Genomic DNA, 142,846 nt, shown 5'->3' with positions numbered 1-142,846 from the left:
GGATGTTGTCGTTAGTAGCCATGAAGTGTCGGAGACCTTAAGATGTCATAACAATACACAGGCATCAAACTTCAGCACAGACTTTCTCTCAAGGCAAAATAAATATTCCATCTAATCTCCACACTTATTGGTAAAAGGAATTATTTACTGGCTTTATGTTTTTAGAGTGAGGGGGAAAAACATACAAAAACCAGCGAGTGACTAATCGATCCCTCCTCCATTTATATTTAAAACTGTTGAAGAGAGGGGCGTTTGTTAGGTTCAAATAAATTCTTTCTCTTAGATGTGGATGCAAGCTCAGACAGCAGTCAATGATATGTTTGAAATAAAAATAAATGAATTGGAGTGTTTTTGCTCTCAGTGAGAGGAGAGCCCTAATGAGAGTGATCACACAGGCCAAGACCAAACACTTCAAACAAAGGCAGCTTGTTCTTTCATACATGAACTGAAAAAACCTTTAAAGAAATTCTCTTTATAGAAAAACAAAACAAAGAGAGTGACAGAAAGAAAGATAATGGAATTATATTGTCTGGTGAAGAAAGTCCGAGCTGAACAACAACAACCTATTTGCCATCTTTCAGGGAAATGGTCATAATTACATAATTTGTAAGTGTAAAAGCAGAGGAATTTAGAAAATTACTAACAATAATTTGCCCTAATTATGGGTCTCCCCTCGCTCTACTTAACTCTGCAGCCTCACACTGCTGCATGAAATGCACACTATATTCTACATGCTTTAGCTGTCCGTATTTAGATGAGTTGTGAATATAAACAAGTGAGTGAGTGAAAAGTCCTTCTTGGTCTCTTTAAACCCTCCCCCGCAGGCAACAGTATTTACAAGGAAACGGTTATCATTTAGTCTCTGTTGCGGATCAAAATGTCAAGCTCCACAGAGAATCTGAGCAGTGCTGTTAGGGCCAAAAGTGCAGTTTTAGAGCCCCAGGATCTGAGAGGAAAAAATGATTTGCAAATGCCCAAATATGTCTAATTGACCTGAAATATAGCCTGTGTGCAGGAAGTGTTTGAAATCAATACAAAGAGCGAAAAGAATATCCTTGAAGGAACATTTTCTAAAGATCACACCGCATGTCTTTCAGAGCAACATTACGAAGTATGTGAGAATTATGAAAACAATCAAGAAGTCATGAAAGGTCATGTGAATTCAAATTACAGCGTTTGCAGCAAATTAAAAGGGAGTGAATAACAGCTGTTTTTCACCTAGCCAGGCAATATGATAGAAGGAAACTGAGTGCTACTGTGGATAATATGAATATTCTGTAAACGTTGAAGCCACTTGTAAGTGAATTTACACATAATGTATTCCCTGTGTGTTTGTTTATTGTGTGTGTTTAGTGAGGTAAATCAATAGGTAGTATTCCCAGCCTTGATTGGATTCACAATTAGCTCTAGTAAGAGACTCCCTGACAGTGGGCATATTAGATTCAGCACAGCCAACCAACCTGATTGTCTTCCCCTCACATCAACCGCCACTGCACGCCATCCTCTCTGCCGTCCAGGTGCCTCGTGGGTAACGTCGACGAGGTCTTGAGGGAAGTTCCTCCGGTGTGGCAGGTGGGCCGTGACAGCCTCAAGATGCTCTTTGACCTGAGAGGAAGGGAAAACAACATCAATGGTAATTCCCCTTCAAACACATTAACTGGGATGAACTGGGTCCCACTGAGCCCCTCTGAGTGGACTCGCATTGATCGCAGAAATCCATGAATAAATTTAGCACTAATTGATTTTTTTTTCCTCCTCAGAAAATAAATCTCTAATTCTTAGAGGAGGGAGTGAACGTAGCAGATTGTGCAACCACCTTCCTTTTTTATCTGTAGGAAATACATTTTGAGAACTAACTTAATAAGTTGCAAAAATATTCAGTGTCTTCTCATACCGTCTGATCCAGGACGCCTGACGTGTTCAACGCAGCCACAAAGTTTCTGAATTTTTGTGACTTGACAAAAGTCGATAAAAATGTCCAACTTGAGCTCGGTTGCTAAACAAACAAAGAGAATTCATTGCTCAGGATTGCTGAAGCAACAAGCCCAGAAATTAACCCATTAGGTCCTCTGGATTTCAGCTTCCTTTTAATTGCTCTCAGTGGAGATTAATAGTAATAGTTAGAGGGGAAAACGGTGTCACACATGCGTCCACAAGAGCTCCCTATCCCCTCACCCTGCCGGCTGGAAGAGTGATACGGTCAAAATTGGAAGAAAGCATTTAAAAAGATTCCAAGCTTTAAGTGTTTACGCTGCGCCGTTTTGTGAAAGTGAAAGAAGATGTTGAAAATATGCTCTCATGAAGGTAAACTGTTGAAGGTAATTGTATTTCAATTGATAGAAGAAAAGGGTTTAAGATGAGTGAGCATTTCTTTTATATTTACAAATGATAAGATAAAAACATTCTCTTTTTATCAAATAAGAAAATGAGTCAAACAAAAAAATATATAGAATTCATTTTTTTTAAATCCTGCAAAACACAAGGCTAAATAACAATACAATTATTCTTACCCACCTAAACAATAAGTATTTTATTGAGCTAAATTTAAAAGACAAGTTTTTTAAGAAGAGTCATTTATACAAAGGTGATTGTAAAAACTCTGAAGTATGTCGTTTAGTTTCAACAATATATCCTAAAGTTAAGGCAGATTTTAAAGTTAGATGCTACAGAATTTAATAAATATATAAATATTAAGCTTTTTCCTTGCATATTGATTACTACAACTGAAATCACTGCTCAGTAAAATATCACAGCTCTGTGGGTGAAAACTGAATTGTTTATATTCCATACTGCGATAAAAATGGCAAATCATATGTTGCATTTGAATGTGTTGGATCTGTAATTTTATATAATAATAATAATAATAATAATAATAATAATAATAATGGTTGAATAAACATCTTTGTGTACATAACTTCAGCAGATTTGCTGTATATTTACAGTTGTCAATTGCAATAGTCAGGGTGCTTATTCTCAGTAATGATTGAGGAGTCTTGATTTGTGAAGTTGTAGAGTCAGGTATCATACTGCCACCTACTGGTGGAGACTTCTCAGAGATGTTCGGTCAGACAGAGTGCACTCAAATGAGCTCCTTGTGATTAAAATGATTCAGTGATTTAAGGAAGGACAGCTTCTACGTCACGGACATCTATGGAAATAAAGTATTACCTTTAGTTTTTCTTCAAATGATAGATAATATCCTCAGACATCTGCAATAACAAGGAGAGGAGATGTCCCATGTGTGCCCTGACTAAACATCGTGCCCTGGGCCCTTTAAAGCACTCGTAGCTGAAGATGTGGTTATGATCTATCAAGACTCCCCTCACTGACAAACCTCAATTGCTCAGTCGTGCAAAGAGAAAAACGTTCCTGAGATGTTCCTTTTTGTTGGATGGGTGAGTTGTACATATGATGGCTGGGCATTACCTTTGCAAATAAACCAGACTTGACATTGCCCTGTGCTGAACATCTGGGACGCCCCAGAGACAGGATCAAAGGCCTTGCACGTCCTTGGACTCTATCTGTGCCAAACATGCACAGCAAGCTCAGGAATGGCCATCCAGCACACTTCAGTCATCATCATCTGCACTGGCTGCGTTTGTAAGTCATCAGCTATTTCTGTTTAATGTGTTACAGCCTTATTCCTCAGTGTTTTCGTCATGGTAACAGCGGGCATGAGCTCGACGATACAGTAAATCAATTTATGAGCTTGTTATCCCAAAACAAAATCATATTTTTCAAACTAAGTGGAAACATGAATGTGATGTTGAAAATCAAGTGCTAGACTGATAGATCTCTCCAGCACTTTTCCGACTGACACGTCAGACTGAACAGCATATCAACGCCGCTCTCATCTCTACTATACTATGGGGGCTGTGCTGCAGCACAATCCACATTACTTGGGCTTTGTTTGGAGAGAGCCAGCCAACTGCATAACCTTAATTAGTCAAGCTGTATTCATTCAAGTGATTACAATGCCCCGCACAGTAGTGAAGAGAAGCATCTGTCACTTAAACTCCAATGATTTCTCAATTCGCACACTCAGTGGAATAAATACATCCTGTTTGTATCTGTAAATAACACGTTTGTGCCAAAATAAAATACAATCTTTTCTAAGTGCAAATGATTGGTCTGGTTTTTGGGGGTTTTTTTTCATTCATTGATAAATTGTTTAGTCGACAAAATGCAAGACAACTTTTTTTTCAACAAACATATCAAATTTACAATAATTTAAAACAAAGAAAAGCTTCAAATCTTCATTTTTAGAAGCTCTATCAGCAAATATTTCCTTGTCATGGCTTATACAATTACAAGATATGTTCTTGCTCTGGGCTGGAATTATTTGGTGTCTGTAAATGATATTATACGTCATATTATATGACTCAGTTAAGACCTGCTCTATAAGGAATGTCACAATATAACTTTTGTTATGATTTGGTGCTATATAAATAAAACTGACTTGATTTCATTTGTTCATTTATTTTATGTTGGTTGACAATTTATTTGAGCCCTTTGCATATTTTTTTCAGGTTTTTATGTTATCTGTCATTATGTCTGTGACTGTCTGAGCGAATGCAGCTATTGCACAAGGCAAAATTCCCCTCAGGTACAATAAAGCATATCGTATCTACTTTTTTTTCCTACTATATTTGAACATGTGAGGTACATTCAAAACACAAAAAAGCACAGTGTATCTTTAGCATCATGTTAATCCTGCCAAGAAAAAAAGGACAAAATTAGGTTTATCCGGGATTGCTTTTTTTTCCAGGTTCTTGAGTTTCATTGTGTTTGCCATTTCTAAATCTCCCCAAGGCTATGCATCTGCTGCTCTACAGCGTGCACAACTGGGGGGGAAAAGCAGGATGTCACTTTTGTGAACGAGCAACGGTGGAGAGGAGGGAAAATGACGCAATCATCAAAAAAGTGGTTTGGGTGGTGAAGCTGGGGCCTGACGAGGGGCAGGTTGCAGGGATCGCCCGCGCCTCGGCAGATGTGCTTTGGTGTCACTCCACATCCGCAGCCGAATGAATCACCCAACAGATGTTTAACGTCAAGGCCGGGCTGTCACGCCAGCAAAACACACACACACAGGCCATGCAAAGATATTCATACACACTGCACACACAATGTGTTTCTACATTAGGAACAGTGGCTCCACAAGGGGTCAGAGCAGGGCGATGATGTTCACCTTAATGTGAAACTGACCAAAAATTACAAAACAGAGATTTCAATAAATCTATAAAGAAGTGTTTGTAAGGAGAAAACCTCTGTGATGTGCACTAAAGACACACAACACACTGACTGAAGTGTAGTACTGCTCAAACTCGCTGAGTCTCATGAAATGTTTCTACAGCGTAACGTATTTTCAGACTCTCTTTTTGATCTCGGGCTTGTATCATCTGAAAACAACCCATCAATATTAAAAGACAGAAGATATTTTAGATAACTCATCCACCCGCCGCTCTGATTCTTTTTATTCTGGGACCTTTCATGGCAGAATAAAGATATTTTGTCAAAACCTGTTTCCACAAAAAAAAAGACTAATGTTGCTTCTTGCCACAGATGTAATTTTTATCGCTTCTTTGTGTTATGAGTTGTTTCGGGGTGTGGATGACGAAATGCAACACCACCACAATAAACTGCCAATGCTATAAAACAGATGTTCTAAAACGCAGTAACGCCACACTGCCATGCAGCACACAACACATTTCTACATATACTAACATGAGGAAAGTTACGGTTAAACAAGACTGAAGAATCGTATTTTAAACCTGAATTTTTCTTCCTGAACAGGGCCAGTACCCAGTGTCATTTAAGGTGAACAATCACTCAAGATCTGACAGGGAATCAATCTTCATTTTTTAAACTGTGCCCTGGTACCAAGAACATCGAGAACCACATTTGTTAGAAAAGAGCAACTAAAGGTAAGGAGCTTTTAAGAAAAGAGTTGCTGGATCTTTGAGAACATTCTTGAGGCCCTTTTCCCCTCTTTTGGAGAAACCCAGGCAGATAAAAGGAAACACTCGGGTGGATTAAAGTGTTCAGAATGCATCAGCATCAAACCACTAGAGTTTTTGCCCTCTACATTTTTCAAACACAGTCAATAGATCTAAATATTTTACTGTGCCCTGGCCGATTTATTGTTTGATGTTTAAAAACTTGTGCGGAATGAAAGAAAATTCATTAAAGAAGATGGCCCCAGAACGAGGCCCTGCGATCAGCTTTGAAAGTCGAGTTTAACTGGGATATTGATCATTCTCTTTCTTCTGTGACAAAGGCCACCAGGGACGCTGGAGGTGTCGGTGGATGAAGGCGCGCTGCCAATAACACCAGACGTGTGTGTGTATATACTGGAGGTGAGGCTGGGAATTACACTACTGACACTGAGAAAAAAAAACCAATAACTCAAAAATGACCAAACAAACATCACACTCTTGATGTCTTGTTGGTCAAAAGGAGATTCAGTGCGTTTTCTGGTTTAGATGAAGCGATGTACGCTTGAGGGTTTTGAAATGCATGGCAGATAAGAGCACAATATATGGGAACTTAATAACACAGCTCTATAAGGCGACTGGCAATAAAAACTTTAAGTCAGGCATTTCTCAGTTTCATTGAGCATCTCTAAATTCATGCAGGACTTCAATCTGATCAGACGACTGTCAGCTCTTAAGCAGGAAATGCCTCTTATCGTGTGTGTAGAGTAAAAGAAGGTGAAGAACCTGATTGAAAGTTTAAAAATAAGACCTACAAGCAATGTACTGAATCTGAGTTCTAATTGAGGATGCTTTTAGTCTCCTCATCGGTGTATGTCTGAGGCCAATCTTTGACACGTTCCAGCTTTACTGCTGGTGAAGATGAACCCATCACGGCCTCCAAATTTTCAGAAATTCTACAAACTACACGATAGCACAAAACTCTTGTGTACAAGCTGGAAACACAAGAGAGATTTTTGACAGTAAAAGCAGCTCCGTCACAGAGATCCTTGTTTAAAATATGCTTGAATTAAGAGATATTCTAAATGTTAAAGCAAAGCTTAGACTGCCATCAAAAAAAGCCTCTTAAATTTCTGGCAACTTTTTTTTGACATCAGGAGGCAGACTGACCACAGCGTAATTAATTACATCTTTGGAATAAGCAGGCCAAAGAGTTTTTTTTCCCTGAGCTGCAAAACATTAAACAAGCAGGATTTGACAACTGTCAGCAGTACTTGGCCATGATATTTTAGTCCGATCATTTATATAATATAACAACTTATCATCAATGTATCAGAGTCAGTTGGACAGTTGTTGTATAATCTAAGAGAATGCCCCAACTACATGTCCCTTATCCATGTTTATCCAAAATAAAGCATTATGGTGAGTATGAAATGTAATTTTGACCATGAAGCAAGGAAAAGCAAAATAAGGCCATTCTTTCTGTGAAGATGTAAATCATTTAAGCAAGGTGAATAACAAATTAGATTCACAAGCTGGATACCCTTTAACATTGTCTAGTAATCTCCATTACCATACCCGTATCTACCTCTGTACCCGTATTTCTCTCTGTCCACATCACTCGAAGAGCTCAAAGACTTATCAGTGGATGAAATAAAGGAGCATAATAATGTATTTTATTAAGTGCTATTTGATTGACATTCAAAGTAAATGACAACAGAGTTTCAAGTTAAATCCAGCCGTTAACCTGAGAAAGGGAATTAATGTTTGATTCATATGTGATTTGTGAAATCCAGGATTAGAGCAAAACAATTGCATTTTATTTTATGAACGGTTTAAACAGAGGCATGAGGGTAGAATGGTTGGACTAGTAATGCAGAAATGTGAGACGCTCTAAAAAAGGACACATATGGAGTAAAAAGGATAAATTGACCAGAGGAGGAATTGTTTCTTACTTTCAAATGCAGGCAGGCTGTCTGAGCGATCGACTCACAGGACCAAGTCAAAGGCTTCATTAACAGGAGATGCTGGTTTCTTCCATGGCACGTGTACACGCTGGGTAAAGAGAGGAGTTTGAGGCATGTCAGTATTTCTGTTATTAGTAAAATGGTCCCTGCTAAATCAGTTCATGAAATATAATGCTTCCTCTTAACTACATCATGAACTACTGAGCTGCCTGCAAATTTGGTGTAGCCTATAGGGAAATAAATGCTGATAAACCTACTTCACTACTGCTACACTCAGTAGACACAACACATTTTCGCTTCATGTAAAAACATGTATTTTTAAGAGCTACATTTCAACAGTAATTCTAAACTATAACAAGGCAGCACACAGCTGTTTCAAGGTATGTCTTTTTTGTATGCCTGCACCAGACAAGGCACTCGATTAAAGCTTGAGTGAAATCTATCAAGAACACTTGAGTTGCAAAAACGAGCGGCTTGTTTCCAAGGCAACATGTACATCAGGTGGTGTTATTTCATCACCAGTACCGGTGCTTGTGTCTTTTTACTGCTACATTCACAAGTTTCCCTAATTAGCACACAACGCTGGTATTAGCTGTTCAACTATGTGCTGCCTGTTTCTTAGTTTTATCACAGGCTTACGTCACACATTAAGGTCTACTATGAAGTCATTTATCATCCAACATTAAAAGTCTAAGGGGGGTGCAACATTTTTATGTTTTCCATGAGGACATACATAATGAGGGCATAAGTTTGGCGCATGAAGACTTGATAGAAAAATTAAGAACATGTTGAATTAACAGTCAAACACTGATGTAGTGAACTGTTTTTCACCCTACATTTTATACATACTGGCGTGACCTCACTTATTAAGAATTTAACTCAAATTACATTTTTACATTTTTACAAACTGTGAAGCCTATCTTTAATGAAAAGAAATGTCAAATGGTTTTTTTGTTAATTTTCTTTATATTTCCTCAGTGCAGAAATGAAAATGTCTACCAGCACTCTGTCCTTCTGTCCAAGTGTGTAACTCTCCTCTGAAAAGACGAACAGGACACAGCAGGAGGGGAGGTGTGATGTTCTCTCTCTATATTGACTGACACGGCTGATGAGGGCCCATCCTGCACTTTGGCAGGAGGGTAGGCCAGCATGTGGAGGTGGCGCACACCAGGGTGCAAGGAGGGGACGACATGGTCGTCCTTCATAGATATTCCATGCGTGGCTTTACCCTCAGCTGCCCTGTCAAGGTCTATGTATGCCCCCTCCAAGGGGGCTGAGACAGGGTCATGGATGACACCCGCCTCTATGCCAGACGTGACAGCACAGCTGGGCCGCTTAATGACAGAGGGGCCTGGCCCAGCACACACCTGCCCATCCTGAGCAGGGCTGGCGACCTCATGGGGAGAAAGAGGGGCCGTTGCCACGTTCGATGGACAGATGTTCTGGAAAGAAGACAGCAGAGACAGCTGCACTACAGGGACCCCTCCGTTTCTCTCCTCTTCCCAGTAATTGAAAATCATGTAAAAGGTCAATTGTGTGATACTGGCTGTCCCTCTCTGCAAGTTGTTCCTTTCAGCCAGAACATGACAAAAACAACACTGACTGGATGACAGCTTTTGCTGCAATTACTGCCTATTTAGCTATGGATGTCCATGTAATGACGATATCTGTAAACATTCCCGGTGAATAAATCTGCATGCACAAAGAGGTGTGGGACATCTGTTGGAGGCCATGAATAGGGGTCCCTGAGAGAAACCTAATCATTGGGTACATTACACAGACACTGTTATGACATTTGGACTCCAAATGAAGGAGGAATGTAAGGGGGGGCGTAAATAACACTAATTCCACAGTATCAACATTTGCTGAATGGCAGGCCAACCGTTCACAGTGGTACATGGGGTCAGTGTCTGTCCTGAATACCGACGCAGAGTGACCCTTTTTCTAAATTTCACTCTGATGAGAAGTGGCAAGGTTGTAACCTCCACAGAACTGTTCTGTGTTTGTGGCTGTCTTAAACAGAACCAGCTACAGAACTGTCACACACCATCAGCCTCTTGTGAATTCGGCATAGATTTGTAGACCTTCATGGATGAATTAACCATTAAAATAGACAATGAGGACTCATCAAGTAAAACCAAACAAGGAAATGAGATAAACTTAAGCCACTTCTGTGAGACATTTGGCTGTTGACTTTAAAGCACTAGAACTTTGACAATGTGTTTTCAAAGTTTTTTTTCTTGACCTAGATAAACAGCAGTTTTATGGGAATTGGAAATGGAACAAAAAGTTTAGAAGGTTCTATGAAATACAGTATTTAAAGAGATTGTGTCAGAGTTGGACAAACAATGGCCTGTATGAATGTGACATCTCATCTGAAAATTATTTCAATAATTAAAAAGTTGTTACTTTTAATGGGGAACATCTTGGGACTCACCCACAAACATGTGGTTTAGAGGGAAAGCTTTTAAATTTTAACAGAAACAAATGCTGTGACTTGAGCACCAGCACAAACAGGAAGGAAACAATATATTCCATAAACGAGAATGTTATCAATTACACTTGTGTCTGCGGGAAAAAACAAAATGAAACTCTTCAAGAGGCATGTTTCTGGTTTGAGTGACTGAAGCCCTTTGCCAATAACAATGTTACCCGCAATCACAGTCCAAACCACACGCCCTTGGCACGGCATGCTGTCACAAATTATGTTTTGATTCTGACCAAATGCAACAGCCTCTTGTCTGGTGCTGTTTTCTCTTACTGCCTGTTTTATTATCTTGAACGAAACACAAACTAAGGCGTGCGGTTTTCACTGCAGAAAGGACATTCAGTAACATATCAAAATAGTTGGACGCAGCAGATGACAAACTTGGAGAACAAGATGAAGGAAACAATTAACTAGAACTTCAGAACTTCAAAGAAAGTATACTATCTGTACCCATTAAACCTAATGAAAATCTGGCTGACAGAAGACTGTGGGGGGCAGACATCAGACCCACTAGGACATGCTCTATTGGTTATTACAGCTTATGTTAACCACTATAACCGTTTTCACAGCAGCTACCCTGCTATTCCTTGGCCACGTAAGACTCCGCCATCGTTTGATTTGGCACGAAATGCATCTCGGGATACGTTGGGCCGGGAAGGATGCACCCGATGGATCCTTCGCAGCCCGGGAAAAGGAGGTCGCATCTGATGGAGCCTTCAAATTGGGACCGCCTTCGACGCGCTTTTGTGATGCAATCGGCCTACAAGTACAGCCTTCGAAGGCTGCAGCCCCTGGATTGGGACACAGCATACATTCTACACCTGAGGAGTAAGGTGGCTCATGCTATGTTTGACTATTTGTAATGTTTAAGAAGTTAAGATAATGATGTCTCGGATACAACAGCGCAAAACACAACATAAGAGATGATTATGAGACGCGTAAAAATATTGTTGTTCCATCAATGATTTACTTTTAATTGTCTCTCATGTCAACAAAACAAATATATTAGTTATTTCTAATCACATTTAAAACCACTGCCCTCCATCCGTAATTAAAATATTTGGGTGTGATCGTGCTCGTGTAATTGCCACTTGTGCCAGACTGTAACTGTGCAACTGCATGTGTGTAACACAGCAGAATGCACATTTCAAAGGCAAGACAGCTCCTGGGCTTGCTGAACTTTTGCTTGTTATCAGGAGCTGAGAGTGAAATGGAGAGAATTGATCTTTTGTCTACTGGAGGTGCACTCCCTTGGGCTGGGCCGCTCGCTTGCTCACTCGCTTGGCTGCCATGCAGAGGGCTCTCTTTCTCATCCTCACCCCCCATCACCACCACCATCCCTGCATCCCCCCCCCTCGTTCACTCACTCTCTCTCTCTCTCTCGCTCCCTCTCTCTCTGCATGGCGGCTGCCTCTCCTCCAGCTGACACTTGTCCTGCCGTTACTGGGAGAGATGTGTGCTGAGCTGCTGACACCAGGATTGATCTTCCTCCTTTTCCCCATAAGCTCCATATCAAGCTCCTGGAGACTCTGGAAGAGACAAAGAATGGGCAGAGGGTTGGGGATAAGGAGCTGGGGAGGCGGCCGGAGCGGAAGGGAGAGGAAGGAGAATATTGTCAACTCACATCACCTCTTCATACTAACAATGTGCAGTGAAGGAACAGAGAAGACAAAGTTGACAGTTTTATCGGGGGTAGCAGAAGGAAGTTCACTCTGTTTGCCAAATTGTTGCTCAAAATGAGACCACAACACCAATGACTACATTTCCTAACAGCTGTTTTCATAAACAAACATTAAGCTATTTCCTAGAGTAAAAAACATGTGGTGTCTAATCGAATCGGTTGTATCCTTCTGTAAAAAACAGACCTCAAAACTTGTTTAAAATATTTTTAAGGACAACCATGCAACATTTTTTATACGTGATGTCCTCAGCAGTGTGTGCAGCCCAGCTCAGACATCTGTGTGAACGTGTTTCTGCCCAAAAGTTGATTTTGAGGTCTAGCTTGTGCCAAAAGTAGCATTACTTCCCGTAATGTTTTTTATTTTTACTTCAAGTTTAGCTTTTCTACTCAAGATAATTTCTATAAGTGATTAAAGAGACTTTTGAGAAAAGGACATATTAAATTATTTCCTGTGTCTTCCTCTGACTGCGGTTAAAGCTATGTTTGGGAGACTGATTCGAGGATGTAATGTTTGTCTAAACTGTAAATTGTTTAGTCTCCATTCAATAAACCTACTCATATTTTTGGCAATATCCTGTTCCACAACTAATAGACAGCTTAGTCACCTGGCTTCTTTGGAGTTAATGCAGAACACATTTTTTTACTCTGAGATCTTGTTTACAATTTGTGTTGCTTTTCTGAAAAGCTTCTAATTAAACATATTCCCATACCTGTTATGCCCATGTTTTTAAATAGATCGGGTGCTTACACTGCTCATGTGCACTAGCAAGGATGGAAAATAAACAAAACAAAACATTTCATTGACAACAGAAACACAGCCAAGCTAAACACTAAATTGGACATTGGTAAACAACCCCAGACTGAGAGCCTGGCCTGTGAAAAGACATGACAGATTGTATCTTTGACAGCCCTCTTCCACTTCAGAGCTGCACTTCATGTGAAAACAATTTATACTTTAAGGAATTTCTCTTAGCAAGGTATTTATTAAAATAACTGCAACCAAATTAATTAGGAGTAACTTGAGCTTCTTAAATGTGCCAATCAGACCTGTCTATCAGCAAAGTGCTAAACTGAAAAATCACTGTCCTAATTGAGGTAATCCAGGTGTTTATGTTGCATTTGAACATACATCACTGGTAGTCAAATAATGTACTTTTTTATTTTACTTATGTACTGATTTTTAAGAATGTTTTGAAATTACTTTTTCTCATTTAATACTACATACTATGATAGTTGACATAGTTGTTAACCCTCAAAGCAGAGAAAATGTCAGATCTACTTTAAAACCAAAAGATCAAATATCAATCATCAAAATACTCATACTCATATTAACCACAATCAGATACACGAGCCAGCTTTTTCTCTATTCAATTAAATGTGGTTCATACGCAAAAAAAATGTTACAAAACATCCACCCTGCAATATTATGAAAATGTTCACCACAGCTCCAGTATCTGGGTTTCCACCAAAAACTAATCACTTCCTTCCCGGCTCATGGCCGTCCTTCAAATTCCATTGATATCTATTCATAGATTTTTCCAGTACCGCACAAACAAACAAACAAACCTACCAAATTTAAAAACAAAACCCTCTTGGCAGATGTAAAAATTATAGCATCCACAACTGAAAGGTTTGAAATTAATCTGGACTAATAATTACACAGAAATTAAAAACTGTAATCATAAACAACGCTATCAAACATTAAACACTTTCATCAGACGATGTGTGCAGTCGTACAGTGAAGGATGTATCCTCAGTGGCTCTCGAGGACTTCTGTTGTGATTGTAAGTCCAGGCATCTGAGTGGATTTGACTGGGGATCTTTACAGTTATTACTGTGCGTTATTGGCATCGGGAGGGGAGCAGACCTGGGAGGAAGGGTGAGGGGTGAGGAGGGTAGAGGGGAAGGGGGGGCAGATGGGGGGGAAGACTTGCAGCAAACATGATAATTTGCAGGTTAGCCAATTTCAGGAGGCTGGATGGCCCGATACCCTTGGTAAGCATCGGAGAGCAGCGGAGACCTGAGCAGAGCAGGGCAGAGCCGCGCAGGAAGATGAATCAAGTTTAATAACAAAGGGTTCTAATTGCCCCCCACAACCCTGCACCCCCACCTTGGAGCTGAACTCTAATTACGGTGAGAACACAGTGCACTGTCACCCAATATTAAGTTGTTGAAGAGCGGGATGAGATAATCGATAAACACTTTAGTTGTGGAGGGGGGGAGCAGCGGGGAACAGAGGAAACAGAGAGAATGAAAAAAGTAAGATGCCCCTTCCGTTCAGTGGGAACCAGCAGCACCCAAAGCCCTCCTGGCTCATGAGAACACCGTTGGGACGGTCCAAGAATGATTGCAGAGCAATAATCCTGAGCACAAACCCCCTCCACCTCAACACCCCCATACAAACACACACATACTCCAAACACTCACTCAAAGGCACACGTTCATGTGAGCATACAGCACAAAGTAGAGCCCCTACTTCCCCATGGGCTGCCTGAGCACCCGTGCGTCTGAGAGGAAAGGTGAACACGGTCACCCTAATTACAGGGGCCCCAGCTCTCTCACACACTAACACACACTCACCAGGCATAACTAAAGACAGGCCAATTAGGGCGAGAGGGAGATAAGGGAAGTTTTATTTGTATACTAATTAAGCCCCTGATGAAATTCAAAAGGGAGGTGGTGAAGGGGATTGGGGGAGGGAGCGGCCGGGTAATTGTGTGTTTGAGAAAAGGTTGCTTTAGGTGCGGTTATCTGAGAAGCACAGCCTTGAGATAGTTGCCCCCTAATCCCATGCTGAGCCCCGGCACTGCACTGCAAGGTCTCTCATAATTTGATCTGTTACATATGAAATGGCAGGCGCTGACAGCGAGATCATCAGCAGCGTTTATTGTCTATTTGGTCTGCGTTTCAGCCAAACATTAAAGAAGTTGTCATGCCAAAGAGACTGTTTTCCTTTTTTCATGATCTTATTCTAGTTGTAAAAAAAAAAAATCAAGACAGAATGGATAAACTGCCAGCTTATGTGTTAAATCAATTATGCACCTGGACTACTTACGCACACATATGCTAAGTTATTCCTTCAACTTAATTTTAGAGGCTGTAACCTCTGATCAGTGAATTAAATTGGCTAAAAAGTTAGAATCCTCAACAGGCCCTTTTTGTAGATTTGGACTTGTGCACAGGTAAAGCACAGGTGTAACTAATTAGCATTAACGATGGCTCTGTACTATTCAAGTGTCACCAGGACCATGAAACAGTCTCACCTAAAAGTAATACATACCATTTTTAGGTTATTTTTTACACCTGTGCTTTTCCTTAAAGAGCAAATAAGCCTATTGGCATACTTTGCTAAGCAGGTAAACAAATGTTTTATCATACAGAGAGGTGTTTCTGTCATTTAGCCACTGCTCACTGATATAAATGGGGTGGACAAACTATTAACACCTATCAGTATACTGCAATACAATTTAACAGCACTACAAACTGACCTATATCTTACAAATTGCCCATAAACAAAAAATCTGCAGAAAACTGTTCAAAACTATGAGCAGAATTAAATGCACTGTTCTAGCTGGATGTAGCCTACCTAATAAACTGGCAATGTAGTACATTTAGTAGAAATGAATCCTTTCCACGTTTTGTGGTCTTACTTTGGGGATTGATATCCCCCATACATAACAACTAAGGAGCTGAGTGCTCAGTAAAATTATGGTTGTTTCGCCATAGAGAACTACAACAATATCAGCAACTACAAGTCTCAAGCTAACCACCTGTTATCTAATTAATGCATTAACATTCAAGAAGTTTTAGACTACTGCCTAATATCCACACAAATTAGCAATTTTGCATTTTGATCCAATTTCAATGTGGAACAATGCAAGTTCTGTCAACTTTCTTTCAAATGTTACCAGCATTAGAAGCTAAGTTATTAAAACGACATTAGCTAGCTAGCTTACTTCGGTAACATTAGCTAGACTGTACATCACAAGTTGCTTACCTGTACAGTAAATTTGATGCCAACTTCTTGTCAGTAGTCCAAAGTTTTTGTCAGTAGTCCAGAGTTAGACTTCACCAAAGTGGACTCGTGTTTCGGAAAAACAAAACCGAATTCAGCAGCATTTACGAGTGCAGTAATTTCCAAATAAAAAGTATAAAATTGAATTGGTTTACGACTGGGGTGTCCCCAAAAATGCTCGGAGGAAAAGATGGCGGTTGACGTCGTTCCGTTTGTATGACTTCATTATTTATTCAGCACTTTTTATTTTTATACCATTTTCTTGAGCAAACGTCTGCACTGTTTGTATAGTCAAATATTGTTCAATAAAGATTTGAAAAAAAAAAACTTCTTTGAGTGTCATTTACTACGCTGCATTGTTGACACGTTTTCCACTACTTTTAAGGCTTAGAATGTGCTATGGCAAGTGACAAACGCTACCATCTTTGCCTTAAGACTTGGATTGTCGAAACAATGTGTTCTTTATTAAAAATAAATATAATCAGAATCAGGTTTATTGGCAAGTAGGCTTACACATGCAAGGAATTTCTCTTGATGTTTTGGTGCAGAACAATGACCACAGAGGTAGAATAAATAGATCAGTGAAATTATCCACTAAACTTTTAAAAGTCAGATTAATATTTTCTAATAAATCTAATTATTTCATCCTAACATCATTGAAGGTAATTTTTATTTAATTTCATTGTTTTAAAAACACAATTTTCCAGGGATTTTTTTTTTTTCAAAATAATGCCTCTAAGTCTTTAAACAACAAGACAAGAAAAACTATTAATTATGTCTTGAATAAATAAATAAATAACTGCAGTATCTCAGTGAACAGGAGCCGATCCAAGAGTGGAGGGTCCATCATTAACGCTTCCACTTCAACCATCTTAAGACATCGTCATTGACAGTCAATCTCAGAGCAGTTCTGTAAAGATCAACCTGGCATTCAGCCGCTTCATCAGACGCAGCGTTTCATCCCTTATTAGAGATTAGCTTCACAGAGACCCCCTGTGACGTGTTGTCACAGTAAGCCATGTTGGGTCTGCTATCAAAGTGGGTGCCCCATCGAGCTTTAGCAGAGCTTCCTCTTTATTGGCCTGGAAAAAGCAGACCACATGTGGCAGGATCTTCAAAAAGTCAAGCAATCTGGATGATTTGACGCTTCACAGCGGGAGTCTGCTGCTCATTTCTTGGACCAATTCTTCAATGATTCTCTACCATTTTGCAAAGCCCTTTGCTCTCATCAGCAGATGAAAATATTAATGATGTAATAATTCAAGCCCTAATTCTTAGTATGTGTTATATACTGTGGGATGTTGAGTTATAAAGGGAATAAGATATGACGTTCAATCAGTGAGCTGAAGACGCATTCATTCATATGAATACAGCATGTTTACACTTGTGGCTTATATTTTTGGGTGAACTAGAAAGTTTTTAAATTTCATGTCAACACAGATTAAAATTAAAATGTCTTTTGAAACAGATGTTGCTGACTGACATTTCCTCACTGTCACATCCTACCAACTTCAGCACACTTCACATCATTAAGACTTAATGCAACAATCAAGTGAGGAAAAATAGCTTTCAAAACATGTGTGTTTCTCTCAATAGTCCAATTAGTTAAAGAAAATTTGGATCAACTTTCAGAAGACAGACTAATAAAGATTTAGAAGAGTGATAACATTTAGCCATGATCATTTGTGCATTGTGGATCCACTTGCCAGAGAGAGGCATTGGGGGAAGATTTGAATAATTCATCCAAGTTAAACCCATTAAGAATATCCATGTGGACACTTTTTTGATGTTTAAGACAGTGTATGATCTCAGGGTGCTTTCAAACTATATCTGGCCTTACTTGTGGTGTCTGTTTTCCCCTGAAGCGACAAAGATCAACTGGCTCCTGTGTTAATTCTGCAGAAGTGTACAGTACAGAGGTCTCTGCTACAGAGTTGGCAGGCTGGCTTCCCTATCAGCGTTGTCTGCACGCAGCCTGAATACAGTCTCTCAAATACTAGAGGATGACAAATTACTCAGTACATCTTTCACAAAATGTATGCATGAAAAAACTGATCTTATGTCAAATGACCTCAGCTAAATCTTTGATTAATATCCTTCTTTTACCTCAAATGTTCTTCAGCTTCATAAGAGTATCACTTGAAGAAAGCCCATGTGAGAATTGCCACTCTCTACTTTCTTATTAATTCATATGAAATTAATGTTGTTTACTGATTTTCTGCAAACACATCAGTCCAATCTTCATCCATCTGATAGGTTTCCCCTCTTGTATTTCACAAAAATATTTGGAGGTGATGCAAACCCCGGCAACAACCACAGGGTCAAAACAGGGCTGTGAGATCTCAGAGAAACATAAATCATCAGAAATCTCTCAGAGTTCTCCGCCGTGAATACCAGACAAAGAGCAAAGTGCATGTGAGCATTTGAATGAAAGGTAATTCAACACGGCTCTTGACATGGACCGCAAAGAAAAACAACATCTTGCTATCGCCTCCTACAGCATAAAAGCTGTCAAAGCATTTTTGGTTTTTGCCCAGTGGTCATTTCACTTTTCACTTTACAAGCCCCCCCGTGGTGAGGGTGAGAATCAGAGAGTGGGAGGTTTGGCGTGTGAAGCAGGTGAGGCAGAGGCTCACCTTTGGGGCCTGACTGTTTCTCCCAACCTAGACATCATGCTTTGCTCTCAGGCAAGACGTCTGCAGGCCTGAAGCATTTCTGGAGTGTACATTTTTTACAAGCCTGAGCCTTAAACAACTCTGAATAAGCCTCTGAGCTACAAATTAGTGCTCCTCAAGCAGGTACCAGAGTCCTTGTTCACATGTTCCACGCTGATATCCACAAGGGATTAAACCACGACAGAGCCCAAAGACTTGTGACCTCGTGTGATTTCTTCAGCGGTCATTAGCCAGGGGCCACTAAGGAGGGCTCTGGAGAGCTTCCCACACAAGAGCCAGCGACAGGCCCTGCACAGAAAAACTGCCAGGGAAGCACAATAAAGATAATTAGCAATGAGACCACTTGCCGCCCGTAGCCCCCCCACTACCTCCAGCCCACTATCCCCTGGATATCTCACCCCCTTCATCCTGAAACTGTGTTTAACTCATCCCCTCCATCTCCTCTCCTCCACTCAATCATGTTCTGTACAGTATCTGTCAGACCAATAAGCATGGAGAGCGGTAGTGTCTCCAGCTCGCGGAGCAGTTTACAGGTTATTGTTAAAGGAGTAGTTGGACATTTTTGGGAAACGGCTCATTTTTACCTCTTTTCAATGATTACATTTATTTTTATTTTCATGTATTTCTCTCTAGTAGTTCTTCATCTGTTCCTCCTACCTCTTAGCTTGTCTCTGTGTCTCTGACACATCTGAATAACCTGCCCAAATCAATCGTTAGCTAAAATATGAAGCTAGAGATAGCAGCCGGTTAGCATAGAATAAAACAGATATAAACCTATACATTATCATACAATTTACACATTTTATGGTACATATTAAACATACAAACTATAATGTGTAACTTAGTGAGCTTTAGAGATGCTAATAGGTGCTAGCTAACTGTTTCCCCCTGTGTCCTGTCTCTATCCTAAGCTAAGCTTATCAACTGCTAGCTTAAACTTTATGGGACACACATGAGAGCGGTATCAGTCTTCTCTTCTCGCTCTCAGCAAGAAAGCAAAATAAGAGAATTTCCCAAAATGATGTACTATTGCTCGAAGCTTGAAATGAAACAGTGTGCCACATTACACTTTGAAAATTAGCACTCTAATATGAGGCCTGAGCGCTGAACCCTCACTGTAGACTCGGTAAGAAGTACAGGGTAAAATCGGTTTAAAAAAAGCAAGGTCGTCTGGTGTTTAGCAACCCATTACTGGACCCACGACACTCCACCATTATCCCAGCCCTTCAGCCATGTTACTTCTATCTGAAAACAAGGTAGTGTAATTTAGAATGCATTTCAGGGCAATTAAAATTTCTCAGGCACAATTACTTATTCCCCCAGTGGGGCTGCCTCAATCAGTCTATGTGTGTAATGGGTTTACGGCCTTGACGCGGCAAACATGTCCTGCCTATCTGCCTCGTGCTCTTCTCAAGGCTGTGGTTATTAATTGTGGCTAAAGTTGATAAATAAAATCACCAGTGCTCTTAATGCTAATTAGTGTTTGAGATAATATTTATGATTTCATAAGCACATATTTCTCCAAAGGCTCAGGCATTGTGCCCCCTATCCATCGGTCATAGGCTGTCTTGGATGTAATCTATCTTTGGGGAGAGGAGAGGCCGAAAGAGGGGCCAGAGGAAACACAGGCAGTAAATACTAATAGTACTTAGTGGGTACTTTGGGAGCAGGAGTATTTCAGGCAATTTATTGAGCTGGGCTACTAAAGTGAAGATACAGGGCTTTCTAGAGAGAAGTATATATGATGAATAAGGTTGTCCTTTAGAATGGGAAGCATGCAAATGGTTTAACATATACTAAAGCTGTATGTAATCATCAGTTTTATACTTTTATACTATTTTTATACTAATTAATTGCCCGACTACTTGTATTTGAGAAGGTTTCCTCATAGTGACACCCTAAAAAACAAGCTCTTAAACCTGCTGTACACTACCTGTTAAGCACTGATTGTGGATAGTAGACAATTGAGCCAAATATTGGCTATAATATCTTCCTTTAAAATTGGTTATTTTCCCTTAAAGACTGATAAAATAAATACTCAAAAATAAATTACACAAAAGCAAGTGGAAAGTTTTTGTGTCCATGTGTTCAATAACAACTTTTAAGGCGATAGAAAAAACACATATGCTGTGTTTGTGGCCTGTTTGTGCTGACCCCAAGTGTCCAAAAAAATATGTTAATGCAACTTTAAGGATGATAAAACATCATGTAAATAAAGGATTTAATAAGCATACAAAATAATATTGTTTTGTACCATAAAAATATAACAAATGTGACTTTAAGTTATCTGTTTGTTTCCATTTAAATCCATTTCCAGAGCAGCTTTGTATGGCCTGATCCATTCTGTGTCTCCAGCACTTTGTAGCCTGCAGTGTGCTGCTGAGATCATCTTGACAGAAACCGCTTCCTCTCACTTGCCCGGCGTGCAGGCATTGAGCAGCACTTCAGCTACTTTTTAACATCACAACATGCTGGTGCCAGTGGCTCACTGGTCTGACTATTGATCCAAGTCACCACATCAAGGTGAGCATGAGTGCTGCACAGTCCATTGTGGGACCTCATCCTGAAAGAGCGGAGCTGTCCTCAGCTCTAGGCGATGCCCGAAAGAGTGACAAGTGCTGAAACCACTTCAAGGGGTCTAACGGTGCCCTCAGCCCTTTCTAGTCCCCGCTTCAAAGCCGAGAGCAGCCTCTGGCAGTTCACCCCCTCCTCTTCCTCCCTCCCTCCTTCCCTCTATATGGTCCTCTGGGGTAGCTAGCTGGTCCTATTCTCCTCTCTCAGGGCCGTCAATGTCAAAGCATGAGTGAGTCCAGTCAAAGCTAGTCCCCCCCTTCAACACACACACACTCATCCACGTCTGTTTTATTTTCCTTTCTCCCTTTAAGTTTCTCTTTCCCTCTGATGCACAGGTCCCTTCCCCTCTGCATGACTGGCCCTCTCTGACAAGTGGAAATCACAGAGATCCTACTGGCAAAAGATGGAGAGTGAAGAAGACTTCAGAAACGTGTACCCTACAGCTATCACTGTCCTGAACTCAAGAATGAAGACACCACGCACATCTTCTCTGCTCTATACTATAAAAACAAGTGCGAACATGCTCACAAAATTTTTTTAAGGGGGGTTAGAAAAAAGGGCTTCATGGTGATTTTTTTTTTACTTTCTAAGATAAATAAGTGATAAAAAAGAGGGAAGAGAGGGAGCTTTACTTTGCCAAAAGGGACCTTGGGTTTTGCCCTGTGGGCATGGCAGCTTTCATTTTCCTCTTTCCTCCGTTCAAATTCCCAGCCGGTTTCCGGAGTTATGATTGAGTTTCACATATTGGAGTTATATCTAGCAGCCAGACTTGTTTATCTGCTGGGGCTGATAACTGTACCGGCCTGCGTAAGAAACAGAAAGGCGAGGGGAGGGAGGAAGAGAGTGGGAGGGAGATACAGACAGACAGACAGGCCACTCATATATTCTCATCTCCTCCAGTCTTTTCTCATTGATTTAGCATGTCTTCATCAACAGTCTGACCCAGGTACGGCTCTTTTTCTTTATCTCGCACTGCAGCTTAGACCTCTGGTATGGGCTCGATGGGAGCACCTGCCGAGCGCGTGTCAGTCAAAGCAGGGAAAAATGGACCAAACAAGACCAAGGACATAATTCAAAGGGACATATGGACTTTAAATATTTGTATACATTTATGATCAAAAAGCTGCATTTCAAAAGTCTAAAGTCTCTCGGATTAAAAATTAAGACTTTATAATTCACCGTAACCTCTTGTATTCATGTATTCCTAATAAGAGTCATAGAAAACAGACAGTAGTTCAACTCCAGGTCAGTGGGAGGATATCAGAAGTGAGACTAAAAAGGCATCAACAGGAAAATAGAAGTGTTGTGCTAATTTGGCTCATCTTAAATAACAGTGTCACATGGTCAGGGAAGAGTCTGTCAGGGACTGTTGAAAGGAAAGTGAGACAAAGAGACTTAGGGCAGGTTGAGAGAGGGGGAGAAATAAAAAAAAAAGGAGGACTGAGGGAAAGCCAAAGAGAGGGAGAGCAAGCAGTGCTCGCCGGACCCTGACTGCGTGCGAGGCCTCAATTATTCATGCGGCAGTGCACATGTCAAGAGCCCACAGACAAGCACAACAGCAAGGCCGAGCGCAAATCAAACAGCGCATCCGTGGGTAATGCCCACAATGCACCTGGAGGAACACACCTCGGCCCATTTCTCTGTTGTTCTCGGATAAACAGAGAACAAGGCTACCTGAGCACTGCCTGATTCTCCTCCAGAGCCGAGGCTGCTGTAAGACTCTTTGTTTTGGTTTTTTTTCTCCCCCGCTTTATTTACTCGCTTCTTTTTGTTGGCAGAGATGTTGGTGCCAGTGGGTTCCATCTTTTCATGGCTCATTAGTCCGCTGTTTCATTCACTTTATTTCTCTGAACTAGCTATCATGCCCTTAGTGTTGTTTAAGTCCACTGCCTCTCTTTGCCGGTCCCCAACATGTCTACATTAACTGCGGCTGAGGTTTGTCTCCTCAATTGCTGGAGGTTAACGGATGGCTCCAGACTTCCATTCTCATCTCGTCTTAGTTTATCGACCACTGCCTCGCTGTCGACTCTATTTTTTCTCTCCATATCCTCCCAAGCCTGCTCCCAAAACACGTGCAGACTTTTTTCAATATCATTGTTGTATTGTTCAAGGCTCCAAAATAACATGCAGCACTAGAAATTGCAGCTAATATTTCTGTAAATGTTTGAGGCCTTTTTGGCTGATCTTCGTTGCACTGCAGGGTTTGTATCTTATTGTCATGCTGTCTTAAAATAACCTAATAACAAAACTAAATTGCCATTAATGTTAACTGTTGCATCTTATTTTGATAGAAGTCATCACAGACACTAACATATTCGCCCATTAATCCTTATTTGCTGTCGACAAATAAATACATGCCAAGCTTTTCAACATCTTTGTGGCAGTTTCTCTGTTGCTTTTCTTCTATGTCAAGCAGAGGAAGATGATGTTCCAATTCTTGCTCCTTCATTCAAAGATGTGACAGGCTCACTTGTGTAACATATTTGAATTTACTAGACAAATACTGGACTGTTTGAGGGTTGTTTTAAATACCATTCAGTTTGTTTTGAGGATGAAATCATTGAAATGATAGCATTGGAAATTTGATAACTTATGATGTCATAATCACACTTCGTGCCAACTTTGGAGAAACCAGATGCAGACCAACAAAAAATATATTTAATGAACAAAGAGTCAGAAGGCAAAAGGCAAAACATACGGGGGAGCCACGAGGAAACTAGAAGCAGGGTTGACAAACTAGCACTGAGACACACACAGGGGAGGCGAGTGTAATCAAGCACAGGTGAGACAATCAGAGAGGGGCACATAATCAGACAAGCAGGAAAACAACACGAGATCAACACGAGAGACAAAGTAAAACAGGAAATGATATCCGAACAACAAAATACATAAAACACAAAACTAAACTTGCGCAAGAGCTACATTTCAAGAATATCCAGCCGTAAAAATGTTTTGTAAGAGCATTTATTGATTGCTATTGAACATTTTTAATACTATTACAAAAAAGCTTCTAAGATAAATGACTTAAGTATTACATTTGATTTTGTATTTTTTTTATATATAGAGATATATGTCAGAATATTTAAAGTAATAATCTTGAAAATGTCTGTTAATTCACTATCTATCGCCGAATGAGGTAACACAATGGTGATTGAGCCTATGGCCCACTGATGAAAGCCTTTGTATTTGCAGTATATAGTATTATTACAGACTGGATGTCTGTGGCGACTTTTCGCGGAAAAAATCACAACCGGCGCCCAGTTAGTGACGCAAGTGTTGCGAGTAAACAGTAATATACTATGGCTGAACAAACAAAGAAAAGATCGATGACTACAGATACAACTTCAAAAATAAGTGAAAATTCAAAGAAAAAGAAACAAACTCGACGCTCAGATGAAGGCAAACAGTCTAAAAAGGAAAGCGACCGTCAGCGAGGAAAATCAAGAGTGACAAACGTTACAAAGGGAGCCAGCCGTAGACGAGAGAGGTATGCGTCCGCAATTGCCTTTTATCCACATTAGGTGCCGCCAAAGAGAACAAAACTGAGAACTTCGAGATGATCACTTTAAAAATCTTTCTTTTGTTCTTGATCATGATACTCTTGAAAACAGATAATCTCCCAGTAGGGCTTTACATCTTAAAGAAAGGCAAAATGAAGAAACAAACAGGCTAATCTTGAATAACTATAAAGTAAAGTAGAAAATAAATTAAATATATATTTTTTATACTAATATTCACACTTACACTACATCTGCTCATCAAATGGCCAGTGAGGGATCAACTTCAAAAACCCTGATGTTCCACTGCCTCTCTCACACACGGGTCGGCCTTTTACTGCCCTCTCTGATTTGCTGCCGCTGACAGGGAGCACTGATGGGTCACGTCAGGTCGCCTCAGGCACACTGCATTCTGGGACAGTTGCCCACATCCTTGTGAGGCCTATGAAGCCACACAGCCAGCAGTTTTTAGCTGCCACATGGGCCTGTGTGTGCAGATTTAGTTTTCTCTCCTTTTTTGCCACCTCAAGACGCCAGTGACTTCAGTTTTCTGCAATGTTTTCTGTGTTTGTCCTGACAGTTGGAAATGTGCAAGGAACAAGTTTACCTGAGGAGCACAATGGCTCTGACGGGAGGAAAAAAAGATACTTCTTTGAGACATCATTTTACCGGTCAGTGAATCCCATTTGTTCCCTCTTCAGGGATTCTAACCTGCAGTAAGGATATAATCTAACATGTTTCCTTCAGAGGTTGCACCGCTCAACCTCAATTTAGAAGTATATTCAAGGGAAGGCACACGAGCTCGTTGGGCCATTCCAATTTCACAGTTTCCTCCCCGTCCTCGTTTGCTTGGTCATGCAACATTAAAACATTTTTGTGGGTGAAACGACCTTTTGTTTTTGGAGGGTCGGAGTCGAACCGAAAAGGACGCTTGGAAAGAGGACTGTGAGGAAAAAAGCAAGTGTGCAAACATACAACATGGGACTATTTTTGCTCTTTTATTTTACCTGTTCAACAATAAGACAAGCTTTACAGGAAATGACCAACAATGGCTTTGCTTCAGTGTGTACATTAACCCACAGAGGAACACTGTCACACTGATACGGCAAACATCTGGGGCTGGTGGGGAGTTTGTGTTAGCTGAAGGCTTTCCTTTTGTTGCTTGAGTCATCTTTGTTTACTGTCCAACATTACAAGCTACTACATGTGTGTCTCTATGTACATTGAAACAGATATACACTGTTACAAAACTTATCTATCTCTTTGTGTTGCAGTGTGGAAAATTGGGAGAATATAGGGACAAAATAAATACAAGCGCTTATACGGTTTTGGGTTGGACACCATACTGCATGTTTTCCTTACTCTGAGATTTATCAGGTTGATTTCTCGCCTTAAATTGTACGCAGCTGAACTCGGTGTTTTCCATAAAGGCAAATAAGAAAAAAAGAATTGATGTGAGTGAAGTGGGAGGAATTATTTTGTGTTCATTTGTGTAAAGCATCAGGGGGAAAGTGTTTCAGTAGGTTGTATGGGCTTTTAAAGGATACGTTCAGTCTTTAAACAATACTCAGGAGCAGTACACTAACTAATAACTGTTTTAATGTAACTATGGGCATGTTAATGTTGGTTTAAGATGTGTACTTATCCTTATATGACATATGTCAATAAATCCTGCTGTCTATTACGAACAACTGGAGCATTTTCCAGATGTATGGATGGTAGCTAACATGTCCTCATACCTGCACGTCCCTACAGGACTAAAGCGTGGAACCTGTTACGATATGTTGCTTATGTTTACATGCTTGAGAAGAAGATTGTGATTTGTGTTAAAAAATGTATGTGAGGGGGGGTTAGGGTTAGGGTTTGGGTGTTAAAAGGTTAGGGTTAGGAATAGAGGTTTAGGGTCAGGAGTTAGGGTAAGGGAAGATTAGATTATGCACTTTACTCTAACGTGACCCCTGCCCTTGTCACTCATATTACATCACTGAATGTCTTCCTCTACTCCTGTCATAATAACTACGGTCACTAGAGTTGGCCACCTAATTTTAAATGTTTAGATCGATATAATAGGCTGTCACACAATCAACCTATACAGAGTAATGTTTTGTTGAGGACTATTTCTTTGCACGGAGCAGTGACTCTGTGGAGCAGGACAAAGCACAAACAGACGTGAGAATGGGTTTGATCTCCTCTTCAAAGCATCTGAGAAGAAGTGTACTCTCAAAGTGTCAAACTATACCTTTTTAAAATCAAGCAGAACCACTGCTTTCTTTATTGTTTAGTTAAAAAAAATGCCTCAAACCTGTTACGATAAGCAAAACTTGAAGATCGGATGGTGGGTGTGCAGCGAAATAATTAAAATGTGTGGAGTAGTAATTAGCACAGCCTCTGCGAACTGCCAGGCACGAGTTAATCACACCCTCACTGAGGTGGCTGTGGCCAGACATAGATGAACAAGCACACACACACACACGGCTCTTTCCCACATCTCCGCTAGCAAGCAAAACAGACTCACTCTACCAAGTAAACACAGTTGGCCGCGTCAGTGTGCTGTGTGGACGGTGAGAGCCAGCGCAGCGGCGTGCTGCCCTGCGATGGCACCAGTGACTGCTTTATCAGCATCCCATCATTTATGTTGTGTTAATTAGGTCCCTGTGGCTGTGGCTGGCTGGTAGCAGTGGCTGGTCCCATGAAGGGAGAATGGGAGGATGGAGAGAGACAGAAAAAGGAAGGGGTGGTCCTCGCAGATACAGTCGCATTAACATGCCCTCAGCAATGGCACCAAACTGAGACACCGGCATGTCATAATTAATGCTTGTGAATTATTAATGCGGCTGTCCTCGGCTTTAAAGTGGAGGCTCTAGTGATTTTGCATGTTTACCTGCAGCCTCCTGTGATTTTAAGAGTGAAACCGAGCTGCCTCCTTCACATTCCTCCAGCGATGAGGACAAATGTCATCATCTGGAACCCGGAGTAAAGCTCAGCTGCTGTAGGGCCCCAGCTCAGCCGTCCTGTGTGCTCATTAGCTCGGGCCCGAGGTCAGCGGGTCAGGCAGGGGAGAGCTGCAGCATGCCGGCCCCACGGTGCACAGAGGCCGACACACGGGCAGTCCTGCAAGGCCCCTGCTGCTGTGTTATTAGCTCGCAGTCATGCTGCAGAGGGCCGGCGCAGGTCGCACACTATGGTCCACTGCAGCTCCTGTGAGGATCCTACACGCGCACAAATATACACACACGCTAAGCTGTGAACTGCAGAATACAAAGTAGAGTACACTTATAGAGAGCACTTCCCAGAAAGAGGGAAAAACTTGCTCGGACACACATTGAGCCTACATGAAATGGAAAAGCTGAGTGGTATTAAGATCCATATTGACAGAACGGAATCCCATAAGCACCCCGCTTCTCTCCGTATGTCGAATACTCCTCTAGGTGCGGATCATTCAGCTTTATTAGCTTGCTTTAAAATTCAATTGCACGAGAGATTTAAGTCTGTATGCGGAATAAAACACACACTCATACAATCTCACACACACTCTCTGGAGGTATGAAGGCAAAATCTTAGATTAAAGGACTATTCCTTAATTTTTATGACCGTTTAAATCCACAAATATATTTTACTTATACTTCTATTCTGCTACATTATATTTGTACTCCACTGAATTTATTCAACAGCCAATTCCTTTACAAAATTAGATGAAATATAAAAGACTATACATTAAATAATTACAATTATTTTACCTCAACCAGCGACAACAATAAAGGCTATACACATGCATGCATCATCCAGTAATACAAAATATGATGTTTAACGCTCCTTTAAAGGAGCAGTGTACAGGATTTAGTGCCATCTAGCTGTGAGGTTGGAGATTGCAACCAACGAAACACCCGTCTCCTCAACTTGCTCATCTAGACGTGTAGGACAACCTGTAGGTGTCACATAGCTCACAATGAATGCAAAAGGCCTGCTCTAAAGCCAGTATGAAGTTTGTCCCCTGGGGGCTGCTGTAAAAACATGGTACTGCAACGTGGCAGGCTCTGTGGAAGAGGAGCAACTCCCTCTGTGAATTTAAAGAGCTCATGCTAAGGTAACGGGGAAATAAAGTTTATTTTTTTGAGGTGATTAAACACTTAAAATAGATCCTGCTAAAACACACTTGATTAGGTTTGTCCCTTGGGGGCTACTGTAGACATTTAGTTGATAATGCATATGTCCTTTAACATTTTCAGTGCAGGACTTTTACCTGGTGTGGAGTACTTACTAAACTAAAATAATCCTACCACATGGTCCATTTAGAGGCTGTTCTGGAACTCTCAGTCATATCACATGATCTTTGTCAGTAGAAGGTGGTTTGTCGTTGTGTTATGAAGGTGTAGTCACTTATTCTTTGCACTTTAGAGACTTGTCAACCATGTTTGCTTCAATTTCAGGTTCAAAGTTCAATCTGACTTTGGGAAATTAGTTTGGGAGGGGCGCTGGCTCAGTTGGTAGAACACGTGCCCCATGTACAGAGGCTACAGTTCTCAACGCACTGATTGCAGGTTTCACTCCTGGTCTGTAGATCATTTGATGTGTGGAAACAGAAATTTTGGCTCTAATTCTGTATTTGTTAACATTTTAAATAATTATGGTTTACTTCACAATTAATTCCACCTTTCTACTTTTAGTTTAAATTGTCAAAACAAATGGTCTTGTGACTTAAGAGCAGAGCAACATCCTGCCATCACATCAGTGTTAATCAAGGTTTAGAAGTTTCCAGAGGAACCCCTGTGATGAGCTTCCTTCTATATATTTGTTTAGCCATCAGGCTGTGAGACAATGTTATTTCTTCGCCCATAAGACCACTGTATGAGCCTCAAGAAGCTGTTTCCCGTGACCCAAGATATATATTCTTACTGGAGGTTTTCTTCAACTCGCTGTGATGATCTCTCTCCACTGCGCAGTGAACAACACTCATCGGAACCAGCCGCTGAATCGGACCTGAAGATTAATATTTCTTCCACAGATGTGTGTCAGTCTCTCACTCTCTACTCCCTATATTTCCTGTCTCTGTCCAGCTGTCCTATCAAAATAAAAGCACCACAAGGTCCTTTCCGTAACTTTTGGACCTTGATGTCACATTAACATTAGAACCTGTGAATCTTCTGTTATTCTGTGCTGCTGGTTAGTGGAGAAATTAGCTATAGTTATATTTAATTTTTAATAAAACCTCTGACGATCTGAACCGAGAAGCCATGGTGACCCCTCCCGAGATCTCGTGCTCCTTTAACTTATGTAATGTAATTTGATCTTGCGCTGCAGTGTTGCAGCACTTGTGATGCATTTCAGAAAATAAAACACTTTTACACTCAGTCAACTACATTATTTATGCATCTGAAGCAATGAGGGAATAAATATGCCTTTTGAACACACATTACAGAGGCACGGCCTGACAAGGAGCAGTTTTATTTTTCCTTCTACGCACCCTATATAAACCCCCCCTCAAGACATTTAAATTGCTAATCACCACATAGCTTTAATATCATAGAGACAGTAAATAATTTAGACAAATGTCCAGTCGGCATAATTCATTAACTCTCGCTCAAATCCCTCTTTATTTCCAATCTGTCCAACCTTGAAACACTTTAATCCGGCGATGTTAAATGAGATAAAATCATAATTATGGCAGCAGTGCCTGTTATTTAAACCAGATCAAGGACACGAAAGACTGCAGGGATGTAGCATGGATAGCCATGTAGGAGGAGGAGGAGGAGGAGGAGGAGGAGGAGGAGGAGGAGGAGGAGGAGAAGGAGGAGGAGAGGGCTGTAAATGGGACAAATCCTCCCAGACCCTTGGTACTTTGTGGTCGGGTGTATTTTAAACACATAGATCATGTCTTCATAAAGTTAAAAAAACTACCTTTTCATGCCAAGACAAGAAATGTACAACAGCAAAGTAAGCATGAAGTTACACATGAACACTAAAATCAATATACGTCATTAATGTTTGACAGCTAATGCAACAAAAAGACCTTTTCACAGGCCTTCTGTATTTTACAGTAACATCAACATTCATACAATTTGTCTGATAGCACCGCTGGAGCCGAACGCAACCCAACGCAACACTGTTTACCATTTGTGCATTGCTATTTGGCACTGTCCAAGCGTTGGAGCATTTTACGTCACTCTTGCATCAGTGAATAAAGAAGTTGTGTTTGTCTTTTCTCCTGTTCGTGTGTGTCTCGAGCTACAAGTGCGAGCAAGAAGTAGGTAAAGTAAAAACAACTGTTTGGTCAGGAGTGCAGGAGGCGCTGATGGAAAGAAACGTGATTTGATCGCAGCTTTGTGGCTCCAGATGACTCTAGCTGGGGCGTGGATGCCATTAAGAGGCGCGTTCGTGTGCTTGTGGTGGATAGAGGCCAGACTAGCCACCCGTCTGCGATTGTGCAGCAGCTTTTCCTGCATCGTAGCCACAACCTTCAGCGCCCTGCCCGTGCACAGCCACCTTAAACCAGGCTGCAGAAGTACAGGAAAACCACGGCAGGAATAACAAGTCCAAAGATGTTGGATAAAATCAAGTCTCTATCCACAAAAGTCAAGAATCAACATGAAGAATGTCAATGTTTGCGCAGAGAGGGAGAGAAAGAGGGAAAAAAAGACATCTTAAAATATACATTTATTCAGAGACTGTGCGAGATCAAACAGCAAAATTGATCTGCTCTTCCTTCAACCCTTGCTCCGCTCCCTCCTCTCAATTCCCCTTCTCACCGAGTATCGACTTTCCACGCGGGCCATCGCCATGAAGACTCCGGCCTGGCCCGCTGTCACCTCTCCTCCGGGCAGAACCAGGACTATTATGGGATAGGGTTCATTCGACTGCCTTGGGCTAAGATGCATTTGGAGGAGCAAACAGGGCCCCATTCGCATACACACACACACAAGCTCATAAACTTGTCGTCCAGGGCCTCTTGTCTTACAGTAGTGAGCGACTGTCTCCCAGAGGCCCCCTCAGACCACAAACTACAGTCTAATCAAGGCCATCAATGAGAGCCAAACTAATGCTGCAATTCTCCAGGACCCTCTTGCATTGATCCAGCAGGAAATCAGATAACTCACTGTGCCCCATCAAATTTAATTAATCTGTCTGCTCACTTCTGCTGCTTCTTTTGTGACACTTCTTATAGTGAAGACTTTTGAAGACTTTTTATTAGTAGAATTTGTGTGACATTATTTATTTATTGAAGATTTAAACAACTTAAATAGTAACAATATTCAGAAATTCAAGTAAAGAGAGACATTTATTCCCATATAAAACAAACTGTTAACCGTTAACCGTTAAGAATGGTGATATTCTTTACATTTGTATAATCAAAAGTCCCAGAAAAAAGGCCAAATCTAACAGCAAATTGAGTTTCTTCCGCCCAAAACCAGTTAATTCACATCTTTAACTAAAAAGGCAGTAACATAATTAGAAAGACTCAAAAAACAGCTCAGTATTGTGGTTTTTTTTGTCTAATTTGACACAAACAGGAGAAAAAATTGTGCATTTGTAAGGGACTATTTTCAGTCGCGAACTAAGACTCTGTTGTGTTTGTGGACATTGAATGTGGCATTGACTCAAAATAAATGACACTGCCTGTGTTCATTGAAGCAATATCCCACTTGAGGTCATGGTGTTGTACTGATTATCATTAGGGCTGTGATTATCCGCAGCACGTGGCCTATGACTGAATCCCAGCCGTGCTGATATTCAGTACAACATCACAACCTTGAGTGTGATTTTAATTTTATACAACAGTTACACAAGCGGCAAATAGTAGTAAAAAGTTATAATCCACAGCAGATTATTTTTTACTCCACCAACTCAACTGGTTCCACAATTTAACTGAAAGTGGACTGTTGTTGCCAAGCAACCCAAACATTCTCCTGCACTGTGTGTCTACAGGTGACCACAGATCAGCTGTTTTTTAACATCTACATTTAATCTGTTTTATTTGATCATCAACCAGTGAAATAAGAGTCTGCTGTGTGTTTCAGAGGTACCGGCTTGATTAATGTAGACATACACGTTCTGCTGTGATGTTAATTAACAATATTCAGAACAGCTGGCTGAGGCGGAGTGATACACAGAGTGAAAAGTCCCAGTGATGTTGTTCTCTATATCAGCACTCATTGAATGCCTCTTGTCCAATCAGATTGCTTTGTCAGAACAAACTGGCATAATGTAAATTAAGATTTAATAATGTTTTTTTAATATTAATATATATGTTATAATATAAATCTAATATATAATATTAATTAATTCTTGATTTTTGTTGTTTCTTGTTGCAAAGAAAAAATGGACTTATCATTTAGAAGGCAGTTGGCATTATCTGGTGACCACAATTTAAATCACTAAACTTACTTGCCATAAAGAAACTCTTAATATAATATAATATATAATATATAAATAATATAGGCATTGTTGGAAATAATTTGACTGACATTATGTAGAAATAACACATTCACCTGAGTCATTTATAATAAAAAAAAGACACAACTGCAGCTCAGAATACAGACATATGGGAGACTGTAACATACGGTAATTGGAAGTTCATTCATTCGGCATTAAAGACGAGTTTAGAGACAAGTCCTTAATACAATCCATTTCACACCCTAAGTGAGGAAGTGCTGTTGTGGCTGGACGGACGCTGGGCTTGGTCCAGTGGTGCAGATATGGAAGCAGCAGCTCCTGTGGAGGCAGATCTCAAATTGGTCAGAGAGGAGGATCAATAGCAACAGGAACAGATAGAGAGAATGATGGGCATTCCCAGGCATCTCGCTGAAGTAAATTACATTAGAAACTCAGACACTGATTCATGATGAAGAAAGTAGAGGACGGACGAAGAAAACAGCCAGAGGGAGTTTTTCCTGGATAAGTTAGCTCTGAAATTTATGGACACTTTCAGTTCCAGAAACATCAGGTTACTTTTCAGGTGAAGACTTTGAATTTTAGGGTTCGTTTGCTGCAAAGACTTTGATTGAAATAGGAAGTAATGTGACAATGAGATCTTCACAAGCCTCTCAAAGTGGTTCATAGAATATGGGACACATATGTAATGTAAGACGTCCGGAGTGGAGTGTGCCTGTGCTCCAATTCCTTGACCCAAAGCTCCTCCTGTGGCCAGAGCTGCGTTTCTTTTTTAAAGGCCGTCTGCTGGTGATCATAATCTCTGCCTCTCTGTACTCCGTCATGTTGGGTCTCCACCCCCAGCCTCTGTTGTGATGTGACAGAGTAAAAGTAGGTGACCAGTGGGTGGCCCCCGCGAGAGCCAGCCCGGAGGTCAGCCGGTCACTGTCCCTACGAGGCAGCCCTGCCGCGGGTCACCTGCTGCCCGCTTTCCCCTCGTTATTTATCTCTCCCTGACAGTTCATTCCTCTTCCTGTCAAAGCCCCTCCTCTTCCATCTTCCCATTTTCTCCTCTCCTCTGCTGAGTTTGGCACCGCTCCTCCGATCCTTTCGCCAATAGCGTCTACCCAGGCCAAGGCGTGCTGAGTCGACCCCTTTGCATCACCCCCGTCCGGGTCATGTGACATCCAGCTTCAGGGGCCTCCCTAACGATGGGCACGTACGTGAAAGTCCACTGTGTGTGAGTTGCTCTGGCCGGCTGAAGGGCTCTTCTCAGTGGTCCACCAGAGGGGTAATTACTTCCCCAAGTTGGGCTTGGACCTGGACTTCTTGCCCCTTGAGTCTCGGTGGACTGGCCGGGACGCAGCACCTCCTTTCATTAGAGGGAGAGCCTCGAAAACAGACAAAGTGAAGGCCCTCCTTTGGCCGGTGATAAATTGGTTTTCCTCGCAGACAGGGGGGTGGAGAATGACACTCAGAGGACATGAAGGGGATGAGGAAGTCACAAATACGGCGCAGGAGAGGAGGGATTTAGCAGATAAAAATATCTTAGCTGAAGGTACAAAGTTAGCTGCTTCTGTAGCCGTGTAGTTTGGCCTCTATTTCAGGTGTTTTAGCTTCGGGAGCACACATCAAGGACAGAGCCCAAAGTGCGAGCAAGTTGTGGGCATTAACTTCAATGTAGCACGTGGTAATCACGATAAAATAATTGCTATCATCTTTGCTCGGTTACTTAGATATAATTATCCCAAAGCCAGGTCCAGGTCTCTGTACCTTCCCTTACCGCCCAGTGATCAGAGCCCGTATAAAGTGACATGGTGGGGAGAAAAAGGAGCGATGTGAACATGTAATTAGCAAGTGGTTTCATGTAAGTGCCCTTTGATTTATAATTCAGCACAGAGAGAACCCCCCTGCTACCCAAGGCGAGTGCTCCTCTGAATTAGCCCTGCGACTGGGAGAGGCTGCTACAAGAGGGGGGGGGGGGGGGGGGGGGGCTAATTTGTGCTCTGTTTGAGGTGGGTTTAAAAAGGGAAGGAGACGTGAGGTCCATACCTGCACCTGGTAGGTGTCAGATCACAGAATATGGCATTAAGTATGAACTGTTACGTAGGAATCTGTCTTTCTGATGAGACGAAATGATGGCTAAAGTTTTGAATGACTTTACAGCTGAACTTTAGAGAGAAAAGTTTGATATGATGAAAGCTGCTCATTTGTAATGAGACTCAAAGCACATGGTGGCATTAGATCTATTTGCAAATGGCAACTTATAAAGATAGTTTTCAAGTAAAAAAAAATGTGTATGAAGTTATTTTCTATGGGAATTGAGCAACATTATTTCCAGTCTTAGCGAATCTTTGATGCAGGAAGCTTTTCTGTCAGCAGTGGCCTCATTTTTCCTCCGCTCAGCTTGGTACATACTGGATTCTCTTTGGTTCCCCATGGGTCCAATGATCCCCTGATCATCCTATATTCTGACGCCCTTATAAAGCTAATGTGCTGATTTTACGTTTTCAACCTGCCATGATCCCGCACAATCCCCTCTGTTCCCCCTGGTTCCGCTTTCGCACTCAAGTGAGGATCCGCTGCCGCTTTGATCACAGTCCCCCGTTAAAGGTTTAAAACGTCTCAATTCCTGACGATTGTTGGGGCCTCTGCGGTTTACTTTAAGCATTTCCCCATGCCCCCTGTCCAAATTCACCACTCCTAAATGAGGTACCCTCTCTCCCAGCTTCCCATCCCAGCGCTGCTTTCAAGTTCCCCCGATTGGGTGCCGCAGCTGTAAGCCCTAGATTTTGTCTCCTCCATCTTTGTCAAGCCCATTTGCCAAATACAAAAAAGACCCAATAAGCTAGGTCTTCATCGCTGCTCTCCAACGTAATCCCCAGATCTCCCACTCTCTCGAAAATCAATGCAAAGGTTGAGATGAGGTGAAACTCCCTTCTTAACTCATCTCGCTGGGAAGTGATAAAGTCTTAGGATCACTTTTTTTTGTGGCTCCATGATGAAACTAATTGTCCTATTTCGTGCAGCTGCGCAGATTTTCAAAATGTCCTTTATCCACACACTTAGTAAACAGTAGAAGTGAGAATGATGTTAGTGCTGTAAAAGAAGTTACTGTTTTCGAAGCAATGTAAGCAAATTTCGACAGAGAGGCAGAAGGAAAACTCCAAATAAAGGTCAAGCAACATAATCAAGTGCTGCAGGATGATAGCACGCAGTTAGCTTATGTAGCAATAACAAAGAAACATCGGTATCCAACCTGTCGAATATCAGCCCAATACTCACTCACTTTAAGAAACATAACTGGGTCACTTTGGCTTTTGGATGTTCGACTTTCCTCCGCAGATACTCATTTCTTTTGGCTCTCTTCCATTTCACACAGGGCAGCTATCATGCAGTTGGCTTGTGTGAGCTTATGAGCTGCAACTGGTTCCCACAATTTATATGGAAGGTTTGGTCAATGCCATTTGAACTGGAGCACACACAGACTGGTCTCCCATACAATGAGGTACATGGGTATTTTGTTAACACATAAAAGCCATTTGTTGCAACGTGACAAGCTGTAAAAAATATATTTTTAACCTGAAAAGTTACTCTTGAAATCATGCTAGCAAACAGCTAACAGCTAACCACAAATCAAGCAGATCCAGTGCAGCATTATGCTTTATTTTGGAGCCATGTTTCTGGCATCCTTGTGAATGTAAGTCCACTATTCACTTTTCTTTTTTGCTCTGTTTTTTGTCTGGAGCAACCCCTGAGGGAAATACATGGCTTTTTTTACCAGCTAAGTGCAGCACAGTGTTCACAAGCTAGTGAGTTTGGTGCTCGGTAGCTAGCAAACATTGGGTTTAGCTTTTGTTGTTGTTGCTAAAAACAGCTGTCTACTGCACTTTAAAGGGGATCTAAGTAAACCAAAACTGTAAAACTTAAGGTGAAGTAAATATCCAAACAATAAAAAGCACTGAAACGTTTTGAGCTGGGGGTAAATGTAGAGTAGGCCTACAGTGAATTATTTGTTAGCATGTTTACACTATACCTAGCTAGTTAGCTAGTGATTTGATCAACTGTTGATAGGAAAATGTTTATTAAAGCAGCTTTAAAGGGGCTTTAAACATGGTTTGGTGTTTAATGCAAATAGAGCTGTTACTTTGGATACCACCACAGACATGAGAGTTAGCCATTTGTGCTCAAACCATCCCAACTGCGTCTGTGAGGTCTGGTTGAAAAAGAGGGCTAGTGCTGGGACAGCAGTAAATCTGCCAGCCAGCCTTGGCTAATGTCAGCCTGACGGAGGCTCCAAAACCAGTGGGGTGGGATGTTTCGCTACAACCCTCTGCCCTATGGTCTACCGTCATAATTAATATGTTGTTGTATCAAAGTTGAAGCATTTGCCTCCAAAATGTCCCGCGCCCAGCCCCCTTATTAAAGACCTGACCTCCAAGCAGCTGAAGGTTGCTCTGCAAACTTGGCACACCCCCGAGCGAAAACATCTGCTTTCCTCACAGGCAGGACCGCCATGGACCCCACGTCTCAGCTGGTTCCCACAGCTCAGAGAGAGAGCCCTTCCCCTGTCCTCACGCGCTGACCCCCACATTTATAACCCCCACCCCCTCCTCCCACCGCCGTAGAGACCTCCTCAAGCCTTGGGCCCAGGCCTGGACCTCTCCATCACCTCAGCCTCTCCCCCCCCGTCCACATGTAGTACCGTGCCAGTGTGGTCACTTCACTGCTGAGAGGACTGCTCCTGTCTTGTTATCCCCACATCACAGCCTGTCGAGAGGAAGGGGGGGGGGGGGGGGGATGGAGGGATGAGATGGGAAGGAAGGCATGGAGGGAGGGAGAGAGGGGGAGGAGGAGGCATCTGCGATGCTCCCACAAAGCGGCGACTGTTGGAACGCTGACAGAAGCATCTGTCATCCCCTGCCTTCACACACTCACCTGCTGTCCGAGGGCCCGACTCTTTCTGTCTTCCTCCTTTGCTCCCTCCCTCTTTCTCCCCCCTCGCCGCGGCCTCTCGAGCTGACTTTGTGATTGTGTGAAGCTCTTGGATGCCTCCTTTAGAAAGACCATAAACTCTACCCTCTTCCATCCTCACCCTCAATGTGTGAATGTGAATTAAATAATGTTATATTTCAAAGATTTTTTTTGCACATGCCCAAATAATGCAATTTTTTAACGATCAAAATAAAGCAACACACTCTAACTTCTTTAAAAGCATTGCATCTTAACATCTTTGCAGACACACGCGAGTTTGTGCCAAATGAAGCGGCATTTATTCACAAATATTGCTGCAGCGTTAATGAACGTACTGACCTGTCTTGCGACTACTTTATCATTCTTCAGTGGCACCCCCGTCCATTCCCCGAACATGCTGAAGGGTTGCCAGCAGTAAGGGGGAAAGATGCCAATCCATGTGTATGACACACACGTAAAAAAACACACACAAGCTCAAGGACACCATCGCTCATTCAGGTCCCGGGAAGGTGCCCTTCAGGCGATGCCACGCAGAAGAGAGCAAAAGCGCAATCTCTATGATTCTGCATAAAGTTTGACACAGAAAAACTGTTTTAAGTTTTTAACTCTTTTGATAATCGGACTGGGAAATGGCAGATGGAGCTTTCTTCTTTTTTTTTCATGTTGAAGAGTTCTTCCTCAAATAAATTACATTTAAAAAGCTCAAAATAGAAATGACGTGATTTTTTAAAGAATTATAACAATATTATATAGAATTACAGCTCTACGTGAATGTGTTAGTAGCATTTTGGTGTTGCAGAAGGTCAAACCTGAGCTAGTTTTAATCTACAACAACGCATCATTTTGATATAAACTCATTATGTTGTTTTTTGTAAAATCTTAGTCTGAAAAATGTTTGTAACTAATGCTGTCAAAAGAATAAAGTATAAAGTATGCATGAAGTAGAACTCACAAAGTGGCATGCAGTTGAGTAACTTGAGTAAAGTACTAATGCTTCAGTATTTGTCAAGTATAAAGATTAAGTGCATAACGTTAGTCACTTCCCACCACTATATAGAAGATACATAAGAAGATATAAATAGATCTTGTGGGTAAAATTACTTCTTTGCTGACCTGACATCAACTGGTCACTCTTTCAGGTTGTCTCATTGCCGTGATGGCTGGAGGGCAGCATTAAAAGTAAGGAGGCGATTTTGAATGCCACTGGTCATATATAAAGTAGCTTCTCTCCGCGTGTGAGTGAGGACGCTGCAAAGAAGAAAGGCAGGTTAACAAATGAGTGAGGAAGGGTAGCAGGACTTTGGGGCCCTCAGAGACAGAGTGGGCTGGGATGTTCTGCCAACGCCTCGTCTGCCAGGGTGAAGGATACACACTCACACACATACACACACTGTCATCTCTCCATAGCTACATCCCCGGCCTGTGTTACGGCCGTGTGTCTGAGCAGGAACCCCACTAAGCTGGCTGGGGTCCAACACCAAGGTCTCTCACCCCGCAGGCTGGGCGGGGGGCCGGGTAGCTCCTGTGAGTTATTCCTGGAGCTGGACCTGGGTTCCACCTCGCTCGTCTCCTTTTGTCTCCTCCGCTCTCCTCTGGCCCATCCTGGCCTCCTCTTCTCCCTTATCCCCCTCTGTGGGACCCTGTGGCTGATGAGCTTGTCCTTCAACTATCAGCATCTTCTATTGTCTTTAACACACAGACACACACTTATATAAACACGCCAAACAGACCTGGATTTATGTAAGCTAGCTTGTGGTCACAAATGCTGAGGTCACCTTCATATACTTCTACCATCTGCAGTTTTATGCTAGTATAAAGCACTTTAGAGTCCAATCATTGAAAGAAAGTTTAGCATCAGGATTATAAAAGGAAAAACAATGAGTCATGGTATTGAGAAGTGATGAAAATTAATCATGAATTATGTGATTAACTACAACTAGAATTTAAAGTTAAGACAATAAAGTAGATCTGTAAAAAGACGGATGAGTAAGGATGTTTATTAAGCTTGAATACCTTTTAAAAAACATTTTAAATGAGACAAAACCCAGGCAAAAGCACAATGTGAATTTGCTGTTCCGATATTTTGCACTCCATGAAGAAACTACAAAAACAGGGACCGAAATCTAACATCTTTGCTTAAATCACATATGTAATGCCTGATCTTGCCGCTAGAGGGCACTAAATAACAACCAAATGAAGTCAGGATGTCAACACAGAATTAAAAGAAATATAACTATTTTTTGGCTAAAAATTTGAATAAAAAAGCAAACAAAAAAAACCCCGATTTAAACAAAATTAGACATACACTTGCCCTGGTCTGGACTGGGGTAAACCTGCATACATGCTCTGACTGAATCCAGCTTCTGAGTCACAACTTCAGCATCAGTACCAAGCAGGCGAGAGGAGCAGCTACAGAGCTCTCACTCTGATTATAATTTCAAGTACCAAAAACGTCCGAGATTAACAGCCAAGCTTACAACAATGCAGAGATAACTAAACAGACATTTGATGTTTCGCATTTTTAAATAGGGATTGCAACTTAAGAATTATCACAAATAATTTATTTGGCAACGATTAACAGCGTGGCTACAGCTATTTCTAAATTCTATAGTGAGGGAGCATGCGTGGAAGTCGACGCCCACTTTTCTCAGACACGTCCGTCAAGTCAAATGTCTACTAGACGATCTTTGTAGTTGGAAGATGCTCAGCATGGTCCTATACCAGAAGCTACTGTAATAAAATCAGTACATGATTCACACAATAACCTCACAAGTACTTATTATTTTTCTTCTCAAGTGCCATAAAGCGTTTGGTTCGGTTTTTAATTAAAAATCAACAAATTTAACGATATGTGATTAAAACAGACTCCCCCTTCCTGGTAGGTAATGGTACAGTCTGACGACGTCCTGCGCGGGAGCGGAAAACGTGCATCCGACTGTGTTTTCCTGGCGAGAAATTGTGCTTCAACAACACTTTACTGTATTACAAATAATATTCAGCTTGCTCAGAGACGTCTGAACAAACAAGAGGTGAGTTAACTTTGAGTTGTTGAAGTTTCGGTAGCATTTAACAGCTTCAAGCTAGCTAGCACGTCTGTTTGTTGACGAGGCGTTCTGCTCTACTTACATCTTGTTCACGCTTGTTAACTTAGCTTTGAGGGCTTGCCAAGTGTCGCGGTGATCAGCTCAAGACAGTATAGTCAGTGTCTGCGTATAATGCTGGAGTGTTATGTCGGGCTGAACATGACTGTCATGTTTGAATGAACTAGACTGCAAAATATGATGGTGGTGGTGGTAAGGGGGAGGGGCACTACATGAATGTGTTCACGTTTAACACACCTGAGTAGATGCTCCTCAACAAGTAAATTGTTTCAAAAAACATGCACATTATATAAAAAGTGTGTGTTTTATTTATCTTCTCTTTCAGAATGGCTCGAGATTGGAAACCTGGTGATCTGATCTTTGCCAAGATGAAGGGATATCCACACTGGCCTGCAAGAGTAAGTGTGATCGATTGTTTTTTTTTTATTGCATTGCTATATCTGTATTTGGTTTCATTATAGTGAGAGTGGTTTATTTTAATTACACAGTATGTGGTAAAGTGTGGAAAAGAGTTGACCTATAACCTCTGTGCAGAATACTAGTTTCAGACTCTGTATTGGAACTATCTTAAGTTGCATTGTGACAGATAAATAGATAAAATATATATGAAGTTAAGTGTGCTTCACATTAAAATGCAAGTGCAACACTCCTCCACTCACAACCACATCCACCCTAAAGACATCAACCACAGAAATACACAAACAGTAACTTATAATCAACACCTGGTTGTTTCCTCATTTCCTTAACAGATTGATGAAGTCCCGGATGGTGCTGTGAAGCCATCCAACATCAAGTTCCCCATCTTCTTCTTTGGCACCCATGAAACGTTAGTAACCTATTGTGAACAATCTAATTTATATAATGCAGTTTGACATACAGTTTTTTTCTTAGGTAGAGGTAGAAGCAGTTAAAGTTTTGCTTAATAAGAGTGGTGAGTACCAATAGAAAGTATTTCAGGATATGCAGTGATGCATAAATTCCTTGTTATATGGTAGGGTGGAACTGTTTAAGAAGATTGTATTGCAGTTTTTTTTTTTAAACAGTAAGAATAAAAGTAAATGATATACTAAATAAAAGTTGTCCATACAAAAGGTGACACAAGACATTTGTCTTTCAGTGTTGACATGTTAACACATGTTAAAGTGTTTAAAAATTAGGAGATAGAAGAATTTTGTAGCAGCCAACCTTGTGACTGATGCTTGTGAAATGTTAGTGCACTTATAAATCCTCACGGAAATAACTGAGCAGTAAAGGGAAAGTGTTTATTTCAATACATACATTTTTGATGAGTAGCTGAATCGAGTTACCTGTCTGTTTTGTCCGTGTCTCACACAGTGAATACACTACATTTTAAAAAAAGTATTCAGTGGACAAACATTGTGGATTATCTTCCTTTCAAACAGAGCTTTTCTGGGCCCAAAAGATATCTTTCCGTACCAGCCAAACAAAGAGAAGTATGCCAAGCCCAACAAGAGGAAAGGCTTCAATGAAGGATTGTGGGAGATTGAAAACAACCCGAAAGTTGAGCTCACTGCACCCAAGGTACTTCCTCTCTGTCTCCTCCAAACACTTTTTTCAGTATTCATCTTCTAGACTTCTGCTTAAGGCTTGGATTGACTGAACCGCAGGTGCTGTTGTTTATTCTTGATATAACAGTTTTATTGTCACTTTTACTTTTATCCTCATTTTCCACCCAAATGATTACAAAATATTTATTAGTTTTTTGCTTATCTGTTGTTTTTTAAGCCGGTTGCCCCGGAGTCTTTCACCGAAAAGGATTCGGACAGCAGCCCAGAAGGAGAAGAGGATGCAGACGACAAGGGGATAAAATCCAAGGTAAGATTTTGCTCTTCATATCTGTCATTCACAACTAAATATGTACAGTTGCTTCCCTGCTTTGACATGCTACTGGTGTGTTCCTGTGTTGTGAGCTTCTTTCTTCTTTTGCTGTTTTTCCCTCTAATCTTTTTCTAATGTGTTTTTTTACGTACTGAGTAAAAATAGATTTTAAATCTTGGTCGCTAAGAGTAGCGTGTGGAACAGGATCCTCGCTTACTTTTCTCCCTCCCACGACTCGTTGACCCCACCGCATCGCGTCCTAATGCTGTGTCTTGGGTGCATTCAGGTTCCAGGAAGTGAGGCTGAGCAGGAGAATGAGAATGAGGAGGAGGAGGAGGAGGAGGAGGAGGAGGAGGAGGAGGAGGAGGAGGAGGAGGAGGAAGGGTCTCTGATCTCTGAGCAGGGTCCTCAAAACCAGGATGTACGTACTTTTGCATGCCGGGATTCCTTAAAGCGGCGCAGGTCGCCTCACCCCCTTCCCGAGTGAAAGCATGTGACACTTGGTGGTTTTTTTTCAATCGGTGGTTTGTTTCTGTTTGACTCTGAGTTCCTGTCGGCGGCCACAAACGTGTCGGTGCCTCGTGTGGGCTTGCTTAGTTAATTCCACTAAGGTGAAATCAGTCCATGAGTTGCCTCTGAAGACAGACTTGGTTATATCAGGGTTTAACGGCTGTCTCCGGGGACGTTGACTAAAATGATTGGATAATGTGTTTTCTGTTTCCCGTTTTCACGTCTCTGAGATCACCCTGACAACCTTTGTAATTGCTTTCCATTTCCTGCCTTTCCCTTTCCACATTTTCACACAACTACTGTCTGCATCAGTTGATATTATATTAATTTTGCATGGCTTTCTCTGTGCTTTGGAGAAAGGTAAGTTGTCACTAAGTTTTTATGTATTTTTTCTCAGAATAAGAATGATTTATTTTGACACCTGTTGCTGTCACTGCAAGATTTAAAAAGCCACTAACCACGGCCCACTTCCTTACTACATACCCAGTTCTACGCAGTACACTAAGTTTGTATGAAAACTAAAGACATTAAGAGATGCTCACAGCTGCAACACATTTAAATACATTGCAAATGACAATAAAACGGACTCACAAAGATCCCAGTAAACAAACCCAAAAATGCCGATATTTTCCAACCCTTTTTGCTGATTGGGCCCATGTTTTTTTTTTTTTCACCTAATTGCAGAGAACATCAAGTCTCCCCTGTAGTGGAACTGATATCATGCCTACTTTTATTGTAGTGGCCAACTGGCGGATGCAGAAATATCATAATACAGTGCTTTTTAAAATGCACATGGCAATATAAGAAAACTACTTAAACTTAGGTTATTAGAGACTTAGACTCAACTTTATTGATCCCTTTGGGATGACTCCCTCTGGGAAATTCAGTCTCCAGCAGCTTATACAGTACAATACAATAGGAAAGAATCAGCACACAGAGGGTAAAAAATAAAGATCAAAATATATCTATCGATATATATATATATAAAGTACAAAATTAGATAACAAAATATATAAAATATACACTCTTAGAAAATATACAAGTAAACAGTGGGTAATTGACCTGGTATTTAGTTCGATTAAACTAAATTAGGTTATTGCACTGTGGTATTAGGTTATGTACAATATGCCATATTTATTTTCTCTTCTTTTTTAGAGAATCAGTGAGCATTTAGGCAGAATTAAAGTGTTGTTTTATCGGCTGAAAAATGTAATCGTATCTGCCGATGCCGACATGTCATTGTCAAGCCATAACCTGCAGATACCGATAACGTGCCGATAATATCGTGCATCCCTACCATTTAGTTTGACTGACAACAGATGCAACATGTCGTCAATGTAGATCTAAAGCATTATGTCTACATATTGGCGTGTTCGTATTGATAAATAGTGATATAAAGTATTCATGGTGTTTAATAACTGGGTATGGAACTTGGACACAGCATTTGCCAATGAAAAGCTGCAGCAGAGTACATAGAGTGTAGTAACACAATTATTCACTAGATGGTACTATTGTTGAAATAAACGCCAAAAGGAGGGTAGGAGAGGGACCATCTAAGTTAAGTTGTCCACTTTACATGTATACCTGGCTTTTATTTAAGCACCTGTTGTTGTTGTTATATTAAAGAAGTTAGCAGCATTGTGAAATGTCATGAAATTAAATAAGTGTCACATTTTAGGGCTCGGCACAGAAAGAATCCACTGATGCTCCTAAACCCAAGAGGGGAAGAAAGAAAAAGGTTAGTACTAATTATTAATGGTTTTACTTGCAGTGAGTCTAAAATGTTTTAGTCTACATTTAATAATGTATGTTACGTACATTTGTCCAGAGTGATGCTGACCAGGAGATTGAAAAAGAGGATGCTCCTGCGAGTCCTGTCAGCCCCTCAGGTAAGCAGCGTTCCCAATGAGAATGCTGACAAAAAATGTTTAAATCAACTGTAAGTACAATTCTGCAGCTTTCCTTTGACATTTATTTTTATTAATTGTGTTCCTGTGTGAGCAGGCAGAGAGGCTCCTAAACGAAGAGGCAGGAAGCCCAAGAGTGAGAAGTTACTTCTGCTCCAGCAGCAGGAGCAGCAAGGCTCAGGAAGTGAAATGTAAGTACAATAACATGAACGCACAGAAAAGCATGCACAACAAAAATCTATGCAGAATTCTCACAGAGGTCTGTGTGACTGATCTGCTCCTGCAAGGAAGAAGTAATGCTAATGTTCTTTAATCACATGTTTGTCAAATTGCCAAAGCACAAGATGCACAGATGAATAGAATCATCCTGAGTCCATCAGATGTAAAACCGAAGTAGACTTTATATGCATGTGGGATAAACTTGTGGGTGGTTGAAGCTTTAGTCAAACTGTGCAGTGATTAGAGGAACTGAATACATTCATTTTTTAAATTAAACCATAAATCCAGTCTATTTATTCTGGCTGTCATGCAGTGTTTTTAATATTTGTGGTTTTATTTTAGCATTTATTTAATTTGTTTTACTTCCATTTTACTGTTAAACAATAAATATCTAACAGTTTTATTATAATTAGTTTGTTTTGCGTAATATTTTATAATTTACATGTAACATTACTTGTTTTATAGTCGAGCTGAAACGGCATTTCGAGAGTATCTAGCTTCCGTATCGTGACGTGTTTCCGAGGGAAACAGGACGTGCAGGCGGGACATATCATTAGAGAGATTTGATTTGATTGTTGAGAAGTGGGCGTAGACGGACGTTCTCCACGGCGCAGTAGCTAGCTAACTGACCGAGCGTTCTTGGTGCTCTGCGGCTAAATGTTGCAGAGCGATTGGTTGAAATTGGTTGGTCCTAGCTTACGTAGGCACACGGGATATTTTTTTTTACCGGAAGAAAAAATGATTGGATTTTGATATAAGAATACGAAGAAATTGATTTTCTATATTTTCTTTGGCCTATATTGTCAAATAGATGCACAATATTACCTGATTTAATCAACTTGTTTTGTTGTCACAATGCGCATTAGTCTCTACATACTGTACTTGTCGATCCCGTGCAGGACTTGCATTTGCATTTGGTTTGTTTGAAAGCTCTTTATCAGTGACGTTTTCACCCATTCAGGGACACTGCTGAGCCGGACAGAAAGAGAAAGAGGGCAACAGAGGATAAGTCAAAGGGTGTAGAGGAAGAGAAGAGGAAGAAGGAGGACAGCAAAGGAAAGGACGCAGATGGGAAGGAACCTGAGGCCAAGAAGAAGAAGCAGGCCAAGGATGAAGGCTCCTCAGGCTCGGACGATGACGAGGCAAGTGTCTTGTCCTCACAAACATCTGTCATTATGAAACAGCAGCGTTGTTTCTGATATGGAGGTTGAACTTTGTTTGATCCTTTTTTTTGTCAATGATTTCTTTTAATTTCAGAAAAGCAAAGGCAGAAAGAAAAACCAAAACTCGGACATGGACAAAGATGTGCGGCGGCGGAAAGCGGATGAATTGTACGTGTACAAACAAAGCCTGTCAAGTAACCAGAGACCAAATGATGTTCATATACGACTTATAATTGTAGTCTGACCAGCAAAACTATCTAATGTGCAAATACATGAAGATAAAAACATTTAAAAGGAATGAACAAGATATGTTGTTGAGAGGGGAGGTGACACGGTGTGGTTATTCTGTTTTGCAGGTCGAGCAAAGACGATGCGAAGAAAAACGAGGAGAAAACAGGAGTGAAGAAGAAAGGTGAGATCTGTCGTTCAAATGTTAATATGCTTTGAGTTTATCAAGATTAGACAATTATAATGTCTCCTAATTCAGAGCAGATTTTAAAACCAAAAAAGTCACGTTTAAACTTAATTGTCATTAAGGATGCACAATATTATCGGCACATTAACGGTATCTGCAGATAAGGGCTTGAAAATGACATATCGTCATCTGCGGACACGTCATTTTTCTGCCAGTATTTTCCGCTTTAATTCTGCCTAAATGCTCGATGATTCCCTTAAAAAAGTAATGCTACGACATGCGACACTGCCTACGCAAAGTTATCAACAATAGACAAATGAAGACTAAAATGTCAGAAACTCCAGCCAATGAATAGAAGTTAAAAAACTTTTACAATTCTTAGCTGCATTCAGGTGAGCTCAGAAACGTGAGTGATCAGACATGTGACCTTTTGTACAACGCCTCTTCCATCAAGCGTGAAGAAGGGTGCAAGATGTCTGATTGATGATTGGCCACGACAATAAGAGAAGGCATGATATCAACTCCACTACAGGGGAGACTTGATGTTCTCTGCAATCTGTGGAAAAAAACATGTGCCTAATGTATCAGTGTCGAAATCGGCAATTGGCAAAAAGGGTTGGAAAATATCGCCATATATGGGCAGAAATCCACTTGTCATTATACCATATAGGATTGCAGGATGAAGTGCAGTTAATATTTAGTCCCTCAGTTGTATTCTGTAACAAATAAGTGAGAACAACTAGAAGCATGTTATTACAGGCATGTTAATTCTATACGAAAAATAGTATTGGAAAATGACAAACAAAATAAGTAACAAAGGCTGAAGCTGAAGCGTTACCATCATGTTTTCTCTTTTCTCTCCCACAGAGATATCAACTGACTCCAAACTCCAGAGACTGCACAGCGAGATCAAGATTTCACTGAAAATTGACAACCCTGTAAGTTCCACTAACTACGGTCCCTGCACCACTATACACCAACACTTCTCTCTGCTTAAAAAGTTCTCATTTAGATCTTTTATTTGCAGGAAATTACCATCAAGTTTTTGTTCATTTTTTTTTTCATATTTGGAGGAATAACATGGTTTTAAGTTTCATGCATCTTGACATGCTCTCCTCCAGCCTCCACCAGTTGCTGTTGGCTGACGTTATGACACTCGGCTCAAAAATTCAAGCAGCTCGGCTTTCTTCGATGGCTTGTGGACATCCACATTCCTCTTGATCACATTCAGGAGGTTTTCAATGGGGTTCACATCTGGGGTTCTCTTGGGCGCCCCCTAATGGCGATGTATGCTAATTGCGGGAGGACACTTCCCAATTTGACGTCCACGGTTGGCTTCGGTTGTTACTCTTGATTTTCCTCGCTGACGGTCGCTTTCCTTTTTAGACTGTTTGCCTTCATCTGAGCGTCCAATTTGTTTCTTTTTCTTTGGATTTTCACTTATTTTTGAAGTTGTATCTGTAGTCATCCATCTTTTCTTTGTTTGTTCAGCCATAGTAGATTACTGTTTACTCGCAACACTTGCAGAGACCGGAAAAGCAGCCGCTTGGCTCCGCCTACCCTCTCTGGTAGACCAACCACTGCTGGGTGATGGAAAACGCGTCACTAACTGGGCGCTGCTTGTGGGCTCAATCACCAGTGTTTTACCTCATGTGGCAATAGATAGTGACTTAACAGACATTTATTTACATGAAAATCTTAGAGATTATTACTTTAAGCAGTGAAAACAAATAGCAAATATTATTACAAGTGATCTAAAAGACTTTCTTGAGTGTCACTTTATTTTGAAAAGTTGTTTTAAACCTCCAAATTGCTGCTGTACCGATGCATCAGTTTATATCCACCTTCCAGCAGCACAATAATTGGCATCTTTCCAACCTGATTTAAGCAAAAGATTCACTGAGACATTGGTTGTCTTCACTTTGTGCAGCTCTCAGAATGTTCCTGCTATTAGAAACGGATCAATAAAGGACAGATATGTTTAGAAATACACCATTCTTTACGTGCAAGTTGACCCTTTCACAAGTCCCGGTTCCTGTTTTTAGGTCGGACAAGTTTGACCATAAGAAAAATGCCGACTCCGTTTCCATTTAGCCGCTAGCTTCCGTGAGAATTATGTATGGTCTATGTGGGTCAGGCAGTATAGCTTCATGTAGCAAAGAGTTCATTATGTGATGAAGAGACACTTTCATAATGTTAAGTTCTATAAATACGGACAAAGATGCAAAATTAGGTAGTCTCAGTATAACCTGAAATGGGAGAAGGACACTTATTGATTGCAAAATGTTGGTCAGTCAAACTTGCTTCTGCATGTCAGGGTAAGGGGTCAGGGTATATTACCTGATGCCTAAATAAAACACACTGCAGAAACGGCTGATCAAAACAGGAGTCAATACTTTGTTTAGGTTGAACACAACTCCTTGCCCACAGTCAGCGAGTGTCATTTTTAAAGGTCCCCCAGAAAGTAAGGTGACGGATGTTCTGCCAGGTACCACGCTTGCTGGAGTGAAGAGGGGCGGGGCTTAGAAAAAACATGGCTTTATTTTATCGGCATTGCTCTGCTATCTATTTATCTTGTATAACCGTCTCTGTCCACCTGCTCACTAGGATGTGAAGAAGTGCTTGGATGCATTGGATGAGATCGGCGCCCTTCAAGTCACAACCCAGCACCTGCAGAAACACAGTGAACTTATTGCAACACTCAAAAAGGTAAACTCACTCATTCAAAACCCATTTAAAGTCACTTTTTTTTCCAATTGAACTCTGGGATGTTTTTACAGTCATTTTTGCATGTTTTCGTGTTCTAGATCCGCAGGTTCAAAGCCAGCCAGGACATCATGGACAAAGCCACCATGCTGTATAACAAGTTTAAGAGTATGTTCCTGGTTGGAGAAGGTGACTGTGTGCTCAGCCAGGTGCTCAACAAGTCTATCGCTGAACAGCGGCAGCACGAGGAGGCCAAGAAAGGAGCACTGAAGAGAGTGGAACAAGCCAAGGAAAACAACCCAGGTACTGTTTATTATGAATATACAGTGTATTTAAAGCTTCATTCTACAGTCAACTCGGCTGGACTGTTTGAAACGGTTAATTTCATTGATTCTCCATTGGCAAAAGTTTTGGTTAGTACAAGGTACCTGGTGTTTTTTTTTGGTATCACCTCAGCCGATGTTTCAAGCGAGCTGAGCTGATACAAGAAGGTGGAGTTAAAACAGTGCAAACCACTGATTGTTCAGAGAGAGTGGTCACTAGAAATGTCACCTTAAAGGGCCGGTTCACTGATTTTCAACCTCAGTCCTATCATGCTGTTATGGGGAGCTAATGTCATTATGGTTGAAAAAAAATGCAAATCTCCACCTGACTACGTAAAACGCGACATCTGGCGGAGACCAGGGAGCTCGCTAAACTACACTTCCTCAATCGAGGACGCCGCCTCCGATGTCATGTCTCGTTCAAAATCGTCAGTTTGAAATGTAGACTGCAGACCTGAAGATTTTTTAGACAATCAACCAGTATGTTCTCGTCGTATTTCAGAGTCTGTACCGCTCTGAGCCATTGCCTGCAGAGAAATGATTTTATTTCTCTCCAGCATCTCTCGCTGGGCCGTTCCTTTCAGAGGGAGGGGCGCAATGCACTCTGGGTGTTGTAGGAATGTAGAATGGGCGAAACCACAAGCTGTTTGTACATCTTTCTCCAACAGCTATGGCGCCAATTTCAAATATCATTGCTTCTAAACACCAGCTTTGAGTAACGGTGGCTTTTTCCAGGGGCCAGTTGCTCCTTTCAAAAAATACAAACCATGCTGCTCCATTGACAAACTGTAAATTTCCCCGTTTACACTCTTATTTAAGATGTCATGGCAGTTTCATGCTATGTCTTTAAGTTGATATATTGAGGGGGGTGCTATCAGCTGTGAAAAACAAAATTGAACTGGTTCAAAAAGGGAGGTTAAGCGAGGCGATCCATGACACAAAGCGGAAATGAGGCCCTTGATTGCCCTTCAGTTGGCTGGTACGCATACAGACGAGCCATTATTCTTGGTGCACTAAAATGGTTTGTTCAGTCATTTGTATAAAATGTCTCAAACATATGCGTTTAAATTAAATATTTTAAGCATGTGTACGTTTTCTCCATTAAAGTCTTTAAAACAGAAATGATAGTAGGCATATATGATGGAAAAATCTTTCATTTCATGCTAAAACTAGTGATCTATTGATAATACCTCTCATTGATTATTGTCAGATGATCAGACTTTTGTGTCACGCCACTGTCACAAGCTGTGAGTAAGTCTGTTTAAGCATGCTGTCATTTAAGTTCACTCTCTTCCTGTTTCACTGGAGCTCCTTGATTAAGCTTAGCGTTTTGTTCACATGGCTACATGGTTCATTATAACAGCTTATTTCACTCCTTTGATGAATACTCAATTCTGATCAATTGCAGCATTTTATTGTTTCATACTAACAAACCGCTGCTGTGCATAACCGACGGCTTCTACGGAAACGGTTCTGATTACAGACTCTGACGTATGACGTCCATTCATATCAATCCGCAGAAAGAGGTTTGGTAAATTTAACATCACTCCTTTCATAGAAAGACTCAAAGAGCGTACCACAGAGAGATCGACAAACCTGAAGAGGCAGCATGAAATAAATACTCAAAAGGGACGGATTAAAGAGCCAGTTCCTATTATGCTATGATGGGGAGCTAATGCCATTATGGTTGAAAAAAATGCTATCCACTTCTCCAATGGGCCGTGGAAAACCTCCACCTGACTATATAAAACGTAGCGGGACCAGGGAGCTCGCTAAACTACACTTCTTCAATCTAGGACGCCCGCCTCCGATGTCATGTCTCGTTCAAAATCATCAGGTTTGAAATGCAGACTGCAGACCTGAAGATTTTTTAGACGATCCACCGGTATATTCTCGTCGTATTTTGGATTCTGTACCGCTCTGAGCCATTGCCTGCAGCAAACAATGTCCTTGACTGGAAAGCGGTAGTATTTCACTCCAGCATCTCTCGCTGGGCCTTTCCTTTCAGAGGGAGAGGCACACGCTGCACGCTGGGTGTTGTAGGAATGTAGAATGGGCGAAACTACGAGCTGTTTGTACAACTTTCTCCAACAGCTATGGCGCCAATTTCAAATATCATTGCTTCTAAACACCAGCTTTGAGTAACGGTGGCTTTTTCCAGGGGCCAGTTGCTCCTTTCAAAAAATACAAACCATGCTGCTCCATTGACAAACTGTAAATTTCCCCGTTTATACTCTTATTTAAGATGTCATGGCAGTTTCATGCTATGTCTTTAAGTTGATATATTGAGGGGGGTGCTATCAGCTGTGAAAAACAAAATTGAGCTGGTTCAAAAAGGGAGGTTAAGCGAGGCGATCCATGACACAAAGCGGAAATGAGGCCCTTGATTGCCCTTCAGTTGGCTGGTACGCATACAGACAAGCCATTATTCTTGGTGCACTAAAATGGTTTGTTCAGTCATTTGTATAAAATGTCTCAAACATATGCGTTTAAATTAAATATTTTAAGCATGTGTACGTTTTCTCCATTAAAGTCTTTAAAACAGAAATGATAGTAGGCATATATGATGGAAAAATCTTTCATTTCATGCTAAAACTAGTGATCTATTGATAATACCTCTCATTGATTATTGTCAGATGATCAGACTTTTATGTCACGCCACTGTCACAAGCTGTGAGTAAGTCTGTTTAAGCATGCTGTCATTTAAGTTCACTCTCTTCCTGTTTCACTGGAGCTCCTTGATTAAGCTTAGCGTTTTGTTCACATGGCTACATGGTTCATTATAACAGCTTATTTCACTCCTTTGATGAATACTCAATTCTGATCAATTGCAGCATTTTATTGTTTCATACTAACAAACCGCTGCTGTGCATAACCGACGGCTTCTACGGAAACGGTTCTGATTACAGACTCCATTACAGATATCAATCCGCAGAAAGAGGTTTGGTAAATTTAACATCACTCCTTTCATAGAAAGACTCAAAGAGCGTACCACAGAGAGATCGACAAACCTGAAGAGGCAGCATGAAATAAATACTCAAAAGGGACGGATTAAAGAGCCAGTTCGCCGATTTTCCACCTCAGTCCTATCATGCTATTATGGGGAGCTAATGCAATTATTGGTGAAAAAAAATGCAATTTCGCTCTGTGTCTTTGGAGGTTGCTATCCGCTTCTCCAATGGGCCGTGGAAAACCTCCACCTGACTATATAAAACGTAGCGGGACCAGGGAGCTCGCTAAACTACACTTCTTCAATCTAGGACGCCCGCCTCCGATGTCATGTCTCGTTCAAAATCATCAGGTTTGAAATGCAGACTGCAGACCTGAAGATTTTTTAGACGATCCACCGGTATATTCTCGTCGTATTTTGGATTCTGTACCGCTCTGAGCCATTGCCTGCAGCAAACAATGTCCTTGACTGGAAAACGGTAGTATTTCACTCCAGCATCTCTCGCTGGGCCTTTCCTTTCAGAGGGAGAGGCACACGCTGCACGCTGGGTGTTGTAGGAATGTAGAATGGGCGAAACTACGAGCTGTTTGTACAACTTTCTCCACAGCTATGGCGCCAATTTCAAATATCATTGCTTCTAAACACCAGCTTTGAGTAACAGTGGCTTTTTCCAGGGGCCAGTTGCTCCTTTCAAAAAATACAAACCATGCTGCTCCATTGACAAACTGTAAATTTCCCCGTTTATACTCTTATTTAAGATGTCATGGCAGTTTCATGCTATGTCTTTAAGTTGATATATTGAGGGGGGTGCTATCAGCTGTGAAAAACAAAATTGAGCTGGTTCAAAAAGGGAGGTTAAGCGAGGCGATCTATGACACAAAGCGGAAATGAGGCCCTTGATTGCCCTTCAGTTGGCTGGTACGCATACAGACAAGCCATTATTCTTGGTGCACTAAAATGGTTTGTTCAGTCATTTGTATAAAATGTCTCAAACATATGCGTTTAAATTAAATATTTTAAGCATGTGTACGTTTTCTCCATTAAAGTTTTTAAAACAGAAATGATAGTAGGCATATATGATGGAAAAATCTTTCATTTCATGCTAAAACTAGTGATCTATTGATAATACCTCTCATTGATTATTGTCAGATGATCAGACTTTTGTGTCACGCCACTGTCACAAGCTGTGAGTAAGTCTGTTTAAGCATGCTGTCATTTAAGTTCACTCTCTTCCTGTTTCACTGGAGCTCCTTGATTAAGCTTAGCGTTTTGTTCACATGGCTACATGGTTCATTATAACAGCTTATTTCACTCCTTTGATGAATACTCAATTCTGATCAATTGCAGCATTTTATTGTTTCATACTAACAAACCGCTGCTGTGCATAACCGACGGCTTCTACGGAAACGGTTCTGATTACAGACTCCATTACAGATATCAATCCGCAGAAAGAGGTTTGGTAAATTTAACATCACTCCTTTCATAGAAAGACTCAAAGAGCGGACCACAGAGAGATCGACAAACCTGAAGAGGCAGCATGAAATAAATACTCAAAAGGGACGGATTAAAGAGCCAGTTCGCCGATTTTCCACCTCAGTCCTATCATGCTATTATGGGGAGCTAATGCAATTATTGGTGAAAAAAAATGCAATTTCGCTCTGTGTCTTTGGAGGTTGCTATCCGCTTCTCCAATGGGCCGTGGAAAACCTCCACCTGACTATATAAAACGTAGCGGGACCAGGGAGCTCGCTAAACTACACTTCTTCAATCTAGGACGCCCGCCTCCGATGTCATGTCTCGTTCAAAATCATCAGGTTTGAAATGCAGACTGCAGACCTGAAGATTTTTTAGACGATCCACCGGTATATTCTCGTCGTATTTTGGATTCTGTACCGCTCTGAGCCATTGCCTGCAGCAAACAATGTCCTTGACTGGAAAACGGTAGTATTTCACTCCAGCATCTCTCGCTGGGCCTTTCCTTTCAGAGGGAGAGGCACACGCTGCACGCTGGGTGTTGTAGGAATGTAGAATGGGCGAAACTACGAGCTGTTTGTACAACTTTCTCCACAGCTATGGCGCCAATTTCAAATATTGCTTCTAAACACCAGCTTTGACTGACAGTGGCTTTTTCCAGGGGCCGAATTGCTCCTTTGATCAAAGGAAAATGTGAATGGATTTAGCAGGGGCGGCTGTGGCTCAATGGTCGAGTCGGTCGTCTTTCAATCAAAAGGTTGGTGGTTCGATCCCCAGCTCCCTTAGTCTACATAGCCATCGGTGTGTAAATGTCATGACTGTTTGACAGTTGGGCACTTCACATAGCAGCCTCTGCCAACAGTGTGTGAGTGTGACGTTGCGCAAAAGCGCTTTGAGTGGTCGCAAGACTAGAAAAGTCCAGTACGGTCCATTTGCAGAAAACCTGCAACGCTGATTCCTGCAGTTTAGTTTAACTTTTCTCGTTTCATTTCATACGTTGTATTAATCACAGGAAACTCCGCCTCGAAGCAGGACAGAAACAGACCTTATAAAACTTCTGGGTGGAGCCTCAGGCAACGTATTTAAGCTGTTTAAGTCTAATGGCTATGGCCCCGGCCTGGTAAGTCGTTAGTGGCGCGTCCCCCGGGACTACATCAAACAATGCAGTCAATGGGTTTCGGTCAATAACAGTATTACACATGTGCAAAAAGGTGTTAAATATACCCGTCCAAAATGGGGTCAATTTGGGACATAGACAAAACATGTGTCTGAGGCCGGTTGGGTCCCCGTTGCTCCTGATGCAGGTTGGGTCTAAATGAGGGTAGAATGTGGCCAGCTTACTTGCTGATAAATGTAACCTTGAATTGCAAGAGCCCATGTCTAATACATATTGAGGATACCAATGTAATTGCAGCCAGCCAAATGGTGTCTGATATAGTTATCCCCAACTCTTCCTCCCACTGCAGTTAAGTAATTAAGTGATGGGGACGCAACCCTCTGAATATTGTCACACAATACCGACACCAGGCCCCTGCCAGCCAGATCCATGTTCAAGCCTTCATATATCTCTCCATCATCCATCTATACATCATCATCCATCAAGCATTCGTGATATTGTTGACTTTAGTTTGTAGAGGTTTAATAAGCAGGATGAGGTACAGGGACTTAACATACTTACTTACATAAATAAACTGCTTCATGGTGATGGTGGAGGGTATATCACCCAGTATTTTCAAGTATTTCTGAGTCACTGAAGCCGTTTTCCAACTGGTCAAAAAACCTGCTACCACCTGACTTTTTTGCTTAATTGGAAAGGTTACAATCGGCATTCATACATGGGTCAAATGACTCTGCTGTAGACCCGGGTAATTATCGCCTTGGCTCCGATCGGCATTGATGGGAACACAAAACCCGTGTCGACACGCTAATCTCCGCCCCCTTTCCGGCGCGGTGCTATGCTCCGTCGGTAACTTCTGCGTCTCCGTCCGTCTGCTGCTCGGACATTGTTCCAAATTTGTCGGCGCAGAGTTTTATACACAGACTGAATGAGTAAAAGACACAATAAAGACCTAAACATAGTAACATCTTCACTGTTTACTAACCGTGTCAGGCGCATTTGTGACATCAGACGGTGACGCAGCAGAAAAGAGCCTGACAGGAGTATACTTCACTGGCAATGGGAAAAGAGACAATCGGCATCTATAAGCAGGTCTTCCCAGGTCTAAAAAACCTGCGTCAACACGCTAATTTTCGATGGGAAAGGGGTATGAGATATCACCTCTCTCCGTATGTGTCTTTTCCATGACATAAGTTAAGCTCAGTTACAGCACAGTGAGGGTTACTGCATCATGTGTGCTATGAGCATCATCAGAGCCCATGATGTCATTCTGGTGTGAGTGGTTTTCCATATGACGTGCAGTTAATAGTGGATTAGTCCCGGATGTTTCAGGCCGAAGTTCGCCTGTTGCCTTCAGCCCTTTATCTAATGTCATCTTCGTACTAACTATACTCCTTTCAAAGTCGTCCAACTGCTGTGGTAATAACATTACATGACTGACTGTCTAATAATGGGGTGTGTTGAAGGCTCTATTTCCACATTACAGGAGCTATCAGGCTCACACACTACAGTGCAGGAATCCCCAACAAGTCTGTCTCCTTTCCAAGTTATGTTTAGTCAATGCAGACTGTTGTGCGCTGTTTCGCAGTAAGAAAAAAACCAAGGCAGAAAAGGATATCTTGTGGGTGTTACGACCCCTCCGATGAGCTTTCTCGTGCCCCGTATCATCTGTTCTCGCACATTTCTGAATAGATATTTGTATTTGATAAAATTGGCGTAACCAGGTCACTGTAGCAGTCAAAGCAGCTTTTTACCCTGTTGCTGATTCTTATACTCTTTACACACACATATTGGATATCACTCGGGCTTAGTAAACTTTTAAAATTGTTACCAATCTCCAAAGTTTGTGCATCCATTTAAAGTTATAATCACAAAGCTAATTTTTCATTCTATTTGGCGGCAACTTGTGCCGATAAAAGGCAATTGCGGGCTCATTTTCCTGCCTTTCTTTCAAGTCTAAAAAAAGACTGGCTGCTGCCACTTTTATGTCTGTGCTGGACCATGGTAATGTTTTATACAGGCATGCATCCTCTCAAAGATTACATGCTCTGCACACTGTGTATCATGGAGCACTGAGGTTCATCACTAAAGCCCTCACTCTGTATGCACGTGTTGGATGGTCTGCCTTGTCCACACATAGACTAAAGCACTGGTGTATTCATATTCACAAGTCTATATGAGGTATGCTTCCCTTATGCTTCCCTCGTACCTTCTAAGCTACATCAGTCAGAAGAGTGCAGAGGCTTCCAGTCTTCGGTCCCCAGACCTGTTCGTACCGTCTGAAGAGTGCAGGAGCTTACAGTCTTCGGTCCCCAGACCTGTTCGTACCCTCTGAAGAGTGCATGAGCTTACAGTCTTCGGTCCCCAGACCTGTTCGTACCCTCTGAAGAGTGCATGAGCTTACAGTCTTCGGTCCCAGGACCTGTTTGTACTGTCCGGCCCAACGGTCAGAACTGAACTGGGAAAAGAGGCGTTTAAGTTTGCTGCTCCCTTTACACGGAACAAGTTACAAAAAGACCTGGAACTAAAGGAACTGATCGTATTGGATGCTTTTAAGGTGCTCATATAGTCTCATATTCTGTGTTATGTTTGTTCATTGCTCAAAGTTATTGTCAGAAATATTATAATGTGCTGCTTCCTGTCTTGGCCAGGACACTCTTGAAAAAGATCCCTCAAGAGCTTTTTCCTGGTTAAGTAAAAAAATAAATTAGTCCCGGATAACCAGACGTCTACGGTTGGCTCCGGTTGGAATAGCTGGAACTCTCGATTTTCCTCGCTGACAGTCACTTTCCTTTTTAGACTGTCTGCCTTCATCTGAGCATTGAATTTGTTTCATTTTCTTTTGATTTTCACTTATTATTGAAGTTGTATCTGTAGTCATCGATCTATTCTTTGTTTGTTCAGCCATAGTAGATTACTATTTACTCGCGACACTTGCAGAGACTGGAAAAGCAGCCGCTTAGCTCCGCCTACCCTCTCTGGCAGACCAACCACTGCTGGGTGATGAAATCGCGACACTAACTGGGCGCCACTTGTGATTTTTCCACGAAAGTCGCCACAGACACCCAGTTGGTAATACTGCAAATGCAAAGGCTTTCATCAGTGGGCCATAGGCTCAATCACCATTGTGTTACCTCATTCGGCCATAGAGAGTTACATTTATTTACATGAAAATCTTCAAGATTCTCTTTTTAACAATGTGACAAATTGGGAGATGCAAAATGATTAAAAAAGGTACCTTAAATGAAATATTGTCAAACAGTAGAGAATCATATGGACACATTTGTTTCTTGTTGGCTCAGCCGTAGAGTAACACACCTGTTTTGGGGCGCAGAGATTTCTTGTGATGACGAAAAGCTGGTGTTTGAGTTCACTATCCATTGTGATAACACAAGTTTTATATATGGTAATGATTAAACAAATGTTGACCGTATGTAAAGGAAGAGTTCAAGTCAGGATTCTTACCTATGAAGCTGCTTTTGTAACAGCTAAAAGCGTGGGTTAACAGAATCCAGTGACTCAGTTGCATCAGAAGGTCTGTCTTTTGGGTATTTGTAAATCAATTTTCAGCTCAGTCACGTATGCAGACCTAAGAACAGAGACTCGGATGCTTTGTGCTTTCAGTCAGTTTCTTCTGTTCTTTCCTGGAGGACATCACAGGATCACTGTGATTAACATTCTCAGAACTGACACTGACCATAATCAGAGGTCTGCAGCCACATCCTCGCTCTATTCATTCACTTTATGATGTACATACTGTACTCCCACCAAAAGGAGTGTCTCTGTCTTTGAAAGGTCTCTTTCTACGGAGAGGCATGCCTAATGGATGGAAAATTGTCTTTTTTCAGTACGGTCCGGAGCTCGGCATGTGCCATCACATGCTCCTGTGAGCTCTCCTCTCTGCGGTGGGTTTAGTTTGTGTAGTGATGCTCCTCCTGACTGAATCTGTGTGTCTCTCTGTGCTCCGCCTAAAGACAAGATGACAAATGGCGATACAAGCCCGGAAGAGAAGAAGCAGGAGACGGAGAAGGAGAGGGCTCTTGAGGACACCTCGGTGGGAGAAAATCACAGGTATTGTACCCAACACATCCGGTGATAACCGTGAATTATTCTGTTTCCACCAGTAGACTCCACAAACCCTGAGGGAGCGCACTGGTGTTACGCCTGTTTACCTTATTTTCAGTGTAACATCAAGAGCAAGATTCGGATCGGACCCCAAAGTGTTGTCAGAGATATTGACCTTTACCCTGAGCCCATAAAGCTATATAAAGTAACTTTCCCCATAGTTTCATGTGGAGTTCCCTTTAAGCACTGCACGACGGAGGTGTTTTAAATGCATGATCAGCGCTATACCAGGATTCACCTCGGGCCCATTAGTTCCTTATTAAGATCTGAATCTTTAAACAACTGAGGGCTCTTTTGTTTCTTTTCTAAGATCTTTATATGGGCGTTCTGCCAAGACGCTTCCTCATATAAATTCTGGACAGTGTCCAGAGAATCAGGTCCTCACATTAACATTGTCCCAAGTTGCCTTTTCACACAAGAAGCACCCAACAGGAGAGTTTCAAACATCTCTGCACCTACTGGACGCTGTTTGTTTTAGGGGAAGGGTGGCGCCCTTGTAGACATGCAGGAAAAGGAGTGGGTTATTACGCTGACATCAATGTAATTAACCAATGAGTTAAAAGCCATATACATGCGAGCTGTAAAGGTCATGAAGCAGCTTCATTCCTTGCGACGTCATCAACAAACCCATTCGCTCGCATGGATTTCCCTGGACAATGACCTGCTCTGTTCACACCAACGGTCATTACATAGAAGTTACATGAGGGAGCTAGTGCCTTCTCACATCCAGCTCCTTCGGGGAATGTCAAGATGATTTCAGGGTTGCAGCGCGTGTGAGGGAGGGGATTACAAATAGTGACAGGCGAAAAAAGAGACTGGAGGCGGAGAGAGAGCGAGAGCGGATGATGTGGACTAAAGGCCTGGCTCAGGTCTTAGTACATAGTATGTGTTCTACCACGTGAGCTATCCAGACACCCTAAAAACAGAATTAGATAAAGATTAATTTTTAAAATGGATCGGAAACATCCTGAAACGGCTGGGCTTTGTAGAAAATGTTTGTGACGTCACAAAGTGCAGCGTGTGGAAGCCTGGCGTTCACAGCAGCCTGCAGACTGAGCTGAGAAGCCTGGGGATTCCTCCACCATACTTTTACCTACAGATCTGAAACTTCACCCACGTTTAGTCTGGACATCCAACATTGTAACATTATATATGTGTCTTAAAATGTCAAACAGCATAACACCCCCTCTTTAATCTTTTTTCCTTCTTTGTCTGTAGTGCCCCAAAGGCTCAGGAAGAGTCCACCTGAATGTCATCCATGCCTGAAGAATTTGCTGCTGTACTTATACAACCTTTGTCCTGCCCAGCTCCATCTAATGACTCATAATAGATTTCCAGTTTTACTGACTGTTTCTGCTGGTAGTGCTGCTCAAAGGTTTCAGTATATCAAACCCCTCCAATCCCCAACATAAAGACTGACTGCTTATTTTATTTTTTTTACTTTCTTCACCTTTCAGACACATGTTGTAACGTATACAATCTCCTCTGTTGAATTTGAGTAATGACAGTCTAGAGAGTTAGAGCTTACTTAACTTAGTTCTTACTGAGCATGCTCGCAGAGACGGAGTTTGGTCCCATTTTTCAACTGGAGTAGATGGTTCTGATTTTAACCATTTCATACTCTTACAGAAACAAAACATTATATGAAGTACATTTGTAGTTTGATGCACAATTACCATGTCTAGTAATAAAGGTTTATATTAACATTTTATTTTCACTTCAGATGCTCAAACTGAAAGTTCTGGAGTTTGCCAAAGTTTATCTTGAAACACTTTCTCAACCATGTTCAAGTGTCTGTTTTTATAAGTTGACTTTGTTCTTAACATAGATGTAAATAAGAGTATTTTTGTGCCTGTCTGATTAGTTGTTTCAGCATCCGATATTAAAGCAGTACTTGTAGTATTCCTTGTGTCTTTAATCAAAAGTGATCGTAAAGAAAGTCCGGAAAGATCTGGACTGTTGTCTTTACAAAGTTAAAACCTTTAATACAAAGTTTGTTCTGTTTGTCTGTGTCACATTAGTTATTACGGTTAGCTATTTGTGCAATTAGCTGCTTAAGATTGACAGATTGCAAAAACTGACATCAATAAAGACAACCCTCAATTTTCTCAGTAAGCTTCTTTCTAAGAAAAAAAGGGTCTAACATGAACACAAATGTTTCACACTGTTTTAATCAGCCCATTTGAGAGACCTCTGTATTTTTGTCTCAGCTCTTCTCACTGATTTGGTGTGAGTGGAAAAAGAAAAAGTCATGTATAAAAGTGCACCAATCAGGTTCTATTAATATTTATCAATAAAAATCTGACAAATGCTGCACGTTGATACAGTCTTAATGAACCAGGTAAGTTAATTATTTTACTGTGAAACTGTTAATAACTGGATACTTTGGCACATTTGTGCATTTATGTTGTCGGGAAAAATTAACAATTGTAAATTGAAGAGCCACACCCTAGCTGTAAGAACTCGAGCTCCACTTTTCCAGGCAGTGAACTGGTGAGATTGCTGTTTAATATCTCAAATTTGACAATGCAAATACACTTTTACATGTTTTCCAGTCAATCAAACTCTTTATTTTAAACAAAAGCAGCCTGTTAAAACGGTTTCTCTTTTAAAAGAAAAAATGATTCCTTATTTCTAAAATAAGTCAAAACATTTCGATCTGAAATATATAAAACATCTTCTGTATTATACAGCATTAAATCAATGACCTGAGCAGTTCACTGAAGACGAGCATTAGTTAAAGGCGCCACGGTCCACATAGGGATAGGCCAAAAAATCTCCCAGCTTGTTGCCTTGAGCATCGTAGTGAAGCATCCGGAAGCACTTGTCACAGAAGAGGCACGGGTCACTCGGAGCAAATTGGTCATTGGTCGTAAACCATCTGGAAAGAATCAGAGATTTTAAACTTTCATTCACAGTTTTAAAAGGCGAATATGTTAAGGCTTGTTTTGTATTTAACACACCTTCCTATAAACACGTGGCAGACTGCACACTTCTGGGTGAGGACTCTGTCCTTGTGCGTGAGAAGTGGATACAGCTTCTTGTCCAGGCAGTCGTTCTTATGCGTCAGCCTGTAATGTGTAAAGAGAGAATACAGGAGCATTTCTTAAGAGTCTCTGGTGACCATAACACAGATTGGTCTCACATATCTGATATTAAGAGAGGCTTTCATGAGTGGTTACAGTACGTTAACAATAAGTCAGCTCATAGACGGATCTACTATTACGCATTTCCTAGTGCAGTGAAACCTACCGACTCTGTCTTGTGAGAGCGGTTAAAGCCTGTCTGACAAGGAAGTGCTTTATTTAAAATCTTGTAGTACTAATACAGACATTGAGAAAAGTGCAGAGCATTTCACATCTTGGGACGACTCCAACCACTAAATATAATTGCACAGTAGTTTAGTTTATAAGTGTAGACGCTGAGGATAACCGAAGTCGATACGGTTAATCCTCTGGGGACCTTGAATGTCTACAATATCTCATCACAGCGCGCCTCATAGTTTGTGAGACCTTTGCGTCTAGACAACACGTGGTGGGAAAAAACACATCTACTGTTAAGATTTTTAAAGCTTTGACAATATTTCATATGTTTCCTACCAGTAGCTGCAGACAGTTATGTAAAAGAAAGAAGAGGTGTGGCAGCAGCAACCACCACAGCAGCGCCACTGTCGACAAAACTAGACATGTTACATAAAATAGCATGTGAAATAGACTGTTCATGTGTCGGGAGGTTTTGGTCCTGATGGAGCGCAGCTTCTTGCCAGTGGGGGGAGGATCTCAAAGAGACTGTTTCCGGGATGAGAGGGGTCGGCCTCGATCCTACCTGCACGCCTCAGGGTCCTGGAGGTGTACGGGTCTTTGAGAGATGGCAGATTGCAGCCAATCACCCTCTCTGCAGAGTGGATGATACGCTGCAGCCTGCCCTTAGCCTTGGCAGTAGCAGCAGTGTACCAGATAGTGATGGAGCAGGTGAGGGTGGACTCAGTGATGGAGCATGATGTTGGTTCACCACTATTCTTCCTGGTTTTAATAATGCCTTGACCGTTAATTAAAGATTATTTTTGGGGGCTGAACAGTGGTGCAGTGGTTTGTGCTGTCGCCTCACAGTTAAAAGGTTCCTGGTTCGAAACCCGGTTTGGTCGACGTGGGCCTTTCTGTGTGGAGTTTGCATGTTCTCTCCGTGGATGTGTGGGTTCCCTCCGGGTACTCCGGTTTCCTCCCACAGTCCAAAGACATGCTCACTAGATTCATTGGTGACTCTGAAATTGCCTGTAGGCCTGTGTGAGTGTGAAAGGTTGTCTGTGTCTATGTGTCAGCCCTGTGATTGACTGGTGATCAGGCAGTGTACCCCGCCCCTCACCCAATCACAGCTGGGATACACCGCGAACAGGTTAAGCTGTATAGATAATGGATGGATGGATTGTTTGCCATGTTTGCCTTTACTGACAGGACAGCTGAAGAGAGACAGAAAGTGTTGGGAGGAGAGAGTGGGGGATGATGCAGCAAGGGGTTGAGTGCTGTCAAACCTGCAGCCACTTCATCAGGCCTCTTTACATGTGGCATCTGCTCTACCCACTGAGCTAAACCAGCGCCCCAAAAGACTGTTTTTAAGTGGAAATGGTATGCTGAATCTTACCGCTTTTGGTATTGCAAAAAGAAATTAAAGGAGCGTGACATGCACCTAGCTCCCATGATGATTGATCAATAACACAGCTCTAACCTGACATCTGTGATGATGACGAGATGTTCGCAGTCTCCCTGATGACAGTACAGGTACGGGAAGCCCACTTTCACTTTCAGATCTGCAAACCTTGTGTCCTCCATCTTGGCCTGGCTGTAAGTTGGGAAGTTGCGGGCCTTCGCCCATTCAATAGTGGTCCTGTATCGTAAACACACGGAAGGTTCATCATAAAAATGTCCTTTCAAAGACCTGTGTGAAGGAAATTCTCCTCCTGAGGACAATTTGTGAAGAACGAGCAAACAACGTTATGAATCACGCATCTTTACTCACATTCACATGCATGGAGAGGAGTGTGAGAGTTCTCTCCCTTTCAGTTAAAGTGTTCAAGCTTAAATACAACGTCAACAAACCCCTTACCTCATCCCCAAATGGTAATTCAATCAGCCAACTGGCCCTCGTAAATAAGGTAAGATGATCCTTCTTTGCTCTCCAGGGGGGAAGCCGGGGGTCCCCAAATAAACGTCATAAAATAAATTGCCCCCCCATATAAGTTTAAATTTAGAGTTACCCCCTCGATGATCCCCGGAAAATTCCCACACCTGTCTGTTTCTATGTTATCTCATCAAACCAAAGTCAAGTTTTTTTGGTTATATGCTTCCAAACACTTGTTATTTTTGTTCTAACAGACTGAATACTCAGTTTTATTGATAATTTTATACGGATATCAGACCGAGACAATGATGACGGCAAGAGGGTGATTTTAATTTGAACTATGAGGGCTTTTCTTGTTGCTTGGTGGTCACATCACCTTCACGACCACGCGTTCCCAGAAAAAGACTCTTTTTTTATGAGTCAGAGGGGATGTCAATTTCTAACCACCTCTGGTCTGCTGATCAGCGTGTTATTTTAGTGAAAAATATCCTGATGGTGACCTGAACAGGGATCACAAGGAGTCAATGAAAATCCTCCCAAACCAAGATGTCTTTGTTACCATCAGTCGTTGATTAGATACGCTTCTGTGTTAATAAAAAAAATATAAAGAATCATTTTATTATAGCATTCAAAAACCTCAAATATTGTATTGAACATAACTTGTACTGTGAAGCAGGACGTGGTGTTAGAGAGGTGACTTCAGGTGTAACTCTGGGTTTTTACGTTTTTGGAGCCGGTTATTTCCCAGATATAAGATCAACATGCACTGCTCAAAAAAATAAAGGGAACACTTAAACAACACATCCTGGATCTCGATGAATTAAATATTCTAGTTGAAAATCTTTATTCATTACATCGTGGAATGCGTTGAGAACAAAACAACATAAGAATGATCAATGGAAATCAAAATCATCAACCCATGGAGGTCTGGATTCAGAATCATACTCAAAATAAAAGTGGAAAAATCAGATCACAGGCTGATCCAACTTCTATTGAAATTCCTCAAGACAATTCAAAATGAGGCTCCGTAGTGTGTGTGTGGCCTCCACGTGCCTGTATGTACTCCCTACAACGTCTGGGCATGCTCCTGATGAGACGACGGATGTTCTCCTGAGGGATCTCCTCCCAGACCTGGATCAGGGCATCAGTGAGCTCCTGGACAGTCTGTGGTGCGACGTGGCGTGCTCAATTGGATTCAGGTCTGGGGAACGGGCAGGCCAGTCCATAACATGAGGCCGAGCATTGTCATGCATCAGAAGGAACCCAGGGCCCACTGCACCAGCATAGGGTCTGACAATGGGTCTGAGGTTCTCATCCTGGTACCTAATGGCAGTCAGGATACCTCTGGCTAGCACATGGAGGTCTGTGCGGCCCTCCAAGGATATGCCTCCCCAGACCATCACTGACCCACCGCCAAACCGGTCATGCTGAAGGATGTTGCAGGCAGCAGAACGTTCTCCATGGCGTCTCCAGACTCTGTCACGTCTGTCACATGTGCTCGGTGTGAACCCGATCTCATCTGTGAAGAGAACGGGGCGCCAATGGCGAATCTGCCAATCCTGGTGTTCTCTGGCAAATGCCAGTCAGGCTGCACGGTGCTGGGCTGTGAGCACAGGCCCGACTTGTGGACGTCGGGCCCTCATACCACCCTCATGGAGTCTGTTTCTGACAGTTTAAGCAGAAACATGCACATTAGTGGCCTGCTGGAGGTCATTTTGTAGGGCTCTGGCAGTGCTCCTCGTGTTCCTCCTTGCAAAAAGGAGCAGATAGCGGTCCTGCTGCTGGGTTGTTGTCCTCCTACGGCCCCTTCCAACGTCTCCTGGTGTACTGGCCTGTCTCCTGGTATCTCCTCCATGCTCTTGACACTGTGCTGGGAGACAAACCTTCTTGCCGCAGCGCGTATTGATGTGCCATCCTGGATGAGTTGCACTACCTGAGCAACTTCTGTGGGTTGCAGACACCACCTCATGCTAACCTCTAGTGGTGAGGGCACTGGCAAAATGCAAAAGTGCCCAAAAATCAGCCAGAAAGGACGAGGACAGGGAAATGGTCTGTGGCCACCACCTGCAGAACCATTCCTTTAATAGGGGTTGTCTTGCTAATTGCCTCTCATGTCCACCTGTTGTATGTTCCATTTGCACAACAGCAGGTGAAATTGATTCATAATCAGTGTTGCTTCCTAACTGGACAGGTTGATATCCCAGAAGTGTGATTGACTTGGAGTTACATTGTAATGTTTATGTGTTCCCTTTATTTTTTTGAGCAGTGTATATAGCAGCAACCACCTACTGACCAATCAAATCACCAATGGCATTGTAGCAGATCCCGTGGAGCTCGGTGCCCATATCCTGAGAGGGTCATTTGGACAGGAATTCACCTGAGATACCCCGTTTTCTGAATCAAAGAGATTATTATCTAAAAATTCTGAGAAAAGTTTTCATAAAAACTTATTCGGCTCCTGTTTTTCTGAATTTATGAGATCTCAGAATTCTGAGAAAAGATTTTTAATGGGGAAGCAAAAAACTGCTCTTAACAAGATTTTCACTTCAGAATCCTGCAGGCTGGTTAAAGGGTTTGATCAGGGGCAAAGAGCCCTGCAGGGGGCTTGCTGGAGGCTGGCTGAGGGCTGGAGAGCATGTCTAAGGGGCCTTGGGTGACGTCTAGAGGGCAGTGTCCTGAAAACCAAAGTCTTGGGTTCAAAGGGATTATAGCTGCAAAGCAGAAACTAAGCTTCCGGCTTACTTTGACTAAACATAGGAAACCTTAGTCAGCCTGGGGGCAGAAAGGACTGATTTGTGCAGTTAATTCAGATCATTAAGAGGACTTCAGCATTAAAACGAGTTGTGCCAACCCTGTCCTGAAGCAGAAAGTCGGGCTAAAGGTCTCTAGAAGATTCCGGGAAACCTGCAGCGCGAAAGCTGTCCCCCCTGAACCCTGAGGCATTCTCAAACCAAAGTGTGTACCCATTGAACTTAGGCACGCAGTCAGCACAGAGACAAGGTGTCCGTTGGCAGTGTCCAGGCTGGTTGAGGTTTCCTGTGTTTAGTCAAATCCTGGGCTTTCCAGCAAATCTTGCTCTAGCCCTGAGACGACCTCTAGCAAGCACCTGCAGGCCCCGGCATGGCTCTCTCTCCAGGCTGGGCTTTTTGCACCTAAATGAACCCTCTTTTGAGATAATAATTTCTTAATTCAGAAAACAAAATCATTACTTTTCTCAGGACTCTCTTGAGACTTATCTTGTTAAATCAGAAAAGGGCAGTGTACACTTCTGTACAAATCATTCTCTGTTCTCGTAATGCATCTTAATAAACTTTCAATAAAACTTATAACAACGCCTCTATTGACATTTAAGACTCGGCACAGAAGCTATTAAAACTCAGAATGATTTAAATATTCTTCATGTTTGGGCCTTCATGAGTAGTCACCTTGGCGCCATGTTGTGGTAGCAACCTATAGTTAAGTATGGTGTCTTCCGAATACATACATGTATCGTGGCTACATCGGGAAAACTTTTGTTGACTTACCAAGTTCATAACCAACATTGTGTGACTGTTCAGCTTGAATGCTGCTGTATGGCTTGTGTCCATAGAATTCATGGCCTGCCCTAAAGTATTAAGCCTATAGTGACTGTATTGTTGCACACTGGCTGTGATACCGGTTGATACGTTAAAGACTCACTAAGAAAGCCTTGTTCTTCACACACTCTGGTTAGCTCACAATAAAACCATACAAAAAAAAAGCGTTGAGGGCGCTCTGTATATGGGGCGCCTGCTCTACCCACATTAAACCACAGAATATTCTAATATTCAAAATGTCTTTAATTAATTGTTTTGTCTGCAAAAAGCATTTAGCTACCCTTCCAGTCTGACATCAAATCATATGTACCATTAAATACTGCCACATGGAGAAAAGCTTCTGATTTACACAAAAATTTCCGACAACTACATCTTACTAAAATTCCAAATTACTACTTTTAAACTTCTATACGTTTCCATCTGCCGTGCTGGCAGTTTTCCCCGGCCTCTTGTCTTTGCTATGCTAGGCTAATAGACTCTTGGCTATAACTCCCACTGACATGGGAGTGGAATCACTCGTTTCATTTTGGAAAAATAAAACTGAATAAGTAAATTATTAAAAATATGACACTCTTTCAAACGTATCACGCAAGCCAAACAATCAGGGTGTATAGCTCAGCAGCTAACTAGAAGGAGATGACATCTTAACCAATCAGTGGACTAATCAGGAAGTAAGACTTACATGCTGATGTCTTGGCACTCTGGGAATCGCATGTCGTTATAGAAAACTCCTTCGAAGAAAAAGAAAGCTGACTTGAAATGATCCTGAAACAGAAAACGCGAGTCGGTCTCATGTGCAAATATTGACAGACTCTGACCTGACAAGGATTTTTAAGGGTGCTTGTAATTTCAGATGAACTGTATTTGTGCTTACTTTGCTGATGAAATCTGGAACCATGTCTGGTGTGTTGCTGAACTCCCCGCACACTTGCAAGTCGCTGACACAGCAGATGGCATCCTTGAGCTCTGCCAGAGTGTGGGAGCCGGTCATCAGCAGAGTCATGTGGGGTCTGACGTAGCTAAACTGAGGGGGAACGGAAGGAAAACGTGTCAGCAACACGGAGGTCAATGGTGGAAGATGACAGATTTGGAGGGTTTCCGCTCACTTTCTCGATAATGGCCGGGTAGTAGACGTTGATAGTAAGAATAACTTCTCCTTCAGAGATCATGTCAGTATCTGCGTCTGGTTTCCTACCGACAGTAATACGCTCCTGAAAATCACACAAACTTTGCTTATAAGTTACACGAAAGGTTGCCCACGTCTGGAATTTCTGCAATACTCCAATGCACCCACCAGTTCATCTGCGTAGAGGTCGTGTCTGTTCTTGCCTGTTTTTAGAGTAGCTTTGTAATCTTGTCTCTCTTTTCTTTGTCTGATAAAAACAAACACCAGCACAATTAATTAAGCGTTCACATGCTGTTGCTTTATCAAAAACACAATATATGGCGAAACAACAGAGGTCAAGTCATACATTAGTGTGTTCAGTGTTGGGTCTGGAGGTACGATGGCTGGATCTGGCTGCTGATCCTCAGGATGGCAACGCAGTAAATCAAGACTAGTAAAGGAAGAAAATGAAAACAAAGTCATGAAACAGGTTTGAAAACTTAAGTGTAGTCTGTTCATGAAGAATAAAGTCACTCTTTTATGTTATGAATTATAGTAAAACAATATTAGACACATAAAAGTTGTTCTAGTCTCATAGCTATTTTCTTTTCTTCATGCTTCATGCTTCATCCTGTAACTGAAATTTGTGTTACTTGTTGGCATAACATGTAACATATAGTTATAAATAAAGTATGTATTGGGTTGGTGCTTTTAATGTTGTATTTTTCATGTATCTATGTTGAACCATTGCCTGAAATGCTTATTATTTGTATATCATGTATGCCTGAGAAGCATCTTGTATGTATATTCCTGTTCATTTGTTGGGGTCTTCATTGTGTTTCCCAGGGTCCTATGTTCACCATCAAAGTAGAAGATTAAAAAGAGCATTGTTTACAGGTAAAAACTGCAAAAGAAGGAAGAGAGATTGATGTTTCATATGCAGTTTGAAGGGAAAAAATGTGTTTAGCCACTATGGGGATAAAGGAGTGAAAGCAGTCTTGCCTGTGTATATTTCAAAGAGTAAAACATCAGCAGGTTAGCTGTAGGTGAGTAACATTAGCTCTGAAAAACATACACAACATATTTTGAAAAGTCTCCTAAGTGTGTCATATTAAGAGGATATTATGCTTTAAAACATAGGACCCAAGGAGCACAGATTGAACCCTTAGAACAAATCCCTCCATTTGTACTGGCACCAAGCTTAATGAAACTTTTTATCTACACATTTGGCCATGAAAGTTGATTCCAATATAACATTAAATGTATATTTGTTGATTGCTTTCGTGCATGTATGTGCTTGAGAGATACAACAAAGGGAAATACATTTCTTTGAGACACAAGTAATTTTGATTTACTGTAAAAACTGTTAGCAAACGTTAGCTATAGGCTGACGTTAGGTCTACGTTGGCGTGACTACCTGCAGATGGATTTCAGTTCAGACATCGTCTCCGCATCGACCTGCATGTCTCTCGCGAAGTTCGCATCAAACGTGTCGTCGTCCTCCTGTCGGAAAGAGAAGTCACTCGGCTTCAGTCTGTTCAGCCACTCGTTTCTGAAAGAGCCGATGTGAAACGGTTTGGTGTTCACATCAGTGTATTCATAATCTGGAATGTTTGTGTTGTGGTCTGTCGAGAGCTTGGACGCCGCCATATTTCCCTGACAAACTTGATTGCACGCAGGGGATCTTGGGTAATGTAGTTTTTACAGGTAGTGGCAAAAGGTCATCGTTGGGGCCACGGATAAGAGAGAAACGACTAAATATTTTTTTAAAACATAGATTTAAGCCCCTTTCTCCTAATTTTTTTACAAAATATACATCTGTACTGACTCAGAAAGGGCAGCAAGCAATTACAATTAAACACCTGTAAATATTGTGTTTACAAATATAAATTATTTTACACAAAAGTAAAATGCAACAACCCAATGATACAAATCCTTATAATTTAAATATTAAATACATTTGAAAAATAATAATAATAAAAATTACATTAAAAAATGCATTGTTAAAGCCCCTGTGAGGAGTTTTTTCACTGGTTATGAAAGGGACTGAAATTAATTCTGCAAACAAGACCATAAGCTAGAAGATTGATTATTTCTATATAGTTATATTTAATGCCTGATATTGCTGGCGGGGGTAGGTGTCAGACGAAGAGATTAACTGCATGCTGCCTTTGTTTACATTTACCAGGGCAAAAATTTAAAGTCAGTGTTTAAGAAAGCAGGAAGAGATTTTTGTTAGAAACCACCACATCACATGTACAGGACAGGATCAACAAAGACATAAGATGTATGGCTTTGTCCACAGGGGGCGCCAAAATCAACAGAAACAGAAAGTTCCTCACAGGAGCTTTAACTTATTTTTTAATGCTTTTAAGTTGCATCTATTGTAAATAAATATAAATATTGAGGGAAAAAACTTTATTTATTAATTTATTTATTAATTTATACAAGCCTATTTGATTTGAATAAGTGTGTTTTGTAAAAGGTAGACTTCTTTAAACTTTTGCTCCTTCGAGATAACAAAACCAGAACTGATCGACCTAAGTAAACTCCAACCTCCTGCTGTCAAAGTGGAAATAAAAGATTATCGGCTAGCCCCTAGACATGGATTAGCTCGGGATTTTTCCTTAGAAGTCATATTAGGCTATTGGTGGTTCACCTCTTCCTCCTGCCTCCTTTTTAAGAACAGTTTTGAGGCACTGGACTACTTTATTTTTCTATCCCAGCACTAACAAAATATCATCCTTTTACTCCACTGATAACTTTTATATTAAATTATCAAATACTTCACAAAAAAATGTTTAAAAGTATGATAGATTTATAAAAACATGACAGCAGAACTTTTTTTCATACTGTAAGCATACTGTACACGTGAATTTGTTTTTATGAGATGACTGCACTGTAATTTACTGTGATGAAACACATCTGATTTTAATATTGACATTTCATACTGAGTTTTTTAAAATCAGCATTTCATGGGTTGAAAATGGCTCAACACACCATCTACTGTCTAAAATCAGCCCTTAGCTTTACGAGGCCAATTCTCCAAGAGTCAACTGGTGGGAAATTTATACTTCAAAAAACGAATGTTAACGTTCTGTAACAAAAAAAGGTCCCTGAGAAACTTCCAACTCACACACTTACACACTCTAACCCACTCTTCAGCCCCTTGTCCACAAATGATACAGTGGGTGGGGTTTGGGTCAGACCTGATGGGAAATTATACCTACACATAGGCTAATCTTCCTTATACACCTCAGATTAACCTTTGACAATAAAGCGGGTGTGACCATTGTACGTATATCTTTTTATACAGTCTATAGACAGGATAGGTTGGGAATCATTGGACATAGGCTGCGCTCCAAAGTCCCAATACATGTAGACCTATCTTAATTGTAGTATGCCAAAAATATCAATGTGTCCTGCTACATCCTCTCACATTTTCCAGTATAAAAGTCAGCATGCCTTTTTGGCTGTTCTGACCCACAATCCTCTGCCTATAGGGACACACCATATATCAAATTGACTGGGCGACAGATAGGGAGAAGACCCATTTTTCAATTTATCGAATGAATTAACAATTTAATATGTACTACAAACGAATTATCGCTCACAGGTGCCATTATACTTTTTCTAAGCAGGATTTGAATGCAGGAATTTTACTTGTAATTCAGTATTTTTAAATTGTTGTATCTCTATTTTAACCCAAGTAAAATATGTGCCACCAGTAATACCAGCACCGTGTTCCAAGTACATATTTTCGTTGTGTGTTCGGTAGATAGTGTACACTTTTACCGTGGTCGGTGTTTCGTCCTTGTTGGAGCTTTGTCTTCTATTTTTTTATTTTATGAAATTACTCTTTAATCTTACTAACAAGTATTAACATTTAAGCTTTTTAACTACAACTATGATTTAACCACATCCAGTTTATCGTCACTAAATTCATGCTTTTTTAAAATTAGTCTCAGTTTAAAAATAATTTTAAAAGGGGGGTTTGTCTTTAAAAAATAAATTATTTGTTCTCGTTCAAAGTGCAGGACCTCTCAGCTTGAGGGGAAAGAATATTTTTACATATCCGTGCGTAGGCTACAATCACGTCCTGTTACATGAGGAAGCTCATCTAGGGGCTGGTCCTGCAAATGAAGGCCCCTCCCGTACTCTTACCTTATAAATATCGCGGGATGTTAAAATATCGATGTGTCTGCAAGTGCAGAGAGAGCTTTCCCAACAGAGGCTACTAAGTTTTTGTCAAGAAAAGGCGCAAATTCTCTTTAAAAGATTCTTGTTATTTAACCTCTTATCCAAAATAAAATGGAGACGAAAGGCAAATCACCGCAACAGGTAGGTGATGTTTTACTTGTTTTTTGCGATGATTATGATTTTGTAAGGTAAGAGGGTAGGTGTTAGCTTTAGCTTCTGCCTTCACCCTTTCGATTTATTACTAAAAGTTTTGATGGTGCTTTTATTTTCTGTCTTTGTATTTTGTTTCGTCTATTGAAAATGAACCGAAATAAAAATTTAATTGAATTACTGCTTCTACAGGTGTCTTATGACGAGTATTTCTGTTTTGTCAACTATTTTTAAAGTTTTTTCTGTTTGTTTTTATTATTATTATTTATTTAATCCGATAAATTAAGTGAAAGATAAGGTTGAGGATGGAATTCATCTTCTTTCCTGTCAATGCATCACATGTTCACCTGCAAAAAGGCTTTCGCTTATTGCGCATATTCATGTGCAGTTAACCAATTTACCTGCTTTTGTTTTTTATCTATATAAATAGTTTTTAAAGCCCACAATAATCTCTGAGGTCAGTTTCACTTTAAAAACGGACTCAAAGTAAAAATTCTCCCCTTCCACCCTTTTCAGACGGACGTAAAGCCAACCGGTGAGGAAGCAGCGTAAGTGTCAAGTCTTTTATTTTGTAGGAGTTTACAAGAATGTATGCGTATTTCAGTGACAGTCAAAAGTATGTAATTAAAAGTGAATCCTACAGATACCCTCACTTCACCTCGCAATTCTGACATCTGCTTACTGTAACGCACCACACGCACACTAGAGGTCAGTAGATATAACTTACTGACGCTTCATTTCTTATTCATTCTTTAAACTCTGCATACATACACTTAAAGTGTCATTGTTTCACACACTCAATTCATCAACCTATGAATAAGTTTGAGTGGATTTTTGTTTGTTGAATCCCGTCACACAGTATAAAGAAAATGTAAAGCTTGAAGTTTTTCAGTGTGACATTTGTTCCTGTACTCCCAGATCCTGCATGACTCGATGTCAGTCACATAGTGTGTTGGTATCCTAAATTAATTTGTCAATCTGTCGCTCAGGTCACACACAATGGATTTAGAGTCTTCATTAAAGGACTGCTCCGCTGCCCTCGACCTTTTTCTGGACAACAGGTTTGCTGATGCGTTGGCTCTCTTAAAACCTTGGTAAGTCCCAAACAACCTGATGACATCTCGATCTGACTCGGTGTTGCTGTGTACATGTAGTATCAAGCACTTCTTACTTCATTATTTTATAAATTGCATACTTGGGTTAAGTTTTTTGTTTGCATTTGTCCCCTTCAGGAAGGGTCAGAGCATGTACCACGCAATGGGCTACAGCAGCATCCTGGTGATGCAGGCCGGCATGACATTTGAGCCAAAGGACATGGATGCTGCCATGACGTCACTGAGAGAATCCCTGCAGACATGCCAAATGTAAGATGTAACAGTTGGACCAATTTCATTCACAGATGAGTTCATTGCTCACTATGACATAAAGATGCTGTCCTGAGTGTATCTTTATTAAATTGTCATCATATGCTGTGTTCCCTAACTTAGTTTCCGGAAGAAAACTGGAATAGTGGAGACTTTAGCCAGCCTGTGGTACAGACAACCAGCTGACAACCTAACAGAGGGTGAGTCACACACCTTAGACATGATATATTTAGGGAAATGAAAGGAATTCTGATTAGGCAACTTAAGCAACAATGCACCCATTTAAGCAGAAATAAAAAGAATCGACCCAATCTGGATAACGTCCATCGATTAAGAATGAGTCACAGCACAAAATGTCAGTGTGGTTACAGATCGGGCTGCACACACAAAGAATACTGTGATTTAATTTGTATCTAAAAGGATACTTCTGCTGCAGATTGGTGTGGCCTACAATATTAAATGTCAGTGTCTTTTTATTTTGCAAAAGTTACATTTTTTCCTGCTAACACGTGATGCTTGATTCTTGTTAACAGAGGAGATGCATGCAGAGCTGTGCTATGCTGAAGTCCTGCTGCAGAAAGCCGCCCTCACATTCCTGGATGAGAGCATCATCGGCTTCATCAAAGGAGGGATGAGAATCCGAAACAGTTACCAGATTTTCAAGTAAGAGCGTTGAAGAGGGTTTTTAGTGGGGACACAACAAACAAAAAAAACATTGTATTTAAGTGTCTATAAAAGTCATATGTTTTCTTCTCCACCAGGGACTGCCAGAGCTTGGCAAATATCACAAAAGACATGGAAAAACAGACGAGCACACACGTTCATTTTAGGGGCGGCGTCAGCATGGGCATTGGATCATTTAACCTGGTGAGACCCATAAGCACTGTTGTAGGCCTGTATTCATGTAATTACGCTTTAGGTTATGTATGACATAATTAATTTTTTAACTACCTTTTTGTTCTCAGATGCTGTCTCTACTCCCGTCCAGAGTCCTCAGACTGATGGAGTTTTTGGGCTTCTCTGGAGACCGGGTTGGTGCCATCAAATAGAGCTAATAATATACTAAAAAAAATTTACATAATGAACATTTTATATCAAATCAAATCTCTAATCATCCTACAGGAATTAGGTTTGTCAGAGTTGAGACAGGGAGCAGGCAGCCACAGCCTGCGCTCCATCCTCAGCACCCTGACTCTGCTCATGTATCATCTCTACATCACAGTCATTCTGGGTGAGAACACTGCGGCACTGAAATACTTAATTTCAATTTAAATGACTAATTTATCCATTCATGTGTAAATAAAAAGCCTTTTTTGTTTATAATGGGTCTTTTTGGGGTCAGAAAATTCTTATTCTGCGCTGTCATCGTCCTCTTTTAGGTACTGGTGAAGGAAACCTGAGTGAGGCTGAAACTCTGCTGGCGCCCTACACTCAAAAGTTCCCCAATGTGAGCAGTCTCCTAAAAAAAAAAACCTGTTTGCAGATGTCACTAATTTGAAATGTCAATATAATTAATTAATTTCCACATTGTCCACAGGGAGCACTCATTCTTTTCTATACTGCAAGAATTGCTCTGCTCAAGGGGAACTTCACATTTGTAAGTACTTGCAATGTCTCTACACTCACCCCACATTTTTAATTTAATCTCAGCTCACATAGTTGTGGTTAAAAGACACCTGAAATGAGTCTGGGTTTGTCCACAGGCCCAGGAGAAGTTCCTGGCGTGCATCGCAGCACAGGAGGAGTGGCGTCAGATTCACCACCTGTGTTACTGGGAGCTGATGTGGGCCTACTCCTTCGAACAAAACTGGATGGAGGCGTACCGATATGCCGACCTGCTCTGCAAGGAGAGCAAGTGGTCACAGGTAATTAACTTCACCCTTTTCTTCCTTTGCCATGTTGTAAAACTGCACATGAACTAAGATATTTATGATGAGCTGATTTTTGTTCTCTTGCAGGCTGTATATATGTTCCAGAAAGCTTCCATCCTGAGCATGCTGCCAGAGGAGGAAGTGAAGAAGCTGGGAGAGAATGTGGTGGAATTATTCAGGTATGGTCAATAATTGTGTACACCATTTGGTTTCAAGTTCTCCATTGAAATCACTATACAGTAATTGTGAAAAATGGGGTGTGTAGGCAGGTGGATGGTCTCAGACTGAGGATTGCCGGGAAGTCGATTCCAACCGAGAAGTTTGCAGCAAAGAAGGCACAGCGATACGCTTCTTCCTGTCCTGCAAAACTGGTCGTCCCTGCTTTGGTAAGGGAGCATGCACACTCCTACTTCCGATTATCAATATTTTTTATCGAGCTGGTACACCTTTCTCAAACACCTATGTCTTTTCCACAGGAAATGATGTACGTATGGAACGGTTTCACAGTAGTTGGCAAAAGATCCGAGCTGACTGAAAACATCTTGAGCACCTTGGAGAAAGCAGAGGAGCAGCTCAGAGCTGATCCAAGTGAGAGAAACTGAAGAGCATAAAAGCACTAAACAATATCTTATTCAAACCATTGTAACACTAACTCTGATTTTTCTTTCATTTGTAGACCCAACAGAGTATCACCTGGATGACCAGTGTGTTATCCAGCTGCTGAAGGGCCTGTGTCTGAGACAGCTGGGGCGTCTGGTCCAGGCTGAGCTCTGCTTCAATCACGTCATTTCCAGGTACGGCCATCTTTACGCCTCTGCAACACAAACATAAGCTTTAGAGTGGGAGTCTGTGTGTACAAACTCAATCAAAGCACTAAGTTAGGATCAGAAAATTACTTGGAATTGAAATCATTTTGTTTTAGTATTCTGATGTTTATATTTAAAGCATGTTGAAAGGAAAAAGAACATGCATTATAAGTTTGTCATACTTAGATTCTACCTCTCTGTGGGATGAGACTTATTAAATAAGGTAGATTGAATTTGATACTGTCTGTGTTTTTAAAACAACAACAAAAATTAACCCACTAAAATGATGTTTTGTTTTTTTGTTTGTTTGCAGTGAAAATGATATCAAGCATGACACCTACCTGGTGCCATATACCATGTATGAGCTGGGCCTGTTGCACAGACAGAAGGGTGACATCGCAACTGCCATCACTGTTATAGAAAATGCCATGTAAGTATTTCTGCCCATCCACAGTCCAGGGAAACAATCGGTTCCAACCACAACAATGTGTTAAGATTTCATTGTCAGTTGATCCCTCGCTCTAGTAGGGAAAAACTCTGAAGGGATGACAATGGGCTAACATGGAACCAAATGCACCAACACATGCAAAAATAGCGGCTACCTGTTACATCAAGTAGCACATAGACTGCCATATAACACAAATAACTAAATAAGCTTTCTTATTTGTAGGACGAACTACAAGGACTACAATATGGAGTCGAGGCTACACTTCCGCATCCATGCAGCACTCAACACCATGGGCTCTTTCGCAGCCAAACTTCCTCCTTCCCGTACCCCAGCTTAAAAGACCCCATGGCAGGAAGCTCGACTTAATGACAAAAAGTCAACCCCGTTTGCCGCCTTCAACTCTGTGACTGTACTTGAAATCCTCCAGGTGGGCATCTTGCTGTCAGTCCCTGGATAATGGTGCATACATTCAAACATACTTTGTTGGTACTGCAGAGCAGAGCTCTGAGATTTTAACCCAGTGTACTATAAGAATTCTGTCATTTGTCTTTGTGTGTATGTGTGTACAAAATTGGTTGGATAGATTGAAGCTTGAAGATTATGTGTTTGACTTATGAATAATTTTAGGATGTTAGTTATTTCCATTGAAATACATTAAGGCTTGTTTTTAGCTTTTTCCTTATGAAGTCTGCAGAAACATAATATCCAGTTTGAAACTATTTCACTTGTCTTACTTGCATTTTATTTAAAAATAAACCAGATAATATAAATCACTCTAAATTAAAGTATATGTTCTGGTACAGTTGAAACTTGTTCTAAAGCCATCTTGTAAATAACTAATATTATTATGTATTATTATTTTCTTTGTTTTAAGTCTTAAGGTATTTACTGAATAAATTAAATTAAGCAACCTGTGTTTTTCTATGAATTTATTTAACAAAATTAAGATCAAAATACATTTCATATCCCTCAACAGAAATTGAAGTTCCTGAAACAGTTTCATACAAGTCTTAATTGAACATTCATCCTAGTTTAGTTTTTATGAAAAGTATGCGAGTAGGGAAAAAAAGGACAGTTAGACTAGCTGTCTAATATTTGCCTTGTGACTCTTGAGAATTGAGTCATACTGATAAAGTTTGTGCTCCGACTATGAATGTTAGACAAAACATTTCTACTACTATTTTTAGTAAACATCTTTGGTGAATCACATGTTTACCTCAATGTTACTGAGCACATGCAAATCTATCAGACATGTGAAGGAGACCTTGTCGGTGTTGCTGATAACGGCATTCCCGTCAGAGTGCACCTTGTCAAAACTGCATTGTATATCTTCTATACGTGGGATACATATCCTCTGCACAGCTATCCAGATCATAAACCTGCTCCTTGGACCAGGCCCCTGCAGCCTGGTCACAGTCAGAAAGAAAACAACAGCTGAAACAACAATTCACTGCCAGAGCTACAGTATGTGGGACTACAAAGCAAACACAAAACTAGAAATTTAAAGCAGACCACCAAATTTATTTTTCAGCAATAGTTTCTACTTTCTTCCAGGTTAAGATGAAATATAAAAACATTAACTTAAAATATGTTTCTTTACCGTTCACTTAATCATCTCAGATCCCCAGATTTGTCTAGTGAAGCCTTGAAGGTGGCTCAAGGTAGAGAACAAATGGACAGAGCTACCTCACTGTCACTATACACAACCAGGCACCAGTATTAACAGTTTAATGTGATATTTCAAAAGATTTCAGTCATAAGAGGCATAGCACTGACTTGTTGAACTGGTTTCTTTCTACTTTTACTGATAGTATCTGAGAGTTAGTCCAACAATACCCATCAATATGCATCTCTTTCCATTTATTTAAAACACTCAAACACAAGGACACAAACAATATACTTTAAACATGTAAAACAACTAGAAAGGGAGACATTGCCACGCAATTTAATGCCAAAGCCCCCCCCCACAAAGACCAAAGTAGGCTAATACTGGGGATTTTAATATGCAGACCCTGCTGTCAGTGCTGGTTACCACGTGGTATGTGGGTGATCATGTGACTCTGCCGGAGGAGGAAGAGGAATGAAGATGGAGGGGAACAAGGATGAAGCAGAAAAATGTATAAATATAGCGACGAGAGCCCTCGAAGCCGGAGATAAAGATAAAGCGTTGAGGTTTCTCAACAAAGCAGAGAAGCTGTACCCCACTGGCAGAGCCAAAAGTAAGGCCTTTCGTGATTGACGTGTGGGTGAAGCTGGGGCTAACATCAACAGTGTTAGCTAGCTAGTAGCTGACGTTTTAACATTACTCACTGGATAAGCTCCCAGAAGGTCACCTGTCGACGAATATATAGCTGTTTAAATATATGATAAGTTAATTTTAATAAAAAAATAAACCGTTGCTTAAAGAAGGAAAGTAAAACATCGAATGTAGCTAGCGTTAGCTTCTTCGTCGGCCTAGCGTTATCTTAGCTAGCGAGCTAACCGAGCCTTAGCCTAGCTGTAATGTTAGTCAGTAAATGGGGGTTAGCTATATACGGTGACATGCAGAGAGTAAGTCTAAGCCTGTTGTTCTGATATGTATTGTGTTGCCCTTGAATTCCATTACTAACACAAGTTAGTAAAGATCCCAATTCGTTACAAGCACCATTCTTGCTAACTAGCTTTCACTATAGAAGACCAACTAGCTAACCTTTAACAGCTTTATCTTAGCTGTAATTTTACTTTCATTTCTGGTTATATAGTTTGGCGTCAGTTATTAATGCTGCCGTGAAAACCGTGATGTAAAAGCAAGCTAGCAGAGCCTTTTAGATGGATGTAGCGTTTGTTGGGGATAGGACTTCATGCGAGCCAGCCACCTGCCAATCCTTTAATTGAATGATTGACCTAGAGAGAGCCTCGAAGTATGAACTAATCCGGGACACAACTGTCCGCAAGAGGCTGTGAACAGGTGTTTAGTAAGTGTGACAGTGACTAAAGTGGGTCTGGTATAGTAAGCGACTGTAAAAAAGATAAACTTGCAAATTGATGTCAGCCACTGTGGCAGGTCGTTTAACATATCTTCTGGCCTCTCATTATTTGGTCTGCAACTTCTGAATCCAATGTACAACACTGAGTCAGTGGTACCTGACAGTAGAAATGTGGTGCATCATGTAATGTTATACCTGAATTTTTACTCCATTTTTTTGTCCTTGTTATGTATCAAAATAAGAAACCCAACAATTTCACCTGCAACAATCAAGCTTTACCCTGCATTTGGTAAATGGGTTATGGTAAATGGACTGTACTTATATAGCGCTTTTCTAGTCATGCGATCACTTTACACTACATGTCACATTCACCCATTCACACACACATTCACACACTAATGGCAAAGGCTTAAGTGCCAATCTCCAATCAGAGCTATACCCATTCACACCTGATGACTATGCCACCGGGAGCAATTTGGGGTTTAGTGTCTTGCCCAAGGACACTTCGACATGTGACTGTAGCAGTCAGGGATCGAACCCGCAACCTTCTGATTCAGAGACAACGGACTACAACTGAGTCGCAACCACCCCATTTGTTGGTTGGCAGGTTCTACTTTAATTTCCTGAGCTCCTCAGTTGTTAAAATGTAACTTGTGAGTTTAAATGTAGTGCAGTTAGACGTCCAACCTTTGTCTGCATAATTAAGTTTCTACAGACTCAGGTTCAGCTGTGTGCGTGTGTGTCTGTGCTTGAAGTACTCATGTTCTCACAGGAAGCTAATAGATAACAGACTGTTAAAGGATGGACCTTGAAAAAATGCGAGAGTAGCAACACTTCATAATGTTGCAGAGAAAGTTTTAATTTGCTCAGGTCTGTCATTCAGCGGCTAGGGAGGGTGTCACGACTTCCATTCTCTGATGTTGCAATCAAGGTCATCACATAGATAAGGTTGGCAGAAGATGGCAGGCAAATGTAGTGCCTTAACATCACTCCTTTAGTAAATCACAACACAATTCCTTGTTTGTCCTGCTGTCTTTGAGTTATTTGGCATCAGAAAGCTGGTTATTATCTGCTGGCTCTATTCAGCAGTCTGTTGTGAATAAGATAAAGATTGTATTAATGCCAAAGATGAATACAATATTTAACAATATTTCAAACGATTGAACACTGTAAAAATAAGGTTGTTTTTAAGTACTTGGCTAGCATACAGAGAAGAACAAAAAGAATAATAGTCAACATGAATCTGTTGCTATGTTAAGTAGCCTTAAGTGCTATGGGAAAGAGGGATTATGATTGTGCAAATGGCATAAGTTGTGTGCTTATGTTACATAAGAAAAGGCTGTGTATAATGATGTACATTGATAAACGATAATGAACAGCATATCAGTTAAAAGTATTTCTGCTGCCTGTCTTTTGTCTAACCAAAATGCATTTTACACCTGATCTAGACTAGTATTTAGAGAACTGATCTTGTTTGTGTGCTTGGATGATGCTCTTTCTTCTTGTTGGTAGAATAGAAGCTACTTTACTGCGTTTTGATGTGTTCGTTGGAACTTAACTTTGCTGCAAAACTCACCTAAGCTCAGTCTTCAAAAACTTTAGTTTAGAATTATCTGGATTTGTAAATCTTATCTTTTGCTATTCAGGGTTAACTAATCCATTTTACTTTTGTGCCATTCTTTTAGACCAATATTAGTCTTGATCACACTGATCCAGTATTTACCAGTGCTCCAAATGTGAGGATGTATGAACAATGGAACTACAATTAAGGCTACTACCTTTGTAATAAGCAACGTAAAAGGGGTGGACTGTGAGACCCCTCATCTGACCTACAAAAAGTGAATGAAATCATCTGATAATGTGATGAACAGACCTCAGACCAGACCCTGATTCCATAATAAAACATGGATTTGTCTTGTTCCACCCTTTTGTTGGGATTAGGATATTCCCACTTTTTTAGGATCAAAGGTATCCCAATCCTGCCCAAAAGTTTGATAAACACATTCTGAAGGTTTGATCCAGACCAAAACCGAAACTACATATTAAAGTCTAATCTGATTTCACAATCTTTTTTTCCTTTGAACAAGCCATTATCAAGATTTGATCCAATCCGATTAGGTTACTTTTGAACAACTGGGCCCGAGTGATTTACTTTAATACGTGAGCTGCCACCATGACACTGTAATACCAGATTACATCCAAAGTTAACTTCTTTATCCACTAATCTCACTACAATAGAAAGCCCACCAGCATTTAGCTGCTATAAAGACACACTATCATGTATTGTAATGAAATGAGGAACAGAATAAAATTATTACTGTTTACAGGTAGAATGCAAAGTTTTAATGTGTCACAAGCACCTTTATTGGGCGATTGGAGCCAGTATTTATTTATTATGTACCAAACTTGATTTAATGGGCTGTTTTTTCAGGCTGAAGTGTGGCCTTTTCAGGTATTGACTAAACTGAAAATCAAGAGCTATTTAAAGCTCTGACTGGGCATTGTTCCAACTAGACCATTTTGGGTAAAAGTGCACACAGCAACATTATGACACTATGCATGCTGCTGCGTCTTTGTAATTTGGGCTAATTAAGATAGAAATTAACTGTAGTACTTTTCCCTTCTCCTAACTAACCTAGGAAATATAGATATGTTATTAAACAAGCTCAGTGTGTCAGTAATGTATGTTATGGGTCTCATGTTACCATATTTTAAAAGCATCCTCAGTCCCCCTGAAATTTTGACTTAATAAGGTTGTTAAAAGCGTCTTTCTCTCTCCCTCTCCCTCAGCTTTGTTGGACGCATTACTGAAGAATGGCAGCTCAGCGGGTAATGGTGCATATCGGAGGAGACCAGCAGAAAGCTCGGAAAGTGCTGATAACCAGCCAGAAAGGGAAAGTCAAGACTCTGGAGGAAGTGAGTCTTCTAAAGGCTTCACCAAAGAGCAGGTCGATGGTGTGCAAAGGTGAGAATTTAAGGATTCACTAGGTCCTTCACGCTGTCTTTCTTTCTCCTTTTCGCACTTCAGTCTGCCATTTTGGCCAACAAATTGGCCCTGTGACAACAGTACTGCTTCTATCAGACCCGATTAGACTTTTCTACTGCGGCTGCAGTGTTGTGCACACACAGCTATTGCCATGGGAACCCCTACAGCTTAGTATCATGCCCATGAGGGGAGACAGTGAGAGACATTTAGCAGGGTGAACTAGATACCAGGTAACCACTATATGTTCTTATTTTAGCTACAAGATACAAAGGAAGAGTTAGACAGTCAGAGCTTTATATCCACAAAATACAGCCTGTAGATGGTTGCAGATGGCAGAGTTAATTTAGAGGATAAACCCGCTGCTCATTATTACACAATCCTACAAGTCTATTGCACTTAAATGTGAGCACTCTATTCCCTAGTGTTTTATTGTAAATCCTTTGAGGAGCCCTCTGTAGGTTAGAAATTGCATCATATCTTTGAAGAAAAAGTCAGGCTATTTGTGATCTTTGTTTATATTTATATTGTATTACAATATTATTGACATCATTATTATCACATGTACTTGATTATATCTTTAAAGGAGCAGTATGTAGGATTTAGTTGTATCTAGCTCTGAGATTTCAGATTGCAAACATCTTATAATACTTCCCTTCACCTGCCTCTTCGAAATGTGTACAGTGGCCTCAAAAGGCCATCTTTAGAGCCAGGTTTTGTTATGTCCTTTTGTGCTGCTGTAGAAACATGGCAGTGCACAGTCAAAAAGGACCCGCTCCGCTCCCGCTGTCAATATGATATATAGAAAACAACAAGCACAATGAATCTTCTATTCAGGTCCTTATACACTAATTAAAACATACCTATGAATATTATATTCCATTTCCACCAATAGATCCCTTTTTGTTTTTGACCAGTTAAATTATTCGATGTGATTTAAGAAAAACAAAAAAAAAAACATTCTATAATATTTTGATGTCAGTGTATGTGCCGATCTACCATCTGCAATAATTAATGTTTGAGTGCTTGATTTCCTCCTTCCTCACTTGACCTTTTTATGGAAAGATTCTTCAAGGAACCCAGACTTTATATAGAGACTCTCTGTTTTCCTTTAGAAAATGTCAAGTGTTGGAACTGGATCTTGATTTATTATTCAATAGAACATTTACACGACACATGGCTTTCTCAATGCGGGAAAATAGAAACATTACATTTGTAAACCATGGAATGTAAAAATAGCTGATATTTCTAAGAGAGATGTGCTTTAGTCGGAATCATTAGCGTTTAACTTTAAATGACAAACTCTGCATGTGCCTGTTGTGGTTCAGAGGGTGAAGAGTAAAGAGACTAAACGCTAAAGGTGTTTCAGCTGCTTTAATCTCCGTCCCTGTCTTTCAGAATAAAGAGGTGTAAAGACTACTATGAAGTGCTGGGCGTCAATAAGGAGGTCGGTGAGGACGAGCTGAAGAAAGCCTACAGGAAACTAGCGCTCAAGTTCCATCCAGACAAAAATCATGCACCGGGAGCAACAGAGGCCTTTAAAAGTAACTTAATTATGATTCTTAAATGAACTTTTGTCAGCTGTTAGAAATGTCACTCAGGCATGATTGACAGATATGCAATGCAAATTATGAATGACTAACTATTGTATTATGTCTATAGCTGTCCCCAATCTTTGATACATCATGTGTACTTTTCTTCAGAGATTGGTAACGCGTACGCAGTGCTAAGCAACCCAGACAAACGACGACAGTATGACCTGACGGGAGGAGAGGAGCCGAGCAGCCCGGGTCACTCGCACGGAGGAGGCTTTGACTTCCACAGGGGCTTCGAGGCCGACATCACTCCTGAAGACCTCTTCAACATGTTCTTTGGAGGTGGCTTCCCCTCCTGTAAGTGGGCACACTCATAATTACCAGCTTAAATTTGATATGTTTTATCTTGATGTGATGATTTTATAATGATATTTTCTTTTAATTTGGATGCAGTGTTTTTCTATATAATGTAGAAACAGATGAACATACAGTTTTTAAATACTAATCATTGATTGGTTGGTGTTATTTGGATGTATTCCATAACTTTGTATCTCACCTCAGCGATTAATATTTTAATCTACAGCGAGTGCACGCACCTTCACCAACGGCAGAACGAGCTACAGCCATCAGGCCGATTACCGACAAGAGAGAACAGAAGAAAGGGGAGATGTACGTCAATGGGTTCAAATTATATGTGAAACGTTTTATTTGTTAAAATGTATATTATTAGGAGCTCTAAAAACTACATGCTCTGACAAAACACGATCATGTCTGTGTTGTTGAAGGTGGAAGTTCATATTGCTCTGTGTGTTCCTTTAGGGTGGTTTCTCCATGTTTATCCAGCTGATGCCCATCGTGGTTCTAATTGTGGTGTCAATACTGAGCCAGATGATGGTGTCCCCTCCACCCTACAGTCTCTACTCTAGACCGTATGTACTCAGCATGAAGTCCACTGTCTACTTTTTAAGATGTACTGTGAAATGTTGGCACAAAAAGCTCATTCTGGTGTGACGGTTAACCTTGTGGTCATGCGCTGTTTTCTTTGAGGGTGTTCTTTTTCTACTTGTACTTCTCAGCATTTTTAAAACAGCTTGTACCTCTGTGTTTCAGATCCACGGGTCAGACAGTAAAACGACAGACGGAAAACTTGCGCGTTGACTACTACGTCACTAGAGACTTCAAGTCGGAGTTTAAGGGCTCAGCGCTGCAGCAGATTGAGAAAAATGTGGAGGAGGACTATGTATCTAATGTCAGAAATAACTGTTGGAAGGAGAGACAGACAAGTGAGTGCCCGTGGTTTTAATACACCCTCACACTTAACATACTGAATTCCAAAAATAGCCACTGCTTTGTACTTCTTTCCTGAACATTTGTTGCAACACTCACAATGTTTGTTTCTTCTTTATCCAGAAACAGATCTGCTGTATGCTGCTAAAGTATACAGGGACGACCGAATGCGCAAGAAGGCAGAACTCATGACCATGGATAACTGCAGGGAGCTGGACAGACTAAACAACCTATTCAGAGGCGGATGAGTCGGACGCTTTAGATCATGTATATGAATAGATGTGTATGTTCATGTTTTTTTAAGAGAGAGTCTTTACACTAGGAGCAAAAACTTGCTGAAATAATTTAGCTCTATTGTTGAATTTAAAAAAATGTCCCTCTTCTCATATCCCCCTGCCAACTCCTCTCCTTCCTGACTCCAGCCTGACCCCAGGAACCGCCTTCTTCCATCATAATGAACCAATCTACTCACACTGTAGAAATCCCCAGACCTTCTCTGTTTTTTTACTCTACTATTCTTGTGTTTTCCTCGAGACAAGGACAAGGACACTTGATTGTAAAGGCATGTACTTTAAAATAATGACAACCCAAGAGGCATTCTGCACAAGCAATTCACTGTCAGCTTTCGGCATCATCTGCTTGACGTAAATGTAAGACGGGAGTCTTTGTAGGTTCATCTGGAGGGGTTGACCTCCAGCCAAATCCATTTCTTGAAGAACAGGAACAAAAAGAAGAAAATATGATATCATAGTGCATCTTTTAGCTTCCTACTCACCTCCAAGTGTGGGCGAAGATCAACGGATCATAAAGAAATACCTGTGATTTTGCTACTAGAGAACATTTTATGTTTACTTCAACATATGACGTTGGTTGGGACTAAACATGAAAGGACATTGAAATTGAAAGTTTTTCATAAATGTTGTACATTTTAATTTTTGAATGTTTTGAAGTTTATGCAGTTATTTAAGAAACTATAGAAGAAAGAGGATTTTTCTTCAGTGCTCGCCTAATCATTTAAATAAAGTAAAATTATTACCATAGGCTTGATGTTTTTCTTTTCTCAATGTGTCACACTCACAAAAACACATTTTCTTACTTGAGTCTAGCGGGTAGTGTTGGTGTTATTTGTTTCTGCTGCCACACCTGTACATTGGAGGTGAACAGAAAGTGAAACAAATAGGTTAGTTTAAATGAAAACTGACATTCAGGCTGGTGGATTATCCAGAGTAACCAGGACATGGTTGACACATTACACAGTAATGGAATGCACCTAACTAGGCTAAGCATGTGTGTTAAGTAGGCCTATGATTTAGTGTTAGGAGCAGTGTAGTGGAGTAATGGTTTAGAATTTTTTTTAAATGTGGGTAAACTTTCCAGTTGTTGAAAATGGAGACGGTTGGTTAACATCTAAGCTGAAAGAAAGGAAACCATGGAAACAACCTGCCAATTTAGGTTTTTTCCATCTAATCTAATGTGTATGAAAACGCACAATAGTTGCTGTTTCATAGATTATACACAATCAGTTATGGCTCTTTTAGTCTCTTGTGAAACATATGCTATGAAAGCATTATTTAGCAAGAGGGAGTGCTGTTTTACAGAATATCAGCACAACTGATTCGGTTGTAGGCACAACCTCTTGTGTGATATTGCTTTTATACTACAGTTCAATCAGGATAGACCTTACAATTATTTATTCTACAAATTTAGAAAAGAATGACAAGTCTGCAAAGTCTTTGGTGATTAGACCCCATAATGATGTCTTCATGTATTCAAAAGGAGTTCTGGGGCTGAGAGTTTGGAAACCGCTGGTGGTGGTGGTGGTGGTGAAGGATGGATGCAGGACGTGATGAGGGGTGAGATGGACACTGATGAGATGGATTGGAGGACACTGAAATGACAAACTGACAGCAGCAGAGAGCAGAACAGATTTAAGATTTGAAAGTAGCAGGATGATGGGTTAATTAAGGTTGTGGTGAAATCTGGTTGGTTTAATACTTCAACAAGTAAACCTCAGGATCAGCTGATCGGAGAAGCAGGAAGAGATAGAGAGTGATTTGAATGAGTGAATAGATGTTATTAAACAGCCTTCCTTGAACTTCTGCTGAGCTTCATGTCTTCACATCGGGAGTATGTCAGAGACAATAAATTGATTAATTAAATTAAATTAATCAGTACATAGTCAGAGGTTTTGTTCATTTTATTGGGAAACATTTTAAACATCGGAACAGAGCCTGTATCTTTCTTGCCTGGCGTTGTAACTTGAGACTGCATCTTGATTGGTTAACAGCGGTCACATGACACGTCAACCCCGGAAACGATAATCACAGCTGCGACAGGTAGGCTTGTGCTTCGGATGTGTCAAAGAAGCGTTAGTGAAATGAAAACAACAAAAAGTGAAACTTGAGATGCCGTCAAATCAACATTTTGTGGAATAAAATCAACCACTGTGCCCGGAAACGCTGATTTGTGGCTCTGACGTCAAGTGGACTATGCATTACCATAGATATATTTTAGTTTTTTTGTGGGGTTTGTACTTTTGTGGATATCTTTCTTATGTATCTGCCTGTAAACATGAGCCAGAGACTCCAGACTGGAGGTTGACTCTGAAAACGATCCGTAACGGAATACATAAGATTGACACGTACCTGAATGCAGCACTGGACTTGTTTGGTGGCGATGACGGCCTGTGTCATTACCGGTGTAGTGATGGTGAGCTAACATCTTCTTTTCCTTTAAAACTTTTATTGATTTGTCTGTAAGCACTTGTACTGGCTGTGTTTGATTTAGGCCTTGACCCTTGTATCGTTTTTGGTTAACTTGCACACAAGTTAACAGCAATAACATTATTCATCCCAGCGCTTTCCCTTTATATGTCAAGAAACAATCACAGTGGATATAGTTAGAGACAAACTTAATGAATGTTTAGTAAACGCAACACTTGGAAACAAGCTAAGGCTACATTATCGCCCCTTGAGTGGCACAGTCATCCATTAAATTGTTTGTACTGATGTGGTTATCTCTGACAGAAAGATAACTAAAAGTGACGAACAAGAAACCTCTTCACCTTTGCCCCTCTCTCACAGGTTACAAACCGGTGCCTCGTCCTGGGTACAAGCAGCCACCACCTAACGGATGTGGATCCCCGCTCTTTGGATTTCAGGTATTCTGACAGTTTGGATGTATCTTACATTGAACTGTATTGTACTTTGATGTTTAGATCAGCTTGAGTATATAAACACAACATACAACATGTCTAGAGAAAAAGAGTAATTGCTAAACATAAAACATACTTTATTCTACATTTTTGGATAATTGAGTTCTGGAAAGAAGAGCAGGAATTACTTTTTTGTGATTGAGTTATTTTTCATTTACAGGGTTAGTTTAGAAAAAAGAAAAAATAAGATATCACTGAACCATTATCACATCTTTTGCAACTGGGCAAATTCTTGTCTCCCACGTGCAGTAAAATTTTACTGTCTTTCGAAGAAACGTTACAGAGTGAAAAACCTGTTTTTTCCAGTTTGACATAGGCATCCCATCCATGACCAAATGCTGTAACCAACATGACCGCTGCTATGACACCTGCGGCCAAGAGAAGCGCGACTGCGATGACCAGTTCCAGGACTGTCTCGAGACCATCTGCAGGAATGTTCAAAAGACTCTGGGATTGGCCAAAAGTGTCCAAGGTGAGAGGTCGAGATACCGTACCGTAATAAATTGCAGGATGGGATGCTGTTTGATACAACACCCCAGGTATGGACCCCAGGAAGAATAGTTGTTCCTGCGGTTATGCTTATGGGGATCCTAAAGAAATAAATAAACAAACACTACTAAGACTTTTAACTACCGGTGTGTATCACTCCACTGCAGGTGTTCTGAATACCCTTTGTTAACGTTACAGGAAACGGTCATTGTCTAGATTGTAGCAAACTTTGCCCTGCAAGGATGAAAGTATTTTCTCACATAACATTTCATTTAAAATAAATGTCTACTGTAAATAAGACCTTTATTTTGTACTCTGTATAGGGTAGCCAACCCTTGTTATGTCTGTACAATGTCAGTGTGAGAACTGACAAGACTAGTTTTTGTGTATTTACAATGAGTCTTCTTCAGCTGTATAAAATTTAATCTAGTATAGGTGTGGTGACCTATTTTGCACAAAATTTAAGGACAAAACAACTTTCAGTGGTGTGAATTTTTGCATGTACATTTTATGAAATATACGCCTCAATTTCTGCTGAACTTCATAGTTAGATAGAAAAGTTAGTGTGTTTGTGCAAGTAAGTGTAAAACACAGTATGTCCACTAGAGGGCAAGACAAACCTCATTTTTAAACGCTGTAATCTTTAACCTGGATCATAACCATATTTGAAAGTCATTCCTTAATACGGACTCTTTACCACAACATCAAGCTTAATGTGTCTTTTATAAATGAAATTAAAACATCTTAAATGTGCTCATCTTAAGGTTTGGAAGATGTCCCAAGTACTACATATGAAAATCTAGAGTGTAATCAAAACTGTCTTGCCACCTGGGGCGTTTTGCCGAGCTTGCGAAAACTGACTATTTTAAAGTTTTATTATTATAACAAAAGAAAACACTTAATATCTTACGATAAATACAATAAAATCTGTGTTTGATCAATAGTGAATAAAATAACAGTTATGTTTTTAAACCATCTCACCTTTACACCCAGTCTTTATGTGTTCTTTCTGTCCTTTTTTGCAGCTTGTGAGTCAGCAGTTACTCTGCTGTTTGACGCTGTCATGCACCTGGGATGTAAGCCATACCTGGACAGCCAGAGAGACTCTTGTGTGTGTCAATACGAAATGAAGAAGGAGCTGTGAAAAAGCCAAAGGACAAAGACTCCACGACGGACTGATGAAGAAGTAGTACACTGACAGAGGGATGCCAGCAATAAACTTTTTTTCTCAGGGATTGAGCATCTTTGGCCTGCACTGTTTATGTGAAAATTGAATAGTTTTGGGAGTTAATCATTCTCAAATGCAGTTTGTAATTTATATTGTGGTAATACAGTGTAATATGTTTGTCCTGTGTTGCACTGGAGACAGGGTGTGCTCATTTTCCTAGTGTTCGGATCCTCTAGCTGCCTATCATACACTTAGGCAGCTACACACAATTTTACAGTTTTATATAAACCTAAAGTTTTGTGGCGTGTAATTTAGCTCAATTTAGAAGTTAAATCCAGAATCAATCTCAGAACACTTCTAGTTAAATGCCAAACTAGATATCAGGAGCTCTTTTGAATTTATTAAGTCAACAGTTTCTTTGTTTATTGAGTCAACAGTGTCTGTGTTTACAGCATCTGAAATATTTGTGACTTTCGCTTTATAAAATCTGTACAATGTGACACAGAGGGAGAGGCACATGTGAACTAAAATGTATAACACGAGAGAAAACTTGTGGTAAATTGTAATACAAAATAAAGACACTGTTATCTTATTATTACTCTTACAGTTCTTTTTGTTATTTGCCAGTGTAGACATTTATGGAGAAATCATGTTTCGTGTTAAGCAGCATATAACTGGGCTTTCATGGGCCCCTCATGTTCAAACAGCTTTTCTATTTGAAGTTGATTTTGTCGAAAACGGCCATTGAAAAGGGCCTAAGTCAGAACAGGACAGGAGAACTGCTCATCCTGACTGCAGGTGAGCATTGAAGACAGTTTGAGGAACTGCAGAACCCAATGAAAATGTTCTTTGTGGAGACGTTTTAAGACTCAGGAGAGGCCTTAACCGTATCTTGAGAAGTAGGAAAAAGATAGAAAATAGCAGGGCACCAGGGCTAGATAAGATTCATGTTGGGATGCTGAAGGCTTGGATATTGTTGGGCTGTCTCAGCTCATCTACCTCTTCAATGTCTGCGGGTTGGAAGGCCAGGGTGTTCATCACCAATTTTTTTTTTTATAAGGGGGGCCACAGAGTGTGATAAATTATAGTGGTATCAGTGTTGTAGAGCTCTGCCTAGGCTGTTTACTCATTTACAGGAAATGAAGGAGTGGCATGGGGTTTGAAATTTGAGAGCCCATCCTGTTCGACCGTTGTCCTATTCAGTCACCGAGACAGAGGAGCTGGACAAAGCAAGCTAATTTTTCAGTTGTGTGAGTTGCAGTGAAGGTAACCTGTGACCATGTCTAACACAGAAGTGGACAGTACAACATGTAAGGAAAGCTTTTAATGTCTTTAAAACGATCTTGACGTCAGGACTTAATTGCTCTTTCTGTCAACTTCCCAGGTAGAGTTTCTGAAGACAGCAGAGCAGCAGAGGTGTTGAAGTGTGAGTGCATTACACTGTTCTTAAAGCTTGAATCTTTTGTTAAAGTTGTGAATTTAAAAATAGGAGAGAAAAAAACTTTGTATCAGAGCAAAAGTGAAATATCAGGGTGAAGTTGTAACAACGTCTGGTTTTACTGCCAGTCTAGCCAAAGCACAGCCAACTCAGATAGGATGGTTGATTAATCATCAACCAAACTGCCTATGATATTAGTTTTTATAGACACAATATAATGTTTCCATATTTCATATGTGTGGGACAATAGAGGTTCTATTTGGGTGGAATCAAAATTCAGAGGTTTTGAGCGTCAAACTTACGACATCCTTGCTGATTACATGTTTATCTTTCTCCAGTATACATTATCCAATATTTACAGTAATGCTCAACGCAAGTCATACAATTTAAGTTGACAGTTTTACTTTTTGTTCACCTTTAACACATAAAATCTAAAATCTTTCTCCACCTGTCACCCTGCTATTAAAGCCCATGAGGACTCTCAGCTGATGGAGGCATGCCTGCCTGACCCCCTTCAAGGTGCAGTAGAGCAATTCTTCACCTGTAGTCTTGCTGCTTCACAAGAAGCTAAGACTAAGAAACTCAACCCTTCCATGCATTATTGATCAAATATTGGGAGCATTTGTAAAATTTAAATAAAGCTTTTTGAAGTAGAAGTATTAAGTGAATATTTTCTGCATTATTGCATGGGTCTCTTATGTTTGCGTTTTTATAGCATGCACCGAGAACCTCTCAGAAACTGATGCTTTAATAAGAAGGTAACCTGTTTCCTTTGCCTGGTTAAATCATTTATAAACTATAACTTCTCTGCCCAGTGCTCACTTAACATTGTTTTCTTCTTTCTTACTTATCAACATGAAACAGCTCTTTGGATTTGGATCCTGCAGAGGAGTACAAAATGGACAACAAACGTCGAGGCCTGGCGCTCATCTTTAATATGAAATGCTTTAAACGATCCCAGAAAGTCAGGCATGGAACTGATGTTGACCGCGACAACTTGAAGACAAGGTATAACTTTCTTGCCAGCACTTACAGAGGGAATAAAATAATTACGTGCTCACGAACTTGTCTGCCTAAGGTGGCCTCTCCATCAATAGCTCTGATTTGCTGATCCAGCTTAGATACAGGAACTCTGAGCAAGCTTGAACCCTCCAGTCTTTCTTCTGAATTGGGCAACTGGCATATATTTGTTCATTCTTATGCTCATATAATTGTTCCAAGGATGCAGTGGGAAGACAAGAAAGAGGGGCAGGTTCCACCAACTGTTCTTAAGACTATGAACAAGTTACAACAGCCTAGTCTTTCCTTTGATACTCCTTGTCAGAATTTCCCTGTGTAATTTATTAAATGCTAAACTTACTTATCTCTATTTCAGACTAAATCAGCTAAACTTTGAAGTGAAGACTTACAATAACTCTGAAAGAGCAGAAGTCTTAGATATAATCACTAAAGGTAAGCACATGCACAATCTCCTTTGACCCTCAAATTTCTAAACATGCTGTAAATTCAGCATTACCTTTGCAGAAACTCCTGCCTGTTTGTCAGATCTAACCTGTCATGTGCTGTAGTTTGGGCCATTCATGCTTTTTCAGCAGCCAATTTTTAACAAACACCTGATGTCCCACCAGCCGCAGCGGCAGACCACTCAGACGCAGACTGTTTTTTGCTCGTCTTTTTGAGCCATGGTGATAAAGATAACGTTTCCACCTACGATGGCGAGATCAGCATTCAGGAAATCACAGCACAGTTCAAAGAAGACAAGTGCAGGAGCCTTGTAGGAAAGCCAAAGATCTTCATTTTACAGGTACATGCAAAAAAAAAATTGTAATGCCTTGCTTTAAAATCCATGGTTGCTAAAAAAGCAGACAAAGTGAATGTGGCTTTGTCTATCACCAGGCGTGCCGTGGAGGGGAGTATGATGATCCAGTGACTCCCTGTGCAGTCAATGACAGGGAGCAGGAGACAGAGGAAGAGGTGGTGGAAGCGAGCGCCTTTCACGCCGTGCATGCTGGGCCTGATTCCATCATGTGCTACTCCGTGGCTGAAGGTGAGCCAAGCAAGATGTTTAAAATCTATCTTATGTTTATAATGACAATTAATTTGAGTCTGTTGATTCTTTGAAAATGCAACAGTGACTTTACTAAGAATCAAAGTCACTTTTGAAGTCTTTTTGGCTTTTCAGTCAGCAGCTATCCTGTCGTCTGTGTTGTTTGTTTAGGCTACTTATCCTACCGACAACATCAAAAGGGCTCCTGGTTCATCCAGGATCTGTGCGAGCTGCTTCAGAATGGGGACTCCCTCGAATTCACAAAGTTGCTCACAAAGGTCAACTGGAAAGTATCAATGAGGAGTAATGACAGCGGGAAGAAACAAGTACCTTGCTTTGCTTCATTGCTCACCAAGAAACTCTACTTCAGACCTAAAAAGTAAGTTTCCTCAGTCATAAAGTAAGTTGGTTCTGGGTCTAAATGTAAATGATTATAGCAAAACACCTTAATCTCAACCAGGTCCACCATCAATGCATCACAAGTCTCTGTGCGCTGGTGCCCCACTATATGCAGCTGGTGCCATGCTTGCATCTGCCCCTCAGAAGCATAAGTCAACCACCAAGCAGTATGACAACTAAGGTAGCTGTATTTATGATTTTGTTCATATCAGGTTACACAATATTATTATTCTGTAAGCACCAATGGTACTGGAAAGTGTTTCAGGGAGGAGTGGTGCTTTCAAAGCCGTATGGAGGACCTTCTGAATCTGTCATATGATGCCCATAGACTGATTCTACTTTATAAAACCTTCATTGCTTTAATGACATCAAGTGTGATGTATCTTGTATCTTATCTGTGCACTGAAACTGTTTACAGATCTCCATTATGTAAAATAAGTTATGCTGTGTCAGATTCCTTCTCACCTTTATACTCAATGCTCATTTCTTGTTCTTTCTGTCCTTCTTTGCAGCTTGCAAGTCAGCAGCGACTCTGCAATCTGACACTGTTGTGCACCTGGGATGTAAGCTTCAACAGCAAGATAGAATCCGGTTGGATCAGTATAAGATGAAGACAGGGCTCTGACACGTCCACTAGGACAAGACTTGAAAGTCAACACTGTCAGAATTATTCCTCCAATAAACGTGAAGATGTTCGCAGGGATCGAGCTTCTTCGGCCTGCAATGATTGTGTCAGTGATTGTTTTATAATGTAGACAAAGTGAATGTGAAATGGGTTTAGAGTTGACAATCAGTATCTCTCCCACACAAACAGGGTGGTCATGGTTTGGGATGCTCTGTCTGCACCTTTTATGGGTTCATACATGTTTACTCTTATGTTGTGTCATTTGGCTTTGATTGTAAGTGAACTCTAGACAAGATTTTGCAGGATTTTTTTCTATTAATTGAATGCACAGCAACCTAGCTGAACACTAAAAAATGTGACGTGTGGCAATTCGACATAAGATACAATAAAAAAAATACTGTTTAAAAAAAAAAAAGAACGAATAAAAACGTAACAATCTCAGAGTTTTGTCTTAATTTTACCTGTAAGTAGCACAACGTGCATATTTCTCTCCATGAAACCTTCAAGAAATGATTCGGTTCAAAGAGAAACTGTAGAATAAAACAAACCGCCCAGTCTCTCTTCAGAGTACCTGAATTAAGATTCATAAGTAAGTTGTTCTGTTGGCCTCCTCAGACAGTATGCAAAATGGAGTTTATTGTGAAGTGAGTTGCTGGCAAAGTAAAGGAGTTTAAGTATTTCCTGGTCTAGATTATGAGTGAGGATGACATGAGAACAATCAGAACAGTAAACACAGGTGTTGTGCTGGACTGTTGGGGGAAGGGAGAGCAGGCAGAAACTTAACTAAAGGATATGGAAGCCTGTCCTGCTCTCCTGTTGTTACACTCAGCCAATCGGAAAGGGAAGGGAGGGGCTTAATCTGGCTTTATAACAGATGGATTGATGTTACAAATTCATTCGTCAGTGATATTAGTCGGAGTGAAGACGACCTGTGACCATGTCTGACGTGACAGAAGACAGCTGTAGAGGTAACAACTTCACATGCAGGATTAATAGCAGTAGACCTAACTTGTGGACTCGAGTGTATGGCAATTTAAAAGTTAGACAATTCAATTTTTTTAGGCTTTTTAGGCTCCATATAAAATGTGTCATAATTGTTGTCTTCTTTCTCTTACTTTCTATCAGTTACCTAGTTAGTACAATATGCAACAGGTTTTTTTGTTATATCATTTAATGTCAGGACTTACTTTCTCTCTCTCTCTCACCTTCCCAGGACGTGCTGCTGATGGCAGCAAAGCAGCAACAAACAGGGCCGGTAAGTGCTCCTCACTAAGTTAAACACTCATTTCAAAACTTGTTTAATTTTATTAAAGTTTTGTTTTAAAAAGCATGAGGTCTAATCAAACAGAAGTGAAACAAACTGGGTCCAATCTGGTTTTATCACCTGTGACGGCAACTCAAATAGGCCGATGTTAATCATCAACTCTGACCAGGAAGCTGAAAAAAGTGCACCTATAAAGGTGATAGATATCACCTTTATACGTGACACAGTATAGAAGGAAATATTGAAAAAAATATAGCTGATCTAATTAATTAACTGTAATAATGAAGGCAGTTTGAGTTGCTTTTTTGAATTACTGTCGTATTTAATTACATTCACGTTAGCTTAGCGTACCCAATACACTGCTGTTTAAACAGAAAATTGTCACATAAGCAAACTGGATCCTATAGTCATTGCGTACCTGCTACCTTCGGTCCTACAAAGGCCTGTCTGTAGGTTGGGTGGAGGTGCCACTTCGGCCTTCTGTTCTTTTAGCAGCCTTTGGGATCTTTCTCCACCTGTCAACCTGCTATTGAAGCCCACGAGGACTCTAAGCTGATGTAACAATGGCTGCTTGACCCCATTCAAGCAGCAGTGGAGCAATTCATGCACCTGCAGTTGCTGCTCGACAAAGAAGTATTCTCCATATAACAAAACAAGCTGTTAAACCAGACTTAATAATTATATTCTGCATATTTGTGTGGGTTACAGTATGTTTTTTTTACAGCATGCACAGAGAACCTCACAGAGACTGATGCTCTCATCAGCAGGTAAACTGTTTCTCACCTGGATATATTCATTTCTTCTTGTTCAGTATTCACCTTTTATTGACCTTATTTTTTTGTGCCCTTTTGCTGTAAAACAGCTCTTTGGACCCTGCAGAGGAGTACAAGATGGACAAGAAACGACGAGGCCTTGCGCTCATCTTTAACCAGGAGCGCTTTAATTATGACCTGCGTTTAAAAAAACGCAGCGGAACTTATGCTGACCGCGACAACTTGGAGAGAAGGTATCACCTCTGAGCTACCTGCTGGAGCGAGAACCTGTTCAGTGACTGTAAGTCTTTCCCCGTGCACTTTATAACATGCTGAACTTATTTTCTTATTCAGACTGAAAGAGCTAAACTTTGAAGTGAAGATTTATGACGACAACGATACGAAAGACGTCTCAGCTAGAATCAGAGAAGGTAAGAACATGCATGATCTCATTTGGCACTCTTGCCTTTTAAATCCAACATGTCATTTGCTGTGGTAAAGTCAGCTTAATACCTGATGTCCCACCAGCTGCAGAAGCAGACCACTCAGACGCAGACTGTTTTTTGCTCGTCTTCATGAGCCACGGCAAGGATGATCACGTTAACACCTACGATGGCGAGATCAGCATTCAGGAAATCACAGCACAGTTCAAAGGAGACAAGTGCAGGAGCCTTGTAGGAAAGCCAAAGATCTTCATTTTACAGGTACATGCAAACTAAAGCCCAAGCCCTTTCCAGTCCATCACTGTATGGAAACATACAGTTCTGTCTGCAGATTATTTACTTGGAAATGTCTTGTGTCTGACACTAGGCCTGCCGTGGAGAAGAGCATGATGATCCAGTGACTCCCTGTGCTCTTCAAAGTGATTCAACGGCAAATGAGGTGGTGGTAGACGCCAGCGCAGTGCACACCCTCCCTGCTGGAGCTGATTTCATCATGTGCTACTCTGTGGCTGAAGGTGAGCAGGATGTTCAAAACTCTTAATATGCTTGTTTGGCAAGATGGAGGAAATTCAGTTAATACTTTGAATATAATCCAACTGAGAAACTAGAGTGACTTATTTAAGACTTTTAAACATTCTCATTTCAACAACTGTCCTGTCCCCTGTGTTTTGTGTTAAGGTTACTATTCCCATCGGGAGATTGTTAATGGCACATGGTACATTCAGGAGCTGTGCGAGCTGCTTCAAAAGTATGGAGACTCCCTTGAATTCACAGATTTACTCACGATGGTCAACAGGAAAGTGTCCATGAGGAGTTATAGTGACAAGGGATCCATCTGGAAACAAGTACCTTGCTTTGCCTCGATGCTCACCAAGCAGCTCTACTTCAGACCAAAAAAGTAACCGTTTCAGACCTTCGCAAAAATCTTTAAATGATTGTGTTTCTATCAGGTTTTAATAATAGTAGTAGTAATTTCTCCAATGATTGCAATGGCACCAATGATCAGACAATATCATTACATTTTTTGGCACCACATAAACAACATCACACTAACTGAGAAATCCTGTTTGTGCTGTTATGTTTGTTAACTTCTTGTCTGATAAACAAATCAATTTATGCTGTAGATTAAGGATAAATAGGAAGGGAGCATGCTTGATCATGGAAATGAATTAGTGTACAAACTGTTTTAAACACAGTGTGTCCACCAGAGGTTGACATAGAGCTAAATGTATACAGCAAAAAAGTTATTCTTCAATATTGACTCATAAAAACAACATCAAGCTCAATCTGTCTGTAATAACTGATATCGTGAATGATCTGATTTATGTTTGGAAAATGTGTAAATTTGAGAATCCACAATTGTATCAAACCTGTGGCTCTACTGTGAGCATTTTATTTCTATCCTAAAAAGAAATAAAGACAATAAAATCTACCTAACAAACAATGTTTGTGTTTTAATGCATCTTAATGAAAGTGTATTTAGTTCACTTACAGTAACATAATGGCAGGTATCACAACACACCTAGCCCCTTGGTTTATTCTTGTTTTTGTTCCTTCTGTCCTTCTTTGCCACAACAGTCACAAGTCATTCAAGCACGTCGGGGTGTAAGTCATCCCTGTGCAGCCAGAGACAGTCATGTGTATGTCAGTATTCAGTAAAGAGGAAACTGTGACAGCACCACAAGTTAAAGGGTGTGTATTGTCCTGACTAAAAAGCACATCAGTGACAGAGAGATACTTTTCTTTTAGACTCAGAGTTTCCCAGGGAAGCTTAATTTTACCCTTTTTAATTGGAGTTTTAGAGTGTGTAATTGTCCACTTTAAAAAGCAAGTTTAAGTGCATTATGCAATTATTTCAATTTTGTTTGTCCTGTGATGGACTGAACACTTTCTTTTATGGTTTTATGAATTCTTAATAACTACCTTGAAATAACTGCACTTATAAATGTCGCAGAAAAGTGTTGGGAACAGTCCATCCTTCGCCACTGACTATAAAATACTTCTTGACGGACTGGAAAAGTGGGTGTAATCATGTGGCACAGTCCTTGGGAAGTTCAAGTCATATCTTGTTGGGTTTTTGTAGTTGTTATTGGTGATCACGAATCTGAGCAGATCATCGTGATGTGGAGTACCCCGGGATCTGATTCTTGGAGCACTGTTATTTACATTATACATGCTCCTTTAAGGTCAAATCATCTATGACAATAACTTTGCTTATCACAACTTTGCAGAAGTTTTACTTAGCTCTTTCACCGTCTGATTTTCATCCCTCAGATTCCCTCTATCAATGTTTAGAACAAGTAAACATCTGGATGGGGTAAAGTTTTCTACTTCAGTTAATAAAAGACAGCACAGAAGTCACAGCACAGAATGAGAGGGCTCATGTCCAAACAAGACACACAGAAACTCATTCATGCCCTCATCGCCTTCAGGGTGGATTATTGTTACCATCTCTTGTCTGGTCTTCCCAAAAAACACTGTAAAACAACTTTGGCTGATTCAGAACGTTGCTACCAGAGCTAACAAGAACCAGCTCACTAAGCACATTACCAACCCTTACTTAACACTGGCTTCCAGTTGCTAAAAAAATAGAATTTAAAGTGTTGCTACTGTAGTTTATAAATCTCTCACTGTTCTTCAGATCTTCGATCGTTAAAAAGCAGAACCAAACACAGTGAGGCTGCTTTAAACTGAGTGGAACCAACTCCCTGATTATCTCATATCTGCTCCAACCTAAACATAAATCCAATGTAAAATTTATGTTTAAATCTATATAAATAACTCTTTAGTTCTTCGGTGCCTTTGATTAAATGATTCTCTAATTTTACTTCCTTGTTTAATTTGGGCCAATTACAACTTGCAACTTCACTGTATCTTTATTTCTTTATTTCATTCTTACACTTTTATGTGCCTATTTAATCACTTTGCCTCTGTGTTAAAAATGTGCAAGATAAGTAGCCTAACTTAAAAACTAGCATTTTTTCACTTTTCCAATAAGAGATTGTTGTCCAAAAGTCAGGTTGTTTCACTGGGAATCAGCAACTGCTTTTAGTGTCACAAACTAGAGTAACTATATTGTCTCAGATGTCCCCTGTAATTACTGCCTCTGTACATATTTTTTTTAGGATACACTTATTTACTTATTTTTATATGCCCTTTATTGTAATGTTGCACTTTCCACTTTGCTGCTGTAACACTGTAAATTTCCCCGTTGTGGGACGAATAAAGTATTATCTTATCTTATTATATTCCTTTTCAGGTAACTTGAAACTTTTTTTTTGTGTCAGTTGCCGTTATATTATGTTATATTAAATTTGTTTTTATTTTTAAAAAATATATAATTTAACATAAGTCAAGTATATCACAGGGGCTCTCAAAGTGGGTACCACACTGAGAGTTTAGTCTTTTCCAAAAGATAAAAGACAGCTTTTCTTCTTCTTCTTATTATTTATCTAAGATCTTGATGTTTTAAGTAAACTCCACTGAAATAAGGTCTAGATTGGATTTTAAACTTTTAATCTCCGCCTGTATCTACCTTAATCTCGCTTTTACTGATTCTGATTCATATAATTCCTGTATTTAAATGTTTTATGAGTGGCTGCTACAATGTGACAAACACGGAAGTGCTGTCTGTAGAGCTTTGACTGACACATACGAAAGCCAACCCTGTTCTCCTGTTTTACAACTCAGCCAATGACATTGAGGGGGCTGGGCCAAATCATGTTTTATGTCTGTTGTTGGCTTGACGAAGCAAATTCATTTTTCAGTGGTGTCAGTCGGAGTGAAGACAACCTGTTAACATGTCTAACGCGGCAGAAGACAGATATAAAGGTAACAACTTCACATACATGTTTTTATTGAAAAGTACACAAACGTTTTAGACTTCTGCTTTGGGCATTTTAAAAGTTGAAAACGTAAGTTCAGTTACTTTTCATTTCCGTTGTAATTTACGCTCAATGCCAGCTGAAGCTGTGTCCTATCATTCACTATACGTTACGTAAGTGCTGTCACGCCTTTACTGTAAGTTTTCTTTCTCTCCAGTCAGACTCTAAGATAGTACAACACGTGAAGCTAGTTTTTTAAACGTTATAACCGTCCTCAATGTCAGGATTTAATTACTCTCTCTCACCTTTCCAGGAAGTGTTGCCAAAGACAATAAAACAGCAACAGACAGGGCAGGTGAGTACATTACCTACATACCTTGCGTATTATTTTCAAAGCTTGTGTAGTATTATAAAAGTTTCGTCTTATCAAAGCAAAAGTGAAACAAACAGAGAAAAGATTCAAGGTAATCAGATGTTAAAGTCAGCTTAGGCAAAGTACAGCCACATAACAAGGCCAAGATGAATCATCAACTCAAAGTGGCTTTGTTATTACTTTATATCATGTAGGACAGGATATCATATTCACAAACATCCTGCCATAAGGAAACTGGTCAGGATGGAACAATAAGTGTGCTGTATTTTGGGTTAGGTGAAATCTCAAGAGACAGCTTACTAGTTGTCTTGACCCAATATACTACATTCAGTGTACTTTTTACACGGTACACATAGCTAATACTATTGCACTTTAAACTCCTTTAATGAAAGGTTTAATGTTCAGGTTTAGGTATATTTATAAAGCTGAGGTGGGTTCACTAAATACAACAAACTCCTCAGTATACAGGGTCCATATGCTGCACTGCTTTTAAACTTTTCTAAAAGAAACTAACATTAGGGTTAAGTACAGACAGTTTTATAAGCCTGGAGTAGGTTTATTTGGTTCTACCAAATGAACTAAATGTACAAAAAGAAAAAACATCAAACAAGCAAAGGAATATGTAAAGACTGATTTACATTCTTAACAAATAATCATTATAAGTTGTCAAACAACCCCGAGCTGCTGCCCTTAGCCCACAATCTAACCTGCATATCTGTAGGGAGGGGTGTGGAGGTGTCACCTCTGTTCTTTTAGCAGCCTTTGGGATCTTTCTCCACCTGTCAACCTGCTATTGAAGCCCACGAGGACTCTAAGCTGATGTAACAATGGCTGCTTGACCCCATACCAGCAGCAGTGGAGCAATTCATGCACCTGTAGTTGTGCTGCTTAACAAAGAAGCCTGAAAAGCTCAATCCTCTTGTGTATTTTTGGCAACTTCAATTGATTCAAAGCTGTGAAGCCACACTTGTAAATGCATGATTGTTTAGTAGTTGGTTAATTTATGTATGTCTTGTTTTCTACAGCATGCACGGAGAACCTCACAGAGACTGATGCTTTCATCAGCAGGTAAACTGATTCTTCCTATTTGTGTCTTAGCTGGAATTTCTTGTTTCCCTCTTGCCCAGTGCTCCCCTCATACTGTGGTCTTTTTTTATTTAGCTCTTTAGCTCTGGATCCTGCAGAGGAGTACAAGATGGAGCACAAACAACGAGGCCTTGCGCTCATCTTTAACCAGGAGCGCTTCTTCTGGCGCCTGGGGTTAAATGACCGGCATGGAACTAATGCTGACTGCTACAACTTGGAGAGAAGGTATCACTCCTCGGCTACCTGCTGGAGAGAGAACAGTATATGTGTGTGCTGAAGAACTTGACTGTACTTGTTCAGTGACTGTTAAGTCCTTCCTATGATACCATTTGGTAAGAATTCCCCGTACGCTTAATAACATGCTGAACTTCTTTTAACTTCTCTTTTAGACTGAAGGAGCTAAACTTTGAAGTCAAGACTTATGAAAACTACAAACAGGTGGATGTCTTAGATAAAATCAGTGAAGGTAGGCGCATCACATGATCATTACTGTAGTTTTAATACTTAACTGATTACCTTTTTCCTGTTAACAAACAATCTTTCATATGCTGTAGTTTGGGCCATTCATGCTTTTTCAGCAGCCTGTTTAACAAATACCTGATGTCCCACCAGCCGCAGAGGCGAACCACTCAGACGCAGACTGTTTTTTGCTCGTCTTCCTGAGCCACGGCGAGGATGATCACGTTTACACCTACGATGGCAAGATCCGCATTCAGGACATCACCGCCATGTTCAAAGGAGACAAGTGCAGGAGCCTTGTAGGAAAGCCAAAGATCTTTATTCTACAGGTGAATGCAAATTAAAGCCAAAACCTAGGCAAATCCAGCTGCCTCTTGCAGCATCACCTGATTTTTAATGCTTTCAGGCAAAGTGAGTATGGTTCTGTCTGTCAACAGGCCTGCCGTGGAGACAGGCATGATGAGCCGGTGACGGCCTGTGATGCTGTGGACAGTGAGATGAAGACTAATGAGGTGGTGGTGGATGCCAGCGCGGTGCACACCCTCCCTGCCGGGGCTGATTTCATCATGTGCTACTCTGTGGCCGAAGGTGAGCCGGCAAGTTGGGTACAAATACACAAGGATTGATCCCACAACACCGAGTTTAACACGAACCACACAGAAATATACAGTTAATTAGTGATTTCTGTTAAACAGGAATGTAGCCAACTTTCATTTGGTTTTGTTTAAGTTAGCTGGCTTGCTTGGAAGTGTTGCTAAGAAAGTAATGTAGCAAAATAATGTCTCGGGTGGATGACTTCAGCTCGTTGATCCAGGCTTCTGGGGCTGCTCTGGCTGGTAAATCTGCAAACCTTGCTGTTAGCGAATTGCCTTATCAGCTTATAAAAAAGACAACGCTAGATCCATGCAGCCTAGCTAAGTTACAGCTAGCTGGTTAACCTTAGCTTGCTTGCTCTCTAAAAGTTATCGCTTGCAAAATACCTGTTATGTTACTTCTCTATCTTGCCAAATAACTTCACCAGCCAGCAGAACTCATTATAGTTACTTATGTATTGACAAATGCCAACTTATATTATGCACAAAGCAAACATGCTGTGGAATCGTGTTCAGTCTCGTGTATGACATGCCACTGATTCAGCCGTTGTCAATCAAGGTTGTGAGGGTGAGCAAAAGGATTCTGACTGGAGCTAACTAGACAAGTTTTTACAGCAAAATCTCCACATATTACCTATACAGACCTGCAAATTTCCTGCTCAGAAACTAGACAGAATTTTTTCCATTTTTTCTGTGTGTACTGAACAACTGTCCTGTCCCCTGTGTTTTTTGTTAAGGTTATTATTCCCACCGGGAGACCGTGAATGGCTCCTGGTATGTCCAGGATCTGTGCGAGCTGCTTCGAAAGTATGGAGACTCCCTTGAATTCACTGAATTACTCACGATGGTCAACAGGAAAGTGTCCATGAGGAGCGTTGGGAACAGTAGTGACAAGACTTCCATCGGGAAGAAACAAGTACCTTGCTTCGCTTCAATGCTCACCAAGAAACTCTACTTCCGACCAAAAAAGTAACACTTTGACCTGTCAGGAAGTCAGACAGCAAGCTGGTTTTACATTCATTCCTGGTAGATTGTTAAAAGGTTGTGCTGTTTTTATCTAGTCCTTTAATATGTATATGCTCTTGACCACTATGATTTACATAGGCAATCAACATTTCGCAACAGGCAGCATTTGTTTTTACAAGGGTTATAAAATAACAGGAACAGCTTTGCACTACAGAAAATCAATGTTTCAAGTTTTAGGCAATCACTTTAATCCTTAAAATTGTGGTTTCAGTTAATGTTTCTTCTGGAGATACCAGATTTCCTGGCTGGGTAAAACTTCTGGCATTTGTATTTGCATGACAGAGATTGAACACAGGGAAGTTTCCCGTGGAGGGTAGAGGATAAGCTAGTAAAACATGATGCAGTATCTGATTTGCTGGTTTATCAGACCCATCTGAACCTGGTTTCGCTCGCTTAGCTGGTTTCTTGGGTGCATGCAAACATAATATACACACTTTAATGCAATCTAATACATTTACAGCCGTGCAGTAATTCAGAGTTTGACGATTTTGGAGGGCAGACATAGGCGTATCATAGCCACATTTATTATATGAGGAAAAAAATATGAAAGCATAAGAATATGTTTAGCAAGCTCAACTATTTATGATACTCAAAACAGCACCGAGCTAGCAGGTTTCACTGCAACAGAAGTGGGCCACGAGTAAACAAAACGCTTTCCTTAAAAACAAAAATCTACCTTCAGAGGAAAGAGCAGAGGCGTTATCTTACCTGGGAAATGTCACCTTTTGTTAAGTGATATGCATCAGCATCTGGGTCTTTTAAGGAGCTGACCTGAATGCACATTTAAATCATTTTTGCCACTATCCAATTATTTTATTTCTTCAACAACCGAACTGCCCACAGAAGTCGTGTCAGATTGTCTTTATATTCCAATCTGATTTATATGTCATTAATTTAAATTCTGCTTACTTGGTTTAACTCAAATCAAAGGTCAAAGTTGAGACCATAATTGATGCTCTTTTTGTATTCGATTGCATTATGATTGAAGATGTTCCTGTTACTTTATCCAACTCCTGTAAATCAGTGCAACGTTTTTACCTTTCAAGTGCATCATGGACCACATTCAGATTTCTTTCTTAGCCTTTAGGCATATTTTTCTTACTTTTTTGACCTTATGGTACCTCACAAACCTGCCTTATCCTGCAGCTGTCTTCATTCTCAAGAAGCCAAGAAGATAATAGAAGTGTGCCCTTTCACAGGGAAGCTTTCCTCATACTAAACGCTGTCTCTGAGGTAGCTGGAAATGTCAGGCGAGTGGGGTTTTCTTGAGTGTTGCGTCAGTTGCAGGCACGTTTGTAAGCCAGACAGAATCTTTCCTACTTGAGGTATCTTTGGCAGATGTCAAATCTCTCATTCTTCATGACAAAGTTAGTATCTCTCATAAAGGATCATCCAGACACTACACACACATGCTGTTTGTCGTTAAGCTCACTCCACCAAAAAGGGAATTCATGTTTGTGTTGTTCCTTGTGTTGTAGCAGTTTACAGTACCAAATATAATAATGCATATTTGCACCTAAAATGGCAACGAACACAAGTGTGGAAAGTACCTCAGGGAGGAGGCGGGGTGTTTTTTAAAGCTGTACTGTGGACCTAAAACACTACTTGCTGTGTCACATGATCTATGACTCAGGAAAAAAGAAGCTACCAGCATACATTGATCCTGTACTTTTGTCTTACTGTAATGACATTGTGAAATAAAAATGTGTCATTTTGGATCATGTGTTTATGTGATGTCTTTATTTCACCTGCGCCATGATGTTGTAAACAAATCTTCATAGTCTAAAAGAAGTAGTTATTACAAGTAACCAACACAGTAAGACGTCTCTCCATGTATGGGAAATACTCTTTATTCCAATAATCCTCAGTGTTTATTTTCTCAAACATATAATTGGCATCATTATCAAGACTGTAAACAAAACACAGAATGATACGGATTCCTGGTAGAAAGGCGGCATTATCAAAATAAAGCAGGGAATTAGTTTTTGCTCTGGAGTGTGTAAGTGTTAGTGAGCGTTATTCATGGCTTGGCTTCGTTCATGGCTTTGGCTGGATCGGTTCAAGTGGTAGCTGAAGTTGAGTTGGTTCTCTCAGACGCCTCAGGTCCTCCTCCACCTAACGCACAGAAAACACAGAGGGCTCATTACTTAACATTAATTGACAGGGATACCCAGAATGCAGTGAATAAGTAATTGGTAAGGAGTTTGAAACAATAAATGCATGAGAATGTAATTGCCATAAATAATTTAGTTTTAATCAGAACTAGTTTTTAGTCGTGTTGTCAGGTGAGAAGCTTGGTTTTGGGGATTCCTTTTGTCTGGTCATGCACGATTGGATCGCCATGAAATTTAGTACATGCACTTGTGCAACTTTCAGGATGAATTATATGAAACTTCTGCCACAACAAGGGCCAAAACCTTTATTTATCCAGCACTTTAGTTCAGGACTAGATGTTCAAAACTAACTCTCAGGTGTAGCTTGTGTTGGTTGCTATCAGCAAATTCTAATATGCTGGACACATTTGGGCCGTAGCTCAGTCTGTAGAGACTTGGCTTGGGAACCGGAGAGTGGCTGGTTCAAGTACCAAGCATGGAAATTGGGCTGGTAGCTGGAGAGGAGCTGTGTCATTTCCTGGGCAATGTCGAGGTGCCCTTGAGCAAGGCACCAAATCCTCCACTGTTGGGGCAGTGACTCTGACATCTCTCCATTAATGCATGTCCATGGAGTCCTGTTTGTGCCTGTGTGTGTAGCATTTTTGTAATAATAACAGAGCAGGAACATTACATTTCCCCTCAGGGATTAATAAAGTATATCTTCTTCATAATACCTGCATTGTAACCATAAGTATGTGTCTGTTGTTGTTCATGTAACAAGGACATATGTTGTTGTTGTAACAAGGACATATGTTGTTGTTGCCCTCTTTGCCTGTCTCTATCCTGCATCTCCTTCTATCCCATTTTCGGCCCATCCAGTCGAGGCAGATGGCTGTTCAACATGAGTCTGGTTCTGCTCGAGGTTTCTGCCTGTTAAAAGGAAGTTTTTCCTTGCCAATGTGCCGAATATTGCAAGTGCTGCTCATGGTGGATTCATGTTGGGCCTCTCTTTAAATAACATAACAAAGAGTCGCTCTAGACCTGCTCTTTCTGTAAAGTGTCTCGAGATAACTCTGGTTATGATTTGGCGCTATACAAATAAAATTTGATTTGATTTGATTTAACATCAGTTAACATGCTGACACTAGCATCTTGCTGAAATCCCTGCTATGTGTAAGCCAAGATACAGCCTCATGGAGCTGCTGGCATTGCGTCCTGTTTTCTTGTGTAATTTGATTTAAATGCAGATAGTGCTCCACTGGAATTTCAGATCAGATTTTATCTTTCATTTTTGGTCCTACACTTCAAGACGTGTAGGACGTGCTGTTTTCAACCCTTCCTATTTTCATGGTTCTGTTTGCAGTAGATTGTGACTTTACAGTGTCTCTACATAAGGGCTAAGGAGTCAGCTAATGTGGGATTGTAAAAGGTGAAGCAATCAACCAACCTGGGCCATTTCATCCTTCAGTTCATTGTATTTATTCACGTTGAATTTCTTCTTGCTGGCCCCCCTATAAAAGTAACGGAGGAACTGTCTGTCTTTAACCTCCGGGTAGACATAATCCTGCGGGAAAGAAAGAAAGAGGACTGCGATTAATGTGGGGAGGCAAAAAACACTTATTAGAATGAATTTCTACAACTGAGCATCAGGTTCAAATAACTCTCATAGTTGTGAAATATGCTAGTTTCTTGATGAGAAGAAATGATATCATTGTTAGAACTATCTGATCCAGAGGCTAGCTAACAGATAGCTTATCATAACATCTTGCAAGAGTTAGTTTCTGTCTGTGGGTAACATAATCCACATTCCACCCCCTTTTAAAACTCAAACAAAACATTATTTAATCCAAATATAACTGAACAGTCTTGTTCGCACAGTGATGTTTCCTGGGCAAGCAGAGGCAAGAGGTTACTGCAGCTGGCAGTCAGTCCAGCACATAACTTTAAACCACAATTTGTCAGGTGTTGGTAGGCGGAATTTACCTTCCAGCAGAGACAGGCCAGCTGTGTACCAAGCTAAGCTATGAGAGTGTTCAAATCAGTTAAATTACAGGGCTGGAAAACAACATAACTTAAGTATTTTAGTCCTGAGACTTGCCTGTTTAGTTAGGACATAATAGGCGAAGGCTCCCATGCTGGTGGCGTATGTGATGAAGTAAGTGACAGGCTCCATTACGTCCCATGAATAAACCCACCAGGTGAGCCACGCCAGAGCTCCGCCCTGCACAGACAGCACGGCCATGCCGGTCCAGACGACCCTGGAGCTGTGGAACTCTGCGGTTTGGGACAGCTGTGCCTTTATCTGTCAGGGAGTAACACGAGGAGGGCTGAGTTAACAGGCGGTCCATAGAAGCCTGTCCATTAAAACTAACAGCATGGAAATGTCTAAATCTACCTTCTCCAGAGGTGACAGCTCCTGCTTGAGGTTGTCCAGTCTCTCCAGCAGCTGCCTCTCTTTCAGCAGGTGGTGTTCGGGCAGGTGGAGCGCCGTGTGCAGCAGATGCACAACATGTTTCATGTCCTCCAGCCCAATGGCGTGCTCACCGGACACTGCAGCAGAGAGCAGCACCGAGGTGGAGGAGGATTAGAAAGTGAGATGAGTCATGCGGGGGGAAATAATTACAGCTATTCTGCCAGCAGGCCTAAGTTGTGATTGCAAAGCACACTGATGAGAAGCGTTTATGAAAGAGAATTGTGATTGTACCCTTTTCAGGAGAGCAGACATTATAAACCGCATCATTGATGACCAGCTGGAAGTCCTTGTCGAGCAGAGCATCTATCAGTGTAGTGCTGGCTACGTGCTCTCCATCTGTCGGAAGAGGACAAAAGCAGAAATTAGTACTTTTATTGCAATCAAATTAAGCAATGTAAACACAATAAAACAGATAACAAATGCACAAAAATGTTATGAAATACTTGACAGATCTTCCCTTAATACACTACATAAACACCCGAGAGAGAAAGTCCATAATTTAAACCCTAAACGAAGTTACTCATCACTTTAAAACTCTGGTTATCAATGAATGAGACACTTGGGGAAAACAAGGACTCCAATGTTTTAGGATACAAAATCTGTGCACCTTCTACCCTCTAGAGTTCTATTTCATGAAATGATTGAAATCTACCCGTCAACCTGCCCCAGTTGGTGATTTCAGCTTCTGAACAATATATTGCATTTATATCCTTTCGATGGAAAGAGCTTCATACTTGTCTTCACTGGAACTTCCACCTCTTCAAGCCTTTTTAAAATCCTTCAAATGAAACAATCTTCTACTCCTTCCCCACCAAAAGTGAAGACCCGCTTATAGATGCCGATTGTCTCTTTTCCCATTGCCAGTGGAGTATACTGCTTTTGGTTTCGGTTATGTCACCGTCTGACGACACAAACGCGCCAGGGACATGCTTAGTAAACAGTGAAGATGTCACGGTGGTTAGGTATCTATTGTATCTATTACTCATTCAGTCTGTTTATCAAACTTGGCGCCTACAAATTTGGAACGATGTTCGAGCGCTGCTGGGACGGAGACAGGTGAAGTTGCAGAAGTGACCGACAGAGCGTAGCATCGCGCCGGAAAGGGGGCGGAGATTAGTGTATCGACCGGGGTTTCGTGTTCCCATCAATGCCGATCAGAGCCGAGGCGATAATTACCCAGGTCGGAATGCCAATTGTAACCTTTCCCACTAAGCAAAAAAGCTGGGTGTTAGTGGGTGTTTTGACCAGTGGGAAAGGGGCTTAAGGCAGAAGATTTTCTTCCACTCTCAAGCGCGTTGTCTTCAGCCCCAGCTGAGACACTGAATCAAGGCTTTGGGCAAATTTTCAAACATCCCACAGCTCCCTGTTGAGCTGTGGGATGTTTGAAAAGTTTAAGTTCCCCTTAAAGCCATAACCTGTATTGAAGGGTTACAAGTAAACAGAGCCTCATTTTAAGCACTCACAGATCAAAATGACTGGGAACAGCTGACCTATTGGATTAAAAATGAGTGTTTTGAGGTTCAAAACAAATGAAAATGAATTGCTGATCTGCATCTTCATTCTTTTCAGCACTGAATAACCTTGTAAGACATTTAGGGTGGGTGTGAAATCAATCAAGCAACAGAGGAGAAAATGAGTTAATGGTTCGTGAAATGATGCAGGTATGGGCTTCTCCTCAGCCTCCACTCGTAGGAAACAACCTGCAGAACCAGGTTGCAACGTAAATGGTTCAACCCGACTGACTAAGCATCAAGAATGCGGTCGGTCTGGTGCGTGCATAGCTAACACGTGTGTCGTCTCCTACCCTTGGAGCAAACGGAGGCAGTGACTCCGGGGTCCTCTCTCTGCAGATCTGTGATCAGGTCTCCTATGCTCATCAGCATGGGCCTGAGGTAGAACAGACAATTCTCATTCCTGGAGGGCAGCGGGACCTCCAGAACCAAGCGGCCATATTTGTATCTCAAGGACACATCTGCAACACAACAACGGGGATATCTGCTTTCAGAGGGTTATATGGCATGACTTTTGCGGCAGATTATCATGTAAAGATAGCATATTATTACGTGGATGTAGTGACTGTTTATTACCACAGGATGGCGAGGATGTGCTGTAGAAAAGAGACCCACAATTTCCAAGAAGAGGCAGCCTCTGTTGAACCTGGAAGACAAACGACAGCAGACACAAAGCATTAGCAGCTTATTCAGTGTGTCCTCTTATCTTAAACGTTAACCCCTCCCTTTGTAAACTGTCATGTCAGCTGACACTGGGCAGTAAACACATCCAGAGCATCCTGAATACAAGGATTGAATTGAGTTTGCTCTTTGGCTTTGCTCCGAGAAAGCTTTCCCACTAATATGAACGTCTCTTGTGGCATCAGTGTCTTTCACTCCCCTTGCTTATTAACGCTGTACTGATACTACAGATTGTGATGAAACCAGCTTCTTTTCAGCAGCTGAACGCCTTCTAATGTAATCTCATTGACTTAATTACATTTTAGGCTGCGCTCTTTGCTTAATGCTTAATGAAATGCCAGCGTGTCTCTCAGCATAGTGTATGATCTCTCTGCAGGTCTCTCCCATACACTCCTGATAATAGAGAGGGGCATCCATAAGGAACAGCTCATTATTCTAGTCAGCAGTCGTTCTTTGGGCGCAGTCTGTTTTTAGTTAGCACAAGTACACTCATATTTCTAGACACTATTTTAAAGCCACTGGGACGTGAAACAAGAGGTTTACTTTCAGCTTAATATCCCCATGTGATCTTAAAAGCAGCACTGATGATAATTAAATGTGCAAGAATACTGATTCATGACGGTGATTCATCTGAACACAAGCTCCCTGGAGTGAAAACACTTCAGCCTTTTAGAACCTCAAAAAACCATTCCTTCGCCGTGTTTCGCATTTAGCCGACAGTCAGAGGGGTCGCACTTTAATACTTCTTTGTCAAGCGGACCTCTAGGGGATGTGGCAGCCACTCTCACCCACCCCGGTGTCCTCCAGCTGGGAGTTTATTCAATCAATATCACATTAAAGAAGAGGTTCCAAGGGAGCTGTCCAGTTTCATGGGCTGAGAAAGCAAACAAGCCTTGGGGTGAAGCGATGGCGCAGAGGTCCGACACACTCACACACAGGATGGAAGGAAAGAGCTTTTACAGGGAAACCAACATTCACATACAGTAATGACCAACAGTCCACATGACCTGCGGCTTCTGTACGTGTCAACATAAAGCAAGCAATGCATAATGGATTACAGCCGCTAGGACCAGGAGGTGAAACACAGAAGGCAGCTTCTTTTTTCAACATTGCACACAAATTTCAACTACAAGTGGTTGTGAGCTTGCTAATGAAGCAGTGCACCACACTGTGAAGTTTAACAAGCACTCTATGTCCCAAATCAAGCAAAGTGATCCCAATGAGACAACACAAAGCTGTTCAGCTTGTGTGAGACCTCCAGATGATATTTTTTTATCAGTTTGAATCCGTCACAGAGCTTCGCCACCTTCATGAGAAAGGGTATTTTGGGGGGTACACTTATATATTCTTTGAAATCAGTGAAACTGGTCATCCACATGCATATAATCCTACATGCTCAGTGTACATTCACTTAAAAGAAGCATTAGTTCTGTGTTTTAAGAGGTCGCATACAGTTCAGTATAGAGTGGGTGAAATCTTTTCTTGTCGATTTGTTATATTTTGAGACGGCAAATCTTCTGGAAAGTCAATTTTGAAACTGTCTATGGACCGCTTGTGGCTAAAACAGCGAATTAAATACCTGGCAGTCAAGGTTCTTCATCCCAACAATCAATAAAAACAAACAAGCTTAAAATAAACAAGCCAAAACACCCAAATTGCCTTAAAGCAGTCCAACTTATTAATGATTAGCAACATTCACTAGAATGGCCTTATACAGGGGTTTCCAACATGGAGGTCTGGAGCCAAGGGCTCACAAGAAAGCTTATTTTAAGTGATGATCTCCAAGTTCTCTTCTATTTGGCGGCATCTTATGGCGATAAAAGGCAATTGCGGGACCAAACGTCCCAGATAGCCAGACGTTTACAGTTGGCTCCCATTCTTACGGTTGTAGCTCTTGATTTTCCTCGCTGACGGTCGCTTTCCTTTTTAGACTGTTTGCTTCATCTGAGCGTCGAATTTGTTTCTTTTTCTTTGGATTTTCACTCATTTCTGAAGTTGTATCTGTTGTCATCGGTCTTTTCTTTGTTTGTTCAGCCATAGTAGATTACTGTTTACTCGCAACACATGCAGAGACCGGAAAAGCAGCCGCTTAGCTCCGCCTACCCTCTCTGGCAGACCAACCACTGCTGGCTGATGGAAAACGCGTCACTAACCGAGCGCCGCTTGTGATTTTTTTAATTTAATCGTAAAGGCTCTGCTACACCGGTTATTTTAAGTCTCTCTTAAAAAACAGGCTGGTAAGTTTTTGTTTTTGGAGCAACCTGCACGGAACAAAAACAAAGTGACACCTGTGGTGCACTAGCTTAATGTGCCGTGCTTATGAAGAGCCTGGAGGCTACGCTACATTAGCTTTACCATGGCAGAGGGACTGAGCAACAAAGCTTTGCATCCACATAATGAGTGAAGTCTGCAGTGTGGGGGCATTTCAAGTACACCATGAATGACCGAGGACCGGAAAACCTGCCGGTAAAAAGATGTGGCTGAAGTGTCAAACATGTCAAACTCAATGCAGCATCTGCGGGATCACGACCCAGCACTACACAATGAACATGATAACTGATTGATATTATGTAACGTGTTACGATGAACGTTGAGTTGGTAGGGAATTAAATACAAATGTGTCACTTACAATCAATGGCGTAGCTGTGAAAGTTGTGCTTTCAGTGCAGCAGTCAAGCGGCATGTACTCTATGGAAGACAAAACAGTCCTCTCACGGCTTCAGTCAGTGACCGTTTAACGGTGCTTCCTGCCATCTGTGTGGAGTAAATGCTTGACTGTAATAATAATCGTGAAACCGTGATTATTCCACACCCAGTCCATAATACTGCAAATGGAAAGGCTTTTATCAGTGGGTCATAGGCTCAATCAACATTGTGTTAACTCATTCGGCGATAGATAATGACTTAACATTTATTTAAATGAAAATCTTTGAGATTATATCTTTAACTTTATACATTCTGATCAAACAATATATATTTTTTTTTTCTTAATTTTCTCTATTTAATGCTTTTCCAAGCATAAAAACAAAACTTATGTCCACCCTGATGCCAGTACCTGTAAGGAGGGGTTGCAAGTAAATCATTTAAAGTGGTCAGAAGCCAATAAGGTTTTGGAACACTGGCCTAACTCAAGATAAACTATAGAGACATCCACAGTGTAATTGGTAAAGCTATACAGTTAAAAAACTGTAGTAACTTGTGGTCATCACATTGCCCATCCATTGTACAGCTGCACATATCTATACTGTCCCTGAAACCTGAAAACAGAGCTAATTTATTCTGTGACTCCTCATAGTTAACCTCAGATGGCAAACACATTACCGATATGTTAAACAGCCAGCATTTTATAGGCCACCTACAGCGCTGCAGCCAGAGCGCTTCATTAAACTGAGTGCAGGAGCTGAGTGCCATCACATACAGCAGGTGCATGGGAACAAACAACCCATAGTGTACCACGTCACTCACATCAGCAAACCCTTAAAGTCACAGCAGTTTAGGGATTGAGTTAAGAAACATCTGTGCTCACATTGGTGCCCTCCTTGTGTGAAAACAGCTTACCTGCTAAACCTCAAGGGCGAGGATGGACTATTTGTCTCCCTGTGTGTGATCACTGACTGGAGTCAATTCAACAGCTGACTGACTCCAGGCAGTTTTTTGTGCTGTGTGCACACAAACCAATCCCATTCTCAATCAACAGAACGTGACCACTGTGGCAGATAATGCGTCTTGAGAGCCGTATGATGAATAACAGTCAATTTCCAAAGTCATGCTCTCCGCCCCCTGTTAGTACAGTCTGTAGCACACTGCATTATCCATACTGACCTTTTGTTCTACTGCCTACATGTGCAGCGACAGTTACAAATGCACAGTCAAAAGACTTATCAAACAAAATATAGTACCTTTATTGAAAAGTTTAGCGATAGTCTGGTATATCTATAGCAAACACAAGCTATATGGGAAGGAGTGCTGTTAGAAATCACCCCTACACTTGAGACTATTGCAGTAAAAGCCCCCTGATATTATTACAGTGAGGACCAACACATGAGTAGGAGGTGTAATAATGTTTTTAATATGCCTTATGGGATTTATCTGACCACTGCTCTAATTGCCTTGAACAACACAGTGGGTCATTTGGGATTAACAAGAGTATCCACAGCCATGCTAGCAGCTCTGTGAGGCTGTATTAGCTGTATCTAATGCTTCAAGCTAATTGCTAACATTAGCAGGGAACAGGCTAATAATTACAGTACATCAAACATTCAGAGGTTTCGCAGATGATGTTTCACCATCTTGGTGATTTAGCATGCTAACATTTTCTTATTAGCGAGTAAAGCTAATCTCAATAGCTTTTGTTTTTGCAGGTATTTTATCACAAAGGGAAGTATTAGGCGGATTCTGCCCTAAAGATGGTGCTTGTAATATCATTAAGTTTGGAGGTGTTCATGGAAGAGCTGGGTTTTTAGCTGCTTCTTAAAGGTGACTCTGCGGACTGAATGGAGTTTGGTAACTCATTCCACCACCTGGGGACTACGGAGGAGAAGAGTCTAGTTAGCGACTTAGGGCCCTGTTGTGATGGGAGTACATGGCACCTTTCATTGGCAGAGCGTAGTGGGCGGGACGGAGTGTAGACCTGGATGCAGGCGTTCAGGTAGCCAGGAGCTGTTTTTGTTGCTGTTTTCTAAGCAAGATACAGAGTTTTGAATTTGATGCTAGTGGCAACTGGGAGCCAGTGAAGGGATATGAACAGTGGAGTGACGTGCTGTTTGGGATTGATTGAAAACCAGTCGTGCGGCTGCGTTCTAGATCATCTGCAGAGGTCTGAGGCATGCAGGAAGGCCTGCCAGTCGGGAGATGCAGTAGTCAATGCGTGATATTACGAGAGCCTGGACCAGCAGTTGTGTTGCATGCTCTGACAGGTAGGGTCTGCTCACAATTAGAGCCAACAGTCTAAGGTTTAGCAAGTAATGTTTATGGTGTTTAGCATCTTAACATGCTAACATTTGCTAATTAGCCAGTAAAGCCTTTAACAGTTCTGTATGGTTAGGGGTGCAGGAAAAAAGTCAGGGGATTACAAACCCTGTTCGGCTTATTCCTCTGGGGACCATGAATGCCTCGACAAAATATGTACATTCAGCCAAGGTTTATTGAAATATGTCAGCTCGACTGAAGTGGTGGACCAACAACAATCAAAGGGCCCTTGTATTAACTTGGCAAGAGGTAGCATGGTTAATCATCTATCACTTTCTATTACTAATTTACTTCCACAACAATTATTAACATCCTTTTTAATGGCACTATGACTTTAAACTGTAGATAAGTTGAAATTTAACATTTGAAAAAAAAGTGTATCAGTTTACATGAACCTGTTATCAGCGTGTGTTCAAGGTAGTACTGAATGAAAAGTGTCCAACCTAAGTGCTATATAAGAATCTTTGACTGTGACAACTCCCATGCACAGACGCAGACACACCCATGGAGTATTATTAAATGCATTACAAAGGCTTTTAAAGGCTGCGTGCCTGAACAAATCCACACCCATGCCGTGTCGCAAGGTAAACATACAGCCTGTATACAAGAAAGGTTCTCCACTCGTCGCCATTGGCCTCTCCATTGCACAGTTGTGTGCATGTCATAAAAAGCACACCTTCCAATGACAGAACTAATCAATATTTAGAGTGCAGCTTGGTTGCTGTCTATCTTTTGTCCGTCACGCATCTCGAGAGTCAATCTGGAGCTGCAGGGAACAATGCTGCACAGCTGCTGCTCATCATCGAATCATTTTCCCTAACTATTCTTTCTCAAAACAATCAGCTGAAGGTATATTTACCCCTTGAGCTATGCGTTTCTTATTTATGTCATGCCAACAGGAAGGGAGGAGAGGGAGAAGACGGCGAGCGAAAGCAGAGCGATGCGGTTACTAACTGCTATGTCCCTCCTCTGCAGTGAGGCATACTGGGGCTTCCTGCTTGTGCAATGAACAGGGTTATCATGGTGACAAGCAGCCTCATTTTCCCTGTAGGCTCCCAGCAGGGCCTTCTATTATGAATCCTGTCAAAACTGAGCTATGGCCTGTTGCAGCTCGGCCTCCTAAAGGTATGTCCTCCCACTCTCTTCAAGGGTTGGATCCCACTAAGTAGAGGGAACGGGATGTTTCTGCGCGCACGCACACGCACACGCACCAACACTGTGGTGACTAACACTACCTTGAAGGCATGACTTGAAGCAGAAGGAAAGAAAAATGTGTGTGAGTGACAAACAGCCTAAAGGCCGGGGTGAAAAATGATGGCTGCCAAGAGGAGAAATTGAAATTACTCCCCGATGCCATCATGACAAAGAACAGGCAGCAGTGAACCATGAAAATGATTTGCATTGAATCATTTATCTTCTTTTAACCAGTGAATGATTTGAATGGTTAGGTGGACGATAGGGAAATACATTGACGCATGAAGGTAGTGGAAAGACTTGGTTTGAGTTAGCATAGCACCAACCTAGTCACTGGCCAGGTTGTGAAAAAGACATGACATGTAATCTAAATTACTTTTTAGTGTTGATGACACTCTTAACATAACATTACGTGGTGGTGGCGGCGGCACGTAAGCCTTCAAGGCTTCTGCCACAAAGATCTCTCTCTGCTGACACTGCTGTTTTTGTCCCTTGTCAAACCAAAGGTCAATGTTTTTTAATCATTTAGCCAAAACCATACCAAAATGTAGTAGTGCGAACGTTTCACATCATGAAACATTGATGTCAGCGTCAGGGACTGTGGAATATGTATATGGGGTGCCTGCTCCACTGAGCTAATCCATCCATCCATCCATTCATCCAGATGGTAAGATGGTAACTTCTTGTGTTTGTCTGTATTTGTGTCACAAAAGGAGGTACAGGGTGATAAGCAGACACAGCACTTTTACGCATCTATTTGTACCAAACTTATAAGAGCAGCACTTACTATTTCTACTCTGTTTAAAATGCTGTGCAACTCCAAGATTAAATCGACAAACTATGCTTTAGTTTGGTTCTGCAACCAAGCACAACACAAAGAGGAGCTAAACACTGAAAAAAGCAGGGACAAAAAGGGGGACACTGATTTAGAAATTCCTGTGGTGTTTGCAAAGAACAGCCACAAGCAAATCTTCCAAAGCAAAACTTCAACTTCTCTATTTGAATTAAAAGCAAAGCTGCCACACAAACTTTGCCAACTTGAGTGAGTCACATTTCCTTTTTGGTGACACATAACCCAGCAATGCATCACCACAAGGACTCGCCAGGACTAGTGGCGCACCTGATAACTACTGTAGTTTGTGGGATTAAAAACTACTTTAAACGTTACTTAACCTTAGTAAGTCTGAGATTTAACTCGGCAACAACTGCCTTGTTTCTTTGTCAAACATCTCCTCACTTCCTGTACAAGTTACAGGAATGAACCTTATAGTATTTGTTCATTTTAATGACCAAACCTTATGTCTATGGGGTCATTGTCATAATGATCATTGTTGTCTATTAATTTGCCAAAGGCTTCAGTTGTGTAATAATGTGGCCACATTGTTGTAACTGATGAGGATTCATTTGAAGGACTCAAGGACTTACAAACAGTAATTCCAACATGTGCTGTTGACAGGGCAGTACTCAGCAAACAAAATCAAGTGACTTATTCAAACATCTATTTTAACCACAGGGGTAATACACTCCATTTTCTGCAAGGAATCAATAATGACTTGGCCCAAGCAGATTGCAAGTGTAAGCTTTAGAGCCAGTGCCAAACAATATGGACAGATAATCACATACCTCTAGATGACCAGTGAAGCCAGAAACACATTTAACTTTTAAAATATAATTGAATTGCTGCATTAAAATATATTACTTTCAATTTTAAGTATCGAGTAAGACTGAAAACTACAACCAAGTCTTGTTATGCGATTTGTATCAAGATTAAAGAATTAGTCCAAAAAGGACACAGCATTATTACATGTTGGTGTTTTCCACTGGCAGCGCTGATTTTCCATACAAAACCAATGCATTCAGTGTTGGCAGTGCTCAGTGTCCTAAGCGCAAAATGCCCTCGCGTCAGCTGCGCTCACAGCTGAAAATAGTTCAGCTTGTGGAACACCGCCGTGCTTGTCAATGTCGCTTCTCCCTCACCGACCAATCAAAATTAAGAAGGGGCGGGACTGCTGATATCAACAACAATAGCTGAGGATAAAGTAATCTTTCTGCCTTTCAGCTGGGCTGATGGCCTCCCTAAAACTGGTCTGCATTTGCGTGATGGATGGACCGATCTTATCCAAAACGATTCCAAAGCCTTGAAACGGGCATCATCCAGACGCAACTCTAGCACCAGTCTGGGATATTCTCTCATCCTTTGCCTTGCGCGGGTTATCTCACGCACCCAGGCTCGTTTTTTTGAGATTACAATTTCCAGGCATGGAGCTACTGCTAATGCCAGGACACGATTCCTTTCCATTGTTTTTACGTTTTCAAAACTCTGAATACAACTTATGTTAGAGTTTTGTATTAGTAAGTGCCGTTAGTGGACACAGGCCCTTAAGCTTTTGGTTTACTATAAAACCATCATCAAAAGTACTACGTGTGCTGATATGTAACAGAGAGAGACAACTTTTGATTATTTACATCCAATCTTTTCATCATGCTCTCAATATCTCCAACTATCTATGTTATCAGTTTAATGTTACAAATCTATCGCATACATCTCTGTTCTTGTTAATACTTCTGCCAAGGAGGTTCTGTTTTTGTTCAAAAAACAAGAGACAAGCAAGAAAAGTGCATCCGACTCACGGAAAAGCGACCAGTGGTTGGACAGCACTAACAGATTAGCAAGTCACAGAAGACCTTGGCAGAGATGTGTGCTCTCCAAGTGCCCTTCTAGTCTCTGCATGCAATTTGTGGGTTGACTTGTGGATCGAAATATGCAAATTAGATAGGTGGTCTGGTTGACAAGGTCCCAGGTCAGGGAAGCAATGCTGCTGTTCTGACTCTTCTTATTCTCCATTTGCTGAGTAAGGGCATGTCTAATGCGTTTTTTTCCTGTGCTTCTTGTGACAGGAGGAAGATGCCAAGTTAGATTAAGAATGTGGTTAAGCTTTATTGATTGCACTACCTGGCTCTGATCTGATTACATTGCAGGCAAGACCACCTCCAGGCCTGTTCTGTGTGATAGCTCTCTGCAGTGAGTTCTGCATGCTTAAACACTAGCAACAGTATGCAATTTCCCCTTATCCACTGAGATATTAAGATGCGTGGTTTTCTGAATTTATCATCTTTACTGGACAGTTTATTGTAGAGAAGCAAATGAGTAACAAGGGTTGAAGAAAAACATGTCAGTTATAGGGTATGCATCTTAACCACTAGGCAACCAGACGCCCCAGATTGCATGTTAAACAGGTGTAAATGGAGTCTACATCTCTGCTTACCAATTATCTCAGCTCTGTTGAAACTGAGCAGCAGTGGTCCCAGGTAGAAGACCTCGATATCTATAAAGTAAAACCCAAATCTGAAAGACTTCCTACAGCTAATGCCCATGTGCGTCTCCCAGGAGTTCATTCCTGTTCTATTTCCGTGGATGCTGCACTAATAAAGAACATCCTCTATTCCTGGCATGACCAATCTCGGCTCAGAGGAACAGGCGGTCAGGCTTTCAGCTTAGAGAATACTGCCAGTCCAGACGTTGATAGGTGCATGGCAGCAGATGGGGCCTGCTGTCAGACGAAACTGTCAACTCTTATAGGGACAAATTGATGCCTGTTGCAGCTGTCTTGATATTTGGAGTACACGGTTTGTGTGGAATTGCAGAAATGTATCTCACAGACACAAACGCTTCTATCATTTCAGCACTCTGTGCGGGAATGGCGATAACAAAACAGTTTCCTTTTCGACTTGTTTCTGCATGCTGCGGAAACCCTGCTCGTGCATGATATGTTCTCACAGTGTGCAGTGTTGTCGCTCCATGCTTAAAGGAGCAGGGGTTTATTTTGAGAAACATGCTGTTTTTGCAATGGCTCCCGCATTTAATTGATCTATCAATCATCCCTGAGCATACAGTGTGGAATATACAGGGAGATACTGCATGAATAAAAAGCTGTTTTCCCCCCCCAATTTTGATGCAGCTATGCTAATAGTTTCCCCCTCTTCCTGTTTAGCACAGAGATGAGTCTGATAGGGACTCTTTTATGACTCAGGGAAAAAAACTGCAATGTTCATGTGAAGTTGTTGTAAATACAGGCAACAAACAATTACTGGCTGCTGAGGAACAAACTCCCGTATGTGCTTTTAGGGCAATGTCATTAAAATGTTCACTCTGCAGCACTCCTGTCCTGTTTGGTAGTATTTACATCTGCATCATATGTTTACCTGTTTGACATTGTACAGTAGAAGAGAAACATTATCTGATACCACTTACTGGCATAAATACCTCCCTAAACTCCTTAAAGTCTCTCTAATAAAAGTGTAAGCACATGCCTTGATAATATTTCCCCAGTAGCAAACCTTTGCTGAGAGCAGTATTAAAGTCACAACAGATGTTCAGAGGGTTGTAAGAGGTTTTATCTGCTGTAGACTCTTTTGATTTCAATTTGTTGTTGACTGCTCACATAGTTTAATACTCAGTTTACGACTGCTTGCACTGACTATTTGTTGTTTATACTTGCTGTTACACATGGGTGTAGAACCAACTGATTAGAAAGATTAAATCCGAGGAAATCCATTTTCCTTTTCTAATCCACAACTCCTGGAGTGATCCCTGTCTATTTCCTTGGCAAACACTACTTGCTCAATTACCTGAAGTCTGTGTCTGTATTATTTAAGAGTTTCGTACAAAAGCTGACAACTTGTTTCCTGAATTTGTAAAACGCTTCTTATTACAGGTGTCCACCTTTTTAAAACAAGCTATGGTGCAGCCACACCTTTAAAAACAACAACACTTAAACGGAGGGTATTTAGAACTACAGGTCTGAGATCACAACGGTTTTATGATACTTTTCTAGCTCGGTTAGGAAACTACATATCAGTGACTGACATCTAAAACGAATCAATCCTTGGAGAATCAAACAAGAGTTGGGTGATGGGTCATGGTATACAGGGCAATGCAGGAGCAACAGCTTGGCAGACTGTGGCCTAACTTTACAGTCTCAAATTAACATCAAACAATCATGGAGAAGAAAATCGAAACTGAGGGCAGCATGAGGCCGGTCTGTTGGCTACTCCGTCGCTCTCTGCAAAACAGTGACACATCCTCCTCTACTGCCATCCACTGTAATGATGCTTCTCGGCTGACAGCTCTGTGGGCAGACCAGCAGGAGAGATGCTGCATGGTACGTTATGACTGAATGAGCAGCATGCACACTTTACTTTGTCTCACTGTGTGATAGCTGATGTTTTCACTACAAAGATGACAAAGAAAAGCATTACATTTGAGTCTTACGAGTAAAACTGGCTCATATAGGCTGATTTATGATTTCAGCGTAGCGCTGAACTGTAAAAAAGGTACAGTAGTCAGCTGGAAGAGGGTTTGTTAGGGAGGCTTTTAAATCATGGTGTTACGATGGTAGAGAGCATCATCAATCGACCCAACTCTATCAGACATTCACCTAATCTTTAGGTTGTATGGAAGCCATATTGGTGCCTTTGAATGCCGACCATGAGACCCTTATTGCATGTATTCAAACAGGCACTGACACTGCTTCTGCTGTACCCTCAGAGCTCCATAGAGGGCCCTGTCACAACTAGGAAGCAGTGACCTTCACCATATTTTGGTCAAAATACAACATATTAGAAACATGCTTAGCATCCTGATGGATAAGATGAATTCTGTTTTTTCGAGGTTTGCTGTAGGACCACTTTTCTTACAGCATGACCATCTGAAATGAGGAAAGCTGCAGCTCCGATTTTATATATGATTCAGTCTAAAAATAGAACTCATCTTAGTCATTCTTGCATGCAGGAGTGACTCATGACAGCTTGCCTATTTTACAGAAATAATGGCTTTCTCCTCAACCCCACTAACTGTAGGTCAATATTCACTCTCAGTATGGAGACGATTATGGTGTTCAGCAATACAGTGTGCCCATTTCTTCCTGCTACTTGCAGAGATATGAGGCGTCCACTTGGGATCAGCTTGCTCACGACTTAGCTGACCTGAGCATTTCCTTACATGGATGGTAATATGGAAAATAAAAGATAGGTGTTTTAAACTAGCCTATTTAACAGATTATTAACAAAGCAGTGGGTGCAGCTACACCACAAAAACATCCTCTAGGTGATGCTCTAATTTAATTTCATGCAGCTTTTCCCACCTGCACTACACCCACAACTGAATGCATTTAATGTGCAGAAAGACATGTATCTTGCACCTATAGCTCACACATGATGAAAATCGATTACACAGAAAGCAACTGATGCGTATCCCTGACATTAGATACAATAAAATATTGACCTTTACGCTGAACACAACATGAACTGCAGAGTATAGCAATGTTTGTTGTGTCTTGGAATTGTCCAGGGGAAGTCAAGTCTCTACTTAAAGTTAAGATATATATTTCACAGTCAAATCATGGTTTCTGTCTTTAAATGGGTGCCTGAACAGCTTCTTAAGAGGGGTAATTAAATGAGCCCTGCACCCCTTACAGTTACAGTTTTCAAGGCTTAATCAGTTATGCATACATGTTCAGACTATCTAAACCCCTGTAGAGGAAGGTAATATACTTGAATTATTAATGCTGTTCTGTAAATCCTGAATGAACATTACAGGACACAGACAGAGTCATGCAGATACATGCATAAAGAGAAATGCCTTTTCCCATACATAAATGTAATAATAGATCATATTTTAGCTACAAGTGAAAAGAACCAAGATGGTTTTTAATATTTACACCTGAATTTCGAGAGAAAATAAGTACTTTCAAAGTATTTCTCAGTGCTCCCAAGTGACTGAAGTTAGCTTTTTAATAGCATCACAGTAGACAGCTAGGAAAGCAGGAAACCAGTTCATCAACTAACTTTACACGTTACATCCCGGTAGATACAAGAAGTTTGACCGTGGTGTATCAAACCAACGCCGAATGAAACTAATTACCTAAAGGACTTATTTACCTGTTGTAGAAATGTTACCGGACGACTCGTTTTCAGACTGCAGTGAAGAGGCTGAATACTTCCCAAAAGTCTCGCTGTAACTTTGCCGACCATCCGCACCGAAGCCATCTTCAGCCGTTAACCGTGGTTTAGCTTTGCCGTTGGGGCATACCGGGCAAAAATACTCCCCCAAAATGTGCCTCCGTGCTCGGTTATTGAGTTGAAAAGGGGCTGTCGTCTTTGTAAATAACAACAGACGAAGTGAAAGCTACGGGACAGAGGGAGGAACAGCCCAGCCCGAGCTGCATACCATTTCCTCCTGACAACATGCGCGGTCCGTGACAGACTCCGCTCCCTTTTTTTCCCCCCCGTTTTTTTTTTTCAATCGTTGGTCTGCTTTGCATGAACGAGCCAGCAGGGAGGCTGGAGCGATTGGGCGTTATGAGACGTCCCAACCCGAGTAAACGTAAGTTGACCTTGCATACTAAACACCACACCACAACCACCCTAAGTAGTGGCTAAAGGTTGTTAAACCTGCAGCTAGTGGGTCGTGTTTATGTGGCTAGGACATCCGTATTAACTCGCTCATTAGCATGTGAATAAAGGTGACTGCACACTGCTCAGACAATGCCCAACTCACCTCAACACTCTAAAGTTGGCAGTTACTGGTTGCAGTCTTTAGAATGTTCCGAAAACCAACTGTCAGCTCCACATTGCCCAGACAGACTTTTGTTTTTGTTAAACTAAACCATGAAGTGCTAGCTAGTCAATATGCACTAAACAAGTAATTATTAATATGAGGCTGGAGGGCCTCTCAAAGTTCGTCCTTAATAGTCTTGCACCTGAGATAACGTCACCTTCTACCTGTTCCTTCATCACAAATTAGCCTTTAAAAAAGACAGGTTTGCTATCTTTAGTATGAAACTTTAAACACAAACATTTGAGCACTGTCTCGTAGTGGTTAAACATGGGAAAGTAGTCACACATTAATAAAATTATTAGCAGTTAGCATTAGGCTAACCGTTGCCATACAGCTGTTGAGCTCCAGTAATTGCGCTGAGCGGGGAAGAAATGTCCGCCATATTGGATTTTATATAGCGTTAATTTACCAACCTCAAAGTAAGGCAAGTTGCACTTATGTGACCTTGTTAGCGAAGTTTGTCAATTTAAATTTTTATTATCTTTTATTAAGAGGATAACCTGTCGGTGTTTGCAGTTTCAATTGCATTTTTGGGCAAATTAATTGAAAAAATGTAAAGAAAAAAGAATGATATTGCAGGAAAAAGACCATTACTCTTTATGGTGTGGTGTGTTTACTGTCTTCCCGTGTTGAGAACAATCTTACCTGAGGCAAAAATCAATGTTTAATCCCAGTATTTGACAAACAGTGAGTGTTTTAGACGGACATTTAAATTACGTCTTTGATTATCACATAGCACTCAATTAGTTAGAATGAAAATACATATATTTTATTGTAAAAGAGCACGTGATGACTCATCAATACAATCCAATAAGTCCACTTGATTACTTGAATGTTTACACAAACTGAAGGCTTCCTTAATTATGGACTTATTGGTTCTTTGCCTTCAAACTAATCAATGAACCCTCAGCTGTGTGGTCAATAAAGGAGGAATTTGCCTATAGCTAAAGAACCACCAGTCATCATATAATGGACAAAATGCCAGGCTGGAAAAATCACATTGAGATACCATTGATTCTGGTCACTGCAATTTGTGCATTAATATTTCAACATTTTATAGAGCTCTGCACCTGGTAAGTAGAACCTAGTAAATATGATCTGGAAAACTGGCTTAACCAATCAGATTCTCTTTTTACCAATTGACCCTCAAGCCAAAAACTATTCAACTGCTTTTAGCATACTGTTGAAAAATTTCAGACCTCCTTTTCCAAAGCCATACCCTACAGATGAGACACTGAATCCTGTGAGACTGGCAAAAGTCATTAATACTCCCTGTGAGAAAGCAGAGAGGGATGACAGAAAGGCTGAAATCAATATGCTTTTGGCAAAGGGGGTGATTTTTCCCTCCATTAAACCTAACCGCTTTCAACATTCCTACAGATACTGTAGAAAAACATTCCCACAGATACTGTAGAAAAATGACTGTGTCATAGATAAATGTCTTGATGTCATAATTTCACTCTATGAAATTACAGCTAAAATATTTTGCCCAGTTACTGTCCTTTTTCTGTTAAGTCATTATCCATCACCCCGCTGACAGATTTATCCTTCTTTTCGGCCACAAGCTGACTGAGTGAGACTGCATTCCACTCTCCTGCTGAATGAAGTTATCTGTGGGAACTGTGCCAGCTTTCTTTTTCTAATGAGATGGCTGGTGTGCCATAGGCCACTTTAATAACAAAAGCTGCGTGTGCAGCGTTTTGGCTGCAGGTTATTATTGGATAGCAAAGTGATGCATGCAGCAATTTGATATTTGTGATGACTTTTTCTTTCTTAATTTTTCAATCTTAATTTTGACACCACACCTGTGTTTCTGTAAGTATTTTTTTAGATTTCATGGGCGATTGTAGACACATCTATAGTATGGAATTGTCATATATTTATGTGTTTTTTAAGTATTTTAAATGCCCCACTGGTTTTGCAGGTTGGATGGCTCTTTGCATCAGTAATTTCTACTCTGGGAACCTGCTCAGCAATTCACAGAAATGGTATGTTTGTAATGTTTACTTCTTCTCCTTGGCAATCTATTTATGTCAACAGACAAAGGCTGCCACCTTGTGCACTTTAGGTAGCATTACAAAATCATAATGAATACCATCACAGAAATACACAATGTACAGCTAAAATTGAGGTACTGAAATCATACAAATACAAACCAGGATTCACTACTTTGTCACAAAAATAAACAAATAAGCAAATCTTGTTGAGGTTTAGCTGTTGAAATAAACCGGAGAAAAATGAAAGAACAGTTCTCAGTATAAGGCTTACACTGAGGATATTTAGCTCCATCTTGTGGTATCAAACAGTCGTGTGCTCTGAATATGTTATAAATTGTATGTTAACTAGCAAGACAATGTTGTGTATGTATATAAAAGAATGTTTTATTTCTATACTACGAGCCAAGATGTTCACAAAAGTTTCCTGAAGATCTGCATATCACATCACATCCAAACCCCTGTGATGAGAAACTGGTGCACACGCAGAGGCTCACAGGCTTAGAGAAGTTAAACCTGAATTTTTTATGTCTGAAGACTGAATATCAAAAGCGAGTGAAAAATTATACATGAACCGTAACAAGTCAGATTCATTTGAGAGAGAAACTCATGTAGAGAAATCAAAAGAACTACTGCATAACTTTCAGATAGCTATACCAAAACTTTCTCTTAGAGTATATGACTGTATGTCCTTTAGCATGTCCTGTTTGTAACATTACCCCTTAAGATGTCTCTTTAACTTACATTACATTTACTTACAATTACCTACATTCAACCTAGAAGAGGACAAACAATCACAACTAGGTTTTTCTTACAACTGGGATTTAACTGGTTTACGACAGGTTGAGGCACACTTGTTGCTGCCATAGTTAACTATGGTTTAACTTATAGCATCTACAGAAAGTATTCATCATCCTTGCAAAGTTTCATGCTTTGCACACTTAAAGTAGGGACATCCAATTCAGGAAGTGTTTGTGTAAATATTAAATCTACAGTCAAACAATTCCACCCCTACCTTCAATGCTTTTTCAGAAGCTCCGCAGTGCAAAGTCATTGGAGAACAGTGCACAAACATTACATGTCACCGTTGTTGTATGCTTCCCATTGGACTGTGCACAAACACTGGTCTTTTTTCAAGACGTGCAGAACAGACACCTAGCGGACGGTGAGGACACATACCCTGAATTTGAATTTGAATCCCATACATTACCTTTCAGTCAAAATAGCTGTCACTCATCTACTGAAAAAGACCCTTTTATGTCCGCATAAAAATCCATTTTATTCAGTTTTATAAAGCAATTCAAAATAAAAACATACTCTTTATTGACATTGTACCTTGTGCACTCATATAGTTCTGATCTGAGTTGCTGTATATTTTTGGCTTCCTTGATTACCTGCCAATCAAAAACAGGTTTTTTTGGGGGCCTTTTTACAATATATGATTAGAAGCTTGTAGTGGAGTCGGGTAATTTGTGTTGTGTGTTTTGTGTGTGTGTGTGTGTTAGCAGAGTAAAGGCAGTAAAGTGGAGGCCTGTCAGAGGCAGAGGGACGGGCTGTTGTTTGAAGTGCCGGGGAGCGCGGAGTCGAGGTAATTGTGTCTGACGGGCGGCGATAATGATGAGGCACAGATCAGATCAGCTGCAGATCCCCTGCCTCCAACCCCCCGCTGCTCGCCTTCACTTTTCCCTTCTTTTCTAATTGACCGGGCCGCGTCTCCCCCCCTCCAGCCCCTTTGTTATTATTTATTAATAATTCATTACTAAATAATTCACACCCCTGGACCCGCAGTGTTAATTGAGCCGGGTGGGGTGGCAGTGCTGGTGGGTGTGTTTATGTGTGTGTGTGTGATGTGGGGAGGGGGCTTAGAAAGTAGAGAGGAAAGGGGAAGTGGGCCGTCCTCATCTTGTAGGGAAACAAAAAAGGGAAAAGGTTTGTTTTGTCTGTGGGGATGGGGCTTAGGGGCAACTGGACATTAGAATTTTACCTGTTTTGTGTGTGTGTGGGTGAGAGTAATAGAGGAAGTTTATGTTCATTATGATTAAAAGTTAAAGCTAAGAGGCACTAGCATCTTTAATTCTCATACAGCTCAGCGTTCATGTTTCTCAGTCTTTGCCTGATGTGCAAATAATTGTGAGAGGTAAATAAAAACATTTTAATATTTAACTGACATTGCATTTCAGTAAGAAAGCTCTTAGGCTGAGTGTTCACCACCTCATACATAAATAATTCATCATTTGGACTTTACTGTAAATTAGAATAAGTACAATCATGAATCTTCACTGTAAAGAGAAACAACTATTGTTATCAATGATTCAATAAAAACATTTTTAAATCAAATTTTCTGATTCCTTTTTTACACTATACAATTGGAAAATGATGTACACAAGTCAATATTTTTAACTTAACAGACAAAATGATGAATAAATACCCATGAATGGGTAAAAATAATCTATATGTTATCAGTAATGAAAGTAATCCTACAATGAAACTAAATGTGAATAGAAAGAGAAGTATATTCCAGTATCTAATTGAATCTAATCTAATCTAAATCTACCAAAATATTATACATGACATAAAAAATAGCCGTACAGAATTGCCAAATATGTTTGAGGTAATGAGGAAACAGTGCTGTTATATCTAGGACAAAATTATTTGAAAAACAACTTAAACAAATACCTCATGGAAAAATGTTTGTGTTATGTTTATATGTTAGACAATATAAAAAATCATTATCTCATTTTTTAAATTCTCAAATATCTTTAGCAGCTTCAGGAGCTGGGTTTCTTTAATGTAAAGATGATAGTGATTAGGTTGACATGTTGCAAGGTGGGGCCTCCGTGGATCGGAATTGTTTGTCCAGCACATCCCAGAGATGCTCGATTGTAATTACATCTGGGGAATTTGGAGACCTTGAACTCATTGTCATGTTCCTGAAACCATTCCTGAACCATTTTTGCGGTTTGTCCGTGGCGCATTATCCTGCTGAAAGAGGCCACGCCGTTTGGGAATACCGTTTCCATGAAGGGGTGTACTTGGTCTGCAATGTTGATGTAGGTGGTACATGTCAAAGTAACATCCACATGAATGACAGGACTCAAGGTTTCTCAGCAGAACATTGCCCAAAGCATCGCACTGCCTCTGCCAGCTTGGCTTTTTCCCATAGTGCATCCTGTTGCCATGTCTTCCCTAGGTAAGCGATGCACACGCACCCGGCCATCCACATGATGTTAAAGAAAACGTGATTCATCAGACCAGGCCACCTTCTTCCATTGCTCCGTGGTCCAGTTCTGATGCTTGAGTGCCCATTGTAGGCTCTTTCTGCGGTGGACAGGGGTCAGCATGGGCAACCTGATCGCTCTGCGGCTACGCAGCGCCATACAAAACAAACTGTGATGCACTGTGTGTTCTGACACCTTTCTATCAAAACCAGCATCAACTTTTTCAGCGATTTGAGCTACAGTAGCTCTTCTATTTGATCACATGGGCCAGCCTTTGCTCACCATGCGCATCAATGAGCCTTGGCCGCCTATGAACCTGTCGCCAGTTCACTGGTTTTCCTTCCTTGGAGCACTTTTGGTATGTACTGACCACGGCAGACCAGGAACACCCAACAAGAGCTGCAGTTTTGGAGATGCTCTGTCCCAGACATTCTTACACTTGCCTATTTTTCCTGCTTATAACACATCAATTTCGAGAACAAATTCACTTTCTGCCTAACATATCCCAGCCACTGACAGGTGCCATTGTAACAAGATAATCAATGTTATCCGTAACCTGTCAGTGGTCATAATGTTACGACTGATTGGTGTAATTTACAGTTATACAATCAGTAATTTATGGTTACAGGATGAGCATGTGATGGTGCCTGAGATTAATGTAGAGTCGGTCTGGTAGCTTTGTTGCATTCAGCTGCAGAGTCGTCCAGTAGAGGTCAGCATCAGATCAGCAGAGTATCTCCAACACATAGTGCAGCTTCGTGTGTTTGCAGAGCTGCAGTTAATTTGAGTCACATGCTTTGTTTATGTTAAATTATTCATGCAACCTTTCATTAACACCCTAAACAAATACAAATTGCACAGCATAGAGGGAATCATAGCAGTCACACTGTGCCAAGGAATGTTTTCTTAAGAAAGTGCCTGCTTGCTGATTTGTAAACCCGCTTACTGTATGTTATTTCTGTGAATCACACATCCTCTTTCAAAAAAAACCCACTGGACGACTCCTTCGCTCTTTCTGCCTGCTAACTAGTTTGTGATTAGAATACATATAAATGTTCGTCTTGAGACTTTTTGTTGCCTCTGGCTGAATAGCTCATCACACTGAATCCAATGTTTAAAATTTAAGATGAATTGAAAATTGAAAACGCTGAGTATTTCATAACAACATCCAAAATCATTCTCTCTCTCTCTCTCTGTCGTTTCTTCCTCCTCTCTCTCCCACTCAGTCTTCCTCACGCTCACTCACACTGGCACTGTGTCGAGTCGCCTGGGCAATGCTGCTCCTCAGAGCTTTGCCTAGTTGCTAAATCTCTTTTAAGCAGAGGATATATCAAAAAAAATCAAAGCAACTGTGAACCCAGTCTTTTAAAAGTTTAGATTTTTGTTGGGGGGGGGGGGGGGGGGGGGGATTTTCGGGGCTGAGGGGAGAAAAAACAAGCTTGTGAGAAAAATAAAATCTCCCCAGTTTGTGTTTCTTTGGGGAATGGTTCATCTGAAGCTGTCGACAAGGTCCATACAAGTCTCCTGCTACACAGACCGGCTTTCATGCTGCGGCGGTTTGGGACCGGAGAGGAAGGGCCAGCAGAGAGGAATCCGTCTAGCTGAGCTCTGTGTACACTCTGCATGTATTTTTGTAGACATCGCCGTAGACTTCACTTAATCTAAGAGTACATCAAAGCATCCTCTGCTCCTCTTCTGCAGCTAAATCCTTCTCTGGTCCTTATTACCAAAGTGCTCATAAATGCCTTTGGGGAGTTGAGAAGAGGAAAAAAACACAAACAAAAAACAAACATGTTTGCTTTTATCTTTCAAATAACTATTTATGCTGGTACAAATGAGCATTCGGAGAGGGGATCATATTGTATCATTGTGGGTGAAGATGTAAAGATTCATGCTGAGTGGAAAGAACAAAAGGAAGAGGGAGTACAGAGGAGTCATTTGTGTTTGTGACGTTTGCCAGAATGTCATCATCGCTGGTTCATTTAAGTCGGCTGCCAATCTGGAAAATGACGCTTTTTTATTTTTTTTTTGATTCAGCAAGTGGTTTCAAAAAGAGCCAGCGAACATGAGATTAACAAATGGCTTGCACCAGTCTGCTTTTGATTTATTTTTGATGGCTCTGATGTGAGCATGGAAGTGAAAGGGACTGGTTGTATACTCCAGCGGACCAGCGGGGCCGGGTGCCGGGGAGTAAACAGGCTCTCAGCGGCGCAGGAGTCTTTCCATCAGGATAGAGAGTGTAACCCCATGGAGATCCTAGAGAGTTCTAAAGCCAGAGCTGGTGAATAATAGAACAAAGTGAGGATGAGTCTTCTGAGGTTCCACTGCTCTTCAACATCCCTCCATCGCAGGGAGAAGGGTTGTGTGTGTGTGTGTGTATGTGTGTGTGAAAGAGAAAGATAGAGGGAGCGCTGATAGTTGCAACTTATCCTCACTAAACTTAGAGGGAAACTAAAGTTATCTGACATGTTTTCAACACTAAAGATCTGAACTTTGTCCAGTAAACAACCCTTATTGTGAAGTGTGACAATGACAGCTAATGACATATGACAGCATCCACACCAAATCTCACGGGACTGTGGGCCTCTTCTTCTTTTTTTCCCTCTTTTCCCTTATGAAAAATTCACCACAGCCACCCCCCTACGTCTCTTTTCTGCGCCTCTCCAACACAGAGAACTGACATGCGGTAAACGGAGAAATATTCAAAGGCAGGCCTGGGCTGCCTGTCTCCCACAGGGGTCTCCTTTTTTTTTTTACCCCCCTCGCCACTGCTGAGATATCAAAACTCTTTGGACGTCACACGGGCCGATTGAAGTTCGGTGCCTGCTCTGGAGCGGTCCCTTTGCCCGACCATGGCAGGCTTCATTAGAGCTGTCAGTCAGGCCCTGGCGACGGGGCAGCGCCGCAGGGCACCCTCAGGGCCCAATCAATGTTGGGGTCCCCAGGAAAGGGCCATCAAACGACCCTGTAAGACGATGCTGTAACCCGGCATCATCGTGCTTCACGCTCATCCCCCGTTGATCACATGATTAATGGCACAGCTCTTTCAGCTCTCTGTTTTTGAACTCTGATGCAAAGCTGCGTTCTTGTATTTTTAATCATTGACTTCCCATCGGCCTGGGTATGGAAATGCGCACCCTGGAAGTCTATATAGGAACAGGCTAATGATGAAGGAGAATGAAACTTCTCCCACAAACAGCACCCCAATAGCGGCAGTGGGAAACAGGAGTCGGTTGTTATTTTTTGCATCATTTCAGCCCTGCTTTTTTCCCAGTGTGTTGCAATTACAATGAGTCACATGATGCAATGAAAATAAATGAGCCAGTGGGTGCTTCTCTGTCCAACAATCTCAAATCCTGGAACAATGAGATATCCACGAAATCGCGGTACACAATTCAAATACAGGAGCAAACAAAACCCAAACAAAACAAAGCAAGCATCTTTGAAGAGCGAGAAACTCAGACTGCCGAGGTTCCTTTCAACAATATACAGAGCGCAATATTCTCGGGACCAGCATGTTATTCAGAGCGTTCCTCCAAATATTTGGAGAGAAGGAGGGGAGATGAAACAGGGACAGAACAATGGGACTTTGGCTGTGTTATGGCGTTCGTGCACCTCGCCCCGCCAGCCCTTTGTAGTGTGTGCTGTGTGGTGTCCCCAGTCGGTCCCCCGCTTGTTCTGCGTCCAGGTGGGGTCTCTGCAACCTCCCCCCCTTGCTCCCCCTTCCCCCTTATCTGCCTATCTCACACACACCTGCTCCATCACTCTCTCACACACACACACACACACAAACATCCACACACGTTTTTGTTTCCAGGCATCCTAGCAAAGATTAAAGGGTCAGTAAGGTCTACTTTACCGCTGAATTATAGTTATAACTTAAGCTTTTGCAAAATTAGTTCATTAGTGTTGGCTCAGGATTGGTGACTGTAGTCCAAATCTGACTTTGCCCATAGAATAATTTACCCCTCCATAATGTTAATAACACTGTAAAATATTCTGTTTGATCTGTTTGGTTCAATTCAGAGACTTGTGAGAAGGTTTATTGAGGATAAAAAAGTATCTTTACAAAGAAATATTAATAAAAAACAGATTACATAAAAAGAGTTGTATTTAATATATACATATTATATATACATATTAATTAAATCATGTATTATTAATTAAAAACAAGATCACTGCTGTCAAGAGCTGTGGATAGATGAAGAAGGATAAAGGATGTTGCTAATTAATTCAGGCTCTCTCTTCTAATGGGAATGGGTAAAATATTCTCTCTGGACTACAACAGCGAACAACTCTCCAAAGTTGGGCAGAAACTTTCCTTCATTTCCAATGCATTTCATATGTACAAAGTTGGCCTTAAACTGCCCAAAAGCAACACATTTAAAAGTGGTAAGATATCAGTTTAATTTTATCTCACGCTCACATCAAATCCACAAGATAAACCCTTCGCTGCATGTTTCACCCCCTTTCCCCTGGCAGTGTGCGGTACCCAAACGGACCACTGGGTGATGCTGTGATGTGTGCCGCATCGAAATGAAGTTGTTGAGTCTGGAACAAAGGATTAAGGAGTAATGATTTCTCTGTCAGATATTTGGCTTTGGGTACATAGGGTTGCTGGTGTTCTAAGTAAAGGGTGATCATTAGTGGGTAACAGTGACTGTAGACATCTTTTATGAGGGAATCAAAGGGAAGTAACAACAAAAGCAAGGTCTGACCTATATTCACTCTGCAGCAGCATCCCAAAGGATGACAGGTACCCAGGCATCATGCGCCCTAATAGCAGTACAGTTACCAGTTACCTCCTTACAGGATGTCACTAAAACAAATACAGTACAATAAAAAGCCATTCTGCGTTTACAGATATGGATTGATTTAAAGAAGCTTCCCAACACATGATCAATTAATCCAATCATTCAATATTAAATTAAAACATGGCACCCTCCCTTTCTCCCTCTCCCTATGGGGGAGTTGAGGGGGGTGTCTATGGTCAACGTGTAGCAGCGGTGTCTGGTGGAGGTAATCCTTGGTGATCTGCCCTAATCTGTCACAGATATGCAGCTGAAGTGCAGAGAAGCTGTTCGAGGAGAGCGGAGAGAGGGTGGGATGAGAGTCAGAAGGGGGGGAAAACTGGATTATGGCAGTACGTCTGCATTAACTCACTGGCCTTATCTATTAAATGCTCTGCAAAAACAGCTTTGGCTTGTACACAGGGAATGGTGCGCTGTACGAGCTGGGATGTATGTAAGTGTGCGTGTGTCTCTGCGTGTGTGTGTCATGTGAGCTGAGCTTATTTCATGCCAGGCATACAGGCCTTAGAAAATAAGTGTCTTATTATAGAAGGAGCATGCCCAGTGCCACCTTGTGCTACTTCACACCCCAAGCTTACTAATACAGATACCAAAATAGCTATTGGCCTCTAATACAGCCTAAAATGCAGTATTGGCGAACCACCAATCAAATATCATAACGAATTAGCCCTCCAAAAAATCAACTGGATTCAGGTAAATTGTTGTGTGACAGTCACAAATGACAACAGTGTGGTGCTGGCAGAGAGTTTAATGCTAGTCAAAGCTAGTGAAATGTCAGTCATCAGAGTTTTCCATCTACTTTATTTTTACGATTTTATCGCAGTAGTATTGAGGGTTACTCAGTCTCAGCCAATACTCAAGTCAATGTATTGGAATCAGTATTGGTAAGAAAAAAAGGGTATCAAAATGTCTCTTGTTTAATGTCCCGATTTGCATCTTCAAATGCTGGTTCTTGATTGTCATAGATATAAAATCTGTCTTTATTCCCATTTCTGAAAAATGAGCTGCTTTTGACGTAATTTTTTCCTGTTGAAGCCACATGCAATTATGGTTTTGCGGTTATTTTGGAAAAATAACTAATTGTCGGTTGGTGCGGATCAAACTGTCTCACGTCAAGTCGCGCCCTGGCTTGGAGCCCGATTTACCCCCCAGCACAGGAACACACACATCCTTCACTGTTGTAAACACACACTCCCCTTCTCAACCACCACCAAAAATCCCTCAAATCTATCTCACAAACAACTGTTATAAAACTGATATGTTGATTGATACAGTCGGTGCGACTCTCCCTAACACAAACAGTGAGGCAGCCAGAAGCACGCACAGTCCTGCGCTCGTGCGGTCCCTCGTCTCCAGTCATGGGAGGGTCACCCCCTCGGCCCTGAGAGAGACACTGTGTGGATGCTCTCATGTTTATGTTTGGGAGATTAGCAATGATGAAAGAATGCCTTTTCAAGTCTGGGCTAGAGGGGCCTCTGTTCGTCGCCCCACCCTTTCACCATACGCACACACGCACTCCCTCTCTCGCGCACATGTTTCTGTACATACAAAGGCGCACACATGTGTAATTTCGTCATCAATCCCCGCACATTGTTCTCTTTAGCCACCATGTGTTCACCACATCCAAAGATTTGCAAGATTGCAGAAACATTGCCTCCAAATCCACACCTGACATTGATTCAGTCATCTCTCCGGGGCCAGGATCTTAGCCGTACTGCACGTGGAGGCTATACTGACACTTCACCCTCATCTATCCACTTCCCTCTCATCTTCCCTTCATCGTCAACCCCAAATGAAAGCGCCTTATTGTTCTCCTCTGTCTGTATGTGGTCTCTCACTCTTTTCTCTCTGATTTTCTTTCTCTAGCTCTCTCTCTCTGTCGTGCAGCCATTTGCTTGGCCCTCCTCACTGTTTCTTCATCTCATCTCCTTGTGGTGTCACGGGTTATAATGTGACTTATTCATTTTTGAGGTTCCCATGCTCATGCCAGGAGACAAACCCTGCACTCTTGATATTCCTTGTCATTATCCCCTCCCTGCCAAACCAAACAGAAGAAGTTATGAGCTGTCTCTCTCTCTCATTCTATCGGTTGTGGATTTGGATTAGGGAATCCCTCAGTCTGAGGGGACAACATGCTCAGACAATTTGTTTCCCATTAGCTGTAATATAAAGCAGGGGTTTCCAAACAAAACATGATTACCACTGGGTGAAGCACTCACCGCATCCAGGCCTCTCCCAGAAAAATGATCTAAAGACTATTTGGTTGCAGTCCCGTGATCCTATTCACTCTTGAACTGTTCCATTGTCTAAAATGCATCAATCACAGGTTTGTTTGCCCAGGTATTACAGGCTCTATTGTGTAACTTTTTCTCCTTTTATGCAAAGCTGATTCTGTTTTCCTTGGCTCGCTGACAAGGCCCCACATGACAGTTTCACTCACTGCAGAGATTCGTGCTTAGGGAACAGCTCATACTTTTACGCCAGAGTTCTTGCTTGTCTTTAAACTGACTAAACACTTTGATATTCTCCGGGTTTATTACCCCGCATGGTGACTGTATCCAGCTACCGCCTTTGTTGTCTCGGCAAGTAAACCATTCATTCGTCAAATGGTTGGAGCCACAGATGTAATTGAAGTTTTAAGTGCGATCCCTGATTCTGGGGGGCCCTGGTTGTTGGGAGGCAAACTCCCTCAGGTCTTACCTACCAAACAGTGGAAAGCACCTTTTCAGGTGAAGTCATCCGAGGGCTGTTTTGTGGTGTAAAATTGAGCATTGGGGAAACAGAGGTGTGCTGGTAGAACGTACTGGAAACAACTTAATTAAGCATAGATCTCAATGATAGTCATTATCTCCTGATTGACTTGATAATGTGTTAGCAGCAGGAGCCAACTTCCTGTTCAGAGAACCAGGGAGAATAAAAGCAAAAGACATGATAGACAGACATATCATGGTGGTATTGAGGAATAGAAAAGATGAAAAGCTGTTGTAAAAGCCACCTTAGAGAGAGTAAACCTGGAGGCACTGGCTTGGCGGCCTGTGTGCAACATGATCCGGCCTCTGTGACAGCTGCCGATGCTGCTTGATGTGCAGACTCAGAGGTTGTGGAACCAGTCGAAAACTATGAGAGCGTGGAGAGTTGTGTGCGTCTGTGTTTTGACGGTGTGAGGTCGAGGTTGGCATGCCTATCCAAAAAATGCCACAAGGCAAATGATACACCAACCTCCATTTTTAGAATTGTTACTCGCAGATTAAATTGCATTCCAACGTTCCATCCCTCCAAGAACGAGCAGTCTTGTGTGTTGGGCCAGCTGTCAATCACTGCACCGGCACTCGCAGTTTAGCAACACACAGGAATGCGATGTCACGGGGAGTTGACCTATATCAGCATGCCCTTAATACACATCGTTAACACTGAATACACCAAAGAGCGTGCTGGCAGCTGCGGACATCCATTATTTGTCTGAGGCACAAAATAAGGGAACAAACATATTGTCTCAATCAACAGTGTCCTCATGAAGCTTACATGAGCAGTAACATAAACATCCTGTATGCATTTCATGGTATATGCCCCAATATAAAGCATATAGAGCGATCAAAGCCCCAGTCTAAGGAGCCGGTTCATATACAGGGAAGAACATGTGTTTGGACAGTGAGGCTGTTTGTTGATGTAGATGTACAGTATTTGTTGTACATGGGGAGCAGATGGCACTACCGTTGACCCCTCCGTGTGTCTTCCTGTCCCCTAGCTGAACCACAGCGTGAGGGGGCCCTTATCTGGTCAAACTGGGCGGTGGGGAAGGGAAGGCTTTGAAGGCACGCTTGTGTGGCGATGCAATCAGGCAGACTGCTGTAGGGCCGCAACCCCCCTCCCATCCCTCCTTTCCAATATCCCCTATTGCCCTTCCTCTGCTGCTCGAAAACTGTAGAAAGATGCTCTTGGAGTGCTCGAAGGCTCCCTGGGTGAGGGGAAGATGCTCCTGGACAGGCCTTGGGAATTATGCGGGCGGTATCGCGTAGATTCCTTCCCATTCCCCAATCACATGTAACATCAAGTGATAAAACACTTTCAGAAACCCGAGGGATTGGTTGCAAATTTTCCACCCTGGACAGAAAAATAAATAAAGATTATCTATAGAGACAATATGATCCCAGTGGTCCCAACGTACTCTAGCCTCTGCATGGAGGACACAGATAAAGCCTCTTAGATACCAACCTAAAAGATGGATGCTCCTGAGATGGATAACATGTACAGTAAATTCAGTTAGATGTTCTTTATAGCTTATAATGTTGTATAAATGTTGCAGCCTGCTGTCAAAAGCTGTGTGGAAATGTAGGTGTGTCTATGAGTCAGGTGACATCATTGATGTAATTGCGCATAATGTCTGTTATGGCTGGTAATGTGGGGACACAGTCTGCTCCGAGCTTTCAGTCAGGTGTCATTGGAACTCTGCTTGTAAAATGTCACTCAGGTCAAAGAAAGCTACTGCTTCCAGTTCACTTGTGGTCGGTGGCAAATAAAAACATTTGCATGTTAGCAAAAATGTATGCCATCTCTCTGAGATTTTTCCAATTATTTCTCATGATCTAAAAGACGTAATTTCATCTAGCTAACCACTTTGATGCTTTCATCTTCTGCTAATATGCTCCACACTAGCATCGAAACACAACACTCTACCACTTACAGATATTGATTTGGATTAGGCTCTGTCACGTTCGGGGATTGCGTAAATGAGGCTTCTTTTTTTTCTTTATTCTCCCCTCACTCATTTTCGTTCCCCCTCTCACTGTCACATCTCCATGCTGCCTCCTCACAGGCCCTTTGATGTGCCTGCTTTAATTTGGAGCTTAATGGAATCTGTGGCACTGCTGTGCCTATCGGTGGCAGGATCACAGATCCCAGGGTTCATTGCGGCATGCCTCCATTCTGGTGAGTGGGTGTCAAGATAGCCGTGAAACAATGGAGGAGGGCCTGTAGCCCTAGGAGACGAACTGCATTTCCAATGCAGATCACAGAGTATCGGAAGCCCCTGTCGGGTTATTGCCAGTGTGTTTCACTGGAGGAAATCCCATCTGTAGCTCTGTAATACAAACAACTGTTGACTTAACAAAGACAAACAAAGCATCATGATGAGCATGATGGAGTGGAGGAACTGTCAGTGAAGGAACAGGGGCAGAATGAGCTATACAGATTTAGAGACTAGAAGAAAGTGAACACAATAATTACACTATTAAAAATAGTAATAACAACATCAATAGAAAACAAAAAATAATGATGATTATATTTGGATGGAGCTGATGTTTAAGATGTTAACCAGACCCATAATCTCAGTTGAGGCAATTCAAGTCTGACCAAGTTCCCCATCTCATCATCTCTGTATTTCCCTTGTTGCTCTTTACCGCATATCACTTTGCACAAAGTACTGAAGTAGCCTTAAATGAAGGTCAAATGGTTAAAGATACTTGAAAGATTGGAAAAGATAAATATATGAACTATTGGACCATCATTAGCACACAAAATTCACAGCAACCTTTATAAGTCTCGACTCACCGCTTATCTCTTTTTCCGAACGTTGGAGTTTGTTCTGGAGTCCGGACAGTCGGCTTGCATCTGTTTGAACAAAGCAGCAGGGGCCCCTCTCTGGGATATTTGGCAGTAATATCTGAA

The 142,846-nt window shown here is 41.1% G+C and overlaps 9 protein-coding genes across 10 annotated transcripts; 7 read left to right on the top strand and 2 right to left on the bottom strand.

Annotated features, from left to right (window-relative positions):
• The first annotated feature begins 41,106 nt into the window (after window positions 1-41,106).
• psip1a (PC4 and SFRS1 interacting protein 1a) lies at window positions 41,107-62,277 on the top strand. Of its 2 annotated transcripts, XM_069666642.1 has the most exons (17): window positions 41,107-41,197; window positions 41,595-41,667; window positions 42,019-42,095; window positions 42,673-42,811; window positions 43,016-43,105; window positions 43,395-43,529; window positions 45,297-45,356; window positions 45,447-45,507; window positions 45,623-45,716; window positions 46,706-46,886; window positions 47,002-47,075; window positions 47,264-47,319; window positions 48,190-48,260; window positions 49,930-50,031; window positions 50,130-50,331; window positions 59,866-59,962; window positions 61,235-62,277. In XM_069666642.1, the coding sequence occupies exons 2-17, from the start codon at window positions 41,596-41,598 to the stop codon at window positions 61,263-61,265; spliced, it is 1,542 nt and encodes a 513-aa protein (XP_069522743.1). In that variant the 5' UTR covers window positions 41,107-41,197; window position 41,595; the 3' UTR covers window positions 61,266-62,277. The 2 variants fall into 2 exon arrangements, with proteins under 2 accessions (XP_069522743.1, XP_069522744.1); XM_069666643.1 differs by lacking the exon at window positions 43,395-43,529 and having other exon boundaries at window positions 61,235-62,275.
• Window positions 62,278-62,430: 153 nt separating this feature from the next.
• Window positions 62,431-71,461, bottom strand: snapc3 (small nuclear RNA activating complex, polypeptide 3). Its single transcript, XM_069666645.1, has 9 exons — window positions 71,229-71,461; window positions 70,179-70,262; window positions 70,001-70,079; window positions 69,813-69,917; window positions 69,581-69,730; window positions 69,389-69,471; window positions 64,739-64,897; window positions 62,980-63,087; window positions 62,431-62,897 (listed from the first exon to the last, which is right to left on the bottom strand). The coding sequence occupies exons 1-9, from the start codon at window positions 71,459-71,461 to the stop codon at window positions 62,750-62,752; spliced, it is 1,149 nt and encodes a 382-aa protein (XP_069522746.1). The 3' UTR covers window positions 62,431-62,749.
• A 3,699-nt stretch (window positions 71,462-75,160) lies between these two features.
• Window positions 75,161-79,037, top strand: LOC138594806 (tetratricopeptide repeat protein 39B-like). Its single transcript, XM_069666040.1, has 16 exons — window positions 75,161-75,255; window positions 75,394-75,525; window positions 75,649-75,725; window positions 76,059-76,188; window positions 76,287-76,392; window positions 76,491-76,556; window positions 76,648-76,756; window positions 76,905-76,972; window positions 77,063-77,122; window positions 77,229-77,390; window positions 77,484-77,575; window positions 77,662-77,782; window positions 77,873-77,984; window positions 78,073-78,190; window positions 78,516-78,632; window positions 78,873-79,037. The coding sequence occupies exons 1-16, from the start codon at window positions 75,161-75,163 to the stop codon at window positions 78,985-78,987; spliced, it is 1,680 nt and encodes a 559-aa protein (XP_069522141.1). The 3' UTR covers window positions 78,988-79,037.
• Window positions 79,038-80,709: 1,672 nt separating this feature from the next.
• Window positions 80,710-88,461, top strand: dnajb14 (DnaJ heat shock protein family (Hsp40) member B14). The gene is made up of 8 exons (XM_069665697.1): window positions 80,710-80,869; window positions 84,407-84,581; window positions 85,998-86,143; window positions 86,303-86,491; window positions 86,718-86,803; window positions 86,954-87,063; window positions 87,245-87,417; window positions 87,545-88,461. The coding sequence occupies exons 1-8, from the start codon at window positions 80,731-80,733 to the stop codon at window positions 87,667-87,669; spliced, it is 1,143 nt and encodes a 380-aa protein (XP_069521798.1). The 5' UTR covers window positions 80,710-80,730; the 3' UTR covers window positions 87,670-88,461.
• Window positions 88,462-89,760: 1,299 nt separating this feature from the next.
• On the top strand, window positions 89,761-92,884 carry pla2g12a (phospholipase A2, group XIIA). The gene is made up of 4 exons (XM_069666158.1): window positions 89,761-90,130; window positions 90,505-90,581; window positions 90,942-91,107; window positions 92,150-92,884. Exons 1-4 carry the CDS (start codon window positions 89,911-89,913, stop codon window positions 92,266-92,268), a joined length of 582 nt encoding a protein of 193 aa, XP_069522259.1. The 5' UTR covers window positions 89,761-89,910; the 3' UTR covers window positions 92,269-92,884.
• A 617-nt stretch (window positions 92,885-93,501) lies between these two features.
• LOC138594810 (caspase-6-like) lies at window positions 93,502-96,160 on the top strand. Its single transcript, XM_069666044.1, has 9 exons — window positions 93,502-93,558; window positions 93,677-93,718; window positions 94,199-94,249; window positions 94,446-94,488; window positions 94,595-94,738; window positions 95,106-95,182; window positions 95,359-95,534; window positions 95,627-95,777; window positions 95,949-96,160. Exons 3-9 carry the CDS (start codon window positions 94,219-94,221, stop codon window positions 96,158-96,160), a joined length of 834 nt encoding a protein of 277 aa, XP_069522145.1. The 5' UTR covers window positions 93,502-93,558; window positions 93,677-93,718; window positions 94,199-94,218.
• Window positions 96,161-97,704: 1,544 nt separating this feature from the next.
• On the top strand, window positions 97,705-100,692 carry LOC138594589 (caspase-6-like). Its single transcript, XM_069665736.1, has 8 exons — window positions 97,705-97,769; window positions 98,015-98,056; window positions 98,790-98,832; window positions 98,928-99,071; window positions 99,172-99,248; window positions 99,346-99,521; window positions 99,628-99,775; window positions 99,939-100,692. Exons 1-8 carry the CDS (start codon window positions 97,739-97,741, stop codon window positions 100,160-100,162), a joined length of 885 nt encoding a protein of 294 aa, XP_069521837.1. The 5' UTR covers window positions 97,705-97,738; the 3' UTR covers window positions 100,163-100,692.
• A 2,295-nt stretch (window positions 100,693-102,987) lies between these two features.
• Window positions 102,988-108,339, top strand: LOC138595218 (caspase-6-like). Its single transcript, XM_069666574.1, is given in 9 exon segments — window positions 102,988-103,019; window positions 103,021-103,091; window positions 103,398-103,439; window positions 104,483-104,525; window positions 104,619-104,768; window positions 104,933-105,009; window positions 105,156-105,331; window positions 105,440-105,590; window positions 106,333-108,339. Coding segments are annotated over 9 exon segments (978 nt in total). The 3' UTR covers window positions 106,569-108,339.
• A 116-nt stretch (window positions 108,340-108,455) lies between these two features.
• LOC138594728 (calcium uniporter protein, mitochondrial-like) lies at window positions 108,456-126,767 on the bottom strand. Its single transcript, XM_069665933.1, has 8 exons — window positions 126,481-126,767; window positions 113,275-113,344; window positions 112,992-113,159; window positions 111,419-111,523; window positions 111,110-111,264; window positions 110,813-111,016; window positions 110,162-110,278; window positions 108,456-108,736 (listed from the first exon to the last, which is right to left on the bottom strand). The coding sequence occupies exons 1-8, from the start codon at window positions 126,586-126,588 to the stop codon at window positions 108,659-108,661; spliced, it is 1,005 nt and encodes a 334-aa protein (XP_069522034.1). The 5' UTR covers window positions 126,589-126,767; the 3' UTR covers window positions 108,456-108,658.
• Window positions 126,768-142,846: the final 16,079 nt, after the last annotated feature.

Source organism: Semicossyphus pulcher, unplaced genomic scaffold (assembly GCF_022749685.1).
Source record: "Semicossyphus pulcher isolate SPU_LCO1_2020_fin unplaced genomic scaffold, fSemPul1.0.p SCAF_17, whole genome shotgun sequence".
Classification (NCBI taxonomy): Eukaryota; Metazoa; Chordata; class Actinopteri; order Labriformes; family Labridae; genus Semicossyphus; species Semicossyphus pulcher.
This window is presented reverse-complemented; position numbering and strand designations above follow the sequence as displayed.

Bases quoted from the DNA above. Each gene is read 5' to 3' on its own strand.
- LOC138594806 (XM_069666040.1), top strand. From the start codon at position 75,161: ATGGATTTAGAGTCTTCATTAAAGGACTGCTCCGCTGCCCTCGACCTT. The intron at 76,393-76,490 runs GTGAGACCCATA...TTTTGTTCTCAG, and splicing joins GCATTGGATCATTTAACCTG to ATGCTGTCTCTACTCCCGTC. The intron at 77,123-77,228 runs GTAAGTACTTGC...GTTTGTCCACAG, and splicing joins TCAAGGGGAACTTCACATTT to GCCCAGGAGAAGTTCCTGGC.
- snapc3 (XM_069666645.1), bottom strand. From the start codon at position 71,461: ATGGCGGCGTCCAAGCTCTCGACAGACCACAACACAAACATTCCAGAT. The intron at 70,263-71,228 runs GTAGTCACGCCA...TTCCTTTACTAG, and splicing joins GAACTGAAATCCATCTGCAG to TCTTGATTTACTGCGTTGCC. The intron at 62,898-62,979 runs GTGTGTTAAATA...GATTCTTTCCAG, and splicing joins TGCCACGTGTTTATAGGAAG to ATGGTTTACGACCAATGACC.
- LOC138594589 (XM_069665736.1), top strand. From the start codon at position 97,739: ATGTCTGACGTGACAGAAGACAGCTGTAGAG. The intron at 99,072-99,171 runs GTATCACCTCTG...TTTCTTATTCAG, and splicing joins CGCGACAACTTGGAGAGAAG to ACTGAAAGAGCTAAACTTTG. The intron at 99,249-99,345 runs GTAAGAACATGC...ATGTCCCACCAG, and splicing joins CTCAGCTAGAATCAGAGAAG to CTGCAGAAGCAGACCACTCA.
- LOC138594810 (XM_069666044.1), top strand. From the start codon at position 94,219: ATGGAGGCATGCCTGCCTGACCCCCTTCAAG. The intron at 94,739-95,105 runs GTATAACTTTCT...TCTCTATTTCAG, and splicing joins CGCGACAACTTGAAGACAAG to ACTAAATCAGCTAAACTTTG. The intron at 95,535-95,626 runs GTACATGCAAAA...GTCTATCACCAG, and splicing joins CAAAGATCTTCATTTTACAG to GCGTGCCGTGGAGGGGAGTA.
- psip1a (XM_069666642.1), top strand. From the start codon at position 41,596: ATGGCTCGAGATTGGAAACCTGGTGATCTGATCTTTGCCAAGATGAAG. The intron at 45,717-46,705 runs GTAAGTACAATA...TCACCCATTCAG, and splicing joins CAAGGCTCAGGAAGTGAAAT to GGACACTGCTGAGCCGGACA. The intron at 47,076-47,263 runs GTACGTGTACAA...TCTGTTTTGCAG, and splicing joins CGGCGGAAAGCGGATGAATT to GTCGAGCAAAGACGATGCGA.
- LOC138594728 (XM_069665933.1), bottom strand. From the start codon at position 126,588: ATGGCTTCGGTGCGGATGGTCGGCAAAGTTACAGCGAGACTTTTGGGA. The intron at 111,524-112,991 runs GTAGGAGACGAC...CTCTTCCGACAG, and splicing joins TGCCTCCGTTTGCTCCAAGG to ATGGAGAGCACGTAGCCAGC. The intron at 111,017-111,109 runs GTAGATTTAGAC...ACTCCCTGACAG, and splicing joins AGCTGTCACCTCTGGAGAAG to ATAAAGGCACAGCTGTCCCA.
- pla2g12a (XM_069666158.1), top strand. From the start codon at position 89,911: ATGCATTACCATAGATATATTTTAGTTTTTTTGTGGGGTTTGTACTTT. The intron at 90,131-90,504 runs GTGAGCTAACAT...CCTCTCTCACAG, and splicing joins TCATTACCGGTGTAGTGATG to GTTACAAACCGGTGCCTCGT. The intron at 90,582-90,941 runs GTATTCTGACAG...TGTTTTTTCCAG, and splicing joins CCCCGCTCTTTGGATTTCAG to TTTGACATAGGCATCCCATC.
- dnajb14 (XM_069665697.1), top strand. From the start codon at position 80,731: ATGAAGATGGAGGGGAACAAGGATGAAGCAGAAAAATGTATAAATATA. The intron at 84,582-85,997 runs GTGAGAATTTAA...CCTGTCTTTCAG, and splicing joins CAGGTCGATGGTGTGCAAAG to AATAAAGAGGTGTAAAGACT. The intron at 86,804-86,953 runs GTACGTCAATGG...GTGTTCCTTTAG, and splicing joins GAACAGAAGAAAGGGGAGAT to GGTGGTTTCTCCATGTTTAT.